The sequence below is a fragment of the Procambarus clarkii genome, chromosome 58, assembly GCF_040958095.1.
Source record: "Procambarus clarkii isolate CNS0578487 chromosome 58, FALCON_Pclarkii_2.0, whole genome shotgun sequence".
In the NCBI taxonomy this organism is placed as follows: Eukaryota; Metazoa; Arthropoda; class Malacostraca; order Decapoda; family Cambaridae; genus Procambarus; species Procambarus clarkii.
Window position 1 is genome coordinate 3,952,692 of NC_091207.1, and position 144,179 is coordinate 4,096,870.

Below are 144,179 nucleotides of genomic sequence, written 5' to 3' on the forward strand. Positions count from 1 at the left end.
TGTTCATGATAATGACACGAGGTGTAAACTATGTGGTATGTTAAGGTCTCACACCCTGGCCCATTATGTTCTTGATTGTCCGTTGATTAATGTATATAGAAACACTGAGATAAGGACTGTTCCTGAACAAATAGCCTGGATGTGTCACAACGGAAAGGTTGATGATATTCTTGAAAGATATAAGAATTTTGCACCAAGATTGTAATATTTTGTTGAATTATCTGCATGTCTCTTGCAAATTGTCTATACAGTATACCTAGGTCATAAAAGTATTTGTGTGTACGTCTGATAACATACTACTTGTGAAGGAGGAAATGTATATGTTTACCTCTCAGAATGTTTGGCAATATGTTTATTTGTGATGTGTGTCTATGTATATATTAACACGTTGTACTGAATGGGGTGAGAATAGCTTGAGCTACCTCATCCCTTTGTGTGTATTTTACCTCAATACGATACGGCCTCCCCGGCCGTATCCTGGCCGGGGAGGATTTACTGGGCGCAATTCCTTAACTGTAGCCTCTGTTTAACGCAACAGTAAAATGTGTACTTGGATGAAAAAACGATTCTTCGCGGCAGGGGATCGTATTCCAGGGACCATAGGATTAAGGACTTGCCCGAAACGCTACGCGTACTAGTGGCTGTACAAGAATGTAACAACTCTTGTATGTATCTCAAAAAAAAAAAAAAAAAAAAAAACTTATTTCAATTTCCATAACCCCGGACAACATTGTTTCAGAACAGGGCGCTCTTGCCTGTCGCAGTTGCTAGACCACTATGATATGGCATTAGATGCTATGGAAGACAAACAAAACGCTGATGTAATTTACACAGATTTCGCAAAAGCTTTTGATAAATGTGACCATGGTGTTATTGCACATAAAATGCGTTCAAAAGGAATTACCGGAAAAATAGGCAGATGGATCTACAATTTCCTGACCAACAGAACCCAATGTGTAATAGTCAAATATCTATTTGTAATAGGCTAAATATCTCCAATCGACCAACAAATTGGGTCACATCTGACCCGCGCCACATTTATACCTGGCGCCACCAACAGCTAAACACAGAAAACAACTCCAGAATCAGCCTCTGATTCTGCTACTGAGTTCAATAGGTTCTTCTCTTCCATTGGTTCATCCCTTGCAAATGATATTCCATCTTCCAGTACAGACATTAATGACTATCTTTCAGGTAACTATCCACAGTCTCTGTACCTAAAGCCTATTAATTCCACTGACGTCAATGAGATAATCCTTTCCCTTAAAACCAAGTCTGGTGCCCTTGAGGAGATACCAACTTTAATTTACAAAAAAGCCTCCAGATCTTTAGCCCCTGCTATTGCTTTGCTCTTCAACAAGTCACTTGAACTCCAAACCTTCCCAGATATTCTAAAAAAAGCGAGAGTAACGCCTGTCCACAAATGTGGTAATCTCACAGATGTTAACAACTACAGACCTATATCTATCCTGCCAAACTTGTCAAAAATTTTTGAAAAACTAATCTATAAGCAGCTTTACTCATATCTAGCCAAACTCAATATAATTAGCCCTTGCCAATATGGCTTCAGACCCAAAAAAAGCACTAACGATGCACTTATTAGTATGCTTAACTCGATTCATACAGCTCTTGATAAAAATGAGTTCTCTGTTGGGTTGTTTGTACAATACAATACAATACAATACAATTTTATTTAGGTAAGGTACATACATACAATAAATATTTACAAGGATTGTTTAACTTATAGGTATAGCTAGTACATACAGTGCCTAAAGCCACTAGTACGCAAAGCGTTTCGGGCATGATAAACTTAAATGACAAGCTTAATACTAATTGAGCATAATGAGTAGAATGAAAACAAGAAATGAAAACATAGATGAAAAAGCAGCACAAATACAATTATGTCGACAAACAGCGCTCTTTAAAGAAAAAAAAGACATTGGTTGACAATAGAAGGGTAAGGTAGGTTACAGGGAATTTATTAGGTATAGCTTCGCTTTTAACTTAAACTGGTTGAGAGAGGTACAGTCTTTAACATGGTTGGGAAGGTCATTCCACATTCTGGGCCCCTTGATTTGTAGAGCATTTCTAGTTTGATTAAGTCGTACTCTAGGAATATCAAAACTGTATTTATTTCTGGTGTGATGCTCATGGGTTCTGATACAACCTTCTATGAAGCTTTTGAGATCAGGATTGGCATTATAGTTTAGCGTTTTATATATGTATAATACACATGAGAGAATGTGCAGTGACTTAATGTCTAACATATTCAGAGATTTAAGTAGGGGTACCGAGTGATGTCTGGGGCCAGAATTGGATATTGTCCTAATAGCAGCTTTGTGTTGAGTAAATTGTGGACCTGCGTAAAGCTTTTGACATTGTCAACCACCAAAACCTTCTTCTTAAATTACATCATTATGGAGTCAGAGGACACTCCCTACAATACCTCAAATCCTACCTTACTGACAGGCTCCAATATGTTTCTGTGAATAATACAATTTCTCCCACCCTACCCATCAACATTGGTGTTCCCCAGGGCAGCATACTTGGCCCTCTCCTCTTTCTCATCTACATTAATGACCTTCCAAATGCCTCCCAACACCTCAAACCAATTCTATTTGCTGACGACACAACCTTCATTTACTCCAGTCCTGATCCCCTTGCTCTAAATGCCACAGTAAATACTGAGCTAAATAAAGTCCATCTGTGGCTAACTGCCAACAAACTCACCCTTAACATTGACAAAACCTTCTATATTCTGTTTGGCAATAAATCCTCTAATCAAATAAATCTCAAAATAAACAATACCCAAATTTGTAACAAATTAGATGGCAAATTCCTTGGCATTCTCATTGACCACAAGCTTAATTTCCAGGGACACATTCTAAACATATCAAAAAAAGTTTCAAAAACTGTGGGCATTCTTTCTAAGATCAGATATTATGTAACACGCCCTGCCCTGGTGACTCTCTATTACTCCCTTATCTATCCATATCTCAACTATGGTATTTGTGCTTGGGGCTCTACTACCCAAAATCACTTACGTCCTCTAATTACTCAACACAAAGCTGCTATTAGGACAATATCCAATTCTGGCCCCAGACATCACTCGGTACTCCTACTTAAATCTCTTAATATGTTAGACATTAAGTCACTGCACATTCTCTCATGTGTATTATACATATATAAAACGCTAAACTATAATGCCAATCCTGATCTCAAAAGCTTCATAGAAGGTTGTATCAGAACCCATGAGCATCACACCAGAAATAAATACAGTTTTGATATTCCTAGAGTACGACTTAATCAAACTAGAAATGCTCTACAAATCAAGGGGCCCAGAATGTGGAATGACCTTCCCAACCATGTTAAAGACTGTACCTCTCTCAACCAGTTTAAGTTAAAAGCGAAGCTATACCTAATAAATTCCCTGTAACCTACCTTACCCTTCTATTGTCAACCAATGTCTGTTTTTTTCTTTAAAGAGCGCTGTTTGTCGACATAATTGTATTTGTGCTGCTTTTTCATCTATGTTTTCATTTCTTGTTTTCATTCTACTCATTATGCTCAATTAGTATTAAGCTTGTCATTTAAGTTTATCATGCCCGAAACGCTTTGCGTAATAGTGGCTTTAGGCATTGTATGTACTAGCTATACCTATAAGTCAAACAATCCTTGTAAATATTTATTGTATGTATGTACCTTACCTAAATAAAATTGTATTGTATTGTATGGTATTGTAACTGCCTCGTCGCAACACCAAGGATCAGCTGACGCCATAAACACAACACACCGCCCTACGGTGCGGCAAGTCTCCCTCTAACACACACCTCTGCTTTAATCACCGTTCCTCTATCTACAGCACAAAGCAACAAGCACCTTGGTAGCTCCGATCATCTTCAACATAAACGCGTCCAACAACATCAGTACTGGTGCAGTCATCGGGAGGACAAACCCTTCATGCAAACTGCACCTACTATCAACAAGAAGAAGAAGTAATAGTCAACAAAATAAAATCCAGCCCATCAACCGTGAAGAGCTCAGTCCCCCAGGGTATTGTGCTTGCTCCAGTACTTTTTCTCATCCTCATATTGGACATAGACAAGAACACAACCTATTGCACTGCATCATCCTTTGCAGATGACACTAGGATCTTCATGAGAGTAGGCAACATAGAGGACACGGCGAACCTCCAGTCAGATGTAGATCAGGTCTTTCTATGGGCTACAGAAAATAATATGGTGTTTAACGAAGATAAGTTCCAGCTCATGCGCTATGGAAAAAATGAAAATATAAAAACGGAAACCACGTACAAAACTCAGGCAAATCATAACATAGAACGAAAAGGCAATGTAAAGGATCTGGGTGTACTCATGTCGGAAGACCTTACCTTTAAAGAACACAATAAAGTAGCCGTCACAACTGCAAGAAAAATGACAGGTTGGATAACAAGAACTTTTCACACTAGAGATGCTATACCGACGATGATACTTTTCAAAACGCTTGTGCTCTCTAGAGTGGAGTACTGCTGCACAATGACAGCACCTTTCAAAGCTGGAGAAATTACAGACCTGGAGAGCGTGCAGAGATCCTTTACTGCTAGAATCCACTCAGTAAAACATCTAAACTATTGGGACCGACTAAAGAGCCTAAAACTGTACTCCCTTGAGCGCAGGCGGGAGAGGTACATAATAATTTACACGTGGAAAATATTAGAGGGGCTGGTCCCGAACCTGCACACAGAAATAACATCACATGAGACCAGAAGACATGGCAGGATGTGCAGAATACCCCCGTTGAAAAACAGAGGTGCAACTGGTACTCTGAGAGAGAACTCTATCAACATCAGAGGTCCAAGACTGTTCAACACGCTTCCACTACACATAAGGGGCATAACTGGCCGACCCCTCACAGTGTTCAAAAGAGAACTGGATAAGCACCTCCAAAGGATTCCTGATCAACCAGGCTGTGACTCATACGTCAGGCTGTGAGCAGCCGCGTCCAACTGCCTGGTTGATCAGTCCGGCAACCAGGAGGCCTGGTCGACGACCGGGCCGCGGGGACGCTAAGCCCCGGAAGCACCTCAAGGTAAGGTGACCCTTTCCAAGTTCTATAGTCTTGTAGCGAGTAGATTATCCCAATAATATACTCGCTCCAAATATAGTGTTAATATTCCTGTCAACCTTTGGAGATGAATGAGGTGAGGCGTTGCCCGGGCAACACGGTGAGGTGTTGCCCAAGCAATATAAGCAGCGGTGTAGCGAACATTGGCTAGTCTACTTTCAAGTGTGGTCTAGAGCAGACACTTGCGAGATACTGTACCAACGCTCAGTGCGCTCAACTCACACCAACGTATCACCTGTGTACTTCTGTATATTCGACCAAATATATATATAGTATCTTAGTGTCTGTGTTTATTTGTCACCATACTTTACGTAACAATAGAACCGTTACAGTCTTAATGGCTTGGCGCTTCCCCCCCCCCCCCCATGATAGCTCTCTTCCCTTCTCTGATAAGAGTGCGCTTTGTTAACACAGTAATACAAACAGTGCGCATTATTAATGGAAGCGCACTACTGCCATTGATCTACTACTACTACTACTACTACTAGATCATGCATAAATGCATGATCAAGTGCCATGTATTTATTCAGACGAGAACAGCAGTGAACACAAACCAGCGCATATACGAATGAAATGGTTTGTATGGGGACTGGTCAAGTCGTATACTGCAATTTCGGATACCGGGCTAGAAACAACTTCGTTCACTGAGAAGTTTGTACATACAAACCATTCCGTTCGTATATGCGCTGGTTTGTGTTCGCTGTTGTTCTCGTCTGAATAAATACATGGCACTTGTTCATATAATTAGCGCTTCCATTATTAGAATTATTTATCCATTATTAGAATAACAAGGTGCAAACTATACCCCCTTACAGTTGAAATCTATTTATTTATATACAAGAAGGTACATTGGGTTGCGAGAGTACATAACATATATTAAGAGGTACATTGTAGCAAGATTTGAGATTAAAGGATTTAAGACTAACACGTTTAGAAACAAGGCGCCCCCGAAGGAGGCTATTATTTGTTATGCACCCCATACTCAACCAGTAAGTAGTGGAGCAAAACATAGATTACATGGTCATAAAGTCTTAATCAGGCCAATTCAACTCTATTTCTTTCTTTATTATGCACCCCCATACCCATCCCGTGGGATGGGTATGGGTGTAAAGGATTACAGAGGCACATAATCGGTTCAGGAACTGAACCCTCTAGTTCGTTTAGCTAAGCAAATAACAATTTGTGACACTAGTTACATAATTATTAATATTATATGTACACACTCTCATACATACATGTACATATATATATACATATATTATTAAATATGACCGAAAAAGTAAGATTAATAATTCTAACACGAATTTTCTCAATCTTTCGTACATTACGCTTCACTGTTGGAGGTAAATCAAAAATCACTTCTCCAAAATTCATTTTTATTTCTAGTCTGACGCGACACGGGCGCGTTTCGTAAAACTTATTACATTTTCAAAGACTTCACAAATACACAACTGATTAGAACGTATCTCTGATTTTATATCTACATTTGAGTGAGGTGGGAAGGGTGATGTGGCATTAACACAAGACAGAACAGGAGGGGATATTAATAGGGTATTAAAAGTATCAACACAAGACAGAACAGAAACAATGGGTATTGAATAGAAGTGTTTGTAGAAAGCCTATTGGTCCATATTTCTTGATGCTTCTATATTGGAGCGGAGTCTTGAGGTGGGTAGAATATAGTTGTGCAATAATTGGCTGTTGATTGCTGGTGTTGACTTCTTGATGTGTAGTGCCTCGCAAACGTCAAGCCGCCTGCTATCGCTGTATCTATCGATGATTTCTGTGTTGTTTACTAGGATTTCTCTGGCGATGGTTTGGTTATGGGAAGAGATTATATGTTCCTTAATGGAGCCCTGTTGCTTATGCATCGTTAAACGCCTAGAAAGAGATGTTGTTGTCTTGCCTATATACTGGGTTTTTTGGAGCTTACAGTCCCCAAGTGGGCATTTGAAGGCATAGACGACATTAGTCTCTTTTAAAGCGTTCTGTTTTGTGTCTGGAGAGTTTCTCATGAGTAGGCTGGCCGTTTTTCTGGTTTTATAGTAAATCGTCAGTTGTATCCTCTGATTTTTGTCTGTAGGGATAACGTTTCTATTAACAATATCTTTCAGGACCCTTTCCTCCGTTTTATGAGCTGTGGAAAAGAAGCCAAGAGATGGCTTCCTGAACCTTGCAGGAATTAACCTCACTGAGGACCAAGTCACTCTCCTAAATCTGGGCATAAACTGTCATGTTATGTCCAGACCGAGTGAAATGGCCCGGAAAGTAGAGTTGGAAATTCTGTTGGACGACATATTCGACCTCGAGACACAAAAGAAGGTCACTACCAAAGATACCTTACAAGCAGAACTTATTGCAGAAGGAGGAAAGAATCGAGGCAACTACAGAAGCACCATACTGTCCCCCGAGCTTAAAGCGGCAGCTAAAAGCCTTCGTGAGAACAAGGAGATAGTTGTCAGGAGAGGTGACAAGTCGCCAATATATGTCATTCTTAAAAAAGACGAATATCTGGCGAAAATGAACATCATACTCTCTGACCAAACTAAGTTCCAAAGGGTAACGAAGGACACTACAGCCGAATTAAAAGCAAAGGTCAACAAACTGATCGAAACTGTAAACGCCAAGAAATCCGGACTCCACCTGCCAAAGATCATTGGGGAATATAAACCTGGATATGCGTATGGAAATGTCAAGACGCACAAGCCTGGAAACCCACTTCGGCCAATCATTAGCCAGATACCCACACCCACGTACAGACTGGCAAAGCGACTCAACGGCCTGCTGACTCCTTATGTTCCTTGCGCCTTCAGCCTGAAGTCTCCAAAGGAATTTGTGGACTTACTGCGGGGCACACGGGCCACAGGGATAAGAGCCTCGTTGGACGTAGAATCGCTGTTTACCAACGTACCTGTGGACGAGACAATCGGAATGATAGCCAACAGAGTGTATCGTGATCCAGCCTGTACTCCTCTTGACATGCCAGAAAGTATTCTGAGGAAACTACTCCAAGCTTGTACTAAAGAGGCACCCTTCTTGAGCCCGGATGGGCACATGTATAAGCAAGTAGATGGGGTCGCCATGGGTTCTCCCCTAGGTGTCCTGTTTGCAAACTTCTACATGGGTACCATCGAGCAAAAAGTCTTAGTCGACATGAACTTGAAACCGGCCATATACTGCAGGTATGTTGACGACATTTTTACACAGGTACCTGATGTCAGACATCTGCAGAAGCTGAAGGAGGCATTTGAGCAGAGTTCCGTGCTGCGTTTCACTTACGAGACGGAAAAGGATGGGAAGCTGCCTTTTCTAGATGTAACAGTCATGGAAAAGGGCGGAGGTTTCCACACTGCAGTCTACACTAAGGAAACAAACATAGGAATGTGCCTAAACGCCAACAGCGACTGCCTGACAGGTACAAGAGGAGTGTTGTTAGCGCATACGTCGACCGTGCTCTCAGCCACAGCTCAGAATGGAAGCAAGTCGACGAAGAACTCTGTAGGGTAAGGCAGGTCCTAGTCAATAACGGCTTCTCCAATGGTTTCATCGAAGACATCATAAGAAGGAAAGTGAAAAGCCATGCAACCTCTGAAGAGACAACTAACACAACACCTATACCCCCTATTAGACTATTTTACAGGAACTTCTTTTCCACAGCTCATAAAACGGAGGAAAGGGTCCTGAAAGATATTGTTAATAGAAACGTTATCCCTACAGACAAAAATCAACTACTATTGATACAACTGACGATTTACTATAAAACCAGAAAAACGGCCAGCCTACTCATGAGAAACTCTCCAGACACAAAACAGAACGCTTTAAAAGAGACTAATGTCGTCTATGCCTTCAAATGCCCACTTGGGGACTGTAAGCTCCAAAAAAAACAGTATATAGGCAAGACAACAACATCTCTTTCTAGGCGTTTAACGATGCATAAGCAACAGGGCTCCATTAAGGAACATATAATCTCTTCCCATAACCAAACCATCGCCAGAGAAATCCTAGTAAACAACACAGAAATCATCGATAGATACAGCGATAGCAGGCGGCTTGACGTTTGCGAGGCACTACACATCAAGAAGTCAACACCAGCAATCAACAGCCAATTATTGCACAACTATATTCTACCCACCTCAAGACTCCGCTCCAATATAGAAGCATCAAGAAATATGGACCAATAGGCTTTCTACAAACACTTCTATTCAATACCCATTGTTTCTGTTCTGTCTTGTGTTGATACTTTTAATACCCTATTAATATCCCCTCCTGTTCTGTCTTGTGTTAATGCCACATCACCCTTCCCACCTCACTCAAATGTAGATATAAAATCAGAGATACGTTCTAATCAGTTGTGTATTTGTGAAGTCTTTGAAAATGTAATAAGTTTTACGAAACGCGCCCGTGTCGCGTCAGACTAGAAATAAAAATGAATTTTAGAGAAGTGATTTTTGATTTACCTTCAACAGTGAAGCGTAATGTACGAAAGATTGAGAAAATTCGTGTTAGAATTATTAATCTTACTTTTTCGGTCATATTTAATAATATATGTCTACAGGAAAGACTGCTACCAAAATATACTAATATATATATACGTATACATATATACATACACATACATATCTAATCTCCTACACAAATACACACATCAATAATCTTTGTGTCACAAGTGATCAACAAGAGGCTCACAACAGTCACTATACAAGGCACTTTACATCTATGGTGAGTCACACAGTTACTAGTCTTGCTGCACACTGCACACCCACCCAACTGGGCGGCAGCTTTACAGTCATGTGCTCCACACCCACCCAACTGGGCAGCAGCTTTACAGTCATGTGCATGCATTACCTACAGTAAGCAAATTTTGGATACTTCGCTAAGATTTCGAGCAGCACATCATTATGAATGAAGTACTTACACATTTCTTGGACACTATTGATGGTGTTATCTCTAAATTCCGCGATTTTTTCACATTCCATTATATAATGACGCAAAGTAAGCGAATAGTTCTGCTGATAGAGTTTACATTTAGTCAAATCTACATCAGCAGATGTTGCAAACTCCCAGAGGTACTTGTAGCCGAGCCTAAGCCTAGCAGTGGTAACATCTAGAAGTCTGCTAACATTATTGGATGACCCATAGACGTGCGGTTCTTCCTGCATGATAGAATGATGATAGATGGAGTAACTGGTGTGAATTTCACTTTGCTTCAAGTCTCCGAAATTTAGTTGATGTTCCTGGGATATTGCTGCCCTCAGGCTGCTCAAAGGCAGTCCAAGTTTGTAATCAATTCCCTCTTTACGAGCAAAAGTCTTGGGCAACTCATCAGTTCTCAGTGGCTATTATTACAATATCATTTACAACTAACTTAAGTTAAATAACAACCAGTAAACAGACTGCTGTTTTCTAATTCTAGTTCAGGCACTTCCTGGGATAAAACGCGAACATTCCTTGAGGAACTGTGAGGTGCTTATCTGTTTTTCCTCGTAACGGTCCCAAAGCTTCCACAAATGTTCCTGTTTCTCTTTATTGCCCTTGCGGCGACTGGACTTTAGCTTTTGATCAGAAACCAGTTGGTATTGCAAGGTTACCAGGGACGCCTCACGGTACAGTAAGGGGATTAAAATATATAAAGCCAAGTTGTCCCTCACTGCCCTTTGATTCAGACGCTGGTGCCATCCTTCTACGTCATTGTTGGTCCTCACCAGTCGTCTAAATGCACACCAGTTCCCCAATTCCCACACACTATTGCACAGCCACGTATTTTTTTATGTAATGAGTTAATTGTGTCGTTAAGGGTGGACTGCTAGCCGACTTTTCTAATTCAGTAAACGCCTTACAATTATGTAGTACATACGTACCACATAAGTACGTGTGTGTTATACACGTACACACACACACACACCTTGTCAAGCACAGGACGAAGCTTGAAAAAGTTTAATGGTATGCCAATAGGCTAGTCCCAGGACTAAGAGGCATGAGTTACGAGGACAGGCTGCGAGAAATGCACCTCATGACACTGGAAGACAGAAGAGTAAGGGGAGACATGATCACTACCTACAAAATTTTCAGAGCAATTGATAGGGTACATAAAGATAAACTGTTTAACACGGGTGGTAGGCGAAGAAGGGGACACAGGTGAAAACTTAGTACCCAAATGAGCCACTGGTATGTTAGAAAGAACTTTTTCAGTGTCAGAGTAGTTAATAGATGGAATGCATTAGGCAGTGATGTGGTGGTTACCTTGACCTTGAGGTTACCTTCCGGGGCTTAGCGTCCCCGCGGCCCGGTCGTCGACCAGGCCTCCTGGTTGCCGGACTGATCAACCAGGCTGTTGGACGCGGCTGCTCGCAGCCTGACGTACGAGTCACAGCCTGGTTGATCAGGTATCCTTTGGAGGTGCTTATCCAGTTCTCTCTTGAACACTGTGAGGGGTCGGCCAGTTATGCCCCTTATGTGTAGTGGAAGCGTGTTGAACAGTCTCGGACCTCTGATGTTGATAGAGTTCTCTCTCAGAGTACCAGTTGCACCTCTGTTTTTCAACGGGGGTATTCTGCACATCCTGCCATGTCTTCTTGTCTCATGTGATGTTATTTCTGTGTGCAGGTTTGGGACCAGCCCCTCTAATATTTTCCACGTGTAAATTATTATGTACCTCTCCCGCCTGCGCTCAAGGGAGTACAGTTTTAGGCTCTTTAGTCGGTCCCAATAGTTTAGATGTTTTACTGAGTGGATTCTAGCAGTAAAGGATCTCTGCACGCTCTCCAGGTCTGTAATTTCTCCAGCTTTGAAAGGTGCTGTCATTGTGCAGCAGTACTCCACTCTAGAGAGCACAAGCGTTTTGAAAAGTATCATCGTCGGTATAGCATCTCTAGTGTGAAAAGTTCTTGTTATCCAACCTGTCATTTTTCTTGCAGTTGTGACGGCTACTTTATTGTGTTCTTTAAAGGTAAGGTCTTCCGACATGAGTACACCCAGATCCTTTACATTGCCTTTTCGTTCTATGTTATGATTTGCCTGAGTTTTGTACGTGGTTTCCGTTTTTATATTTTCATTTTTTCCATAGCGCATGAGCTGGAACTTATCTTCGTTAAACACCATATTATTTTCTGTAGCCCATAGAAAGACCTGATCTACATCTGACTGGAGGTTCGCCGTGTCCTCTATGTTGCCTACTCTCATGAAGATCCTAGTGTCATCTGCAAAGGATGATACAGTGCTATATGTTGTGTTCTTGTCTATGTCCGAAATGAGGATGAGAAAAAGTACTGGAGCAAGCACAGTACCCTGGGGGACTGAGCTCTTCACGGTTGATGGGCTGGATTTTATTTTGTTGACTATTACACATTGGAGGCTGACTCCATACACAGTTTCAAATGCAGATATGATAGAGCCCAGTAGGTTCAGGAATCTGTACATCAGTTGATTGCCAGTTGAGAGGTGGGACCAAAGAGCCAGAGCTCAACCCCCGCAACCACAACTAGGTGAGTATACACACAAACACACACACGCACACACACACACGTACACACGTACACACACACACACAAACATACACACACTAATGCCTCTATTCACCTTGCAGTAAATAGGAACCTGAAAGTCAGGAAGCTGCTAAAGGCTGCATCTTGGGGATGTGTGTGTGTGTTAGATAAAAATATATGTTGTTTAGATATGATGGAGGAAAAGAGGCTGAGAGTCGGTACATTAGACAACCGACGCTTAGAAAGGCGGGGTCCAAGAGCTAACAGCTAAATCTTGGGAATAATAAATTAAAATATTTAATACACACACATACATGTTTCACATGAATTTGGCTGAGGGCACACTGAGGGCTGATGGCCCCGTCGACGGGCAGGAAGTCGGCGGTTGATCAAAGGCCTCCCACATCCTCCACATACCTGAGGATTATTCCGGCTGAATTTTAAACGGAAGTAATGTCTTGGTATTTCCGGCTTCAGCGGGTGGGTGGGTCCGTGGATTTATTACACTATGAGTGAAAACAATCGCCTATTCTCTATTTTATATTGCCGCTGGTAGAGCTAGAAGCTGTTGCCTCTTGTGTGCGTTGCACAAGGGGATTAATATCTGGATTAATATCTTTCAATAATTCCAGTATTTTTTAAGGTATCGCTTAAATACCGAAGATACTGCTATTGGACACCGCTTAATTGACAATGTCTCAACAACGCAGGCTGAAGATGTGCGTGGCTCCTGCTACTGCAATGATGCTCATTTGCTTTGCTTTTCAATGATGCGCCTTAGTTGTCCCCTCTCTAACTTACCGTTCTAAATACCCCTTCTCCATCTCTCGCAAACATTCCCCCTCATACATCTCCCCCCCTTTCCTCCTGTCCCCCTGTCCATCTTTGTCCCCCTGTCCCTCACTTTGTCCCCTTGCCCACATTTTCTGTCCTCTGTCCCCGATCCCTTTCCCTCTGTCCCCTTGTCCCCCCTTTCCATCTCTCTGTCCCCCTGTCCCTCTCTATCCCATTGTCCCTCTCTCTGTCCCCCCTGTCACTCTCTGTCCCCCTGTTCCTCTATGTCCCCCCTGTCCATCTCTGTCCCCCTGTCCTTCTCTCTGTCCCCTGAACCTCTCTGTCCCCCTGCCCACTCTTTCTGTCCGCTGTCCTTCATCTGCCCCCTCCCTTTCCTCCAGTCCCCCTATCCATCTCTGTCCCCTTGTCCCTGTCTCTGCCCCCTGTCCCTCTATCTGTCCGCCCTTTCTGCCCCCCTGTTCCTGTCTTTCTCTGTCTGTCCCTGTCCCCCTGCCCACTCTTTCTATCCCCTGTCTCTCCTCTGTCCCCTCTCTCTTGGTCTCCTGCCCCCCTCTCCTCCTCCTGTCCCCCGGTTCCCCTCTCTGACCCTGTCCCGGTCAAAAGCCGGTCGGCCGAGCGGACAGCACGCGGGACTTGTGATCCTGTGGTCCTGGGTTCGATCCCAGGCGCCGGCGAGAAACATTGGGCAAAGTTTCTTTCACCCTATGCCCCTGTTACCTAGCAGTAAATAGGTACCTGGGTGTTAGTCAGCTGTCACGGGCTGCTTCCTGGGGGTGGAGGCCTGGTCGAAGACCAGGCCGCGGGGACACTAAAGCCCCGAAATCATCTCAAGATAATCTCAAGATAGTCCCTCTGTCTCTGTCCCTGTCCCCTTCTCTGTCCCTGTCTCCCTCTCTGTCCCACTGCCCCCCTCTGTTCCCCCGTCCCTCCTCTGGCCCTGTCCGTCTGTCCCTGTCCCTCTGTCTCTGCCTCTCCTCGTTTCTGTCATTCTCTGTGTCAGCCTATCTCTCTGTCTCTTTCCTCGCTCTATCTCTGTCATTCTCTCACTGATTTTGCATATCCTTATCTATCCGTCTCTGTGTCTAACATTCTCTCCCTGACTCTGTCTATATCTATTTCTCTGTCTCGGTCTTCATCTCTTTCTCTCCTTACATACATACATACATACATACATACATACATACATACATACATACATACATACATACATACATACATACATACATAAGATATAAAACAGTGGAGGATTCCCAGGTAGAACAATCAACCACAATGCCCATTACCCCTTTACCCTGTTGTCCTTAACTACACAACTATACAAGTCATTAACACGTGTAATGGCTGATCCCCCATCACGATAGCATGAAGACCAATTGCCTGACCCGCAGTCCGTCTTGCTCCTCAAATAATTTTCGGGTTAACATGAAAACGTCTCTCGAGTTTATCTCTCTAATGTTGTTTTCCCATCTTTCATTTTATCAGCTTAGTGCCTTTATTATGCCCCAATTACTCATCCATTGAGCGGTAGTTAAACTGAACCCAAATTTAAAAAAAGTTCCTTTTGCTAAGCAAGCTACAGTCTTGATAATGTCAGATATATTGTTTTTTAACACATTTCTCAACAATGAACAGTCAGTTTTATCAAGCTAACATATCCTAACACAACGAGTGAGAGTATTAACTGGTCTAATTATTTTATTAGACCAGTATATATTGTTAGATTATACTGGTATAATTATATATATATATATATATATATATATATATATATATATATATATATATATATATATATATATATATATATATATATATATATATATATATATATATATAATTTTGTAACTAGCGTCAAACATTGTTATTTGCTTAGCTAAACGAACTAGAGGGTTCAGTTCCTGAACCGATTATGTGCCTCTGTAATCCTTTACACCACCGCCCACGGGATGGGTATGGGGTGCATAATAAAGAAAGAAATAGAAGAAATTGAAATTGCATAATACGGTTATTGACATTCAATAATAGTAAGATAAAGCAATGAGGACCAAATGGGAGACCAGTGATCAGATGAATATTACAGACTCAAGGGTAGCCTTCTCTTCTTGTATATAAATGAAAAAATAAATTCGTTTGTTTAATTCTAATGCTTGTAGGCGAGAACAGTTGTGAACGCCAGCTAGCGCACAAGTACATGAGCGCCCAAAATACTTTTACACAAAAGACATGTACAGACAGGCGTGTGGCTTCTGACTTCTTTTTTATTGATTAATATTAAATATTAGGCGCTTACCTATAATAGTTATCATTTTATACATGTATAACTCTCACATAATAAATATAAAAGGAATTTATCCAAAAACTGACAGAAGTGTTGTGTTTTGTGCGTTGTATCGTGTTTGTAGGCATTCGGGTGTGTTGTGTTTACGCTGGCGGGCGGCGTCCTTACCAACTCCGGATTATGTCTATTACATCACTAAACTTCATTTAATAACTATATGCCTGTTAAATAGAAGATTTTAATTGTTAATAGCATTATATTGTCGTTTTAATATGGAACACGTACACATATGCGAAACGTCGAAAGCTGGTGTCCGAAGTGGTGAAAATATTAGTGTGCGATGGTGTCAATGTACGGAGTGTCTTGTATCCGTTTGTATGTACTAACTTTTCAGTGAACGAAGTTGTTTCTAGCCCGGTATCCGAAATTGCAGTAGACGACTTGACCAGTCCCCTATATGATCCCCGGGATTATATATACATACGAAACATATACATCTTGTGACCGAAATGGTAGAAAGATATGTGTACGCTCCGTCCTCCGTATCGACAAATTCGAATTACCCAATGTGACGTAATCGGCGCCACCATAGTGTTTACCAACAACAGCTGAGCTGGTCGGTGTCCCGGGCGTTTGGCCAGTTATCTTCACCATATGGAGATATATAGTGGGTTGGTTGACATTTGAGGTACGTTGGAATATCAGTTTAGTCATTTCTCACAGGTAGCAGCTGCTAATGACACCAGCACACTGGAAAATATTGTGGCCTCCCTGGGCATGAAGCCGTGTTTACTCAGACTGGCCGTAGTCACTGGCCAATATTTACTGCCCTTCATGATGCTTTCCTGTAGTGTTGCTCACTAGCTGTGTAACCACCAAGTTATATCTTATCATTTTTTTTTCAACGTCACGCTACGTCGCGTCTTCCTTTTAGAGAGCTGTGTATCACACTGGCGGCAGCTGGAGACGGTGTGGGGTTCTAGCCACACTGTGGCAGTGAGGGTAGGCGGTGTGGGGTACCAGCCACACTGTGACGGCCGCGGGAGACGGTGTGGGGTACCAGCTGCACTGTGGCAGCAGGTGGAAACAGTGTGGAGGGAGACAGCGTTTGTGGTGGCCGGGGGGGGGGGGGGGCTGCGGGGGAAATGTTGCTGTGGAGGTACTAGCCCAACAGTAATGGCAGGGAATGTTGCTGTGGGGTACTAGCCCTACTGGTTGCTAGGGAGATGTTGCTGTGGGGTACCAACCCCACTCAGTGGGGTAGTAGAGACAATGGTGTAAGGAAACCAGCCCCACTGTGGTGGTGGGGAAGACATGGGTATGGGTTCCAGACCCTCTGTAATGGTGGGAGAAGTGTTGCAGTGAGGTACCAGTCTCGCAGTGGTGGAGAGTAGGTATAGCTGTGGTGTACAAGTCCCACTGGCAGCAGAAGAGACATTGCTATGGTGGCAAGTAAGGGTTTAGTGTGGGGGTACTGCTTCTGCTGTGGCAGTAGTGCATATGTCTGAGGTACCTCAGTGTGTTGGTGGTGGAGGAGACCTTGTTGTGGGGGGTTACCAGTCACACTGTGGCAGCAGGGAAGACATTGTTGTTGGATATCAATGGCACAGCATGAGGAAAATAGCCAGAAGGCTACACAAGAAATTTGCCACAAGGCAAAGAAGCTAGAGCCGCAAGGCCACTGCAATGAGTGGGCCAGAAGGTCCCAGAGTCTCCCCTCCCCCCCCCCCCCCCCCAAAAAAAAAGAGTTCACGCCCAAAGTCAAAGAGTGAGTTCACGCCCAAACAAATTAACTACAGATACATGCCAGTCATAACATATTGAAGTGAATGATTAGAAAAAAAATGCAGAATAGAACCAGTGAAAAACTGGGGTGCTATAGGCACAATCAGAGAACACTATAAACATTAGAAGTATGTTGAACACGTTTGTTCAACATACTCCAAGCAGGTATAAGAAATATTGCCGGAAGAAACGAGGACACCTTCAAGAGAAAACTAGATAGTTTTCTTCAAGTGCAAGATCATTCGGCTGTGGTGGATATGTGGGCCTGCGGGCCACTCTAAGCAACAGCCTGTTGGAGCAAGCTGTCACAAGTCAAGCCTAGCCCAGGGCTGTACTTGGGAGTAGAAGAACTCCCAGAATCCCATCCATGTACATGCATTATCATACTTTTCAAAGCAGTATGAGCTTGTCTCCTCTGTAGCTCCCTAGTAAGTGCATTTCTGTATGCAGGTTGGTACATCAGATTAACCACTACACTGCATTAAAATCTGACACCCCTGTGGTGCGCAGAAAATAAATTATTTCCAAAAAATTATTGTATCTTCTTATACTGTATTATTAAAATGCGATCTCTGATCACGGGAAACAAGAAAAAAATGTTGTATGTGACATACTTTGCCGTGATGGAGCTGAGAAGTTGAGCAAATTATGGGCACTGAGTAATGATACTCTCGGGGACACTAGACCCTGCCACCCCGTGGGGCGGCAGTTGCGAATATAATTTTTCAAAATTACTGTATTTCAGTGTCTCTCATACGTCTAGTGCCCAACAGCTAAGTGTGGCAGGAGCTGCCCCAAATACATTTTTACATAATTATTTCACTGTCTGTGAATGGTTTTATATCCAGTTTTTTGCAGTAATATTATTAAATTAGATGTAATATGTGGAATTTATATAGTTAAGTGTATGGAATGTCACTATTCTAAAAAAATATGAGGCTCATATATGGTGACACGTATATTATATTCTTAGATCAACCAAACATTACTCCTTTTGTTATTATGCTATATACACACATTATATATCACTATTAATTAACATTTATTTGAACCATAACTACAAATAAGCAGTTCTGGTGAGTATGGTGATGAAATCAAAACACAGCAAAGAGCCACAAGCAGACGACGCCAGTAGTAATAAGATGCAAGACAATGCCCCAATATTCTACACATCTTGCTATGACTGGCTACAAAACTGCTGTTATTATCACATTTTTGTCACAAAATTCCAAATATGAATCCATTTCCATATGGAACTGAACATCAGTGAAGGAACATAAGATCGTTTCATGATGTGTAGATGCAGGAAACAATGGCTGGGTGCTGTGTCTGTACCTCATGCTGTGAATATCATAACTAGCATTGTATTCACTGATATCTGAACATTGTACTTAGTCTTTATCACAGTCAGGATCATCTATGACACTATCAGCACAAAATAATTTTAATTACCTATTTTATTCATCATTGCTAAGTGGTGCTGTGGCCCCTAGCTGTACAATGATGCTGTGAGCTCCTGCATGCACCAGCCTCGGTTGCTCTCTCAGTATTAACCCTTAAAGTGCGCATCACGTCATATGACGTGTTGGACGTTGTTCCAGTCAACTGCGCATCACATCATATGACGTGTTGGAGTACTACGCAAGATTTAAACGGCCCGTGGATACACGGGGTTCACCACACCTTCATCAGGGCTCTTGTAAACAGACGCCATTTTAAAGAAAAATCGTGGGCCAAACTCCCGGGTGTTATTGGCCTCAGTATTGAGTGAGCAACCAAGCCTGACACACGCAGCATGAGCTAACAGCACTGCTGTTCAGCTTGTGACCACAGCATCGCCTAAAAATGCCAAAATATACTTGTTCATGCTATTATGTAGCGATGATATTATTACAGAAGACCCCCGACTGTGATAAAACTGACCAGGGTTCTGATAATAGCAGGATTGTGGTGATATTTAGCGCTGTGCGCCATGGAGGGAGGAGTAATGCTGTGGGAGAGAGGGTGGTGGCGATGTCTTCTGACTGTGTGTGGCCACCTTTTATTGACTGCACTCAGCATACCAGCTTAATGGTTCGCTATGGTGAACACAAATGTAGATACTTATATATAACGTGTGTATAGAGGGTATAAACAGCAAGAGAAGGTTTTGAGCCGCCATTTTGGTGAGGGCGGTGGCGTCGTCTGCACGACGCTACCGTGCAGACGACGGTGTTGTTTACTGGTTACCACGATGGTCTTTGGGCACCATACCAGTTTATTTGTACAAGTATGGTGAATAAAACGGGTAGATATTGATATATAATGTGTGTATATAGTGTAATAACACCACACAGTATTGTTGGAGGAGAAATATTAGTGCGTCTGGCCTTGAGGGCGGCAGCCATCAGCTGACTGTGTGAGGTTCTACGTCTTTGTGCCTTTACTCACCATACAAGCTTAGATGTACAGTTATGGTGAACAAAACATGTAAATACTTATATATAACGTCTGTATATAGTGAATTATAGCAAAAACAGTATTGTGGGAGGAGAATGTGGGCGAGTCAGATGACATGAGGGAGGGCGGGAGTGGCTGGCTGGTACACGGCGGTCACTCCTCGTTACTTTTTGACTCATAATAGCTACTTAGTGGTTCGTTATAGTGAACAAAAAATGCAGATACTTATATATAACCTGTGCTTATAGTGTAATAATCGACAAAGTATTTGTTCACTGATTGATGAACATAATTGAATCAACAATATGCACACCATATTTTTGAGTACAGCAATGATTCACTCATTTTATTATATAAATATATCAAACTACACACTATTGAATAATTTTACAGCAAAAAAACTATGAAAAATCAATCAGAGACATTGAAATAATTAGGTAATTATCTCTTTGTGGCAACTCCGGCCTGACAGCTGGCGAGCAACAGACTGCCTGGGACGCACGCTGAGTCAGAGCCTATAATTTGCCAGACTTCCCCGCCCTATAGCGAGCAATATATGCCACTTACGATTTTTTTATTATTTTTACCATGATCAGTGAACACAAATTAACAGGTTAGGAACAAAAATTTTTGTTTTTTTTCAAAATTACATGCGCCTGTGGGGAAGAAAGGATATTATACCCCTAGCATGTTAACACTTTGGCGTACCCCGTGCGCCACCCCTCAACTGTGCGATTTGGGTCCAAGGGTATCACGGGAGCGCGCGTAAATTCTGAAAAGCGTATACTCTCTTCAACTTTGTCACCTTAATTCTCGTCCTACGAGATTAAATTTGGTATCATTGTGTTCGCAATAGAATTCTCTACAGCACTAAATGCATATAGCACTAAATGCATATAAACTCCAAAAGCCCGGCTAATTACCCGCAGCAAACAGAGAAAGTGCGAATGAGTTACCCAGGAGCGCGCAAACGCGATAAAATGTTTTCACTATTTTCACTCTGGTCACCTCAATTTTCGGCCTAGGTCTTTCATTTTGGTCTCAATGGGTTCGCAATAGAATTCTCTAGAGGAACGTTAGCATATAAAATAAAAAACCAGGTCACGCTCCAACCGCCGACGAGTTGAAGACGGACCACGTGTTAGCCGCGAGTGAGCGCTCAGACGCCTTCCAGCTACACTCCCAATTCCCGCCCTTTTCAAGCCTTTCTTTCGCAATTTTCTTCCTGGAAGGGCCTTGTTCATGATCACTATCCATCGTGGAGTAAACGTAGATAGTTTCTAAAGCCGCAGTAAGAAATATAGCAACGGAAAATAGCCGAAATGTTCACACGTTTGAGATGCGAGGGGAGGCGACACAGGTCACAACAGTGGAGCGAAAACAATGGGCCGACGGCGTGTGCCGAGCCGCCTGCGGGCCACGAGGTGCAACAAAGAAAATGGGAAGACATCGGAACGCATTTTAAAACCAGTCCCAAAAAAAATCGGATAAAAACCTGATTTTTGGCGATTATTTAAAGTGGATGACGCAATGCTGCGTCATGCCCGTCATTACCATATGTAAACGGATGGCGCAATGCTGCGTCATGCCCGGGCGAAAGTGTTAAGGGCTAATCATCAAACCGTGAGGGGTCCAAATAGCTTAAACACCCACAGGCGCAACAAAAACAAAATTAAAATTTTTTTATTTTTATTTTTAATCTTTTTGTGTTCCCTGAGCATGGGAAAAATAATACAAAAATTTAATTGTAATTACCAACAATGTAAATGAAGCAAGAAGTTTGTTGATGACCTCACGCCTCATCTTTGCTGGAGTGCTGTGTGCCTGGGATGAGTCAGGCGCGACGGAGAAGGAGCCAGAGTTGCCACGAATTTATTTTCCCTGTATTATTTACAGTAACTATGGCCTATTTTACACCCATTTTTTTCCCTGGTGTGGTTCAATATGTTCTCACTTGACGATTTGTTAGCATAGAACTGTTATTAATGTATATTATATCCACATATTAATGTCACAAGTATTTGCACAAAAATGTCTTATTTTCAATAAAATATACTATTTTTTATGAGTTATTTTCAATATTGACACCCACTTATTCTGTATTTACATGTGTTTGCATCAGTCTTGAACATTTAGAACTCATCAAGACTGTGATACTCGTCAAAACATTTGACATAGCACAGAGGGACCTGACACGCTGTGCACCAAGTCATCACCATTTTTTGTTGCCTCTTTGTTGTTGTCTTGCATACATTGCACTCATGCTGGCCAACAGCACACTTTGCAGTTGGTGGTAAATACCTTAGATTGTGTGTGACAAAGGCATCCTTGAAAGTGAGCCTGGGTGTTGGAGCATGGTGCAATAGCGGGTTCAGAATGGGTCTCTGTGTGCCAGAAATTACTTTGCCAAACTTCTCTAGTAATTGTGTCACTACAGTAAAACTGAATGCATGGAAATTTTGTTTACCACCTGTTTTGACAAGATACATATTGTAACTGTTCAGCATTGTTACATCAACAAGGTCGAAAAACATTTTCTTGGTCCACTTCACTGTTTTCTGTACACACTCTACTGCCCCCATCATCATATCACATTTATCCACCAAATGCATGTTGATGTTATAGTCCAAGACACAATCTGGCTTATAGATTATTTGTGTTGTTGTTCTGTTCACCTTGCCACTGTCCAACATTGTACCATTGTGAATGGTGGTCAACATGTTCACTTCACACCTGTCTTTTCACCGCACTGAAAACATTTCACCTGTTTTCCTTAGCTCGCAATCACCAACCTGCATAGCAGTGTGAAACACTGGCATTTCCCTTCGTTTTGCCTTCACTGTGCCACACACTCCAGTTCTATTATCAAGCAAGAACCTAGTTAGCAAGGGACTGGTATAATAGTTATGTGTACAATATGTGGCCCTTGTTCAGATATGGTGCAAGCAGTGACTTCACAACACTACCTGAGAAGCTATGTTGGTCATTAGCAGGAATGTCTACATTTGTACCCGTATACATGATCATGTGTAACACAATTCCTGTTTCACAGTCACAGTACAAAGAATTTCAATCCAAATCTGTGACATTTGGAGGGAATATACTGCTTGAAGGCAAGACATCCTTTGAAAAGCACAAGGAATTCGTCAATCACCAGCTTCTGAGCTGGTACGTAGAAATCCCTGTACTTTTCAATAAGTTCATTCAGGACGTGCCTTACCTTTCAAAGTCTATCATCATTCTGGTGTTAATTATTTGCAAAATGAAGACACCTGAGTGTTATCCGAAATCGGTCTCGAGGCATATATTTGCCAAACATTGGTGTTGGAACAGTATGGTCTTTGCTCCAATAATGGTCATGTACATGTTTGACACAATGTTTCATCAACATACACAGTGCCAAAAACACATACATTTCACCCACAATCGTATCTTTCCATCGCTGTAAACGTGAAAAATCAGACAGCTCCTCCTCATCAATGAGATCAGCGGCATATTTGTTCGTTTCCTGAACAATATATTCCATGAGCGGCTGATCGAAATAGGGGGTAAAATAGTCCATTTCACACATATCTGCACCTTTATCAGGGAAAAGGTCTGTAATCCCAACATCTGAATTATCAAAAACAGGAATTTGTGGAACAAAATCTGTCCTATCACTCCACACAAAAACACCTGGTGTCTTTCGAGAGCCAATAGTGGCACCACAGCGAGAAAACCGTGGACCAGGAGCTGAAGCAGGTCTAGGAACAGTAGGGGTGGGCAGGGACGGTGACGGAAAATTACTTGATGTTGAAGGTATTTGTTCATCAGCGTCCCCATGTGGTGCCATGCAGTGCCGCATGGCCAGGCCAGATTCTGCTGAAGCGACAAAATGTTGCTTGGCAACACCACACATTCCACTGGCACTAGCACCGAAACTATTTTCCGATTCTAAGTCAGTAAAACAGGAAAACGATTCATCTTCCTTAGACTCGTTAACCAAAACATCAATATCCTGCAAAGTAGCACATGAACTGAGGGGTCTGGCACGAAGTGGAGTCGAGTGAGGGCGAGTAGACATGGGGTGAGATGCTAGGCCTAACCCTGGTGGAGCCAGCATGTTCGCACTTGTCGTCGGTCGTATCCACCCTTGAGGGCTGTGTGTAGTCATGATCAAAGTCTGAGTCATCAGTATCAGATTCATCACCATCCAGGAACAAATTCTTATTAATTTCTTCCTCGGTCAGAGGTTGGGAGGAACGCCTCGTTGAGCGGGGTCGGTTGTTGGAACTTGATGCGCTCGACATGGTGTCCGCCGGGTAACTGAGGCCTTTACACAATGGCGACCTTCGCGGGATTTCTTTCCCAGGTGGCGTTTGTTTATGGTCGGGTGCGGCTCGCCGATGACTACCCCTAACCCACGTGGAGCGTTTAAATTATAGCGCTAGACGTGAAAACAGCCATTAATGTATTGCGCAGTTTCGGTTTTGTTACTGAAATCGTCTATATATGTATTGTGTGGTTTAACCCTTAAACTGCGCATGGCGTATATATACGCCATAAGTAACATGTCCCACCGTGCGCATGGCGTATATAAACACCAAAGGGTGCCAGGCACGATTCAAATGTCCAGCGGTGTAAAGGGGTCACCCATACCGTAGCCAGGGGTAATTGTAAACAGACGCCATCTTGGAAAAAAAATTAGAGCAGGCCTCCTTTGTTTCACAGGCCTTAGTTAGTGGCCAGACACCATGGCGAGCACATCACGACCCAGTGTGCGACCTCGCTCAGCCCACCGCGCCGAGCAGTCTTTGACTGAAGACGAAATTGCAAATGAATTGTTCAAGGACATTGACGACTCGGATATAGATGAAGATTATACACAGCCTGAAGAAATAGAAACAACGGATAGTGAGGGTGAACATGTTGGTGCCACAAGAGTGAGGATGCCACACGAGTTACCCACTACTACTCGACACCACTCGGCACCACCTCGCGCCCAAGCACGTCGTTCATCTGTTCCATTGTACGTTTGTGATATGATCGACGAGTCTGAAACAGGTGAATCTTTCTCAGGTTTTAGTGATGAAGAATCGGAGAATAGTTTTACCCCGGCTGCTAGTGCCAGTACAAGTTTCGCCGCATCAGCTGCTCGCCCAGCCAAGCGCCGCCGCATGGAACAATATGGCGACAATGAGGAACAAATTCCCTCATGTTCCAAATCTTTTTCCTCATCTACCCTTCCTGCCCCTACTGTTGCAATGCCTGCTTCAGATCCTGGTCCCCGGATTCCTCGCCGTGGTGCAGCTCATGGCTCTCGGAAGGCAGCAGGTTTGTTTGTGTGGAGTGATGAGGAAGATTTTGTTCCACAAAGTCCCGACTTTGACAACAGAGATGTGGGAATTACAGATCTTTTCCCTGATACTGGTGACAAAATGTTTGAAATGGACTTCTTTACTGCATATTTCGATGAGCCGCTCATGGAACACATTGTTCATGAAACGAACAGACTTGCGGCCAATCTCATTGAAGGTGAGGAAGTATCAGAATTTTCACGACTACAGCGTTGGAAAGAGAGAACTGTTGGTGAACTGTATGTGTTTTTCGCAGTTTGCATGTTGATGAAACATTGTGTGAAACATGTAATTTCAGATTATTGGAGCAAAGACAACGCTGTTCCAACACCATTGTTCGGGAAATATATGTCCCGAGACAGATTTCTGTTGATCCTACGGTGCCTTCATTTTGCAAATAATGCAGACGAGAGACAGGATGATAGGCTTTGGAGGATGAGGCACGTGCTAAATGACCTGATTGGAAAGTTCCGAGATTACTACGTACCAGCTCAGAAGCTGGTTATTGATGAATCCCTTGTGCTTTTCAAAGGATGTGCTGCCTTCAAGCAGTATATTCCTTCAAAACGTCACCGATTTGGACTGAAATTCGTTGTGCTCTGTGACTGAATCAGGAATGGTGTTACACATGATACTTATTACGCCACAAATGTATATATTCCTACTAATGACAAACATGGCTTCTCAGGTAGTGTGGTGAAGGCACTATTTGCACCATATCTGAACAAGGGCCACATATTGTACACAGATAACTATTGTACCAGTCCCTTGCTAACGAAATTCTTGCTTGATAATAAGACTGGAGTGTATGGCACAGTAAAGCCAAAACGAAAGGAAATGCCTGTGTTTGACACTTCTATGCAAATAGGTGATTGCGAGGTAAGAAAAAGTGGTGCAATGCTTTCAGTGCGGTGGAAAGACAGACGTGAAGTGAACATGTTGACCACCATTCACCCTGGTACAATGGTGGACAGTGGCAAGGTGAACAGAACAACAAAGCAAATAATATATAAGCCAGATTGTGTGATGGACTACAACATCAACATGCGTTTAGTTGATAAATGTGACATGATGGTGGGTGCACTTGTGTAAGGAAAACAATGAAATGGACGAAGAAAATGATTTTCCACGTTATTGACGTAACAATGCTGAACAGTTACAACATGTATCTTGTGAAAACAGGTAGAAAACCATATTTCCGTTCGTTTAGTTTTCAAGTTGTGAAACAGTTACTAGGTAAATTTGGCATACAAAGACCAATTCGAGACCCAATATTGAACCGTGCTCCTGCACCCAGGCTCGCTTACAGGGAGGCCTTTCTGATACACCAAATCAAGAAATTACCACCAACTGGAGCTCGTGCAGCAGGCCAGTGTCGGTGTGTTGTGTGTTCCAGTACCAAATTGAGGCCACAGAAACGTAAATTGGTGTAGACATGGAGCGAAGTGTGTGCCGTCCCTCTGTGCCATATCGACTGTTTCGCACAGTATCACAGTCTCCAGGACTACTAAATGTGTAATTCTTTTGTAAATAAATGTACGTATCAAGTTAATTTTTGTGTTTTTATTGAAAAAAAAAACAAATACATTGAATATTTCCTGTAAATAATACCATTTTGGTGGGCATACTTGTGACACTAATATGTGAGCGCCTAGTGAGTCTATACCATTTTTATTATAATACATCGTCTAGTGGTAATAATTGGAACAATACTAGCGAAAAAAATTGTGTAAAATGACCCAAGAATACTGTAAATAATTCCGCGAAAATAAATTCGTGGCAACTCGGGCCGCCTGAGCGGCTGTGAGTGACGACTGCCTGACACAGCACCCTTGAGCGCTCACGTTCTGTGACGTCATCGGCCAACTTGTCGGCTCAATTGTGTCGTTGGTATGTACAATAGAATTTTTTTATTAGTTTTCCCATGCTCAGTGGACACAAATTAACATGTTTAGAAGACGAAAAAAAAATTTTGAATTTTTTTTTTCTTGCGCACCGGGGTGTAAATATCATCAGGACCCCTGAGCAGTGGAAGGGTTAAGGCTCTTACAGCCAGCAAAGATGCTGACGATTTTTTTTCAAGATGATGTCTGTTTACAGGAGTCCTGAGTCAAGAGGATGTGAGCCCCATGTACCTGCAGGAATTTTGACTCTCTCCCTATACCTAAAAGTGCCATATGGTGCTCTGCAAACCCTGAATCAGGCACCTTTACCCTTAGGCTGTTAAAGACCTTTAACCCTTAAATGGCGCATGGCTATATACTGATTGACACCCACAGGCGCAAACAAAAAAACAAAAAAAATTATTTTTTCTTCCTAACCTGTTAAGTCGTGTTTCCTGATCACGGGGAAAAAAAATTCAATTGTACTTAACGGCGATGTAATTGAGCTGAGAAGATGAATGATGACGTCACAGTTTGCATGTTCGCTCATGCACGGTGCGTCCCGGAGGCGTCGCGTGCGGTCTTCAAGCAGCCACAGTTGCAACGAATATATTTTCACGTCATTATTTACAGTGTTTATGCGTGTATTCTTTGCAATATTAGTCACTAATTATGTTGCACATAATGTCACTTGACAGTTATTGTCAATATATGTTGCACACATCGAGTATACACATGCGCACACAAACTTTTCCATTATGGCATTATATTATGTATAGTAATCACAATGTTCATTATTTTATATGTACACACTAGCATGCACTATGTACAGGTTTTTGCACTATTATTGTACATTTAGAAGTCTTGGAGTGAGGGTAGTCATTGAAGCAGTCGACAGCACACAATGCAACTCCACACCCTTCACACCATGTTTGCACCATTTTACGTTTTTGCTCTCTTCGTTTTGTTGTTTTACATACTACGCATGCACGTTGGCCTATTGCACGCTTTCCACCTGCTGGCAAATTCTTTAGTCTGTGTTGCTGAAAGGCATCCATGTGAGCGAGCCTGGGTGTTGTAGCATGCTGCAACACTGGGTTCATGATTGGTCTTCGTATGCCAGGGACTTCTTGACCAAACTTTGCTAATAACTGTGTTGCAAGTGTTAAAGCAAATGAACGGAAAATAGGTTTACGTCCAGTTTTCACCTGGTACAAGTTATAGCAGTTCAACATGCTCATGTCAACAAGATGGAAAAACACTTTTTTCGTCCACCTCAATGTTTTCTGCACACACTCGATAGTGCCAATCATGATGTCAGCTTTATCAATCAAATGCATGTTGATATTGTAGTCAAGAACACAATCTGGCTTATATACTGGTTCTCTTGTTACACGGTGCACCTTGCCACTGTTCAACATTGTACCCTCATGAACGGTTGTCAGCAGGTTCACTTCTCTCTTGTCTTTCCACCGTACTGAGAGAATTTCATCACATTTCCGTACCTGGCACTCACCAACTGCAAGTCCACCGACAAACACTGGCATTTCCCTTCTTCTTGGCTTTACTGTGCCAACCAACCCAGTTCTATTTTCAATCAAGAACTTAGCTAGCAATGGACTTGTATAGTAATTATCTGTGTATAATGTGGATGTGGCCCTTGTTCATCCATGGTGCCATCAGTGACTTCACCACACTACCAGAGAAACCATGTTCGTCGTTACCGGGAATGTCTATATTGCTAGCTGAATACAGAATCATGTGTAACATGTATCCTGTTTCATAGTCACACAGTACAAAGAATTTCAAGCCAAATCTGTTTCATTTTGAAGGAATATACTGTTTGAATGAAACACGTCCTTTGAATAGTATAAGGGATTCGTCAATCACCAGCTTCTGTGCTGGTACGTAAAAATCTCTGAATTTTCCAATCACCTCATTCATATAGTGCCTCACTCGCCAAAGTCTATCCTCAGTCCGGTCCTCATTAGTTGCAAAATGCACACACCTGAGGAGTATTTGAAATCTGTCTCTGAACATATATTTCCCGAAGAAAGGTGTTGGAATAGTCAGATCTTTGCTCCAGTAATCTGTGAGAGCGTGTTTGACAGTGTTTCATCAACATACATATTGCAAGAAACACATACATTTCACCTATGTTAGTGTTTTTCCAACGTTGCAAGCGTGAAAATTCTGTTATCTCTTTTCTAATGAGATGAGTTGCATGAAGTTTCGTTTGGTGTACAATATATTCCTTGAGCGGCTCATCATAGAATGCGGTAAAATAATCACATTCACTCATATCATCACCATTATCAGGGAAAAGATCTGTAATCCCAACGTCTTTATTGTCAAAGGCAGGAATTCGGGGAATAAAACCAGCACCATCACTCCACACTAGCACACCAGGTGTCCTGCGAGATGCAGGGGACGCAACAGGGGACGCAGCAGAGGTACTACGGCGAGGAAGCGATGCACCCCATGGACCAGAAACTGAAGCCCATCTACGCACAGTATGGCCGCTACATGCACGTGAGGTAGAGGCACGTGCATGTGAGGTAGAGGCACGTGAACATGAGGCTCTTGGTGCCACATGTTGTTCCATGCGGTGGCGCTTGGCTGGCCGAGACGCTGCCGACGCGAGAAAATCTCGCCCAGTAACACCACTGGTACTGGCACCAGGCTCGGTAACACTATGTTCTGATTCCACTTCACTAAAACCAGAAAAAGAGTCACCTTCCTCTGACTCGTCACCAAAAATATCCTCAGACTCTAAATAATCACAGGAACTGTGTGGCCGAGGGAGAATTGGGGTAGACACTGGGCGAGGTGGCATGGGTGAGCGTATAGGCTTCGCCATGGGAGGCGGCTGTATCTCATATTCACCGTCCGTGCTATCAACATCGGTCAATTGTGTGTAGTCTTTATCAATATCAGAGTCATCAAAGTCACTTTCCTCACCATCGGAAAATAATTCACTGGTTATTTGCTCTTGGGTGAGTGATTGCGTGGGGCGTGCCCGGGAAGCGTTCGGCCGTGCGCTCGACATGGTGGCTGCTGGGTAACTGAGGCCTCCCAAGTGATGGTAGCATGAGCTGGATTTTTTTTTCAAAATGGTGGCTGTTTACTATAGCCCCTGGGCAGCGTATGGGGACCCCCTCTACCCCGCGAGCCTTTCAAATCGTGCTCGGTATGCCCGCGCATCATATGATGCGATGCGCAATTTACTGCAAGTCGGGCAAAGCATCATATGATGCGATGCGCAATTGGAGGGTTAACCCCTAAGCTGCTCTGGGCTATTTGGCCTTCAACACCCAGGCGCAGAAAAAAAAAATTATTTCGTCATATAAAAGTGTTCATTTGTGTTCCCTGATCACGGTAAAAAAAATATAAAAAATTCTAGATGGCATATTTTGGCTGCAATAGGGTTGGGAACTCTGGCAAAAAAGAGGCGTTGACAGAGCAAGCGCTGGAGGCGTCAGTGCTGCCTGAGCTGTCAGGCAGGAGTTGCCACAAAGATATAATTACCTAATTATTTCAGTGTCTCTTCATTGATTTTTTCTAATTTTCTGGGGGGAGCCCCTTCGGCTCCCCAAAGCTTATCCTGGCTGATATGCTAATGTCAGACTTAGGCATCAGTCATGTGTATGGAGTTCTATGGTCCTACCGGGGACCACGAGCCAGGACCTGGCCCCCTCAGAGAGGCAAGGGGAGCAATGACCTATAGAAACCCCAGTGTGGTTGGAAGCATTCTATGTCTGCCATCGACCGGGTCAGGCACCCAGAAAGATAAGTGTCCCAAAACAAACCCCTATTCTGGTGAAAATTGCTACCACAAGCCGAACAGGTGGATAGAACTCCCCCTAAAAGAAATGAGCAAATGATCATGACGTCACACGTTGCCGCGTCGCAATCTGCGCAGCTCCGCCCTCCCCGGGAGGGGGAAGGGGGAACCCTAGACCTACCGTGCCGACTATCCACCATCAGTTCTTCGGCTGATGCTAGAGGCTGAGGTCGTGTGCTCCGGCTCCGGTTGTTGTTTCAGCACTGTACCTAGAGTGTGGTGACTGTCTTCTAGGTGGTGTGAGCCGGGAGTGATTGTCCAGTTCTCAGGCTGCATGTGCTTAGGGTTTCCTTCCTTAGGTGCCATGTAAGTACTGCCCTTGGGGCTTGGAGCCACTGTCCACAAGTTCCTTGGGTTCTGCCCCTGCTAGGCCATTTACTGCTTGGTTTTCGGCTGCCCTTTGTGTGTTTGGGTGTTCTGTCTTCCTTGTTCACCTTAGGGGTTGTTACGGCCCTCTCGGGTCGCAACTGGGTTCGTACTCTGATGTTATTAGAGGAAGGGTATCCGGCCCCAAGCCAGTAGTGGCTTTCAAGGGATGAGATCCGTGACGCAAGTAAAATAAAAGGGGAAGGGAAAGAAAGGCAAAAACTTTAGATTATAATTACTACCTTCACCAATAAATAATATATAAAAGTTACACAGGGGGAGGGGTATTAACACTTATTTACACTGTAGTCTTCTTCTGAAGACTCTGGATCCTTTCGGTGCTGAGTCCTCGGTGCTCTCGTGGTCTCTTGACGAATCCTTCGATCAAGCTGAGTCTACCCCTGACACAGGCCAGCCAAAACACAGTTCCACTGGGGGCACCGCCGTGGAGGCCGTCAACCACAAGTCCAGCAGAACAGCTGGCAGGTTCCGGATCAGCAACGCTGGTCAGGCCACTCCACGAGCGATACTAGGGTAGCGCCCTAGTCAGGAGCCTCGTGTGATACCACAAATCACTCTCCTGTCCTCAATACCCCAGTGGTCAGTCGTCTCCAGCAGTCGGTCCCGGGTACGACAATCCTTCTACTGCCACTTCACTGGCAGGGTAACACCACAGTGTTCCTCCGGGAGGCGACTCACAGCTGCTGCAGCAAAGCACAAGGTATGGGGACGGCTGCCTTGGGTAGACTGACTCAACTTCCATCACAGCAGTCCCAGGTCGTCTCTGTAAGCAGACACGTCATCAATAACAGGGACACACTAAAGCACCCCACTTACAGGCTCAGACACAAACGCCTGACGTATCCGCTCTATAGATGGCGCTGTCGTCGGAGCACCACCTCACCAGAGGTCAGGAGCGGCTGTGTTCTGAGCTGCACAGGACTGGAAACTGGCCCTTGTGGCCAGTACACGTCGTCCTCACCAGGTGTCGTCGTCCGTTTGGAGGGGGTTTCGGGAGCTGACCCACAGATGGCGCGGTCTCACTGCTCCGTGCTCGGACGCTGGATCCGGGTTCGTAACAGGGGTAAGGGGCAGTTTTGCACTGGTGGGATGCAGGGTACTGCGCAACTTGTTTTCACCAATCATGACGGCCGGCTCTGTTCCGCCTGGGTACGCTTTCCTCTTGCGTTCTTTTTCCTTTTGTTTATTTGCCTGGTGGGGGGGTGTGTCTGACTTCGTTCCTCTGCGTACTAAGTATTCTTCCTTCTTCCGGTGGTTTTTCCCTGCTAGGTTCCTGTGAGTGGACACATCCCGGGGGTTCAGTTCTTAGAAGGTTGTTTGGTAGCCTTGGGCGCCGGTTAGCAGTACCCTGCTTTGGTTTACCTGAGCGTGAGTCCTATTATAGTAAATGCTCAGGACCCTGGGAAACCCCTGGGGGCGCACGGGGTCTGATGGATGTGACCTGGGAGTCCCCCCCCCCCCCCTCGCTTCCAGCGAGTTTGAGGGTTGCTCTCACCCCTTGTCTCAGGGTGACTCACTCTGTCTTTTCCTCCGTCTGCTGCCTGTGGGGTCAGTGACACCTTCGGCCCGGAGTCCTGCGAGTTTTGTTGCTTGTTGCCCTGACTCGGTTACCCAGTCTTGTGCTGACTATGCGGGAGCAGGCAGCACGGGCTTTGCACGTTGAGCTTCGATGGTGGCAATGCTCTTAGTCGTTTGCTTCCCGGAAGCCCAAGGCTGCCCCGTTTTGGTTGGTGTTGGGGCTTGGGGGTGTTGGTTGGTTCGGTTCCTTCCACGCCCTCTTGTCTTTTCCCTGTTGTGATCTAATCTGGTCCCCCCTTCCTACCTGCATCCGGATCCTTACCTTCTGTGAGTTCGGGGTTGGGGCGGGGTCGTTAGTTTTGAGACTCGGGTGATCTCGGGGATTTCCCCTTCCAGGGTAGTGACGGGGGCATTCGAGCCTGTTCCTCCAGCTGTGTTATAAGAGTGTGCCAGTGGGCTCCCTTCCTTAGTATTTTTGCAGCTGCCCCGGTTTTTTCTTGTAAAGCTTTGGCTTTGGTAAGGTTTTGGGGGGACAGCTTGGCCTGGGGCCTGCCGTGTGGGTTCCCGGGGCTAGGGAGGGGCTTACTTGGGGGGCCTAGGGCCCCGTTGGACCCCGCTTTTTTTTTCTACCCTCTAGGCGGGGCTTGCAGTTACGCGGTGTGGGGTTTTTTCCTCCCCCCCTCGCTGTACGAGTTGTTGGGCGTTGGCCCCTTCCCGGTCTCGGTTCCTTGTCCTTTGAGTCGATTGGTTCAGTCCTGTACCTTGAGGTTACCTTGAGGTGATTCCGGGGCTCAGTGTCCCCGCGGCCCGGTCGTCGACCAGGCCTCCTGGTTGCTGGACTGATCAACCAGGCTGTTAGACGCGGCTGCTTGCAGCCTGACGTATGAGTCATAGCCTTGGTGATCAGGTATCCTTTGGAGGTGCTTATCCAGTTCTCTCTTGAACACTATGAGGGGTCGGCCAGTTATGCCCCTTATGTGTAGTGGAAGCGTGTTGAACAGTCTCGGGCCTCTGATGTTGATAGAGTTCTCTCTCAGAGTACCTGTTGCACCTCTGCTCTTCAACGGGGGTATTCTGCACATCCTGCCATGCCTTCTGGTCTCATGTGATGTTATTTCTGTGTGCAGGTTTGGGACCAGCCCCTCAATTATTTTCCCTCTCTCTGTAGGTGGGTGCTCTTCTCCGTTATTCCCCTCTTTTTTTTCTTTGGGACGAGATATCTCCATCATGTTCCCCCTCTTCTTGGGTTCTACATGACTTTTGGTCTCGGGTGTGACTGTGCTTTTATGTGCTTTCGTGACTTGTGCTTGCTTCTGTGTTCTCGAGGGGTTGGGAAGGTTTTCACTACTTCCCGTATTATTGGAACGTCTGTCGTCTTTCGGTGTGGCTTCCCTCTGGTCCTTTCTAGGGCTTGTTGGTTCTTTTCTGTGCTTATTCTTGATTTTCAGTCCTGTCTCGTTCTTTTGTGCTGTTTTTTCTCTCTGTGCTCTGTCTCGGCACTGCTCATTTTCTTTGCATATTCCTGGTCCGGGATGCCGGATTGGGCTACTTGTAGCCCAATTGGGTTCATTGTCTTCATTTCGTAAGCTGGCTATGTTGTCGCTGCTTACTCCTCTTTTGGCTCCTGTCCCATGTGATGGGCTGTTTCTTCTATTTCGCGGTTCACTCGGGTCACGTTCTGTTTGGCAATTTTTTTTGTGAAGTAGTCCTAGTTGGTGCCTTCCCGCAGAGCGGGTTGTGTGGTTCGGATAGCATGTCCTGCGCATATGCCGTGGGAGTTTGTTTTTGTCTGGGCGGTGTGCATCAGTGCTGGTGTTTTGCGTCCTTTTTTTCTCGGGTGCTTTGCCTCTTGCTCTTCTCCATTCTCCGGTCTGTGCCCCGTAGCGCCTGGGGTGTTCTGGATTGCAGCTATGGGGAGACGCCAGGGTTTTCCCTGTTATTGGTGTGGGGCGCCTCCTTTGCCTCTACCCTGCTCTCCTGTGTGTGCGGCTCTCGCCTTCTTCTCCTGGTCTCCTGGCACTGCTCCCGGGATCTTCTCAGCAATGTTGTGTCGTGACACGTTCGTGCCTACGTTCGGTAGGTGAGTTTCTGCGGTCTGGCGTCTCTATCGGTCAGGCGTTGGATACGTATATATATATATATATATATATATATATATATATATATATATATATATATATATATATATATATATATATATATATATATATAAGTATATTTTTATAAATAAATATATCTTTACAAAAATATATATAATCAGTATCCACTCAATTTAACGGCCTCTTTTATACCGATCTGCCGGTATTAACGACCGGTTTGGGAGACCGGTATCTGGAGCCTGCTATACCGGTCTGCGGTCGATATTACCGACGGTCGGTATTGGGTTTATTGTGGCATCAGCGTCCCCTCACATGGCGACCAGGCCACCGACCTGGATCGTCCAGAGTCATATATTACATCTTAATTTTCTTTTAAAATGATTCACTTTAATGAAGAAAATTGTAAATTATTATTAATAAAATATTTTGAAACAGTTTTTATTAAGCAAAAGTCTTTGTTTTCTTATTAAATACCTTTTATAGTATAGGCACTAGGTATTTTTTTTCCCACGGACCTAGAATGTACTCCGCCGGGCCATGTGTTCCCATTGTTTACTGTGAACTCGCGCGGCTAGCTTCAATTGTGAAGGATATTACTGTACTGTAATTGTGATCTTCTTTTTAATTTACAATATGCCAAAAGTTACCCAAAGGATGCGCCTGACGGTTGCACAGAAGCTGGAGTTAATTAAGAAACTTGATAAAGGATATTCTCATGCACGAGCAGCAGCAGAGTTTAACATCGGGAAAAGTACAGTAAGTGACATCAAGAAACAGAAGGATACTCTATTAAAATATGCCTGAAAATAAGTGTACATACAGTATGTACCCTGTATACAATATAAAACAAGCGCTGCAGAGGATGACGTAATCTTCACAGCTTCGTAATCTTCAGCTTCATTAAAAGTAAGTCAATTTACCAATTTTATTATAGTATTACAAGATATTAATTGTTTTTTTTTCAACAAAAGCTACATATTAGTCTCTGCAAATGTATATTCTATCGTCAGCAGAGAATAGGTGAGCTCAAAATATTTCGTCTTGGCTAGCTCTCAGTGACAAGGCTCGATCGCCATTGTTATGGCATGGCCGCCACAGCCTGTGTTGTAACATTAAAAATACATTACCTGCACTGTTCAGGGTAAATCAAAACACATCTCTAAAATATTATTAAGAAAATATTAACTTGCTGATTGATACATGAAATATTTTGCAATACAAAGGAATGAATCAATTTTTTCCCACCCATCTGGGCTTGATCAGACCGTGTTCACACATCATCCATGCAGCAGCCAACAACTGGCTTAATCGTCAGTGTGGCACTAAATTGGAATGCAATTACACAATGAACTTTATTTAATTTTAGTTATACAGTATAAAATATATCCTACCTGAATGTTACTTGAAAAATTACCCGACCCGACTTGACTTCGGAAATAACAGAGCTCCGGAAATAAGGACCAGGGTACAGCCCCATATAGGCCGTTAAATTGAGTGGATACTGTCTGTATATTTTTGGATATGGATATAAGACCGTCAGCACACAGGTGACTGTCCCTATTTCAGCCCATCCAGTCCCACTCATATGCATGTCCAACCCATGCTCGAGTCGATCGGGGGACCCACCTCATCCATGTTATGAGGCATGATGGATGAGGTGCAGGTTATGTACTCGCCTAATTGTGCTCACCTGGTTGTGCTTATATGGATTGAGCTCTGGCTCTTTGGTCCTGCCTCTCTGCCATCGGTCGCCTGGTGTGCAGGTTCCTGGTTCTGCTGGGCTCTATTGTATCTACATTTGACTCTGTCTGGAGTCAGCCTCCTCCAATTCTCTGCCTTCGCCAAGGGTAGTTACTACATGTTGCATGAGGTGCATGTTGCTGGTACACATGTGCATTGGTAACATGTAGCACAGTTACATATGGTACTTGTTACTGTGTCAGGATATTGTGGGGTGACATTTTGCTGCAGTTTTGTGCCTGGGGTTGTGTGTTGGGGATTGCTTGTGGCGTTTTTCGTGGTCTTCTCTGGGGTCCCTCTTTCCTTTCCCGTGTGACAGGTTGTGGTATCGCAGCTATACTGAACCAAGATAGTATGGCTTTCCCTCACACAAATAAGAAATGCTGCTATTGGCCTTGCAGTGTGTAAGTAGTAGGTGGAAACAAATGAAAATCATCAAATAAATAAACAATTTACTGAAATATTATTGAACATAAGTGCCCCTGAAAATACTTGGCTATAATACTTGGAGCCGGTTGGCCGAGCGGACAGCACGCGGGACTTGTGATCCTGTGGTCCTGGGTTCGATCTCAGGAGCCGGCGAGAAACAATGGACAGAGTTTCTTTCACCCTATGCCCCTGTTACCTAGCAGTAAATCAGGTACCTGGGTGTTAGTCAGCTGTCACGGGCTGCTTCCTGGGGGTGGAGGCCTGGTCGAGGACCGGACAGCAGGGACACTAAAAGCCCTGAAATCATCTCAAGATAACCTCAAGAAGATCATGTAATGCAAAGGTGAACAAGTTAATATGACATTAATACAAAAATAAACTATAAGCAATGAATTCAAATCATAATTACAGTGGCACCTCTATTAACGAGTTTAATCCGTTCTGGCACCGAGATAATTATCTGGAAAACTCATATTGACACTTTCGCGCGCCCGGCTAAGGTTAAAAAAAAAACAGCGGTATGTGCACGCAGCGTTTTTGTCGCTTAAGCGTCAAAACAAAAATGTGTATACTCTTTTTACTCTCCTGACCTTAGTTCTCGAGCTACGTATTTCATTTTGGTACCAACGTGTTCGCAATAAAATTCTCTAGAAGAACATCAGTAAAAAAAGGTCACGAAACGTACAGCACCAAATAAATAACTACGTAGATGACTCGCCGTGAGCGCCCAACAGCAACAAAATGTTTTTACTCTTGGGATTGTTATCACCTCCACACTTGTCCTACAGCGTTAATTTTGGTATCAATGGACTCGCAATGAAATTCCCAACATGGTAATATGAATATAAACGTAGAATAATGGTCGCGGCCCACCCGCAAGAGTGTGTGAAGAGGCGGAACTGTTACCCGGTATCGGTGACGCGACGACACATGTGCGATACGGCGTTTTGAAAGTTTATACTTATTTCACTGTCCTGACATTATTATTCTATGCACGTCATTCATTTTTGTGCCAATGTGTTCGCAATAGATTGTTCTATGAGCCTGTAGGTAAAAAAGATCAACAAAGCGTAAGATAGACTAGCGCTAAATATAAAACAACGCTGGAACATATCAGTGAGCGTCAAACACACAGGAAATGTTTTTACTGTTGTTATGGTTGTCAAGTTTATACTTGTTGCACACAGTTATTTTTGGTTGTACATTGATCGGAATAAAATTCCCTAAACAGACATATGCATATAATACATGATATGGGGGAAGCATTACTAGTATAAACGGCTAAAGTCACCCACCTGCAACCCGTTTGGGACACTCATGCAGACTCACGCTACACCCAAAAAAAAATCTATGAAGGTTCGAGTCTACTTACGGCAGTTTATGTGATACAGTGTTCATTCTGGTATCAAAATACTTGTTTCAGTTTGTAGTTCATGCGATTTTCAGACTCAACTGAATCCCTGGAGGTTCAACATTTGAGTCAGAGTCAGAGTCATCTGACAAAACCATCTTGTCAAATGGCAGTGTGGCAGACATCTCTGGTTCTGATTCGGTTGCTGCTTCAGCTTGAGGTGTTGAAGTGAACAAGGGCCGCCTCACACCAGATGGTCCGGGAGTTTGCATGGCGTCAGCATAGGCAGGACCTGTGTCATCATTTATGTCTGGAGCGTGCCGCAAGTGTTGAGATACTGTTGCTGTTTGAGGCCAATCTTCCGGGTCCCAGCGCAATAGGGCCCAAATTGCCACCTCGTGGAACTGTAGCAATGTTAGCTTTTTTTGATCAGTTGTGTTGTATTTGTACAAAACAAAGGCATTATGCAATGTCATTTGCAGGAAATAAAACGTTATCTTTTTGGTCCACTTGTGAGTTTTCCTGGTAAATTGGTAATACCATTTGATTGAATTGGTCCACACCTTTCACGAACTTATTGTACCATGCAGCCTAGTGGTGAGAAAGAGAGCCTCATGGTGCGCAGTTTGAAACAAACCCAAAGTAAATCGGATTAAAATTGAATTTTATACAAATATTTTTTTCAGGACATCATTTTATGTCCACATTGCGGAAGCGGGTAGGCGAAACAGGACTCCAGGTTATGTCCTGATCCGCATAAAGTGTTAAGAAACAAATTTCCCCATTTAAAATAAAGGAAATAAATTTAATCCGTTCCACTCCCAGAAACATCCATACTTGTATGACATTTTTTTATGTAAATATAATACTGCACATGTAATTATAAATGTTTTGTTGTACTGTTTTCATGTTTACTTTACCTTATGAAGAGTCGTTGCTGGCTTGAGGGAGATGATGGGGAGGTGGGAAGGAGGAGAGGGGTTATGGTGTGGAAGGAGAATCCACCTCTGAGTCAGGCGGGCTCTCTCTTGGGAATTTCATCCCACTGGGACCGGGTTGTAGTTCACTATCACTGGCTCTTCTTTTCTCTACTTTTGCAAAGAACGTATCTATTGACAATTGCTTTTGTCTTTGTTTTAGGATGTTCCTAAAACAAGACAGCAAATTGTCATTAAACATGTTCACACACCGGGTTGTTACTGCTTTATCAGGGCAGCTTTTCCAAGAATGCGGTCACCTTTTCAAACATTCTGAACACTTCCCTGACCTCGCTGGAAGAGGCAGCATCCTCCCTTACCACCTCATCCCCATACTAATGGTGCAAATTGTTGATGAGGCCCTGCTATACTCCCTTGTGAGATCAGTCACACAGACACCACGCTCATGCTTTGCTATAATTTCCTTCTACAAATCCACAGTAATTGTGTCTTTCTTCATCTTGACAACACTATAGCAAGCAGCTTCTTTGGCGACATCGTGCGTTACAAATTGTAGTCACAAAACCACAAAAAACCCAGAGAAAAGCGCAAATAAATCCAGAGGGATGCTTGTCGTATGTGATAAAACAACATTGACGTCGGAGGCGTCCGAGAATTTGCGAGAACCCACGAGACGCTAGGAAGCACCATGTGGTTTTGCTCGTTAAGAGGTCTATTTGGGACAAATAGGTTACGTTACCTATTGCATCTAAGATGTCGTCGATGCGAGGGTAAAGGATAAGAGTCTTTGATGGTAACTGCATTTAACTTCCTATAATCGGTGCACAGCCTTACCTTGCCATATGGTTTGGGAACCAGTATGTATGACCCTTATGTTCTTCAAACAATAAGGTTTGAATTTCACCGACAGAGCGTTACCTTTCAACACCGTGTCGGACAGGTGTTTGGGAGCCAGAGGCGCGTGCGCCATCCATGGTTGCTTATTCAGTACTAACCCAGCCAGCATCCCTAGGGTATTCTGGGAATTTTTTCCATAATGGCTGCCTCTCACTGGAGGTCCTAAGAGTCCATTTCGTACACAACCAACCTCGCTCACATTTAGAATGGGTACGGAAAAATAAAAAAGAGATTTCTTTGTTGGCGCAGTTTCCCGCCGACCGAGAATACTCGGCTGGCACAGTTAAGTGGTTAAGATATGGGTACCACACAACCGCTGCATATTCTAGCTTTAGCCTAACAAAAGTCGTGAACAATTTCTTTAGTATTTCGCCATCCATGTATTTAAAAGCAATTCTAAAGTTAGAAAGCGTGGCATAGGCTCCTCGCACAACGTTCTTTATGTGGTTCTCGGGTGATAGTTTTCTATCTAGAACCATCTCTAGATCTCTTTCTTTATCAGAATTTATTAAAGATTTCTCACATAATTTATAGGATGTGTGTGGGGTCTATGTTCTCCTATTCCACATTCCATAACATGGCAAATGGAATTTAATGTGAATAAATGCCAAGTGGTGCTCCATATACTTACTTTGTCCAGGTCTTCTAGAAAGGCATGACAATCATCGAAGTTTCTTATCCTTCCTATTATCTTAGCATCATCAGCAAACATGTTCATATAATTTTGTATTCCATCTGGTAGCTCATTTATGTAGACAATGAACATCACCGGTGCAAGAACTGAACCCTGTGGTACTCCACTTGAGACATTTCTCCAGTCCAACACATAGCCTTTGATTACTGCCCTCATTTTTCTGTCAGAAAATTTTTCAGTGTGCACCTTTTCCAGTTTGTTAATGTGCTTCTTAAGATATGGGCAGCATACAACCACTGCATATTCCAGCTTTGGTCTAACAAAAGTCGTGAACAATTTCTTTAGTATTTCTCCATCCATGTATTTAAAAGCAATTCTAAAGTTAGAAAGTGTAGCATAGGCTCCTCGCACAATGTTCTTAACGTGGTCCTCAGGTGACAGTTTTCTATCTAGAACCACCCTAGTCAGGGGCGCCTGACAGCTGGGTGGACAGCGCTTCGGATTCGTAGTTCTGAAGTTCCGGGTTCAATCCCCGGTGGAGGCGGATACAAATGGGCAAAATGTTTCTTTCACCCTGATGCCCCCGTTACCTAGCAGGAAATAGGTACCTGGAAGTTAGTAAGCTGCTATGGGCAGCTTCCTGGGGTGCGTGTAACAAAATGGAGGCATGGTCGAGGACCGAGCCGCAGGGACGGTAAGCCCCGAAATCATCTCAAGATAACCTCAAGATAACCCTTAGATCCCTTTCTTTGTCAGAATTCTTGAAAGATTTCTCACATAATTTATAGGTTGTGTGGGTCTATATTCTCCAATTCCACATTCCATAACATGGCATTTATTCACATTAAATTCCATTTGCCAAGTGGTGCTCCATATACTTATTTTGTGCAGGTCTTCTTGAAGGGCATGACAATCATTTAGGTTTCTTATCTTTCCTATTATCTTAGCATAATAAGCAACATGTTCATATAATTCTGTATTCCATACGTTGCCTCTAATTATGGCCCCTCATTTTTCTATCAGTTAGGAAATTTTTCATCCATGTTAAAAGCTTACCTGTCACCCCTCCAAAATGTTCCAGTTTCCACAACAACCTCTTATGTGGAACTCTGTCAAACTGTCAAAAGCCTTTTTTAGGTCCAGATAGATGCAGTCAATCCATCCATCTCTTTCCTGTAAAATCTCTATGGCTCTATCATAGAAACTGAGTAAATTCTTTACACAGGATCTTCCAGATTGAAAACCATACTGTCTGTCTGATATTATATAATTTTTCTCCAGGTGTTCTACCCATTTAATTTTAATTATTTTTTCCAATATTTTGACTATTACACTTATCATTGATACAGGTCTATAATTGAGGGGGGTCTTCCATGCTGCCACTTTTGTAGATTGGAACTATGTTAGCCTTTTTCCACACATCAGCTACAACTCATGTACACAGGGATGCCTGAAAAAATCAGTTGAAGTGGAATGCTGAGCTCAGGTCGGTCGAGCGGACAGCACATTGGACTTGTGATCCTGTGGTCCCGGGTTTGATCCCGAGCGCCTGTGAGAAACAATGGGCAGAGTTTCTTTCACCCTATGCCCCTGTTACCTAGCAGTAAAATAGGTACCTGGGTGTTAGTCAGCTGTTACGGGCTGCTTCCTGGGGGTGGAGGCCTGGTCGAGGACCGGGCCACGGGGACACTAAAGCCCCGAAATCATCTCAAGATAACCTCAAGATATGCCTTACAAGCTTGGCTACATACAACCTACAAGTACTAAAGCCAAGGGTGTACAGTGAGTGCGTTATTTGCAAGCACACAGAATGAAGAAACAGGAAGAGAATATTTATCTGAACCTGGTGAACTGAGAGCGAAGTCGCGCTGTGTACCATGGACTACTTCGTTGATTATTACTCACTTCCGAAGTACTGAGTGTGTAATACAGTGTGTTACTGTGTAAATAGTGTGTGAAACTGTACATATTGTAATTTTAGTGAATTTTTAACAAGTAATATTGTGACAATAAGCATTTATTGTGGACACATTACTGACACATTTATCACAAGTTCCATGGAACATTATGAACGTTCTACTGTATACATATTGTAAAGGACACAAATATGCATCATAAGCGATAAAAAAAATTAAAATAAAACCGCAATGAAAATACATAAAACAAATAATTGAAAATGTATTTGTGGCAACACCTGGTGCTTGAATGGCCCGCGTGACCGTGTCTGGGTGATTCACGCACAGGCGACCAGGCCCTGATGACGTCACAGCACACCTTGTCCACGTCCCCCACAGCCAAAGTAAGTGGAATTTGGTATTTATTTTTACATAGACTTGTTCAGGGAAGGGAATTTATCATTTTACGAAGAAAAAATAATTTTTTGAGAACACTTTATTGCATGGGCACCGGGGGAATTTCACAATAAACTCGGAGCAGCACGGTGGTTAACCCTCAAACCGCCAGGGGCCCAAATGGAATTAACACCCACAGGCACAAAAAAAAAAAAAAAAAAAAATCTTTGTCGTATAGAAGTGTTCATTTTCGTTCCCTGATCACGGAAAAAATAACAAAAATCGCAGGTGGCATATTTTAGCCCCAATAGGGTAGGGAAGTCTGGTAAAATAGGGGTGTTGACAGAGCCTTCACCAGACGAGGTCTACTCCGCCCGAGCTATCAGACGGCAGTTGCCACAAATGTATTATTACCTAATTATTTCAAGGTCTCTGATTGATTTTTTCTTAGTTTTTTTGCAGTAATATTATTCCATACAGTGAATTGTGGTATATTTATATAATAAAATGTGTAAAGCATCGCTGTACTAAAATTTCTGGTTTGCATATTAGTGATCCAATTATTAAGTTCATAAAACAATAAACAAATAGTTTTGCTGTTGTTACACTATATACACAGGTTATATATAAGTATCTGCATGTTTTGTTCACCATAACGAACTACTAAGTTGGTCTTGTGAGTCAAAAAGCAACGAGGAGTGACCGCCACACTCCAGCCAGCCACTCGTTGCCACTCCCTCCCTCAACAACACCTCACTCACCATTCTCCTCCCACAATACTGTTTTTGCATTTATTCACTATACACAGGCATTATATATACGTATTTACATGTTTTGTTCACCATAACTGTACATCTAAGCTTGTATGGTGAGTAAAGGCACAAAGACGTAGCTATTCACACAGTCAGCTAGTGACGGCCGCCCTCAAGGCCAGACGCACTAATATTTCTCCTCCAACAATATTGTTTGTGGTGTTATTATGCTATATACACACATTATATATAAGTATCTACCTGTTTTATTCACCATACCTGTACAAATAAGCTGGTATGGTGCCCAAAGACCATCGTGGTCACCAGTAAACAACATGACAAGTCGTGCAGACGACGCATCTCCCTCACCAAAATGGTGGCTCCCAACCTACTTCCCTTGCTGTTATCTCACACTATACACACGTTATATATAAATATCTACATTTGTGTTCACCATAGCGAACCACTAAGGTGGTATGGTGAGTGCAGTCAATAAAAGGTGGCCACACACAGTCAGAAGACAACGCCACAACCCTCATTCCCACAGCCTTGCTCCTCCCTCCATGGAGCACAGCGCTAAATATCACCACAATCCTGCTATTATCAGAATCCTGGTCAGTTTTATCACAATCAGGGGTCTTCTATAATACTATCATCGCTAAATAATAGCAGTGTCATGTACAGTATATTATAGCATTTGTAGGCGATGCTGTGGTAAAAAACTGAACAGCGGTGCTGTGAGCTCGTGCTGCGTGCGCCGGCCTTGGTGGCTTGCTCATTACTGACGCACTAACACCCAAGAATGTTGGCCTGGATTTTTTTTCTAGGTGGCATCTGGCAACTATTGGTCGTGGCTGTACTATAGCTGCCCCTATCCCAGGCGGGGCATTTAAATTATAGCGCTAGACATGAAAGCATATATATATGATATACGCGGTTCAAGGTTTAAGGGTTATGCGCGTTAAACATCTAACTGTTAATTAGCTGACATCCCCAGTGCGCTCCAGAAAAAATTGTTATGACAAAAATATTTTTTCTTGTGACATTGTTAATTAGCCTTCAGGAAGCACAAAAATCCAAATAAAAAGTCTCTAGCTCCTGTGGTTTAGCTGTAGTGACCTTGAGTAGTTGCATAATTTCAGGTAAAATGAGTTGAGGTGCTACATAGGAATAACTTTGTTGATTTATTTTCATTGTTTCTCACTTTATTTAATTTTTCATGCTAGCAGGTTGTATTTGTGTGTCAAAGGTACTGTCTATTATATATAACTTTGAAAGTATATGTATGTATGGGCCACGGGGACGCTAAGCCCCGGAAGCACCTCAAGGTATGGATATACGAGTGTAGATGTACAGATACCCACATACTTATTCATAATATATATATATATATATATATATATATATATATATATATATATATATATATATATATATATATATATATGTATATATATTTTATTAAATATGACCGAAAAAGTAAGATTAATAATTCTAACACGAATTTTCTCAATCTTTCGTACATTATGCTTCACTGTTGGAGGTAAATCAAAAATCACTTCTCCAAAATTCATTTTTATTTCTAGTCTGACGCGACACGGGCGCGTTTCGTAAAACTTATTACATTTTCAAAGACTTCACAAATACACAACTGATTAGAACTTGCGTTTCCCTGATTTTATATCTACATTTGAGTGAGGTGGGAAGGGTGATGTGGCGTTACATTTGAGTGAGGTGGGAAGGATGATGTGGCATTAGAGGATATTAATAGGGTATTAAAAGTATCAACACAAGACAGAACACGAAACAATGGATATTGAATAGAAGTGTTTGTAGAAAGCCTATTGGTCCATATTTCTTGATGCTTCTATATTGGAGCGGAGTCTTGAGGTGGGTAGAATATAGTTGTGCAATAATTGGCTGATTATTGCACAATTATTGCACAACTATATTCTACCCACCTCAAGACTCCGCTCCAATATAGAAGCATCAAGAAATATGGACCAATAGGCTTTCTACAAACACTTCTATTCAATATCCATTGTTTCGTGTTCTGTCTTGTGTTGATACTTTTAATACCCTATTAATATCCTCTAATGCCACATCATCCTTCCCACCTCACTCAAATGTAATGCCACATCACCCTTCCCACCTCACTCAAATGTAGATATAAAATCAGGGAAACGCAAGTTCTAATCAGTTGTGTATTTGTGAAGTCTTTGAAAATGTAATAAGTTTTACGAAACGCGCCCGTGTCGCGTCAGACTAGAAATAAAAATGAATTTTGGAGAAGTGATTTTTGATTTACCTCCAACAGTGAAGCATAATGTACGAAAGATTGAGAAAATTCGTGTTAGAATTATTAATCTTACTTTTTCGGTCATATTTAATAAAATATGTCTACAGGAAAGACTGCTACCAAAATATACTAATATGTATATATGTATATATATATATATATATATATATATATATATATATATATATAGATATATACATATATATATATATATATATATATATATATTATTAAATATGACCGAAAAAGTAAGATTAATAATTCTAACACGAATTTTCTCAATCTTTCGTACATTATGCTTCACTGTTGGAGGTAAATCAAAAATCACTTCTCCAAAATTCATTTTTATTTCTAGTCTGACGCGACACGGGCGCGTTTCGTAAAACTTATTACATTTTCAAAGACTTCACAAATACACAACTGATTAGAACTTGCGTATCTCTGATTTTATATCTACATTTGAGTGAGGTGGGAGGGGTGATGTGGCATTAACACAAGACAGAACAAGAGGGGATATTAATAGGGTATTAAAAGTATCAACACAAGACAGAACAGAAACAATGGGTATTGAATAGAAGTGTTTGTAGAAAGCCTATTGGTCCATATTTCTTGATGCTTCTATATTGGAGCGGAGTCTTGAGGTGGGTAGAATATAGTTGTGCAATAATTGGCTGTTGATTGCTGGTGTTGACTTCTTGATGTGTAGTGCCTCGCAAACGTCAAGCCGCCTGCTATCGCTGTATCTATCGATGATTTCTGTGTTGTTTACTAGGATTTCTCTGGCGATGGTTTGGTTATGGGAAGAGATTATATGTTCCTTAATGGAGCCCTGTTGCTTATGCATCGTTAAACGCCTAGAAAGAGATGTTGTTGTCTTGCCTATATACTGGGTTTTTTGGAGCTTACAGTCCCCAAGTGGGCATTTGAAGGCATAGACGACGTTAGTCTCTTTTAAAGCGTTCTGTTTTGTGTCTGGAGAGTTTCTCATGAGTAGGCTGGCCGTTTTTCTGGCTTTATAGTAAATCGTCAGTTGTATCCTCTGATTTTTGTCTGTAGGGATAACGTTTCTATTAACAATATCTTTCAGGACCCTTTCCTCCGTTTTATGAGCTGTGGAAAAGAAGTTCCTGTAAAATAGTCTAATAGGGGGTATAGGTGTTGTGTTAGTTGTCTCTTCAGAGGTTGCATGGCTTTTCACTTTCCTTCTTATGATGTCTTCGATGAAACTATTGGAGAAGCCGTTATTGACTAGGACCTGCCTTACCCTACAGAGTTCTTCGTCGACTTGCTTCCATTCTGAGCTGTGGCTGAGAGCACGGTCGACGTATGCGTTAACAACACTCCTCTTGTACCTGTCAGGGCAGTCGCTGTTGGCATTTAGGCACATTCCTATGTTTGTTTCCTTAGTGTAGACTGCAGTGTGGAAACCTCTGCCCTTTTCCATGACTGTTACATCTAGAAAAGGCAGCTTCCCATCCTTTTCCGTCTCGTAAGTGAAACGCAGCACGGAACTCTGCTCAAATGCCTCCTTCAGCTCCTGCAGATGTCTGACATCAGGTACCTGTGTAAAAATGTCGTCAACATACCTGCAGTATATGGCCGGTTTCAAGTACATGTCGACTAAGACTTTTTGCTCGATGGTACCCATGTAGAAGTTTGCAAACAGGACACCTAGGGGAGAACCCATGGCGACCCCATCTACTTGCTTATACATGTTCCCATCCGGGTTCAAGAAGGGTGCCTCTTTAGTACAAGCTTGGAGTAGTTTCCTCAGAATACTTTCTGGCATGTCAAGAGGAGTACAGGCTGGATCACGATACACTGTCGGCTATCATTCCGATTGTCTCGTCCACAGGTACGTTGGTAAACAGCGATTCTACGTCCAACGAGGCTCTTATCCCTGTGGCCCGTGTGCCCCGCAGTAAGTCCACAAATTCCTTTGGAGACTTCAGGCTGAAGGCGCAAGGAACATAAGGAGTCAGCAGGCCGTTGAGTCGCTTCGCCAGTCTGTACGTGGGTGTGGGTATCTGGCTAATGATTGGCCGAAGTGGGTTTCCAGGCTTGTGCGTCTTGACATTTCCATACGCATATCCAGGTTTATATTCCCCAATGATCTTTGGCAGGTGGAGTCCGGATTTCTTGGCGTTCACAGTTTCGATCAGTTTGTTGACCTTTGCTTTTAATTCGGCTGTAGTGTCCTTCGTTACCCTTTGGAACTTAGTTTGGTCAGAGAGTATGATGTTCATTTTCGCCAGATATTCGTCTTTTTTAAGAATGACATTATTGGCGACTTGTCACCTCTCCTGACAACTATCTCCTTGTTCTCACGAAGGCTTTTAGCTGCCGCTTTAAGCTCGGGGGACAGTATGGTGCTTCTGTAGTTGCCTCGATTCTTTCCTCCTTCTGCAATAAGTTCTGCTTGTAAGGTATCTTTGGTAGTGACCTTCTTTTGTGTCTCGAGGTCGAATATGTCGTCCAACAGAATTTCCAACTCTACTTTCCGGGCCATTTCACTCGGTCTGGACATAACATGACAGTTTATGCCCAGATTTAGGAGAGTGACTTGGTCCTCAGTGAGGTTAATTCCTGCAAGGTTCAGGAAGCCATCTCTTGGTCGTGGAATTGCCATAGGTCCTCCATATAATGTTGTTAGTTTCTTGAAAATCCTTGTTTCAGTGCTGAGGTGATGTTGGTCTGTGAGGATGTCGAGGTCTTGTTCAATGCGGGTACGAATACTATGGTCGATGTTGCTATTTCTCCACTCGTTTGTAGCATGAAGTAGTTGCGTTTTGTTGTCTTTGATTTCATTCTCTGCCTTGTATATCTGATCACGAATCAGATCCTGGCGATATTTTATCGTGAAGGCTTGATTCCTTGCTGCTGGGTCGTGCGCTTTAATATTAGTATATTTTGGTAGCAGTCTTTCCTGTAGACATATATTATTAAATATGACCGAAAAAGTAAGATTAATAATTCTAACACGAATTTTCTCAATCTTTCGTACATTACGCTTCACTGTTGGAGGTAAATCAAAAATCACTTCTCCAAAATTCATTTTTATTTCTAGTCTGACGCGACACGGGCGCGTTTCGTAAAACTTATTACATTTTCAAAGACTTCACAAATACACAACTGATTAGAACTTACGTATCTCTGATTTTATATCTACATTTGAGTGAGGTGGGAGGGGTGATGTGGCATTAACACAAGACAGAACAAGAGGGGATATTAATAGGGTATTAAAAGTATCAACACAAGACAGAACAGAAACAATGGGTATTGAATAGAAGTGTTTGTAGAAAGCCTATTGGTCCATATTTCTTGATGCTTCTATATTGGAGCGGAGTCTTGAGGTGGGTAGAATATAGTTGTGCAATAATTGGCTGTTGATTGCTGGTGTTGACTTCTTGATGTGTAGTGCCTCGCAAACGTCAAGCCGCCTGCTATCGCTGTATCTATCGATGATTTCTGTGTTGTTTACTAGGATTTACTAGGTTTACTAGGATTGTTATGTCCAGACCAAGTGAAATGGCCCGGAAAGTAGAGTTGGAAATTCTGTTGGACGACATATTCGACCTCGAGACACAAAAGAAGGTCACTACCAAAGATACCTTACAAGCAGAACTTATTGCAGAAGGAGGAAAGAATCGAGGCAACTACAGAAGCACCATACTGTCCCCCGAGCTTAAAGCGGCAGCTAAAAGCCTTCGTGAGAACAAGGAGATAGTTGTCAGGAGAGGTGACAAGTCGCCAATATATGTCATTCTTAAAAAAGACGAATATCTGGCGAAAATGAACATCATACTCTCTGACCAAACTAAGTTCCAAAGGGTAACGAAGGACACTACAGCCGAATTAAAAGCAAAGGTCAACAAACTGATCGAAACTGTGAACGCCAAGAAATCCGGACTCCACCTGCCAAAGATCATTGGGGAATATAAACCTGGATATGCGTATGGAAATGTCAAGACGCACAAGCCTGGAAACCCACTTCGGCCAATCATTAGCCAGATACCCACACCCACGTACAGACTGGCGAAGAGACTCAACGGCCTGCTGACTCCTTATGTTCCTTGCGCCTTCAGCCTGAAGTCTCCAAAGGAATTTGTGGACTTACTGCGGGGCACACGGGCCACAGGGATAAGAGCCTCGTTGGACGTAGAATCGCTGTTTACCAACGTACCTGTGGACGAGACAATCGGAATGATAGCCGACAGAGTGTATCGTGATCCAGCCTGTACTCCTCTTGACATGCCAGAAAGTATTCTGAGGAAACTACTCCAAGCTTGTACTAAAGAGGCACCCTTCTTGAGCCCGGATGGGCACATGTATAAGCAAGTAGATGGGGTCGCCATGGGTTCTCCCCTAGGTGTCCTGTTTGCAAACTTCTACATGGGTACCATCGAGCAAAAAGTCTTAGTCGACATGAACTTGAAACCGGCCATATACTGCAGGTATGTTGACGACATTTTTACACAGGTACCTGATGTCAGACATCTGCAGGAGCTGAAGGAGGCATTTGAGCAGAGTTCCGTGCTGCGTTTCACTTACGAGACGGAAAAGGATGGGAAGCTGCCTTTTCTAGATGTAACAGTCATGGAAAAGGGCAGAGGTTTCCACACTGCAGTCTACACTAAGGAAACAAACATAGGAATGTGCCTAAATGCCAACAGCGACTGCCCTGACAGGTACAAGAGGAGTGTTGTTAGCGCATACGTCGACCGTGCTCTCAGCCACAGCTCAGAATGGAAGCAAGTCGACGAAGAACTCTGTAGGGTAAGGCAGGTCCTAGTCAATAACGGCTTCTCCAATGGTTTCATCGAAGACATCATAAGAAGGAAAGTGAAAAGCCATGCAACCTCTGAAGAGACAACTAACACAACACCTATACCCCCTATTAGACTATTTTACAGGAACTTCTTTTCCACAGCTCATAAAACGGAGGAAAGGGTCCTGAAAGATATTGTTAATAGAAACGTTATCCCTACAGACAAAAATCAGAGGATACAACTGACGATTTACTATAAAACCAGAAAAACGGCCAGCCTACTCATGAGAAACTCTCCAGACACAAAACAGAACGCTTTAAAAGAGACTAACGTCGTCTATGCCTTCAAATGCCCACTTGGGGACTGTAAGCTCCAAAAAACCCAGTATATAGGCAAGACAACAACATCTCTTTCTAGGCGTTTAACGATGCATAAGCAACAGGGCTCCATTAAGGAACATATAATCTCTTCCCATAACCAAACCATCGCCAGAGAAATCCTAGTAAACAACACAGAAATCATCGATAGATACAGCGATAGCAGGCGGCTTGACGTTTGCGAGGCACTATACATCAAGAAGTCAACACCAGCAATCAACAGCCAATTATTGCACAACTATATTCTACCCACCTCAAGACTCCGCTCCAATATAGAAGCATCAAGAAATATGGACCAATAGGATTTCTACAAACACTTCTATTCAATACCCATTGTTTCTGTTCTGTCTTGTGTTGATACTTTTAATACCCTATTAATATCCCCTCTTGTTCTGTCTTGTGTTAATGCCACATCACCCCTCCCACCTCACTCAAATGTAGATATAAAATCAGAGATACGTAAGTTCTAATCAGTTGTGTATTTGTGAAGTCTTTGAAAATGTAATAAGTTTTACGAAACGCGCCCGTGTCGCGTCAGACTAGAAATAAAAATGAATTTTGGAGAAGTGATTTTTGATTTACCTCCAACAGTGAAGCGTAATGTACGAAAGATTGAGAAAATTCGTGTTAGAATTATTAATCTTACTTTTTCGGTCATATTTAATAATATATGTCTACAGGAAAGACTGCTACCAAAATATACTAATATATATATATATATATATATATATATATATATATATATATATATATATATATATATATAGATATATATATATACATTATATATATATATATTATAAGCCTAAATCTTAAAATTGCATATATCACACATTTTGCCTTTAATATATATATACAGTACGTGGTAATCACTCATTTACTGTTGCTAAAAGTTTAGTGTCTCCTCTATGGCTGCCCTAAACGTTCAGACACCGGATGGTGATTTTGCCAAGCAATGGTCATCATTTTCTTACTAAGGCTCTTGAAGGAAAGTGACGGACTCAGGTTTTTTTTTCAAGATGGGGGATGGTTATTGGTGGTCTGAGGAAGCAAATGTTAGCTCTATGTATGTGCAGGACTATTTTAAATATTTTAAATATGCAGTTACTCTCTTCATACTTGTATGTTTTGCGCTGTTTAAGGGTTAACAATCTACATGGGGCTGTACCTAGGTCGTTAAATTCTGGGCTCTGCTAAATCTGGAAGTTTTAAAATGTCAGTAATTGTTTTGTCATACTATATTTGAGAGAGCAACAAGATGGATGATGTGTGGGATGGCAGGATGGCAGGCTGATTAACTGGCTGGTAGGTGGGTTGGGCAAAATGGGTGGGCTGGGTGAATGGATGGATGAATGGGGTTACTGGCAGGCTGGAGTGGGGGTGGGTAGATGAACTGGCTGGCTAGTGGGCAAGCAGGCAGGGTGGATGGATTGGTGGTTAACTAGTGGTAGATGGACAGGTGGGAAAAGTGGGCATGCAGGCAGGCAGGGATGGCTGGCAGGGTGGGTGGGTGGGCAGACGGAGTGGATGGTTGAGCACTTGACTGACTGGCAGGCAGGGTTAGCAGGTGGATGAGTGAGCAGGATGGAGTAGGTGGATGGATGGATTGGTGGCCGACTGACTAGTAGGTGGGCTGGCTGGGTGGGTAGGTAGGTAGGTAGGTGGCTGGAAGGCAGGCAGGCTGGGTAGAGGGCAGGCAGGGTGGATGGATGGAGTGGTGGCTGATTGGCAGGGTGGGCTGGGTTCAGGGATTGGGCTAGATGGATTGGTGGGTGACTGGTATGGTGGCAGGCAGACTATCACAGACTGGCTGTGGTCACACCTGATCCATTGACTCGGCTCCCTCATCCCCACTACTTCCTGTCCCTCCCATCCCCGCTACTTCCTGTCTGCCCCTCCCAACACCAGACCCTTCCAGAAATATTCCCACCCCTCGAGCTGCGTTTAGACAATCGGAACAGGATTAATACGGTATGGGGCAGATTCTCGGCTACCTTCCTACCAGCTGGTGGCCTTTGAGGCAGACTGCCCTGCCTGACATCTTTAATTAATTAATTATTTATTTACAAGAAGGTACAGTGGGTTTGTGAGAGTACATAACATTGGTGCTCTGTAAACAACATCAGACTTATGTTGTTTACAAACTGTGACTGCTTGTTACCACACCTGTGAATGCCTTACTGCCTTTGACTGGTTATGATTGATTGTCACTATGAATGTCTGCCTGACAGTGATTTGTAACTGAATGACTGTGACTTGACCATGGCTGCCTCTGTTTGTAACTGTGACTAGCACTGGTTGGATGCTGCATAACAAGAGCCATTGAAATCTGTGAAGGGAAAATGTAACTGCTGGCCCATAGAGGGCAAGCTTGTCACAACAAACATAATAGTGGCCTCCAGTTTAACACGTACCGGACTCTGTAAACTCAATACCGTATTCCGGATTTAACAGCCAATGACTCGGTAAATAAAGCGCCTGTTAACAATCTAAAATACTGTAGTTAGAACCGGCGGAATGTTAAATAAGAGGTCCTTAAATCGAGTGGATATTGTATAACATGTGAGAATATACAGTGGAACCCCGATTCGGCGAACTATTTGAGACCAACACAAATATGTTGAAGTGAGAGATTCCTTGCAACCAGAGATGTCTTCAGGAGGCATTTTTTTAAACCCTTAACCCTCAAACCGCTAGGGGCCCAAATGGAATTCACACCCACAGGCGCAACAAAAAAAAAAAAAATTCCAAAAAATTCTTTCGTCTTATAGAAGTGTTCATTTTTGTTCCCTGATCACGGAAAAAATAACAAAAAAATCGTAGGTGGCATATTTTAGCCACAATAGGGTAGGGAAGTGTGGCAAAAAAGGGGCGTTGGCAGAGCCTTCGCCAGACGAGGTCTACTCCGCCCGAGCTGTCAGACGGCAGTTGCCACAAATATATTATTACCTAATTATTTCAATGTCTGATTTTTTCTTAGTTTTTTTTGCAGTAATATTATTCCATACAGTGAATTGTGGTATATTTATATTATAAAATGTGTGAACCATCGCTGTACTCAAAATTATGGTGTGCATATTAGTGATTCAATTATTATGTTCATAAAACAATAAACAAATAGTTTTGCTGTTGTTACACTATATACACAGGTTATATATAAGTATTTGCATGTTTTGTACACCATAACGAACTACTAAGTTGGTCTTGTGAGTCAAAAAGCAACGAGGAGTGACCGCCAAACACCAGCGAGCCACTCACTGCCACTCCCTCCCTCAACGCCACCTCACTCACCCTCATTCACCTTCCACAATACTCTTTTGTATTTATTCACTATACACAGACGTTATATATACGTATTTACATGTTTTGTTCACCATAACTGTACATCTATGCTTGTATGGTGAGTGAAGGCCATAAGACGTAGCTACTCACACAGTCAGCTGATCGGCGGCCGCCCTCAAGGCCAGACGCACTAATATTTGTCATCCAACAATATTGTTTGTGGTGTTATTACGCTATATACACACATTATATATAAGTATCTACCTGTTTTATTCACTATACCTGAACAAATAAGCTGGTATGGTGCCCAAAGACCATAGTGGCCATCAGTAAACACCATGCCAAGTCGTGCAGACGATGCTCCTCCCTCACCAAAATGGCGGCTCCCAACCTACTCCTCTCGCTGTTATCTCACACTATACACACGTTATATATAAGTATCTACATTTGTGTTCACCATGGTGAACCACTAAGCTGGTATGGTGAGTGCAGTCAATAAATGGTGGCCACACACAGTCAGAAGACGACGCCACAACCCTCCCTCCCACAGCCTTACTCCTCCCTCCATGGAGCACAGTGCTAAATATCACCACAATCCTGCTATTATCAGAATCCTGGTTAGTTTTATCACAGTCAGGGGGCTTCAGTAATACTATCACTGCTAAATAATAGCAGTATCATTTATATTATGGTATTTGTAGGCGATGCTGTAGTCACAAGCTGAACAGCGGTGCTGTGAGCTCAAGCTGCGTGCGCCAGCCTTGGTGGCTTGCTCAATACTGACGCTGTAACACCCAAGAATGTTGGCCTGGATTTTTTTTCTAGGTGGCATCTGGCAACTATCGGTCGTGGCTGTACTATAGTTGCCTCTATCCCAGGCGGGGTGTTTAAATTATAGCGCTAGACACGAAATCATATATAAATGATGTGCGCGGTTTCGGTTTTGTCACTGATATCATTTATATATGATATGCGCGGTTTGAGGGTTAAACCACACAATACATATATAGATGATTTCCATAACAAAACCGAAAACGCACAATACATTAACCCTTGAATAGCGCCTGGTTATTTAGCATGTCACTCACAGGCCCATACAGAAAAAAAAAAAAATTCTTCTAAACTTGTTAATTTGTGTTCACTGATCATGGAAAAAAAAAATCGTAAGTGGCATATATTGCCTGCTATAGGGCGGGGAAGTCTGACAAAAAACAGGCGCTGACTCGCCATGCATCCCAGGCGGTCTGTTGCTCGCCAGCTGTCAGACCGGAGTTGCCACAAAGAGATAATTACCTAATTATTTCAATGTCTCTGATTTTTTGTAGTTTTTTTTTCTGTAATATTATTCAATAGTGTGTAGTGTGATATATTTATATAATAAAATGAGTGAATCATCGCTGTACTCAAAAATATGGTGTGCATATTGTTGATTCAATTATGTTCATCAAACAGTGAACAAATATTTTGTCGGTTATTACACAATATACACAGGTTATATATAAGTATCTGCATGTTTTGTTCACCATAACGAACCACTAAGTTGCTATTACAAGTGAAAAAGTAACGAGGAGTGACCGCCACTCACTCCCTCAACACCTCACTCGCCCACATTCTCCTCCCACCATACTGTTTTTGCTTTTATTCACTATATACAGTCGTTATATGCCAGTATCTACATTCGTGTTCACCATAACGAGCCACTAAGTTGGCATGCTGAGTGGCAGTGGCAGCCCGCCACTGGCTGCTACTTCCTCCCTCCCTCAAGTCACCTGACTCACCCACATTCTCCTCCCACAATGCTGTTTTTGCTTTTATATACAGACGTTATATATAAGTATTTACATGTTTTGTTCACCATAACTGTACATCTAAGCTTGTATGGTGAGTAAAGGCACAAAGACGTAGCTATTCACACAGCTGGTGGCTGCCGCCCTCAAGGCCAGGGGCACTAATATTTCTCCTCCAACAATACTGCTTGTGGTGTTATTACGCTATATACACACATTATATATAAGTATCTACCTCTTTTATTCACCATACTTGTTCAAGTAAACTGGTATGGTGCCCAAAGACCATCGTGGTCACCAGTAAACAACATAAGTTGTGCAAACGATGCCACCGGTCTCACCAAAATGGCGGCTCCCAACCTACTCCTCTTGCTGTTTATACCCTCTATACACATGTTATATATAAGTATCTACATTTGTGTTCACCATAGTGAACCACAAAGCTGATATGGTGAGTGCAGTCAATAAAAGGTGGCCACACACAGTCAGAAGACAACACCACTACCCTCTCTCCCTCCCACAGCATTACTCCTCCCTCTATAGAGCACAGAGCTAAATATCACCACAATCCTGCTATTATCAGAACCCTGGTCAGTTTTATCACAGTCATGGGTCATCTGTAATAATATCATAGCTACATAATAGCATGAACAAGTATATTATGGCATTTTTAGGCGATGCTGTGGTCACAAGCTGAACAGCAATGCTGTGAGCTCATGCTGCGTGCATCAGGCTTGGTAACTCGCTCAATACTGATGCCCCTGACACCCGGGAATTTGGCCTACGATTTTTTTTTAAAATGGCGTCCGTTTACAAGAGCCCTGATGAAGGTGTGGTGAACCCCATTTATCCGCGGGCCGTTTAAATCTTGCGCGGTACTCCAAAGCATCATATGATGCAGTGGGCAATTTAAGGGTTAATAACTGTTTTAGTGTCTAGCGCCTTAAATTAATTTAAACGTCGCACGTGGGATAGGGGCAGCTATAGTGCAGCCACGATCGATAGTTGACAGACACTACCTAGAAAAAAAATCGTGGCCAACATTCCTGGGTGTGAGAGCGTCAGTATTGAGCGAGCCACCAAGGCTGACGCACGCAGCATAAACGCAGAGCACTGCTGTTCAGCTTGTGACCACAGCATCGCCTATAAAGTCAAAATATATATGTTCATGTTATTATTTAGTGATGATAGTATTACAGAAATCCCCTGACTGTGATAAAACTGACCAGGATTCTGATAATAGCAGGATTGTGGTAATATTTAGCGCTGTGAACCATGGAGGGTAGGAGAAATGCTGTGGGAGGGAGGGTGGTGGCATCATCTTCTGACTGTGTGTGTAGCCACCTTTTGTTGACTGCACTCACCATACCAGCTTAGTGGTTTGCTATGGTGAACACAAATGTAGATACTTATATATAAAGTGTGTATAGAGTGGAATAACAGCAATAGGAGTAGGTTGGGAGCCGCCATTTTGGTGAGGGAGGTGCGTCGTCTGCATGCATGACTTATCATGTTGTTTACTGGTGGCCACTATGGACTTTGGGCACCATACCAGCTTATTTGTACAGGTATGGTGAATAAAACAGGTAGATACTTATTTGTAATGTTTGTATATACCATAATAACACCATAAACAGTATTGTTAGAGGCAAAATATTAGTGTGTCTGGCTTTGAGGGCGGCCGCTACCAGCTGACTGTGTGAGTTGCTACGTCTTTGTGCCTTTACTCACCATACAAGCTTAGATGTACAGTTATAGTGAACAAAACATATAAATACTTATATATAACGTCTGCGTATAGCGGCAATAGACATTCGAGAGAGAGGAATGTGTGATAGGAGAATACAGAGTAAAATACAATTGGAAGGAAAGGGAGTGCAATATTTTTCTGGCAAGATTTATAACTGCATACCAAGATGATTCAGAGGGGAAAGTTGGGGTTAATATATACATACATGAGAGGGGTAGACCATCTTCCAATTCATACAATAGGTTTTTGTAAATGAAATTTCTATAATCTTTTATTCAACTTTTGAAAAGTGGCTACCAAATGCAAAAACTGTATTGTGGGAGGAGAATGAGGGTGAGTGAGGTGTTGTTGAGGGCGTGAGTGGCAGAGAGTGGCTGGCTGGTGTGTGGCGGTCACTCCTCGTTGCATTTTGACTCACAAGACCAACTTAGTGGTTTGTTATGATGAACAAAACATGCAGATACTTATATATAACCTGTGTATATAGTATAATAACAGCAAAACTATTGGTTTATTGTTTTATGAATATAATAATTGAATCACTAATATGCACACCATAATTTTGAGTACAGCGATGGTTCATACATTTTATTATACTGTATAAATATATCACAATTCACTGTATTGAATAATATTAATGCAAAAAAACTAAGAAAAAATCAATCGGAGACATTGAAATAATTAGGTAATAATATATTTGTGGCAACTGCCGCCTGACAGCTCAGGCAGAGTAGACCTCGTCTGGTGAAGGCTCTGTCAACGCCCCTTTTTTGCCAGACTTCCCTTCCCTATTGCGGCTAAAATATGCCACCTACTATATTTTTGTTATTTTTTCCATGATCAGGGAACAAAAATGAATACTTATAAGACGAAAGAATTTTTTGGATTTTTTTGTTGTTGTTGCGCCTGTGGGTGTTGAAGCCATTTGGACCCATAGCGGTTTGAGGGTTAAACAATAGAGATTTTATACAAAATTTGAAAATATCCTGAGTTACTTTACAATTTATTGAAATATTTTAGTTGTGTTTTATTTGTTTTATAAAACTGTAATATAAATACAGTGGCACCTTGACTTACGATTGCCCCTACTTACGATAATTTCGAGTTACGATGTAAATTTCATCGAAAAATGCGACCCAACATCCGATGGTGTCGTCGACTTACGATATTTGTTGGTATACGTTCGGGTCGGCCAAGCGCGTGGTTCCCGGTCACGCGGCCGACCTGCCTCAGTTTACTACAGCTGCCTGCTTAGTGATGATCGCGCCTTTAAGAAATTTTGTTTTTGTGGTGTTTTTTTGCATTTTGAACATTAAAGTAATTATTATATATCACGCCATGAGTCCCAGGAAAGTCAGTGGTTAGGCTCAACATATGAGATCCAATGTAAGGATGACCATAGAGCAGAAACAAGAGATCATTCGTAAATATGAAGATGGTGTGCGGGTTGTTGAACTGGCTAGGCAGTACAACAAATCTCAGTCAACGATATCCACCATATTGGCTAAGAAAAAGGACATTATGGGTGCTAAAGTGTTGCATCATTACAAACAAATGTTAAAACGAAGGGAAAAACAAATGTCTCTTGACAAATTTGTAGTGAGACAAACAAGCACTGAACCACAACCAGGTCCTAGTGGTATTCAGGCAAAACGTAGGAGAGAGAGAGAGAGAGAGTACCCCAGAGAAAACAGCCTGTTGTGATAATGGAAGGGGACTCCCCTTCCAAACAGTAACAACTCTCCTCCTCCCCCCTCATCACCATCTTCCATATGCCATCAAGAGCCCTCCATAAAGATAAGATAAACTTAGATACTGTATTGTAGATAGAAAAAAACATTGTATTCAGTATAAAATGTATTTGTATGTTAATATTTTGGAGGGTGGGGAACGGATTAATTCAAATTCCTTTATTTCTTATGGGAAAAATCGCTTCGACTTACGATCCGTCTCTGGGAACGGATTAGCATCGTAAGTCGAGGCCCCACTGTATAGCTATAGGTTAAGTAGTAATTGAATTAAGAAGCAATAAAATGCTTATCTTCAAAAACTAAGACGGTTAGGTGAGGTCGTGGTTTTCTATTCAGCTTTTCAGGTAAACTCAAATATTCACAATATACTTGACAGTACGATTTAATACTAAGTGTAAATAAGTACAATTCCTGACATCCATACATAGTATATAATTGCACTTATGGGGCTGTTGCATTTACCTCCCCATTTTTGGAGGACGGACTGCATTTTATGAAGAATTTTCTTTGTTTGAAGCTTAGTCTGGCTGCCTTATTAATTTGAATTGTTTAAATTCAAACAGAAAGAATCATTAATTGAGCAATTAGCAGTTAATGTGTGTATACACTTTTTTTGGAAAGTTTATACAGTGAAACCATGGTCTGAATGCCTCAGAGTATCGATAGTTTGGAGTATGAAGTAAATTTCAACATAAAATTTTACTCAATGTACGAAGTTTGCCTTGGCGCACAAGTCGTTTGTTGATTCTTGTATGGGTGAGGTGCATGGGTTCTGCTGGGCATGGGACACGGCATGCTCAGTTTACCAGTACAGTATATCCCACCTAGTGACGACAGCGCTTGAATTCTCTGTGAAGAATTGCACAGTTTTCAGCTTTTTTGGTTTCTGAACATAAATTTTTTTATTATATATCATGCCATGTGTCCCAAGAAAGTCAGTGGTAAAGGTTAACCCTAGAAAATAGTTGGTAGGATGATACAGGAAAAACAAGAAATAATTCGTAAACATGAAGATGGTACAGTATGTGGGTTGTAGGTACAGTATGATGGTAGGGAAAAAACGTGTCTATAGAAAGATTCTTAGTAAGACAGGCAAACTGTGAGCCACAACCATGTTCTAGTGGTATGCCTACAAAACGTAGGAGAGAGAGCACCCCAGAAATGAAATCACTGCCTGATATTATAATGGAAGGAGACTCTCCTTCCAAACACTAACGCCTCTCCTTCCCCCTCCTCACTATCTTCCATGCGCCAACAAGAGTCCTCAATAAAGGTAATGTATAGTGAAACATATGAATTGTGTTTTGTTTAAAATGTATTTTTAAGTTAACACTTTCACGCGCCCGACGCATCCCACCCGCAAGACCGTGGGAAGTTGCCCAAGTGTTACCCGTTACCGCACGCCCAACTGCACATCGGCTACACAACTACTGAAAAGTTTATACTCTTTTTTCATGTTTCTGACCTTCATTTTTGATGTACGAGTTTTATTTTGGTATCGATGTGTTGCCAATGAAATGTTCTAGAGGAACATATGTATAACATGTCACCAAGGGTAACGTGATGCCGGCACCAAATAAAAAACTAAGTCATTTTAGCCGTTCACGCCAACCAGCGCGAACATTTTGCTACTCTTTTTCAGGTTTATCAAGTCCAAACTTGTTCGACATCGTTCTTTTTTGTATCACTGTGATCGCAATAAAATTTCCTACACAGACATATGCATATAAATTAGACAAGTTGCGGGCGTGCCTCGCCCGCAACGACCCCTAAAGTCATCGAAGCCTTACCCACTACAGCACACTCATTGCCACACACGCTACACCCAATACACCAGACAAACACAAACAGTTTGCTGACAGACGTTTTTGTGCAACATTGTTCATTGTTGTATCAAATTATTCCCAATAAAATGCTCTAAATAGAAAGACAAATATAAGCAATAACAACCACAATATATATAAGCAATACTAATAACAAAGTATAAAGACTAAAATCGACAAAGTTACCCATGAGCGCGCAAAATCTGTAAAATGTATACAGTATCCACTCAATTTAACGACCTCTTTTATACCGATCTGCCGGTAATAACGACCGGTTTGGGAGATCGGATTCTGGAGCCTCGTATACCGGTCTGGTGGTCGATATTACCGATGGTCGGTATTGGGTTTGTTTAGGCATCGCCAGCCCCTCACATGGCGACCAAGCCACCGACCTCGATCATCCAGAGTGGTATATTAAATCTTAACTTTCTTTTAAAATGAATCAGTTTTATTAAGAAAATTCTAAATTATTGTTAATAAAATATTTTAAAACAATTGTTATTAAGCAAAATTCTTTGTTTTCTTATTAAATACCTTTTATAGTATAGGCAATAGGTATTTATTTTCCCACGGACCTAGAATGTACTGCGCCTGGCCATGTGACCGCATTGTTTGCTGTGAACTCGCGTGGCTGAGAGCAATGTCTCAGAATATTAGCCAGAGAAAATTAGATTCAGACAAAAATAGATAAATTCATGATTTCAATGATTCGTGAAAGTACCCTCTGGGAATTCAACAAGTCGTGCAGCCTCCGCCAGCAACAAATGCTCTGCAAGCTATGCTGCACCCGCTGATGCTGAATTCCCATCGATAAGTTGTGCAGCCTCCACCTGGAACGAATTCTCTGCAAGCCATGTTGCACCCGCTGATGCTGAATTCCCATCAAAAGTCGTGTAGCCTCCACTAACGATATAACATATGATGAAAGGCATATAAATTAGTGTAAGAAGTGTTGATAGAGTACAGTATTGTAAGTGTTAATGATTATTTAAGCCTTGACAAAAAGATACTGTACAGTCTATATATACAGTAGAAATAATTTTCAATTGTGAATTAGAATTAGAACTCATGTGAATTAGTAGTAAGGCTAGCTGTTGTGTGAAGTGAATGCCTGAAAATAAGTGTACATACTGTATGTACCCTGTAATCAGTACTGAACAATATAAAACAAGCGCTGTAAAGGTAAGCGTAATCTTAACAGCTTCGTAATCTTCAGCTTCATTAAAAGTAAGTCAATTTACCAATTTTATTATAGTATTTCAACATATTAATATTTTTTTTCAACAAAAGCTACATATTAATCTCTGCAAATGTATATTCTATCATTAGCAGAGAAAAGGTGAGCTCAAAATATTTTGTCTTGGCTAGCTCTCGTTGGCAAGGCTCGATCACCATTGTTATGGCTTGGCCGCCACAGCCTGTGTCATAACATTAAAAATACATTACCTGCACTGTTCAGGGTAAAACAAAACACATCTCTAAAATTTTATTGAGAAAATATTAACAATCACTGATTGATACATGAAATATTTTGCAATACAAAGGAATGAATCCATTTTTTTCCACCCATCTGGACTTGATCAGACCGTGTTCACACATCATCCATGCAGCAGCCACCAGTTGGCTTAATCGTTGGCGTGGCACTAAATTGGAACGCAATTACACAATGAACTTTGCTTAATTTTAGTTATACAGTATAAAATATATCCTACCTGAATGTTACTTGGAAAATTACCCGACTCGACTTATCTTCTAAAATAACGGAGCTCCGGAAATAACGACCAGGGTACAGCCCCATAAAGGCCGTTAAATTGAGTGGATACTGTATACTCGTTCCAGTTTTCTCGCCTTATTTCTCGTGCTACATCGTTCATTTTGGTATCATTGTGTTCGCAATAGAATTCTCTATAGTGATATATGCATATAAGGTCTAAAAGCCCGGAGTGATTCCCACAGCAGAGCCTAAAGTCGACCAAGTTACTCGTGAACGAGCACCAATTGGCACACCTGCAAACTAATGTATATACTTGTTCAGTTTGATAACATAAATTTTCGTGCTACGTTCTTCAGTTTGGTATCAAATTGTTCGCAATAAAAAGGCACGTGTTTTAAAACTAGTCCCATAATAATAGAACAATAAATAGAATTTTAATAAATATTTTAACTTTTTGGACACTTTTTGATGCTCATCACCACAAAATTATTTATATCTTTCCAGTGTTCTGATATGAATTTTCATGTTACGTCTTTCATTTTGGTATCAAAATGTGCGCAGTCTGAAGGTGCTCATTTTAAAACCACTCCCAGATTGATCGGATAAAATTTAAATTTTTAACAAATATTTCAATGAGTGATGCCAGACCTCGTCACCCGAGATGAATCAGGAGAAAAATGAGTGAAGTTACAGTATTTGATGTCATCCGCGTGCAAGAGTGTTAATATTTTTGGGTGTATGTGGAATAGATTAATTAAATTTACATTACAGTGGCACCTTCGTTTACGAATTTATTCCGTTCCAAGAGACGGTTCGTACACCGAAAATTTGAAAACTTAAACAAATTTTCCCATAACCACTGCACTGCACAACTCGCCTTGAGGTTCTCGACAGGTGGTGCGTAACTTGCCTCAGGGATCTCATAGGTATAGCATACGATTCAAAACTGGCTCGTGGTGACTCGGGTACGAAATGGATGCCTGAGGCCTCCGGTGATCGTCCGCCATTTGGGAAAAAAATTTCAGCATGCCCCAGGGCCGTGGAGACCCACAGTTTCAAGAAAGCAACCATGTCTGATGCATCGTCTATGAGCCCCTGGTGTACGGTCAGCCGCGGTCCAGCAAAACAACTCTCAGAGGACCAAATACGGGACATATTGTATGATGGACCCATAGATGACAATTTAGACTACAGTCCTGAAAAACACCTAACACAGAGGTGTGTCGGACTGAAATTAATACTAAAATTAACTTTATGTACATTTATTTACAAAAGAATTACACATTTAGTAGTCCTGGAGACTGTGATACTGTACGAAACAGTCGATATGGCACAGAGGGACGGCACACGCTTCGCACCATGTTAACGCCAATTTTCGTTTCTGTGGCCTCAATTTGGTACTGGAACACACAACACACCGACGCTGGCCTGCTGCACGAGATCCAGTTGGTGGTAATTTCTTGATTTGGTGTATCAGAAAGGCCTCCCTGTAAGCGAGCCTGGGTGCACGAGCATGGTTCAATATTGGGACTCGAATGGGTCTTTGTATGCCAGGTGTGTCTTGCCAAATTTACCTAGTAACTGTTTCACAACTTGAAAACTAAACAAACGGAAATATGGTTTTCTACCTGTTTTCACAAGATACATGTTGTAACTGTTCAGCATTGTTACGTCAATAACGTGGAAAATCATTTTCTTTGTCCACTTCACTGTTTTCCTTATACTACAGCACCCACCATCATGTCACATTTATCAACTAAACGCATGTTGATGTTGTAGTCCATCACATAATCTGGCTTATATATTATTTGCTTTGTTCTTCTGTTCACCTTGCCACTGTCCACCATTGTACCAGGGTGAATGGTGGTCGACATGTTCACTTCACGTCTGTCTTTCCACCGCACTGAAAGCTTTGCTTAGCAGTGTCAAACACAGGCATTTCCTTTCGTTTTGGCTTTACTGTGCCACACACTCCAGTCTTATTATCAAGCAAGAATTTCGTTACCAAGGGACTGGTATAATAGTTGTGTGTACAATATGTAGCCCCTGTTCAGATATGGTGCAAGCAGTGCCTTCACCACACTACCTGAGAAGCCATGTTCGTCATTAGTAGGAATATCTACATTTGTGGCGGAATACAGTATCATGTGTAACACCATTCCTGATTCACAGTCACAGAGCACAAAGAATTTCAGTCCAAATCGGTGACATTTTGAGGGAATATACTGCTTGAAGGCAGCACGTCCTTTGAAAAGCACAAGGGATTCATCAATAACCAGCTTCTGAGCTGGTACGTAGTAATCTCGAAACTTTCCAATCAGGTCATTTAGCACGTGCCTCAGTCTCCAAAGCCTATCATCCTGTCTCTCGTCTGCATTATTTGCAAAATGAAGGCACCGTAGGATCAATAGAAATCTGTCTCGGGACATATTTCCCAAACAATGTTGGAACAGCATTGTCTTTGCTCCAATATTCTGATATTACGTGTTTCACACGATGTTTCATCAACATGCAAATTGTGAAAAACACACTCAGTTCACCAACAGTTGTCTCTTTCCAACGCTGTAGTCATGAAAATTCTGATACTTCCTCACCTTCAATGAGATCGGCCGCAAGTCTGTTCGTTTCATGAGCGGCTCATCGATATATGCAGTAAAGAAGTCCATTTCACTCATTTCGTCACCAGTATCAGGGAAAAGATCTGTAATTCCCACATCTCTCTTGTCAAAGTCGGGAATTTGTGGAACAAAATCTTCCCCATCACTCCACACAAACTAACCTGCTGCCTTCCGAGAGCCATTAGCTGCACCACGGCGAGGAATCCGGGGACCAGGAGCTGATGCAGGCATTGCAACAGTAGGGGGCAGGAAGGGTAGATGAGGGAAAAAATTTGGAACATGAGGGAATTTGCTCCTCATTGTCGCCATATTGTTTCATGCGGCGGCGCTTGGCTGGGCGGGTAGCTGATGCGGCGAAACTTGTACTGGCACTAGCAGCCGGGGTAAAACTATTCTCCGATTCTTCATCACTAAAACCTGAGAAAGATTCACCTGTTTCAGACTCGTCGATCATATCATAAACGTGCAATGGAACATATGAATGACGTGCTTGGGCGCGAGGTGGTGTTGAGTGGTGTTGAGTATTAGCGGGTAACTCTTGTGGCATCCTCACCCTCGTGGCACCAACATGTTCACCCTCATTATCCGTTGTTTCTATTTCTTCAGGCTGTGTATAGTCCTCATCTATATCAGAGTCGTCACTATCAGATTCGTCAACGTCCTTGAACAATTCATTGGCAATTTTGTCTTTGGTCAAAGACTGCGCAGCGCGGTGCGCTGAGCGAGGTCGCACGCTGGGTCGTGATGCGCTCGCCATGGTGTCTGGCCACTAATTAAGGCCTGGGAAACAAAGGAGGCCTGCTTTAGATTTTTTTCCAAGATGGCATCTGTTTACAATCGCCCCTGGCTACGGTATGGGTGACCCCTTTACACTGCGGGACATTTGAATCGTGCCTGGCACCCTTTGGCGTATATATACACCATGCGCACGGTGGGACATGTTACTCATGGCATATATATACGCCATGCGCAGTTTAAGGGTTAAGGCAGAGCAGTGCAGTGGTTAAGAATAATGTAAATTGAATTAAACCATTCCACACACCCAAAATATTAACTTAAAAATACATTTTATACAGAATACTACTCATAGGTACCTTACCTTTATTGAAGACTCTTTGGCATATGGAAGATGGTGTGGAGGGGAGGGGAGGGGGAGAGGAGAGGTGTGTTTAGAAGGGCAGTCCCGTTCCATTATAACATCAGGCAGTGATGACATTTCTAGGGTACTCTCTCTACTACTGTATGTTTTGCCGGTATACCACTAGAACCCGGTTGTGACTCCCTGCCACAACCAGGGAGTTGGTTAATCCCTGCTTGTCTTAATAAGAATCTGTCTAAATACACTTGTTTATCCCTAATTTTTAACACTTGTCTAGAAAGATAAGATATTGAAAGATAATATTGGTAAGAAAGAAATATTGCCAGAACAACCATGGACATCTTCAAGAGAAAACTAGATAGTCTTCCTCACGGAGTGCCGGACCAACTGGGCTGTGGTGGATATGTGGGGCTGCAGACCGCTCCAAACAACAGCCTGGTGGACCAAGCTCCCACAAGTCAAGCCTGGCCTTGGACCGGGCTTGGGGAGTAGAAGCTTGAACCCCAGAACCCCATCAAGCAAGTATCAAGTAGGTTGTCTGTAGTGAGAGATCACATTCATTCACTATGAATGATCATGTGTTTTTACTCTGTTGTCATCCTCACAACAATTTTCTTGGGTTGAACTTTACCACTTTCTTAGAACCAATGGTGTGATATATAATAAGAACTTTTATGTTCAGAAACAAAAAATAGGGGAAATTCTTGACAAAGAATTCAAACGTGGTTGTCACTAGGCGGAAAATACACTGGTAAACTGAGCGCACTTTGCCCTGCGCCCAGCAGAATCACGTGCTCATTGACCCATACATGTATCAACAAACTCGACAATCAAGCCAAACCTCGAATACAAAGTCAAATTTTAAGAGGAAATTGACCTCGTATACTGAAAAATTTGTAAAGAGGAGCATTCGTCAACCTAGGTTCCACTGTATTATTTAGTAGAAAATCTGTTTTGGTGTACGAATTTTCGGAGTACGAACAGTCTCCAGGAATGGATTAAATTCGTAGACTAAGATTCCACGATTCAAAAATTTATCCTGTTTTGAGAATTTTTACCAAATGTCAGATATTTGTATCAGTTTTCTTCATGCCCTGATGATCTCTCATTCATTTTTTTTTAATTACAGTTTCTTCCGTCACCAGAAGAATTACATCTGAAGTGACGAAACCCAGTGTCATTATAGCTCATGTAGAGTCAGAAATACAGCTTACATGATAATATCAGCAGTGTCATGAAGCACCTTAGTGCCAGAAATACTGAATACAGGAAAGTGTCTGCAGTGTCATGAAGCAATTCACTGTGTCAGAAATAATACATATACAGTGGCAACACTTTGTATCTTGAGCACTACACATGTATTACGAACATCTCTCGGTAACACACGTCTGAAGAACTGTGCATGTATTATTGTATATAAGGGCTAAAATTGTTATTAATAATTTAATTTTACGAGACAACATTTCATTGTTATGTAAATTAATTAATTTTACAGTGCAGTATAAGTATATTCTCAGTACTTAGTTTCACAAAATAATATAAAAATGTTCCACTCCAAAATATCACAAAAATATTTCACATTGGAAATAAAATGGTAGTGGTGAAAGGGTTTTCTAAAAATTATATTGGAAAACTTAATGACTACATCATTTTGAAAATATAATATTCTAATGAAAATCAGAGGGGGTAATATAAAATATCATTTTTTAAAGCTTCAGAACTTGCTTATTAATTTACAAGAAGGTTAATACAATGAGTTGTATTAAAAAAAAGTATTCATGATGTTACTTATCAAATGCACTTTTGTATGAAAACAATTAGAGTGCATGTGCTGTGACTGTATTGTATTTGATACTAGACATCCCCCCAGTGTAGCAAATGTAAAATAAAAATATATATTTATATATACATAAATTCTTTGAAAGTCTTCAATGTTATTTGATAGTATACAATAACTCAATATTTTCTTTGTGGTTTATGATTCACTAACACCACTGGCATATATATTATCAAAGTTTACATATTGTCAAATTTTACAGTGTTAAAGTTTAATTCACTTTTATATCCTTACAGCTATTCCATTTGCTTGATATTTGTATCAAAGAGAATGTTTGTTTTCCAGTAGCTTATTGACCTTCAAAGCCAAGCATTAGCAGTATAGGTAATACCTTTTCATAACTAATCTGCTCTATGTTGGCAGCTACATAGAAACAATATTGCATGTTCAGTGGTCCAAATGTTAATTTTTGTTTTTTAATTTGCTTTAGTAACATAAAAAAATTGTGCAGGTGAAAAGCCACATTGCATATAATTTAAAACTTTTGTCTGACAGGAATTTATTCAGAATAGAAAAAGCAGTTGTCAGTGACTACAAGACATAAAATATAGGATGTTTAAGTGTAGGAAATACTTCAGGTAACTGGATTAACATGACTTTTCCTATCAATACATTCAAGTAAATTGAAAGGGAATTTATTCAAAAGAAAACTCTTCAGCATTGAATGTACAAAACACTATAAGTATCTAGAAATCTCATATAATAGCACATGACAATTCAAAGCTGTGAATCCATTTTAACGTTGATCTGAAACCCCTTTCAGGTATAATAAGTTAACTATGAGCACTCACTCAAAGGAGAAACCATATCAGTGTTCAGAATGCCTAAAAGACTTTACACAAAAATGGGACATAATAGAGCACATGAGGATTCATACAGAAGAGAAACTATATCAATGCTTAGAATGCCTAAAAGACTTTACTAAAAAGTTGGATATAATAGAACACATGAGGATTCATACAAGAGAGAGACCGTTTCAGTGTTCAGAATGTCTAAAAGACTTTTCAGATAAATCAGATCTAATAAACCATATGAGGATTCATACAGGAGAGAAACCATATCAATGTTCAGAATGCCTTAAAGACTTTACACAAAAATGGGATATAATAGACCACATGAGTGTTCATACAGGAGAGAAATCATGTCAGCAGTGTTCAGAATGTTTAAGATGGTTTAAAAGTAAATCAAATCTAATGTTTCACATGAAGATTCATACAGGAGAGAAACCATTTCAATGTTCAGTGTGTCAGAAAGATTTGGCGCGGAAATCAAGTCTAATAATGTACATGAGGATTCATACTGGAGAGAAGCCATATCAATGTTCAGTGTGTGTAAAAGAATTTTCATGTAACTCATACTTAGTAAAGCACATGAGGGTTCATACAGGAGAGAAACCATATAATTGTTCAGCGTGTCTAAAAGACTTTTCATGTAGATCAGATCTGACAAAGCATGTGAGGATTCATACAGGAGAGAAACCATATCATTGTTCAGTATGTCTAAAAGGCTTTTCATGTAAATCAGATGTAAAAAAGCATGTGAGGATTCATACAGGAGAGAAGCCATATAAATGTTCAGTTTGTTTAAAAGGTTTTTCCCAGAAAGCACACAAAATAAGGCACATGATGGTTCATGAAGGACAGAAACCATACCCTTATTGCGTGGAAATTGTAATGGACATTTAAGTCAATTTAGTAAGACACTTAAAAATTCATGTAAGAGACAACCACATTGTTAGACTACGTAATTTAAGTTTAGTAATACCTAGAGTTAAGGCAGTTTTAACCCACAACTTTTGTGTCTAGTTTTCAGCAGCTTCTTGATACATTGGCTCTGGTTTCAGAGACATCCACAGAATTCCCACGATTGCCAGAGTTCAGCACTAGAATCTAGTGTTCTCAGAGAGGCAAAGGGAATTTGGGAGATCTATGATCAAAACAAAAGTAAAACTGCTAAAAGTACAGGTGAAACAAAACTTTTATCATGATGTTTATCATGCTAATGTCCAGAGACCAAGTATGTCTTTGGGAAATTGGGCCCAGGATGCTTATGCATTCCTTGTATCTCAGACTGTTCATTGAGCTTGGTTTTTCCTTCCAGGCAAGGTGTTCCATGGTTATATTCCAGCCATTACAATTTAAAACAAAATTGTATACTTTCCTGACTAGGCTCTGTATTAATCACACATGAATAACTGTGTGACTAATACTATCTTACTATCAAAACTACAGTGCTACACTGAAAGTCAAACCTCTCCTCATAGAATAATCTGATTTTTTTTATTGAAAATTTGGTTTTCCCACTGTTTCTTCAAGTTGTATGTCCTTTAATAAAATACTCGGTGAATCTTTGACGTCTTTAGTCTTATTGCTCTTGTATTGGCATCCTGGATGATATCTAGAAAATTCTTAATATTCTGTGACAGACTGTGCTATATAGCTTCATGAGATTGATGCTGTTATAAGAGTTTCACAGTCTGCCCTCGTGTTATAAAAAATGGTGGGCTGGCTATGGGAAAAACTAGTGCTATTCAGGGGTAAGGTCGGTCAGAATAAAGATGTATCTATTTGGGGAGATCAGTAAGGCCCGGCCCTCATGGAAACTAGAAGTAGTGCTGACTACTTGGTTACACAACAAGGTCAGTCTAGGGAATGATCAAGATCTCCTACACAGGAAGAACGATACTCTTATAATTCATGTACTTATTTATTAACCCCTTAACAGCCCCCCCTTTACATTCACACCAATAACAATAATAATAATAACTTTACCACACTACCTTACGTTAAAAGCCTTGGTCCACATAAGCAGGATACAAGGTTTTACACTGAACACAAGCTAGGGTAAAGCTCTACTATTGAATAACTTGAAGTTAGAGTCAGCTTAGGGTAGGGGGACCACGTGGTTCCAATGGAACCCCCTTTAGAATAACTAGTAATATAAACTCTAAAAACACCTACTACACACAAAATATACTACTCTACACATAGAACATGAGTATGCCAGAGATTGAATAATGTACTCAGTATATACATATCTTTAACAAGACACAGAAATAAGGAAACGAAGAGGAAGGGGAGGAGGTTCCTTTCCCCACAGCTAGCAACCACAGAAGAACGCTCCCAGCGAGCAGCTCAGGCCTCCCGCATGTGGTGGTGCCGGAAGGAGCCTAATTGATCGTGCAGCTAAGCACATTAAAAATCTTCCCCTATGCAACATATTGTTACTTTACAAATGATTAAAGTATTAATAAACATATTTGGTGCCTATGTTATTATTTAATAATCAACCCCCAGCTAAGTCTTTAAATGCTCTTTGAGAAACAAGAATAGTCTTACTTCTGGCAGGGAAGATACAAACAAAGACACATCGAGTTGCGTTTTGCTACTCTAACGTAGCTTATTTAGTTCAATTTTGACTTCTGGTTTCCACTGAAGAACCCAGGGTCGTAACACCTCGCATTTGCTGCATACCCAACTGTAAATGTTCCAGGCTTTGAACAGTGACTCCAAGATGTTTATACTCCTCTTCTCTGCCCCAGGTGGAGAGCCCTATCCGGTCTTTTAAGCTATCCCATTGATGAAGTGCTATTCTATTTGGGGTCATATTGCTATCCTATTTGGGGTCATCAGTCATAGAGTTCTTGTTGCCTACTGGCCAGAACCTGGTCCCGCTCAGAGAGGTGCAGGGAACAGTGACCTGTGAACACTTTTCATATAAAGAATGTCATACTTGCCATTAACCAGGGAAGGCACCCAGAAAGGTAGGGGAAACAGAACAGACTTCTGGTTGAAAATTGTAACCTTTGTTATAAAAGTTGGCTGCTATGGGGGATCTAGTATTATTATGGAGTAGGGTCAGCAGTTAGAATTAAGATGTATCACCATTAAGGGAGATCATAAAGGTCCGGCCCCCAATAAAATATAAAACAGTGTTAACTAATTGGCTACAAGACAATGTCAGCCTAGAGGTAGATCATTAATCTCCTAGCTACACAGGAAGAATGGATACTTCTTTAAAACTAACTTATTTATTTATTAACCCCTTAACAACCCCCCCATATCCATACACAATAACAATAACTACTTTACTACACTATCTTACGCTAAAAGCCTTGGTCCACATAGGCAGGATACAAGGTTTTACAATTAGCACAAGCTAGGGTAAAGTCTGCTAGGCAAGGGACACTAGCAAGGACTCTAGGTAGCTTACTGGTACTACTGGAGCCCACGTGGTTCCACTGGGACCCCCTTAGAGTAACTTAGCAATATAAACACTAGTGATACCCTAATTAATTAATACACTTTAATACTATACACATTAATACATCTATACTATACACCTATACCTACTTATCTCTCTCATCTCATTTTTCTCTTGCAATGTATCTTTATCATTTATCAATTCTGATTGAAATTACCTACTTAAAATTATCTGCTAGATTAAGGACCTGCCCGAAACGCTGTGCGTACTAGTGGCTTTACAAGAATGTAAATACTGTACTATCCAATGTATTCACAAACCCAATGTACCTTCTTGTATATAAATAAATAAATAAATAAATAAATAAATAAATAAATAAATAAATAAATAAATACACACTTCTGCCAGAAAACGAGAATACAACACATAACTTAGTTTGGTAAACTAGACACAGGATAAGGTAAGGGAGAGAAGTAGGAGGATGGGGAGAGAGATGAAAAGCAACACAGTAGAGATGTTTACACCACAACGCCAGCCAGAGAAGGAAGCCAGCTTTGAGTCTCAGCTTTCTCCAGCTGTCTCGCTGCCGGCCGACTACTCGGCTAATCGTACAGCAGCCCTATATCCACGTTTACTCAGGTCTACTTTACTAATACTTTCTAATCATTTGTAAATATAGTTGATGCCTATTTTATTAATTAATAATCAACCACAAGCTCAGTCTTTAAATGCTCTGTGAGAAACAAGATTCGTCTTACGTCTGGCAAGGAAGATACAACAGAGACACGTTGACAAGCGTCTCAATTAATATAAAGTCATTTATTTAGCTCAATTTGACCTCTGGTTTCCACTGATGAACCCAGGGTCGTAACAACCTTCATCCTCAAATGAGCAAAAGAACTCTGCCAGAAAGAAAAACACAAGCAACACTTCATCCGCCTAGCTCCCTGTTCGTTAGGGTCCTCTCCCTCTGGCCGCCCCGGGTGAGCCCCCTACCTATCCTCCAGCTCTTGACCGATGTGCTTGGTGGTTGTCCTGCCCATCCTTTCGGATGACTATGTGGTTTCGGGTCCGGCTTGTTCTCGATCCGAGTGCTTAGTTGATTTCCCTGGATCAAGATACATATTGGCACTTCCTATCCATCCGGGGTTCACAGACTGGTTAAGTTTTGTAGGCTGGCACTTCACGTTTTTGCGCACTTAACTCTGGTTGTGGTGGCTCATCATTGTCTGCTAGGTTTTCAGGTCTTGGCCATCCTCGACGACTGGTTGGTGTAAGCTCCCATCCAGTCTGGGAGCTTCGGTTTGTGTTTCTTTGGAGCTGGTTGCTTTGTGAAGCTCTTCTGCCAAGTTCTCAGGGCTTGGCTATCCGGCCTGCTCACATTCAGGGAGTGTCCATCTTCCTGGCAGATGTCCTGTCTCATTTCATTCATTTTTCCATGGAGTGGATGTTGATGCCATGTCCTACCTTTGGCTTTACCGGATGTACAGGCCCAGAGGTGGACCTCTCCGCGTCAGTGTGGTCTCGGCATCTTCCATTGTATGTGGCGCCATTCCCCGACTTTAAGGCGCGTGGTGGAGGCTTTTCGGCAGGACTGTTCGTAGTAGGGGTTCCTGTACTCCTTCGCCCTGGTCCAGCTGTTACTCAGTCTTTTTAACATCCATATGGAAAACCTTGTTACCATGACATTTGCAGAAGGGGTTCAATTGCTAAGCTTTGCTGATGATATAGCATTAGTCATTACAGGTCCTTCACTTCTAAATAAAGCACAAGGGGCATTAGATAAAGTAACATCTGAGTGCAGCATTTTAGGGCTAAAAATGTCTGCACAGCAGTCTAAGGCAATGAGACTAAGTGGCAATACTCTTGACAGGCACCTACACATTCAAGACATAAACCTGAAGTGGGTTACACAATATCAATATCTTGGAGTGTGGATAGATTCTAAAATGTGACATTCAACAAGCAAAATCAATATCTGAAGGAGAAAGCAAAATCACGACTGAATATAATGAGAGCAATCACAGGGCCCAGTCTAGGAGCGGGACACAAAGTGTTAAGAATGTTTTACATACACACCGTTCGTTTCCTAGTTGATTATGCAGCGCCTGCCTTACTCACTCTTTCTCCTGGTCGGTGGGCAAACGTTGAGGTTATTCAAAATGATGCGTTGCGAATCATAACAGGGGGCTCCCAGATGGACTAAAATACTGAACCTAAGAATAGAAACCAAGCAAACGTCGATTGAAATAAGGGTAAAAGGGATTGCTGCATGCATGCTGACCAAGATATTGACTACGCCTAGAATCAGTTCACTTGGAACAGAAGAGCCTTCAATAGCAACAGGTGGACCCATTGTGTGATAAACGCCATCAATACATTCGATATAACATAATCACTTCGAGGGGCATCGACGAAATATATGCAGACTTTGTTATGCAAGCCCCTTGGGAATTGCTGCCAGCAGACTTTTAAGATAATGGATCTTGAAAGATAAAAGAACCAGACAAATCCTCATCTGCTACGTAATATTGCACAGATGCCTATAGAAGCAAACTTGGCATCTGACAGCTTCACATACTTCACAGATGGATCAGTAGACCTGCAAGGACAAGAAACCGGAGCTACAGTTAAAGCAGGAAACTGTAAAAAGTTGGAGACTCTCAAATGGGTGTTCGCCTTTACAGATATGCTAGCCATTCGAAAGGTTTTGGAACATGCTCTTGCTGAATACCAACATGTTATCGTGTATGCAGATTCAAGAAATTCCATTGAAACTTGTAACAAGAACACATACGTGATAACATCCATCTGATCACAGATGTCATATCATTAATGCAAACACTCAAACGACAAGGCTGTTGGGTACTTATCAACTGGGTGCCAAATCATGTGGGAATAATAGGAAATGACATTGCCGACAACGCTGCAAAACTTACAACTAAGAGAAGAAATATAGACATTTACATACCACAGAATCTATCAAAGATAGACTCTAGGTACAGAGTCTATCTTAGTCTTACTAGAGTCTATTCAAAGATAGACTCTAGTAAAATAGGTATCTGGGTGTTAGCTGTCACGGGCTGCTTCCTGGGGTGGAGGCCTGGTCGAGGACCGGGCCGCGGGGACAGTAAAGCCCCGAAATCATCTCAAAATAACCTCAAGATAAGATAAGATTAAGAAAGAAACAGAGCAATGCAAAAGATGTACAGTGACCACAACACAGCAGTTGCAACATCAGGATTTGTGGGTTGGTTCAAGAATTCAACCAACTACGAACCACTAAGTTTGATGAAAGGGAGCAGTAGAAAAACAGAAGTACACTTACATTGCATCAGGCTTGGATGCCCATGTGCATGGGAAATAGGCTTACAGGTAGCGGAAGATGAGAGGAAATGTCAGCACTGTGGAGAAATGCCCGACAGACCACTTGAACAATATCTAACGCAGTGCACAGTTACAAACCCATTAAGATTTCAACATAGATTCAACAGAGCAGTTGTTGTTAAACACATGGGACAAAATCTTATTGAAGCGACCATACGAGTCATAAATACTCATACAGTACTGCACCCCAAGTAAAACAGAAACAAGCAACACTTAGTGGGGAAACCAGAGGCTTAGGGCCCACACAGGAATATCCCTGGAAAAATAACCTGTTGCTCCAGGTTCTGGTTTTACTGGAATATTACTGGGGTAGAATTCTTCTGGCCCCATCATAGCCAGCCCCGTCATGGTTTCAGAGGCTGCTTGCACGGTGTCCGAACCCGGGCATTTTTCTGTGGCTGCTTCTTTCAGCAGGTCGGGCTGGTAAGAGACCTTGCTGGTTCGACTTACTCTTCCACAATACACGTCTGGCATTTTTTTTATGCGTGTGCATTACCTTTTGTATTGTGATCATTTGGCTTCTTTGATGGTGTTCCACCAGCTGTCTTCTTCTCAACAACAGAACGAGGTTTCTTGGAAGACTTTCCGCCATTTTCTTTCTCTTCAGCAAGTTTCATTAGTGTCGACAAGATTGTCTTGAACTTTCTCTCTCTTGGCTTTTTGTGGATTGGCATCTCGTGCCGAATACTGTCGCTTTTTGTGCTGCATTGGCAAAGAAGCTACAAATTGCATTGGAGTGGATGTTACTGCTCCGTTCTGCAAGCTTTCTCATGCATATTTTCGTGCTTTCTCGTGCAAAGAAACTGTAAATTGCATTGGGGGTGGATGTTACTGCTCCGTTCTGCAAGCTTTCTTGTGCATTTTTTCATCTCCGGTCTGCTCATGCACCGCCCAAGCCATCTTGGTCTTTGGACTGGGTCCTTTCCTTTCTTCACCTCGGTTTGTTAACCTCGGATACCTTCACCTCTGTATCTTGTTGCCCCTTCGGTTTGTGATTAATTCTGGAAAGCTTTGTTTTTGTTGGCTTTGGCCTTTGGGGGTAAAGGTTGGGGAGCTTCATGCTCTTCTCTGGTGCCAGGGGGTTTTGTTTGTTTGGTTCTGGTGGTCATTTTGTTCGTTTGCAGCCTGTTCCTTCTTTTCTAGTGAAGAATGAGACAGCGGGCTTCCAGAGGAGTTCATTGATTGTGGATACTTGGTTTGGCAGGGGTTGCATCAGGTGCTGTTCGGTAGCTGCTTTGCATCACTATCTGCAAGCCATCGTCTCTGTGTTGGTGGACGGGCTCTTGGTTTATTTGGTTTCCCTGGTTCCCTGTTCACTGGGGCTCGTGTATCTCAGGTTGTCCGCGGTGTCATTAAGTCTCGTTAGCCTGCATTCTCTCTTTGTGCCCATAATGTTAGGAAATATGCCACTCTTTTGGCTGTCTTTGCAAATATATATTGGGACGATATTTGGGCACGGGGGTTTTTGGAGGTCGAACAGGTGCCCCAAAGGTGCTTCCACTTCCCTAGCAGAAGGGGGAGGGGAGGGACGGCACTAACGCGTGGGGGGCTACTTGGACGAAGTGTTCCTTGTTTGCTTTCTTTCTGCGGGAGTTTTTTGCTCTTTTAAGGACAAAGGTTGCAATTTTCAACCAGACGGCGGTCTGTTTTGTTCCCCTACCTTTCTGGGTGCCTTCCCTGGTCGATGGCATGTATGACATACTTTAAATGTAAAGTGTTCTTAGGCCATTGCTCCCTGCGCCTCTCTGAGGGGTCCAGGTTCTGGTTCTGGTCCCCGGTAGGCAACAAGAGCTCTGTGACTAATGACCCCAAATAGGATAGCACTATATCAGTGGGATAGCTTCAGGGAGCCTTCAGAGCTCGCCCAGAAACTGGCATTTCATTTATTCAATGTAGTTTTTTTCTCTTACATTTTCTAACTCAGTGTGGTTATCGTTATAAATTTCATGTCAAAATGTTTACAATTAAATGTTCTAATATATAGATACAAAAAAATATTGTTATGAATTATGCATGACAACTGAATATACAAATGGTAATAAACATTTCAGAATTTGTTTACATTACTTATGATCAGTCCATATAACTGTAAAAAAGAAAATTAACATAATCCTTTTCCATCTGGTAATTTGCAAAGCAAAGATAAAAATATTCACAAGCTATATTCACAGTTATAGTCTTGAGTGATTGGGTGGCTGGCCAAGGTGATCTCTGGTTGGTTTCCCCTGATAAGTTCTGACCACATGATGAGGTGTTTTAACATCAAAATGTATAAAGATTTAATCCGCCTGCACTAGACCTGCACCAGATCACTCCATTAACCAATAGACTATTCCAATCTATTAGAAGTAAATTCAGTGAGAAGGTGCATGTGTTTAGTCATCTCTAGCTTAGTTGTGTAACCTTGCAATTCAGTATTTAACCCTTTAAGTGTGTTTATCATCTTGCATTAATTCATGGGGTAATGCAGTTATATGTTGATTTAAAATGAATGATGCTGATATTGATACAATAGCTGTATATGGATGCATTTAGGTTTGCCTTGGCACATGATAAAAATCTTGATATTGTTTCATGATGATTCCTTACTATTCAAATGCTGTTATCGTCACAAATGATACTATGCCAATGTGGTAATCATCACTGTTTGAGATTACATTGTAATAATATGTATACTGATTATATTTGTATGGTTTTCACAATTCTATATACTGTAGTTGTAATGAAGTATACCAGGTATGGGAAGGGTTATGAGGAAAGGAGGCATTAAAAGTATGAGATAGTTGGGATAAAAAATTGGCAAAAGGAGCAGGGAAGGAAAAGATCCTCAAACTAACAATACTCTTAACCACCATGCTGCGCTGAGTTTATTGTGAAATTCCCCATGTGCATGAAATAAAGTGTTCCCAAAAAACATTTTTTCTTTGTAAAATGATAAATTCCCTTCCCTGAACATGTCTATGTAAAAATAAATACCAAATTCCACTTACTTTGGCTGTGGGGACGTGGACAAGGTGTGCTGCATCAGGGCCTGATCGCCTGTGCATGACTCGCCCAAACACGGTCGCGTCGGCCATACAAGCACCGGGTGTTGCCACAAAGATATGTTCAATTATTTGTTCCATGTATTTACAATGCGGTTTTATTTGTTTTGTTATCGTATATGATGCATATTTGTGTCCTTTACAATATGTATACAGTAGAACGTTCATAATATTCCATGGAGACACTCTTCGAGAATGCCTGAATCTCTTCCAGTCAGGGACCTTACAAAGCGATCTTTTCAAGACTACCTTACAAATTGATCTTTTCCTATAATCTTTTCAAGACTACCTTATGCTTTACAAACTTGGCTACATACCACCTACTAGTACTAAAGCCAAGAGTGTATGTGAGTGCGTTATTTGCAAGCACACAGAACGGAGAAACAGGAGCAAAACTCTATCTGTGCCTGGTGCAACGAGAGCGAAGTCGCGCTGTGTACCAAGGACTACTTCGTTGATTATTACTCGTTACCGAAGTACTGAGTGTGTAATACAGTGTGTTACTGTGTAGTGTGTGAAACTGTACATATTGTAAATTTAGTGAATTTTTAATAAATAATATTGCAACAATAAACATTTATTAGGGACACATTACTGACATATGTATCACAGTTCCATGGAACATTATGAACATTCTACTGTATACATATTGTAAAGGGCATAAATATGTATTATATACGATAAAAAAGCAATAAAACCCCATTGGAAATACATAGAACATATAATTGAAAATATATATGTGGCAACTCGCAGTGCTTGAATGGCCCGTGTGACTGAGAGCTTCAAGCACGGGCGATCAACCCATGATGACGTCACAGCGCACCTTGTCCATGTCCTTACAGCCAAAGTAAGTGGAATTTGGCATTTATTTTTACAAAGACATGTTCAGGGAAGGGAATTAATCATTTTACAAGCAAAAAATATTTTTGGGGAACACTTGATTTCATGCACACAGGGGGAATGTCACAATAAACTCGGCGCATCACAGTGGTTAAGGTATATTACACGAATAGTAGTTTCCTTGGTTACCTTGGTTGCCTTGAGGTGCTTCTGGGGCTTAGCGTCCCCGCAGCCCGGTCGTCGACCAGGCCTCCTGGTTGCTGGACTGATCAACCAGGCTGTTAAACGCGGCTGCTCGCAGCCTGACGTATGAGTCACAGCCTGGTTGATAAGGTATCCTTTGGAGGTGCTTATTGTTGGAAATAACCAACAGTTTTATACATCTTTGTATTTTACACAACCTTTGTATTAACCACAAGTAGTTACTAAAATTACTAACTTGTATATTTAATCATTATCACGATTTATTTACTCATATTGCCAGATTCTTCCTAGTCAGAGTGACGACGTGAGGAACGACAGGCAGTAACATGAATTCTCTCTACATTTAGTTGGATTTATAACAAAAATCGAGTTTATCATTTCCTTTACTAAAAATAGTTACTTACTAAAAAGTTTAATTTCGTAGTATACTAATTACTGGAACTCCCTTATTTAGTTGATATCAAACATTCTAGAGGAAATTACTTTGATGTAAATGATTTTACTTCAAATTTCCTCGATAGGCTGCACAACTTTAATAAGTCAATTTATGTTACGAGAAATTCTATTTTATCACAGAAGAATTTAATGTGATATTAATACTCGTCATTACCTCTTCCTTCCTTAGTCAGTTGCGATATATACATATCCATTTACGCTCGAGATGTCTATCGAGAGCCGCACATGCACAATAAGGAAGAGGAGGAAGACGAGAGAGCGTCAGACGACACGAGAGAACGAGAGAGCACGACGCGGACGCCATTGACAGCGTGTAGCAGAGCTACGTTTTGATCCCATTTATTTCGCTCCAACGACCAGTAGAGCGGTGCCACGTTATCTGGCACAATAGCCGTGTCCCAGACTAGCATATGAGCAATTCCAAAGTCAACACCTTTCAAGCAGCAGCTGGAGGACGAAGAATTGCTCAAGTCTCCACATCAACGGACACGCGGCTCGGCAGCTAGGTTATTTATTAATTTATTTATTTATTTATGCATATACAAGAATGTACATAAGGAATGTGAGGATACAAATATGGTAATTACAGTCTTGTAAAGCCACTAGCACGCGCAGCGTTTCGGGCAGGTCCTTAATCTAAGAAAATTTTAAGGAGGTAAATACTTGCAAAATTTATAGACAAAAAAATGATAACAGATTACATGAAATGAAAAAAAAAGATGAGAGAAAATTGTAGGTACAGTATATTAAAGCACATAGGTAGCTAAGATTGATTGCAATGATAGCTTGAATGGTAGTTGACAAAAAATTGGTAGGCACAATACAGCAGAAACAATATAAGATTGATTGCAATGACAGCTTGAATGGTAGTTGACAAAAATTGGTAGTCACAATACAGCATATGGCTAGCACATAAAAGAAGACAGCAATGAACACAATGATAAGGTTGTTTGATATTACATAAAAATTAGGAGATTGGGTAACACTAGGTACAGAGCAAATTTAAAGCTCAGTGTAGGAAACTAAGAAGATGAAGTTAGGTACTTTTTGGTTTTGCTTTTAAATAAGGCAAAAGTTTTACAGTTTTTCAATTCACTAGGGAGTGAGTTCCATAGACTAGGTCCCTTAATTTGCATAGAGTGTTTACACAGATTAAGTTTGACATTGGGGATATCAAAGAGATATTTATTTCTGGTGTGGTGATAATGGGTCTTATTACATCTGTCCAGGGAGAGTTTCAGAGCATGGTTTGCATTTAAGAACAGGGTTTTGTAAATGTAGTTGACACAAGAGAATGTGTGGAGGGAGTTAATATTTAGCAAGTTTAGGGATTTAAACAAGGGAGCTGAGTGTTGTCTGAAAGCAGAGTTAGTTATTATTCTGATAGCAGATTTTTGCTGTGTGATGATGGGCTTAAGGTGGTTTGCAGTGGTAGACCCCCATGCACAGATACCATAATTAAGATAGGGGTAGATTAGTGCATAATATAGTGAGAGGAGAGCAGAGTTAGGAACATAATATCTGATTTTGGAGAGTATACCAACTGTCTTAGAGACTTTCTTAGTTATGTGTTGAATGTGGGTGCTGAAGTTGAGTCTCTTGTCTAGGAATAGGCCAAGAAACTTGCCATCATTTTTATTACTGATGTTAATGTTGTCTATCTGTAGCTGAATTGCATTTGATGATTTGCTTCCAAATAAGATGTAGTAAGTCTTTTCGATGTTTAATGTTAGTTTGTTCGTTGACATCCATAAGTGGACTTTTTTAAATTCATTATTCACAACATTATTTAGTGTATGTGGGTTGAGGTTTGAATAGATAGGGTAGTATCGTCAGCAAACAATATAGGTTTGAGAATATTAGAGACATTAGGCAGATCGTTTATATATATAAGAAATAGAAGAGGTCCTAAGATGCTGCCCTGTGGCACTCCAACGGTAATTGGTAGAGTGGAAGAAGTTGTATCATTGATGGTTACATATTGGTGTCTGTCACTAAGATAGGATCGGATGTAGTCAAGGGCAAGGCCTCGGATTCCATAATGCTGGAGTTTAAGTAAGAGGTAGTTGTGATTAACAGTATCAAAGGCTTTTCTTAGGTCAATGAAGAGTCCAATCGGAAACTCAATTTTGTCAAGGGCTGAGTAGATAACGTCAAGGAGACTAACGATTGCATCGTTGGTGCTCTTTTGGGACCGGAAGCCAAACTGTCAGGGGCTGAGTATGTCGAATTTTATGAGGTATGAATAGAGCTGTTTGTAAATAATTTTTTCAAATATTTTTGATAGAATGGGTAGATTTGATATTGGTCTATAATTGTTTATGTCCGCCGGATTGCCTCCTTTATGGACTGGCGTTACTCTTGCTTTTTTGAGGATATGAGGGAAGGTGTGACACTCTATAGATTTGTTGAACAGTAGTGCTATGGGTGGGGCAAGGGCATGGGAGGCTCTCTTCTACACAATGGACGGAATTTCACTGGTGTTCCCTGCCTTGGTTTTTAGAGAGTGTATGATGGACACAACATCTGCCGGGCTGATTGGTGAAAGGAGAAGAGAGTTTGGATAGCTGCCTGAGAGATATGTGTTAATATGTGTCTGAGTCTGTGGGATTTTACTGGCAAGATTAGCACCAACCGATGAAAAGAAACTATTAAATTCATTTGCCATTTCTAAATCAGTTGACGGTATATCCCCATCCTTGTAGAGTTTTATTTGGTTATGTGAGTGTTGTTTAGTTCCTAGGATACTAGAGATAGTTTTCCAAGTGCTTTTCATTTTGCCTTTTGCTTCATTGAATCTATTCACATAATATGCAAGTTTTGCCTTTCTTATGATACTGGTAAGCATTGATGAGTACCTTTTAGCTACTTCCTTTGAAACTAGGCCAATCCTAACTTTCTTTTCATATTCATGTTTCTTGTTGATTGAGTTGAGAATGCCACTTGTGAGCCATGGATTGTTTAATCTTTTGTCAGTTACTTGCTTGGTAAGAAGAGGAGGTAAACCTTTAAGAAGGTTTACCTTTTTGTTATTATGTGGCCACAATTAACATTTAGGCTAGTTGTCGTTAGGCCGTAGAACAAACAAACAAATCTCGTACGTGTCTTGAGTGATTTTACAATCTAAATAGATGATTATTTTAAATAAAATAAATAAATAAATATGTTTATTCAGGTAAGGTACATACATACAAGTGATGTTACATTAATGGATTGATATATAGATAGAGCTAGTATATACAATGCCTAAAGCCACTATTACGCACTGCGTTTCGGGCAAGAAAAACATTAATATCTAGAACTTAATACTAATTGAGCATAAAGAATAAAAAGTCTTGAGAACAAATACAAATAAAGATAAAAAAAAGGGGGAACATGACTGAAAAAGCAGCACAAATACAATAGGTTGACAAACAGTGTTGATTAAAAAAAAAAAAAATAAATAACAGACATGGGTTGACAATAGAGGAGTGAGGTAGGTTACAGGGAATTTATTAGGTAGTGTTTAGTTTTTATCTTAAACTGGTTGAGAGAGGTACAGTCTTTAACATGGTTGGGAAGGTCATTCCACATTCTGGGTCCCTTGATTTGTAGAGCATTTCTAGTTTGATTAAGTCGTACTCTAGGAATATCAAAACTGTATTTATTTCTGGTGTGGTGCTCATGGGTTCTGTTACAACCTTCAATGAAGCTTTTGAGGTCAGGATTAGCATTACAGTTCAGCGTTTTATATATGTATAATACACAAGAGAGAATGTGCAGTGACTTAATATCTAACATATTCAGAGATTTGAGTAAGGGTACCGAGTGATGTCTGGGCCAGAGTTGGATATTGTCCTAATAGCAGCTTTGTGTTGGGTAATAAGAGGACGTAAATGATTTTGGGTAATAGAACCCCAAGCACAAATACCATAGTATGAGGTATGAGTATTATTTCTCTCTAGAAGAAATTTATAGTGCTTGAATATAAATTGCACAGATATTGGCTGAAATTTCCTACAGTTATCCTCATGATTTAGGATTTATTTGTAGTTATTTATTATGTAGAAGATTTCTACAATGTAATTGCTTTTCAGTACCAAGGCGACATCAACCGAGGTGTTAGGCTTCCCCACCATTCCGTGCAACAATTTACCCTATGCAACACGTCGTCGGTGGAGCGTAGCAACTGATTACACCTCACTAGATTTACAGCTAAGCTGTCCCTTTTTTATCTGTAGCAATAACTCTGTAGTTCCAGTAGTGATCTCTCAAGGAGATCAATTATACTAACCCATTGATTTACTGATACTGTTCAACATTTCAGTAGTATATTGAGGAGCATTTACCTCCAATTAATATTATATAATCAACCTTATTTACTTTCATATTTTATTTACTCTGGTGAAGAACCAGCACCAGAATAATGCTAGAGATGTATTAATCTTTTAGCATGTAAACCCCCAATTTTGTGTAAGTTAATTTGACTCCATTTATATCAGAAATACAGTTTCACTAAGATTCATAGGACACTAGTTCTTGGGATCAGTTTTTCCATTGCTTTATTTTGTTTTCCACTTTTTCTCAAAAAGTGGTGGTCCTTCATAGCTATTGAAGTATATATTTAATTATTAGTTATTGGAGTCAGGTTTTCCCCCACACTTATCCAGTTCTCTCTTGAACACTGTGAAGGGTCGGCCAGTTATGCCCCTTATGTGTAGTGGAAGCGTGTTGAACAGTCTCAGGCCTCTGATGTTGATAGAGTTCTCTCTCAGAGTACCTGTTGCACCTCTGCTTTTCAACGGGGGTATTCTGCACATCCTGCCATGTCTTCTGGTCTCATGTGACGTTATTTCTGTGTGCAGGTTTGGGACCAGCCCCTCAATTATTTTCCACGTGTAAATTATTATGTATCTCTCCCGCCTGCGCTCAAGGGAGTACAGATTTAGGCTCTTTAGTCGGTCCCAGTAATTTAGATGTTTTACTGAGTGGATTATAGCAGTAAAGGATCTCTGCACGCTCTCCAGGTCAGCAATTTATCCAGCTTTGAAAGCGGCTGTCATTGTGCAGCAGTACTCCACTCTAGAGAGCACAAGCGTTTTGAAAAGTATCATCATCGGTATAGCATCTCTAGTGTGAAAAGTTCTTGTTATCCAACCTATCATTTTTCTTGCAGTTGTGACAGCTACTTTATTGTGTTCTTTAAAGGTAAGGTCTTCCGACATGAGTACACCCAGATCCTTTACATTGCTTTTTCGTTCTATGTTATGATTTGCCTGAGTTTTGTATGTGGTTTCCGTTTTTATATTTTCAATTTTTCCGTAGCGCATGAGCTGGAACTTATCCTCGTTAAACACCATATTATTTTCTGTAGTCCATAGAAAGACCTGATCTACATCTGATTGGAGATTTGCCGTATCCTCTATGTTGCCAACTCTCTTGAAAATCCTAGTGTCATCTGCAAAGGATGGTACAGTGCTATAGGTTGTGTTCTTGTCTATGTCCGATATGAGGATGAGAAAAAGTACTGGAGCAAGCACAGTACCCTGGGGGACTGAGCTCTTCACGGTTGATGGGCTGGATTTTATTTTGTTGACTATTATACATTGGGTTCTGTTAGTCAGGAAATTGTAGATCCATCTGCCTATTTTTCCGGTAATTCCTTTTGAACGCATTTTATGTGCAATAACACCATGGTCACATTTAGCAAAAGCTTTTGTAAAATCTGTGTAAATTACATCAGCATTTTGTTTGTCTTCCATAGCATCTAATGCCATATCATAGTGGTCCAGCAACTGCGACAGGCAAGAGCGCCCTGTTCTGAAACCATGTTGTCCGGGGTTATGGAGATGCTGTGATTCCATGTATTTTGTGATCTTACTTCTTAGCACTCTCTCAAAATTTTTTATGATGTGCAAAGTTAGTGGTATTGGTCTGTAATTTTTTGCCTCTGACTTATTTCCTCCTTTATGGAGTGGTGCTATCTGTGCTGTTTTTAGTATGTCAGGGATAACGCCAGTATCTAGGCTTTGTCTCCACAGAATGTGAAGGGCCTGCGATAGTGGTTTTTTACAGTTCTTGATGAATATGGAGTTCCAAGAATCCGGGCCTGCTGCAGAGTGCATAGGCATACTGTTTATGGCTTCTTCAAAATCTAGTGGGGATAGGGCGACGTCTGATACGTATATGATTTGATGTTGGTATCATATCCATGAAAAATTCATGGATATGATATGATACCATGGTAGGAGTCGAAGAAACAAATAAAAGATTTAAATGCTCTTGTCTGCACAGAAAAAATAGATATTATTGCACTTACAGAAACATGGATAAATATAGAAAACGGAGAACTATTAGCCGAGTATCAAACAAACAGATTTAAACTATTTCATACAGATAGATCTATTAGACAAGGAGGGAAAGTAGCCATATATGTCAGGGAAAATTTGAAATGTGTTCTCAAAGAAGGAATCAAAACTGAGCTACACACAGAAACTATTTGGTTAGAAGTAAACAAAAAAGCTGAAAACTTATAATAGGAGTTATATACAGGCCATGAAACTTGGAATGGAAGCAAAGCATCTCTGGAATGAAATATCTAGAACATCTAAGTCAAGCAGTATGTTTCATGGGTGACTTTAATTTTAGTGGAATAAACTGGTTTAACAGAACAGGGAAAAACGAAGCAGAAGATTTTATAGAATTAATAGATGATTGCTTCCTTAACCCCTCAACTGCTTGGCTTCCAAATATGACACTCCCCACAGTGAACAGGAATTAAATTCTCTGGAAAATATTCTTTTTTGTTTTGAAAGTGTCAAAAACCCTTCCTTGAGTATAGGTATAGTAACAGAAGGTCGAAATTGTACGTACTCTGGCTGTTATGGGGTCCGTAAGTTCACACGTGACGTCATCATTCCCTAGTCACCTGTGGCGTATGCCCCCGGGGCCGATATGGCGCCGGGGCAGGATCCGCGTGTTGCCGTGAATATATTTTTGTTCATTTTTTGCGCACAGTTTCAAATACATTTTATTTGTTTTTTTCGTGGCAATCCTATGTATAATGAACATGTACACTGAATTATGGCAGTAGAACATCCGTACTGTCCGAAAACACTTTGTTACGTGCATGACACATTTGAACACACATGTGTTACGGCCCTATTGGGTCGCAACCAGGTTCTTCTCTGATGTTATTAGAGTTTGGATATCCGGCCCCAAGTTAGTAGTGGCTTTCAAGGGGTGTGTTCCGTAACGCAAGTTAAATTAAAGGGGAAGGGATACTAATGCATGGCTTTATATATATATTTCTACCACCACCATAAATAAATATCTCATAGTCACACGGGGTTGCTATAACTACACTTATGTACAATAACTTCTCTTCCTCCGAAGACACGGGATGCTCCACGGTGCTCACGATGAGTAGCCCTGGTTTTCTTCTTTGTGGCCCACGATGAATCCTCTGATTCTCTCGGTGAATCTACCCTGGCCACAGGCCAGCCAAATCACAGTCCCACTGGGTGCACCGTCGTGGAGGCCTTCAACTATGAATCCAGCCTGTAGCTGGCAGGTTCCAATCAGCTCTGCTGTGTAGGCCACTCCACGACCGATACTAGGGTTGCGAGCCCTAGGCAGGAGCCTCGTGTGATTCCACAGATCACTCTCCTCTCTCCGCACCACAGTGGCTAGTCTCTTCCACCAGCCAGCCCCCAGATAAGACGATTCCTGGTACTGCCACGTCACAGGCAGGCTAACACACTCAACAGCGTTCGTCCGGGGGTGACTCACAGCTTCTGCAGCAAACACGTGGAGAGACTTTGGCTGCCTTGGGTAGACTGCCCCATCGTCCAATACAGCAGTCCCAGGTCGACTCTGTAATCAGACACGTCATTAATACTGGGACTAGGGAACCTCACTTACAGGCTTAGACACAAATGTCCACCTATCCACTCCATAGATGGCATTGCTGTCTAAGCGCCACCTCACCAGAGGTCAGCAGCGGCTATGTTATGAGCTGATCAAGACGGGAAACCAGCCCCTGTGGCCGGTATATCCCGCCCTCGCTAGATGGCGTCGTCCATTTGGAGGGGGTTCCGGGAGCGGACTCACAGATGGCGTTGTCGTCACTGCTCCGTGCTACGACGCTGGACTTGGGTCCGTAACAACATGTTGCACATATTTCCCTTGCATCATGCTAATTTATGTATATATACAATCTATTTACACACTATACTATCACACACTATATACTTTCACCATCAACACACTCAGAACTCCGCGAGTATCAGCTGCCACTCCTTCACTCCTCCAACATCCAGTGTCTCCCTCCAACATCTTACTCGCCAACATTGCTCCTCCCACTATACTGTTATTGTTTTTATTACACTATTTACAATGTTTTATTCACTATCTACATGTTTTATTCACCAGAACTAGGCAAGTAAGCTGGTATTGTGTCCAAACTTTACAGTAGCCACCATACACTGCATGAGAAATCACACAGCAGCCAGCAGACGACGCTACAATTACATTACCTCCCTCGCCAAAATAGCTCCTCCTAGCATACTCCTGTTGCTGTTATTACACTATATACACACATTGTATATACCCTTGTACAAATGTGTTCACCATAGCGAACCACTAAGCTAGTATGGTGAGCAAAACAAGAGTGGCTCACACACACACACACACACACCTGTGTACAGGAATCGTAGCAGACGTGTGGAAACAGGCTAACATAGTTCCAATCTACAAAAGTGGCAGCAGGGAAGAACCCCTCAATTATAGACCTGTATCATTGACAAGTGTAATAGTGAAAGTATTGGAAAAACTAATCAAAACTAAATGGGTAGAACACCTGGAGAGAAATGATATAATATCAGACAGACAGTATGGCTTTCGATCTGGAAGATCCTGTGTATCGAATTTACTCAGTTTCTATGATCGAGCCACAGAGATATTACAGGAAAGAGATGGTTAGGTTGACTGCACCTATCTGGACCTAAAAAAGGCTTTCGACAGAGTTCCACATAAGAGGTTGTTCTGGAAACTGGAAAATATTGGAGGGGTGACAGGTAAGCTTCTAACATGATGAAAAATTTTCTGACTGATAGAAAAATGAGGGCAGTAATCAGAGGCAATGTATCGGAATGGAGAAATGTCACAAGTAGAGTACCACAGGGTTCAGTTCTTGCACCAGTGATGTTTATTGTCTACATAAATGATCTACCAGTTGGTATACAGAATTATATGAACATGTTTGCTGATGATGCTAAGATAATAGGAAGGATAAGAAATTTAGATGATTGTCATGCCCTTCAAGAAGACCTGGACAAAATAAGTATATGGAGCACCACTTGGCAAATGGAATTTAATGTTAATAAATGTCATGTTATGAAATGTGGAATAGGAGAACATAGACCCCACACAACCTATATATTATGTGAGAAATCTTTAAAGAATTCTGATAAAGAAAGAGATCTAGGGGTGGTTGTAGATAGAAAACTATCACCTGAGGACCACATAAAGAATATTGTGCAAGGAGCCTATGCTATGCTTTCTAACTTCAGAATTGCTTTTAAATACATAGATGGCGATATACTAAAGAAATTGTTCATGACTTTTGTTAGGCCAAAGCTAGAATATGCAATTGTTGTGTGGTGCCCATATCTTAAGAAGCACATCAACAAACTGGAAAAGGTGCAAAGACATGCTACTAAGTGGCTCCCAGAACTTAAGGGCAAGAGCTACGACGAGAGGTTAGAAGCATTAAACATGCCAAAACTAGAAGACAGAAGAAAAAGAGGTGATATGATCACTACGTACAAAATAGTAACAGGAATTGATAAAATCGACAGGGAAGATTTCCTGAGACCTGGAACTTCAAGAACAAGAGGTCATAGATTTAAACTAGCTAAACACAGATGCCGAAGAAATATAAGAAAATTCACCTTCGCAAATAGAGTGGTAGACGGTTGGAACAAGTTAAGTGAGAAGGTGGTGGAGGCCAAGACCGTCAGTAGTTTCAAAGCGTTATATGACAAAGAGTGCTGGGAAGACGGGACACCACGAGCGTAGCTCTCATCCTGTAACTACACTTAGGTAATTACACTTAGGTAATTACACACACACACACAGTCATATGGAACGCACACCAAGTCAAATGGAAATGCAAGGAGGCTGAAGAGAGATTTATTCCAACAGTAAAGGAAAAGAGTAGGAGGGAATATAATAACCCATGGTTTAATAGACAGTGTCAGGAAGCAAAAGTGAGAAGCAGGAGGGAGCGGAGGAAGTACAGAAGACAAAGGACAGAGGACAACAGGATTAGATGTAACGAGCTAGGAACGATTACATTAACATAAGACGAGTATTGGAAAGAAATGATGAGAATGATATTGCAATCAAAGTGAAAAAGCAACCTAAATTACTACATTGCCATATAAGAAGGAAGATGTTGGTAAATGACCAAGTGACAAGACTGAGGAAAACAGAAGGGGCATATACAGAAAGTGACAAATCTGTGAGGTACTGAATGCAAGTTTCCATGGAGTGTTCACAACTGAGCTTGAGCAGCTCCCATTGTTAGAAGAGATTACCCTAGATGAAAGATGAAAGACTATCAGATATAGAGATGACAGCAGAGGAGGTAATGAAACAGTTGACAACACTGGATGCAACTAAAGCAGTTGGACCAGACAAAGTATCACCGTGGATACTAAAAGAGGCAGCGCAGGCTCTCAGCGTGCCTCTGGCAATGATCTTTAATGAGTCACTTATGTCGGGAGAATTGCCCAGTTGCTGGAAGGAGGCAAATGTCGTACCGATTTTTATGAAAGGAGATAGGGAGGAGGCACTTAATTACAGACCTGTATCACTGACAAGCATTCCCTGCAAAATACTTGAAAGAATAATTACGTTAAGACTTGTTGAGCAACTGGAGAGCATTGGGTTTGTAAACAAACACCAACATGGGTTCTGGACAGGGAAATCATGCCTAATAAACCTTTTGGAATTCTATAATAAAGTAACAAGGATAAGGCAGGACAGAGAAGGCTGGCCAGACTGCATATTTCTTGACTGCCAAAAGGCCTTTGATACAGTACTGCACATAAGACTGCTATACAAACTTGAGAGGCAGGCAGGAGTAAGCAGAAAGGCCCTAGCATGGGTAAGGAACTACCTAAACAGGAAGGAGCTAGAGGGTAATGGTAAGGGGCAAGAAGTTGGACTGGCGAACAGTAACAAGTGGAGTACCTCAAGGATCGGTGCTGGGACCCATCCTCTTTCTAATTTATGTAAATGATATGTTTACAGGAGTGGAATCCTACTTGTCAATGTTTGCAGATGATGCAAAATTAATGAGAAGAGTTGTGACAGATGAGGATTGTAGGATCCTCCAAGAGGACTTAAACAGGTTGCAGAGATGGTCAGAGAAATGGCTACTGGAGTTCAACACGAGTAAATGTAAAGTTATGGAAATGGGATCAGGTGATAGGCAACCAAAGGGACAGTACACAGTGAAGGGGAACTGCCTACCTTGTAACGATTCGAGAAAGAGACCTGGGAGTGGACGTAACACCTAATCTAACTCCTGAGGCACATATAAATAGGATAACGATAGCAGCGTACTCTACACTGGCGAAAATTAGAACTTCATTCAGAAACCTAAGTGAGGAGGCTTTTAGGGCGCTTTGCACTGCCTACGAGAGACCAGTTTTAGAGTATGCCGTGCCATCATGGAGCCCCCACCTGAAGAAACACATAAGAAAACTGGAGAAGGTTCAGAGGTTTGCGACGAGGCTTGTCCCAGAGTTACGAGGGATGGGATATGAAGAACGTCTGAAGGAACTGATCCTTATGACACTAGAGAAAAGAAGGGAGAGAGGAGCTATGATAGGGATAGGGAGAATGCATGTAAAATACTCAGGGGAATTGACAAAGTGGAAATAGATGAAATGTTCACACGTAATAATAACAGAACGAGGGGACATGGGTGGAAACTGGAAACTCAGATGAGTCACAGAGATGTTAGGAAGTTTTCATTTAGCGTGAGAGTAGTGGAAAAATGGAATGCACTTGGAGAACAGGTTGTGGAAGCAAACTATTCATAATTTTAAAATTAGGTAAGATAGGGAAATGGGACAGGAGTCATTGCTGTAAACAACCGATGGCTGGAATGGCAGGATCCAAGAGTCAATGCTCGATCCTGCAAGCACAAATAGGCGAGTACACAGTGCGGCTACCTCGATTCTCTCCCTCCCTCCCTCACCACAATTCCAACTCCCATAATACTAGTAGTAGGCATCCTTCAGTCTCGGGAGACTATGGAGTTGCGCCCAAAGGCTGGGTAGGTAGATATGGAGGAGAAGCTGTTACCCATGCAGCAGGTCCCCCCTCTCCACGTTGAAATTATCCAATAGAAAAGCAAATGCCAATACACATGGTTCCAGCAACGTCGCAGGAGCTGCCAGAACGAGGTTGACGTCAACAACGAACTGTCTTAGGGGCTCCAACTCCGGATTTTTCCTCGAGGTTTGACTCCTGAAGCCTTTCCCAAAAAAGGGGTATGGCCGCAAGGCAGCGGAGGTTTAAAATCAGCGTTTTCCTTCCCTTAGATGGGCGGCTTTCCCAGGCTATCGAGTCCCATCTACCCGGAGCAGCTGATTTTAAGGCGCCAGAGGCACGCCCTCGCCCCTTCTCCTGTCGGTAAAAGCAGTTCTGCCAGACTTAAAGACTAAGCCACCCGTGTAGGCCAGGAGTTGGTCTTGGTTGTCAGAGGCTATTTGAGACGCATGCCGTATAGGAGCATTTTATAGGTCATGGGAGCTCGTCCCCCATTACCACCCCCTGGCTATGACAACCCCTTGGAACCACAATACTACGCACATATGTACATGGCTATATATACATATTGTATATCCCCATGTACATGTGTGTTCACCATAGTAAACCACAAATCTGGTATGATGAGCCAAACAAGAGTGGCTGCCACACACACTCACACAGTGGGGAGCCGGTCGGCCGAGCGGACAGCACGCTGGACTTGTGATCCTGGGTTCGATCCCTGGCGCCATCGAGAAACAATGGGCAGAGTTTCTTTCACCCTATGCCCCTGTTACCTAGCAGTAAAATAGGTACCTGGGTGTTAGCCAGCTGTCACGGGCTGCTTCCTGGGGGTAGAGGACTGGTCGAGGACTGGGCTACGTGGACACTAAAAAGCCCCGAAATCATCTCAAGATAACCTCAAGAGTGAGGCTACCTCGATTCTCTCCCTCCCTCACCACAATTCCTCCTCCCACAATACTACGCAGAGTGCTTATTATCACCACAATCCTGCTGTTATCACAATACTGGTCACTAAATCCTGTAAATGAATAATTAACCACAAGTTTATTTTGTAAAGGAACCTAGGAAGTCGTTTGAAGATTTTTAGATGGACGAAATAATGCTGTGGTGCTGTGGCTAGTGCTGTGAACATCGTGAACAGCATTGAATCACTGATACTTGAACATTTTACACAATCATTATCACACTCAGGCTCTTCTGTAATACTGTCATGGCTAAATAATACAAGTTATATATAATATGTGACTAGAAAAATAGATGGTATTGCAGTCTCTCTAGGCAGATGGAATGTCAGTCACATAAAAACAACAAAAAGGAAAAAAAAGTTAGACTGCAAGATGAATCTTCACAGTGAGGTAAACTAGGATAAAGCACAAAAGAGAAAAAAACATTTAAAATAGTTTACTTAACATGAAAATATAAATAATATAGAAAACTTGGCTATATTTTAAGTATACAAAATGAACAAGACAGACAGACAATCAAATTTACGTTACATTAGTGTGTAAAATAAAATATGGTGCAGGAATACTGTGAGCCAAACTGAATAACTGTTACTACACATGGGTATGTCAACAGGTCTATCCAGCAGAGCACTCAGGAGTAATCTGAATCTGTAGTGGGCTAGGTAGCCTTATATATACATGACGACGGCCGTCCAGATGGCGCTGAGACTTTGGTAACTATTAATCGGCTCTTAAACTGCTTGTTTCGGATGACGTGAGCTTGAGGCGTCCAGTTGCAAGGTGGGGTGATGGGCAGTGGTGTATGGGGGGGGGCTGGAGGTACTGTCTAGACATCTGGAAGTAGTTGTCTCTTCTTGTGGCTGCAGTACTTGACTATATAGACGTGATATGAGTAGAATAGGTGATGATGGAGCAGGCCGAATCTCTAGGAAGAGCACCGCAAGTTCGAGCCCCTGCTGAAGGAAGGTGTAAACAGACCTTACTTAACGGTAGGTTCTATGGAGGCAGTGAAGTTTCTTAGCCAGCAAGGATATGATGGAATTGTTATGGCAATACCGGAGGGGAACGAGAAGCTGACGAAGGTAATTATCTATAAATACTCTCAGATTCTGGACCCCGAGTTCATCCTCGACGACCAACGATTTGCGTGGGCCAAGCGTCACCTTATTAAAGGTGAAGCTAGGAGTCAGGTGGTGGCTCTAGTGAGAGGTGAAGTACCCGAGAAAGTGTTCATCACCGGGGCTGGCTACAGGCATGTAGCAAAGTATGTGGAAGAGCCCATAATATGCCTGAAATGCTGCAGATGGGGGCATAAATCCTGGAGCTGTCAAAATGATCCACGATGTCGTTTCTGCGGAAAGTCTCACCTCTCTAATGTGTGTAGAAACAGACTTAATCTGGGTGAGAAAATAGTTCCCAGATGCTGCAACTGTGGAGGTGTTCACAATGCCAGCTCGGCTGGGTGTAGCAAGAGGCCGAGTATGGGTGTTCTCCGGCCGGTGAATGTTACAGAGCAAGCAAGAGCTCTTACCCAGACACCGGGAGCACAGCAAAACAGTCTGCCCCAAACAGTGCCAGTGAACCGGACGAATGCGTGGGTAAAGGAGTCACCTTTACTTAGGCAGGCTCCAGCAACAAGCAGCCACGCCACCACTCAGGACTCCGGCAGTGACAGTGTAACGGTGAGTGAAGTGGCTACTGTGGCTCAGAAAGAGGGTCATAATAATATGGTCAAGGAAGTGTGGGCTGAACTTAGAAAAGTTGGTGAGTTCCTCCAAAATCTTGGGCAGAGAATCGAGTCCATCGAGGCGAAATTAAACGCTCAGGAGGTCAAGGAAAATCACAAAACGGTGAAGGAAAGTCAGGATATATTGGTTGAGGACAATAATGAAATATTGAGTGATGAAATAAAGGAAAGTGAAGTGTGTGTGAATGATGATAGTCGTAGTGAAAGGAAGAACCCTATAATTACACATAAAATGAAGGAATCATTTGGGCCAATAATGAACGTCACAAGACTGAAAAAATCTCTTGAGAAACGCAATGTCGCTTTTATTGGTGAATTTGGGAGGAGGTGGGAGATGTTATACAAAGTATGGCTATCATTTAGTGAACTTATTGGGGATGACTTAGACAGTGAATTGATTAATAATGGATCACCCTAGACTGAAAGTGTTGTCAAGGAATGTTAATGGTTTAAGAAACAGGGTTACAGATGTTCATTGTTATGTGATGGGAAATGATATTGATGTTGTAGCTTTCCAGGAGACAGGGGATATGAATGAAGGCTTATTGAAATTAAATGGCTATAAAGGGTTTAACCTCTTCGCCGCAAATAACATCAGAGGCACGTCGATTTATGTTAAGAACTCCATACCAGCAGAGTTAGTAGAACCGCCATCAAAAACGCAAGGTATAGAGAGTGTCTGTGTTAAATTATCATTAAGGGAAGGGGAATTTATTGTAGTTAATTTGTATGTATCCAGGAACTGCTTCGACGCTAACTATTTACCTGACTGCATTTATACTAATCCTTCACTGGTCATTGGGGACCTTAATGCTCGGCACACAAGCCTTGGGACAGTGGGTAGTATTAATGCTAATGGGGTCAAGTGGTTACAGTTTCTACACGATCATCCAGATACCTGTCTCTTGGGAAACAATGAACCAACTCACATCAGGGGAGGACGGCTTGACTATGCCTGCATTTTAAACTCTCAGGGGATTATGGGGGAGGCTCGGGTTGTTCGGGAACTACTTAGTGACCACTTTGCCTTGAACGTTGAATTACCACTGGGGAAAAAACAAGTCCACTTTCAAAGGAAAAGGCTAAATATTATTAAAGATATGAAAAATTATTTTATTCAAAATATGGGAGATTGGTATCAACATTACACGCCGCTCTGCGTTGATAGTTTTTACGAGGACATGGTCGAGAACATAGAGAAATTAGTACAGAGGGAAAATAACGGGGGCAGGGGAAGTAAGACGCACGGACCTAAGAAATTTAAATATTCCAATGATCAGCAAGTCAAGGGGTGGGAGAGAATGCTACGGAGTGCGCATAAAGAATGGTTAAAAAATGGAATGAGGGATGAAGAGAAAAATACAATGTTGGAAGTGGCTAGGGAATGCAGTCAGGTGAGGAAGGAGGCGCGGGACAGATACTGGCAAGAATTTGCTCAGTCCATTGGTAATACTAAGAACCTTAAAGACATATGGAGAGCAGTAAACAAAATAAGGGGTTGTAAGACCAAATTCATTGCTCACTCAGATCCAGGGAAAGTTGCTAATGAGTTAGTAGATAAATGGGCAAGTGCTGCTGGTATGGAGTCCTTACCTGCAGACACGAGAGTCACCATTGAGCCATGGGAAAATATTAGAAATGAAGTAACTTTATGTGCCTTAAATACAAGATCTATAACATGCACTGAGATAACTCACGATGAGCTACTGGATGCTATAAAAAGTGGCAGCTCTACTGCTCCGGGAAAAGATGGAGTAACGTATGACATACTTAATTATTTAGCCAGTATGAAACCTAGTCCCTTACTTGATTTGTTTAATATGAGTTATAGAGAGGGAAAGTTACCAAGAAAATGGAAAGAGGCTGTCATCATTCCTATCCCTAAGTCAAACGGAGGCTACAGACCTGTCTCCTTAATATCCTGCTTTTGTAAAATGATGGAAAGGATTTTGTTAAATAGGCTCCTCTACCTTGTAGGTGATAACATGTCCAGTAATCTCTTTGGTTTTATCAAAGGCAAAAGTACTGCGGATTGTCTCTTAAAGTGTTTGTCTAATGTGGATGACAATTGTAGAGTTTTTGTTGATCTACAAGGAGCATTTGATAAAGCCAATGGGGAAGTAATCTTATACGAATTAGCCAATCTGGGAATAACAGGGAGATTGCTACACTGGATAAGGGATTATCTACAAGGCAGAAAAGGTCAGGTGTATTACCAGGGATACATGTCTGAGGAACGGAGGTTTCAGTTAGGTACCTCACAAGGGGGAGTATTAAGTCCCACCTTATTCAATGTATTAATGAACAGATTAGCATCAGAGATGTATCCTCCAGGGGTCACGACGATCATATATGCTGATGACATTCTTATACAAGGCACTTCTGGGAACAAAATTCAAACTGCTCTTAACATACTTGGTACAACCTGTCACAAGTTAGGCTTAGTTATAAATGCAGATAAAACCAAATACGAGTATAGGAAACGAAGAAATATAACACTTACTCTAAATGGTGTGGAACTGAGCCGTGTTCAGAAGTACAAGTATCTGGGCATGTATGTTGGATACACATGTGAGAGTAAAAATGCTGAAATAAATCATATCAGCACCTTATGTAAAGCCCGTCTGCATCCTCTGAAAGCACTGGCTTTTTAATAATAATAATAATAATAATAATAATTTTTATTTAGGTAAAGGTGCATACATAAAGAGATTTTACAAAGTTTGTTGGCTTTATAGATAGAGCTAGTACATACAATGCCTAAAGCCACTAATTATGCAAAGCGTTTTCTGGTAAAGGTGTTGGGGTACCTATCTTGCGGATGTTATACATAAGTACTGTTCGGTCCCTGATAGACTACGCAGCACCCGTATTGTCTTACACAGGCCAAGGCAGAATTAAAAAAAAAGAGCTGATACAGAACGAGGCTATGAGGATTATTCTTGGATGTCAAAGAAATGCAATGTTTGAAATAATGAGAATAGAATTAAATTTACAGAGTGTGTGTGATAGAGTCCGTGACATTAACACTAGAGTATCTATTCGTTTCATGCGGAGAAAAGGAGGGGATAAGCTGTTTGAGAGCGTTCAGACCTGCTTGAGTGACGTACACACTTCCAGGAAACTGAGGGAGACACGCTACACGAGGGGATTAGCTCATGACCTCAGGGAATACGACGTACTTGACTGCTGTAAACCCTCTCGACAGTGTAATATGTCTGCTCCCTGGAAAGTACAGAAAATAGACGTCGAAATTGTACCCCTCAAGGTGAAAAAGATTCATCATGAACCGGGACAATTACGGTGTTTGTATGGAAGCATGATATCTCGGTTACCAAGAGGCAACAGTTTACATGTATATTGCGACGGGTCGGTGGCGGAGGATGGCAGGGCCGGGTGTGGTGTCCTAATAAGGGAATATACGGAGTTTGGGACTGTGGACAGGATAATTGAACTCCGGCTTAGTAATTATATATCATCCACACAAGCTGAACTGCAGGCCATTCTGGCGTGTTTGGAGGAAGTACGTTATGACGACAAAAATGTTTTTGTATTTGTCGATAGCCGAGGAGCACTGGAGTCCTTAAACAGTCGAAACCCAGTCTTCATGTCTATAGTTGAGGACTGTAAGAGAAGAATAACTGAGATACAGCTGAAAGGTTATAGTGTGAAATTCATGTGGATTCCATCTCATGTTGGAATAGTGCTCAACGAGGTGGCGGATTACTTGGCCAAACGTGCCACATCAAAACCACAAGTTGACATTGAATGTGAATTCACAATGAGACAAATAAGAAGCAAAATCAGAAATATTCAGGCACAGGTGGGAGTGGAGAGGAGAGAGATAATGTATGAGAGTAGTCAAACCATGCAACACTACATGTATGTGAGTCAAAACACCCATTTCACTTATGGTAAAAGGAGAAATGCTTGGAGTGACTCTGTGTACATGCGGCTCAGGCTTGGGTACAAATATTACTGGGAATATGGGATAGATGTTCATGATAATGACACGAAGTGTAAACTATGTGGTATGTTAAGGTCTCACACCCTGGCCCATTATGTTCTTGATTGTCCGTTGATTAATGTATATAGAAACACTGAGATAAGGACTGTTCCTGAACAAATAGCCTGGATGTGTCACAACGGAAAGGTTGATGATATTCTTTAGAGATATAAGATTTTTGCACCAAGATTGTAATATTTTGTTGAATTATCTGCAGGTGTCTTGCAAATTGTCTATACAGTATACCTAGGTCATAAAAGTATTTGTGTGTACGTCTGATACCTACTACTTGTGAAGGAGGAAATGTATATGTTTCCTCTCAGAATGTTTGGTAATATGTTTATTTGTGATGTGTGTCTATGTATATATTAACACGTTGTACTGAATGGGGTGAGAATAGCTTGAGCTACCTCATCCCTTTGTGTGTATTTTACCTCAATAAGCTTATTTCAATTTCAATTTCAATTTCTAGGAAGAGATTTTACCATGACAATATTTTGACATTATTAGGCGATGCTGTGGTCACAAGCTGAATAGCAGTGCTGTGAGCTCAAGCTGTGTGCGCCAGCCTTGGTTGCTCACTTAGTACTGAGGCTCTCGCATCCAGAAATGTGGCCCACAATTTTTTTTAAAGATGGCGTCTGTTTACAAGAGCCCCGAGGAAGCTGATGTGAACCCCATGTAGCCACGGGAGATTTGAATGGAACATTAAAAATACAAATACCTGGAGGCGCATTACGCAAACCAGACGAGGGCCTGCAGGTGCATTGCGCAGTTTAAGGGTTAACCACTGTGATGCGTTTCGTTTATTATGACATTCCCTCTGTGCGCCGAAAATCAAGTGTTCACAAAAATTTTCAGAGGGGGAGCCCCGTTGGCTCCCCAGCTCCCCTACATAACCAGGCTGATATGTAACTATTAGCTTTCTGGCATCAAAGTGTATGGAGTTCTTGCCTACCGGGGATGATGAGCCAGAACCTGGCTTCCACAGAGAGGCATGAGGAGCAAGGCCAATAGAAACCCCCATGTGGTTGGGAGCATTCTATGTCTGCCATTGACCGGGTCAAGCACCCCAAAAGATAGGCGCCCCAGAACAAACCCCTATTCTGTTGAAAATATTGCTACCGCAAACCAAACAAGTGGACAGAACTCCCCAAACTAAAATTAGCAAACGAGCATGACGTCATCATGGTGCCGCACTGCTGTCTGCGCCACCCCATCACCCCTCCTCGAGAGGGGGAAGTGGGAGCCCCCAGACCCTCATGCTGGCGATCCAACCGGCAGTTCTTGGCTGATTTGATACTAGCAGGTTATGTGTCTCTGGCTCCTGTTGTGATTCCAGTTACTGTGCCTTGTGGCCTGGTCTGTCTCTATAGGTGGTGTGAAAGCCAGGAGTAATATTCTATGGTATTCAGGCTCCTTGCACCTAGGGTTTCCTTCCCTAAGTGCCCTGTAAGTACTGCCCTTGAGACTTGGGGCCACCTTCCACAAGTCACTTTGGGGCCTACCGCCGCTGTTTCTTTTACTGCTTGGTACTTGGCCGCCCTTGGAGTCGACTGGGGTTTTTGTAGCCCTTGTTTGCCTCTGGGTAGGGGGATAGTTTTCGTCACTGGTAGGAGTGCCGGGTACGGCACAGTTAGTTATCACTTATTATAGCGGTCAGCTCTGTTCCGCCTGGGTACAGTGTCCTCTTGCAGGTGGTTTTCTTTCGTTTTTGTTTTCCTGCCTGGTGGGAGAGGGGGATCTGCTTTTGGTTGGTTGCCCCTATCTATATTTAGGGTTCTTTATATAGATATATCTGTGTTCTTGATGGTACCCCTTGCTAGGGCCCCCGTGAGTGGACACGCCCCAGGGGTTCAGCTTTTAGAAGTTTGCTTCGGTAGTTTTGGGCACCGGTTTGCAGTAACCTGCCTGGGCTTCCCATAGCGTGATACCAAGGCTAAGGGCCCTGAGAAACCCTGTGGGGCTTCATGGTCTGATGGATGCGACCCTTGATCGAGTCCCCTCTCGCTTTGTGCAAGGTTAATGGTTGCTCTGTCCCCTTGTCTCCAGGTGACAATCATCGGTTGTGCCTCCGCCATGCTGCATGCTGGTGATTCTTTTGACCCGGAGTCGTGCTACGTTTGCTCTTTGTAAGTGCTCCAGTTTACCCAAGCTACTGAACATATGAGGGTGCAGGTAGCTGAGGCATTGCATGCTCGGTTTAGGTTGCTGCAATGTGATAGGTTCGTTGCTTCCCTGGATTCCCCGAGACTGCCCCATTTTGGTTATAGGGACCCCAGACTTTGGGAGTGAGAGTCGCTTCGTCTTTGGTTCCGTTCGCCTCTCCTTATCCTTTTCCTTCATTGGTTCACCCTTTCCACCCCCCCCCCCTCCCCATTCCTTGCTTCCAGCTCTGAAATGTCTGAGGGTTTCAGAGTTGGGGCCGGGTTTAGTTGGTGTTGAGATTTGGGTGGTCTCGGGGGAGTCCCCTTCCGGAGTGGAGGTGGATGCATTCGAGCCTAGTCCTCCAGCTGGAGCTTCTGGGTCTGACCAGTGGGCTGCCCTTCATTCCTGCTTTTTCGGCTGCTCCTGTCTTTTCTTTTGAGGTGAGGGGTTTGGAAGTTGGCTTGGCCCCGGGACCTCGAGGTGAGGTTCCCGGGGCATGGGAGAGGTTGACTTGGGGGCCTTGGGCCCCATTGAACCCCGCCTGGGTTTTTGTATACTCGTAGCAGGGCTTGGTGTTACAGGGAGAGGGGTTCTCTTTCGCTTCCTTGTATGAATTGGATTTAGCTTCTGCCCCTCCCCGGGTTCGGTTCCATGAGCCTGTGGGTTCTTCGGTCCTGTCCTTTCATAGGTTTTCGACTTCCTGCATCCCGTCACATGTAGTGCGGGAAGCCCTTGCAGGTTTACATCCTGCGTGACCCAGATTATGCTTTCATGATGGATCCGCATTCCTCCATGTATGGATCTTCGTGCCCATACTGGGTTCGTTATGAAGTTCCGGAGACATTCTGGCTAGCAGTCTGCCCACTCTTCTCGTTGGAGGCTTGGCACACGTTCTGTCGGTCCCATGAGCTTGAGTAGAGGGAGGCTCAGACAGTGTTACAAATTTTCCTGGGAGGGGGCGAATTTGAGCATCTCGATGCATGTTTGTTCGCCCCAGCCCTTCTGTGGGATGTTGGTGTGATGCAGCTTCATGTTCAGGTTCCTTCCCTTATAGCTGTTTTGGTCGCAGAGGATTTGTGTACACGTGGCCTGCTGGCTTCGGCCCTGCATTTCTTCTCCCTCCTCTAGCTGTTCTCGGATTGGCTTGAGTTGGATGTGGAGGAGCTTTGGGCCGCCTCTGAGTCTGGTGCGTTGCCCTCGACAGTGTGTGTGTCATCTGCATTGTTGAAGCTGTTCACGCCACTCCTGCGGGATGCGGTTTCGCATTTTTTTGCTTCTCAACTTGCGTTTCGGCAGGTGGTGCTTGCTTCTACCTTGGAATTTGCTTGGGCCCTAGCTCTTAGGTTGTCTTCACCCTTTTGCAGAGTCGGCTGTTGTGCAGTGTCTGCAGGCAGCTTTGGCTAGTTGCCGTTCTATGTCAGACTTGTTAGTCCTCTGGAGGCTTGTTGGGGGCCTTCCCAGAATGGTCGCGCCAGGGCTCGGGGTTCTGCCTGTTGTGGTAGGCCAGTGGTGCCAGATTCGGGGCAGGCGCAGTCTATGGTTCCGTCTTTTTCTGGTCAGAGTGGGGATTGCCCTATGCACCGCTTAGGTTCTCATAAGGTGCGTTGGCCCTTTCGCGGTTCATCCCATTGATGGGGCAATGGTCGGAGCCAGGGAGCCGGTCGGCCGAGCGGACAGCACGCTGGACTTGTGATCCTGTGGTCCTGGGTTCGATCCCAGGCGCCGGCGAGAAACATTGGGCAGAGTTTCTTTCACCCTATGCCCCTGTTACCTAGCAGTAAAATAGGTACCTGGGTGTTAGTCAGCTGTCACGGGCTGCTTCCTGGGGGTGGAGGCCTGGTCGAGGACCGGGCCGCGGGGACACTAAAAAACCCCGAAATCATCTCAAGATAACCTCAAGATGACTATGGGGAAGGGAAGATGGTCGCTCTGTTTGCTCGTGTCTGGTCCCATGATTTGAGGGCCTTTTGGGTCATTTCGTGCGGCCTGTTGTGGTGTTGGTTGGCTCCTCTTCCTTCAGGGGATTCGAGGCTGGTGGGGCAAGCCTTTTCTCCTGCACACTGTTGAATCATCTCGGAGTGGGCTCGCTTAAGCCTGGTTGAAATGACCTCATCTCTCAGGTGGGTTTCCTACCTGTTTCCGGTCCCGAAACGGGACTGCGCGGACCTCTGGTTCATTCTGGAATTGGCCTGTCTGAACCCGTGGGTTATTGCCCCTCCTTTTGGATGACTACTCTGTCCCAGGTTCGTCTTCTGTTGGAGCCAGGCACTTGGATTGTGTCCCTGGACCTCAAGGACGCGTGTTGGCATGTCCAGATTCATGGGACTGGCTCGGTTTTGTTGTGGGGCGTCAAGATTACTGCTTTCGTTGCCTTCCATTCGGGTTGAATCTGGCACCTCATGTTTTCACACGCCTTACTCGGGTCATGTGTTACCTATCGTTCGTTACGGCTCGAAACCCTAACAACAGCATGGACCTTAATTATCTAGGGCTACTACAAACTGCTGTTCTCAAGAGCGGGTCACCAGTGTAACCCCATAATAAGTACAAAGCACAGAATTAAAAGTATATCTCCCTTAGGACTGAAGAAATATACGTATGCATTTTAATATATATATTTTCCATATACATCTCAATAATATATATATGAACAGAGGGGTCACTATTAAAGCAAACATCAAAATACTGTCTCTCCCAGAATAAAGATCTACTACATGACACAACAACAAGTAAACAGACTTATCTCCCACATGTTATTCCTTCTGGTCCCTTGAAGCTACTGACTACTCTCGCACCGTCATTACCCATAATTCTCTCCCGTCTGCCTCATCCAGGATAAGGGATGGAAAATACAGACTTTTTAATATTTAAAACTAATTTAACAACCACTTGTTCTCAAAACACATAAGAATGCAAATTAAATATAATAGTTACTTGCAAAATATATAAGTACAATGCCACCTACTTAATTACAGTAAATAAACAATTATATAAACTTAGTAAAAGTGACATCTGGAACTCCCATAACTGAACAGGTCCAGCAATTCTAATTTTCCGAATCTAACAGGTATTACACGTGTGAAGAGCAACCGCGCTCCTGTCCCCACTGACATTGCCACACCACACGATAATTTACAAAAATATAATATGTGTACATATATGATGAAATGGAACAAAACAAGTTATTTTAAATTTATATACGTATCCAGCTAGGAGTACGTAACATCATGGTGGTCCGCCTGCATCTGTTAGGTGTTCGAATTCTGGCCTACCTCGACGACTGGCTGGTTTGGGCTCCCAGCCAGTCCGCGTGTCTGCTCACCAGGGATTTGGTTCTTTCCCAGCTCGCTGGGTACGGGTTTCTGGTAAAGTAGCGAAAGTTCCATCTGGTTCCCTTTCAAGTTCGCTCTTAGCTGGGTCTTGTGTGGGATGCTCGGACCGCTTCCTTGTCTCTTCCTCTGGCTGCTCTGCTTCACCTGCGTTCCCGCCTTCATTTGCTCCTGAGGGGATCCCGGGTCACACGGTGGTTGCTCGAAGGTCTGTACGGGCCATCATGGCGGTTTGCCATGATGGTCTACCCGCCGGGTCAGGTGTGGCTTCATCGGTTGTTCTGGTTTCTTCGGGGCTGTCCCTTCCGCCTCTTGTGGCCACTGAGTTCGACCTCCGGGGGCTTTGTGTCGGTTGCTGCGTTGCCGGCTTCTTTGGGTTTTTCCGGGGTTCAGTGTTTTGGCACCTACCCGATCCCTCACTCGATGTGTTCACAGATGCGTCATCTCTTGGCTGGGGCTTTGTGACTAGTGTTCACCAGGCTAGCCAGGGACGGTGGGGTCCGTCTTTCTGTAGGGCTCACAGCACGGTGCAAGAGTTCGCAGCTGTGTGGATGTCGCACGATTCGGACTGTTCCCCAATAGTTCATTGCCTGAACCGAGGGGGTTCCATGCGGGGGCTGGTCGCTTCGGGTAACTCGTCTGCTGAGTTTTCGGGGTTTGGCTCTCCTGGGGGTTCAGTTTCGAGGGGTGTCCAATGTCCTGGCAGACGGCCTATCCCAGTTCATTCCCCTGTCCACGGAATGGACGGTTGATGCCAACCTGTTTACTGATACATCGATTTTTTTGTTTTAAATTCTTACTAATAATAACTCCGAGATCCCTTTTGCAATCCGACTTCGCAATCTCAACACCATCCAGCTCATATCCTGCAACTCCATCATCATTACCTAGCCTCAAAACCTTACATTTGTCAGCATTAAACTGCATCTGCCTATCTTTTGACCATTTCAAAACCCTATTTAGATCGTCTATTTAGATTTAGTGACAGTGAGTCATTTTTCCTGTTTATTTACCTCCCGATTTTGTATCATCGGCAAATTTTCAAATATTGCTGCTCAAACCTGAATCTAAATCGTTTATATATATACTGTACTCTATTATGTGTAACAGAGTCTTGAGGCACTCCACTTACAACATTTTCCCACTCTGACTTAACTCCATTTATACTATACTCACATACTATACTCATTTGCTTTGGTATGGCTATGCCTTAATCCAACTTAATATAGCACCCCCCCAATACCATGAGCCTCTGTCTTTTTAATCAATCTTTTCATGTGGCACTGTATCAACAGTTTTGCTAAAGTCAAGATGCACAACGTCACAAACCTTACCACTATCATAAATGTAAGCCCTTACCACTTCTTATAAATGAAAGCTTTGACTTCCTTTTATGAGAATAGATTTAAAGAAAAAAAAGGAAATATGAATAGAATATGGAAAGCCATCTCTAACCGTGTCACCGTGTACTCACCTAGTTGTGCTTGCGGGGGTTGAGCTCTGGCTCTTTGGTCCCGCCTCTCAACCGTCAATCAACAGGTGTACAGGTTGCTGAGCCTATTGGGCTCTATCATATCTACACTTGAAACTGTGTATGGAGTCAGCCTCCACCACATTGCTTCCTAATGCATTCCATTTGTCAACCACTCTGACACTAAAAAAGTTCTTTCTAATATCTCTGTGGCTCATTTGGGCACTCAGTTTCCACCTGTGTCCCCTAGTGCGTGTGCCCCTTGTGTTAAATAGCCTATCTTTATCAACCCTGTCGATTCCCTTGAGAATCTTGAATGTGGTGATCATGTCCCCCCTAACTCTTCTGTCTTCCAACGAAGTGAGGTTCAATTCCCGTAGTCTCTCCTCGTAGCTCATACCTCTCAGCTCGGGTACTAGTCTGGTGGCAAACCTTTGAACCTTTTCCAGTTTGCTCTTATGCTTGACTAGATATGAACTCCATGCTGGAGCCGCATACTCCAGGATTGGTCTGACATATGTGGTATATAATGTTCTGAAAGATTCCTTACACAAGTTTCTAAATGCCGTTCTTATGTTAGCCAACCTGGCATATGCTGCTGATGTTATCCTCTTGATATGAGCTTCAGGGGACAGGTCTGGCGTGATATCAACCCCCAGGTCTTTCTCTCTCTCTGACTCTTGAAGTATTTCATCTCCCAAGTGATACCTTGTATCTGGTCTCCTGCTTCCTACTCCTATCTTCATTACATTACATTTGCTTTGGTTAAACTCTAACATCCATTTGTTCGACCATTCCTGCAGCTTGTCCAGGTCTTCTTGAAGCCTCAAGCTGTCCTCCTCTGTCTTAATCCTTCTCATAATTTTGGCGTCGTCAGCAAACATTGAGAGGAATGAGTCTATACCCTCTGGGAGATCATTTACGTATATCAGAAACAGGATAGGTCCAAGCACAGAGCCCTGTGGGACTCCACTGGTGACTTCCCGCCATTCTGAGGTCTCACCCCTCACTATAACTCTCTGCTTCCTATTGCTTAGATACTCCCTTATCCACTGGAGCACCCTACCAGTTACTCCTGCATGTTTCTCCAGCTTATGCATCAACCTTTTATGGGGTACTGTGTCAAAGGCTTTTCGACAGTCCAAAAAAATGCAGTCCGCCCATCCTTCTCTTTCTTGCTTAATCTTTGTCACCTGATCATAGAATTCTATCAAGCCTGTAAGGCAAGATTTACCCTCCCTGAACCCATGTTGATGGGTTGTCACGAAGTCTCTTCTCTCCAGATGTGTTACTAGGTTTTTTCTCACAATCTTCTCCATCACCTTGCATGGTATACAAGTTAAGGACACTGGCCTGTAGTTCAGTGCCTCTTGTCTGTCACCCTTTTTAAATATTGGTACTACATTAGCAGTCTTCCATACTTCTGGTAGGTCTCCCGTTTCCAGTGACCTACTATACACTATGGAGAGTGGCAAGCTAAGTGCTCCTGCACACTCTTTCAATACCCATGGTGAGATTCCATCCGGCCCAACAGCTTTTCTCACATCCAGCTCCAATAGGTGCTTCTTGACCTCATCTCTTGTAATTTCGAACCTTTCCAAGGTCACCTGGTTTGCTGCCACCTCTCCTAGCACCGTGACTTCTCCCTGTTCTATTGTAAAGACCTCCTGGAACCTTTTGTTGAGTTCTTCACACATCTCTTTGTCATTCTCTGTGTACCTGTCCTCGCCCACCCTAAGTTTCATCACCTGTTCCTTCACTGTTGTCTTTCTCCTGATGTGACTGTGTAGTAGCTTTGGTTCGGTCTTGGCTTTATTAGCTATATCATTTTCATACCTTTTCTCAGCTGCTCTTCTCACACTAACATACTCGTTCCTGGTTCTCTGGTATCTCTCTCTACTTTCTGGTGTTCTGTTATTACGGAAGTTCCTCCATGCCCTTTTGTTCAGCTCCTTTGCTTTCATACATTCCCTATTAAACCACGGATTCTTCCTTTGCTTCTCTGTTTTTTCCTGTTGGGCTGGGATAAACCTGCTTACGGCCTCCTGACATTTTTGGGTGACATAGTCCATCATGTCTTGTACAGACTTAGTTCCGAGTTCTGTGTCCCAATGTATATCCCATAGGAATTTATTCATCTCCTCGTAGTTTCCCTTTCGGTACGCCAGCCCTTTGTTTCCCAGTTTTTTTTGGGGGGGTGATAATTCCTAGCTCAACCAGGTACTCATAGCTCAATACACTATGATCACTCATTCCCAAGGGGGCTTCCAACTTAACTTCCCTTATATCCGACTCATTTAGGGTAAATATCAGATCAAGCAAGGCTGGTTCATCCCCTCCTCTCGTTCTTGTCGGTCCCTTGACGTGTTGACTTAAAAAGTTTTTTGTTGCCACATCCAGCAGCTTAGCTCTCCATGTATCTGAGCCTCCATGTGGGTCTCTGTTCCCCCAATCTATCTTTCCATGGTTGAAGTCTCGCATGATTAGTAGCCTGGATCCGTTCCTGCTAGCCACAGAAGCTGCTCTCTCTATTATATTGATGGTGGCCAAGTTGTTTCTATCATATTCCTGTCTGGGTCTTCTGACATTCGGTGGGGGGGGGGTTATATATGACTACTACTATAATTTTCTGTCCTCCAGTTGCTATGGTGCCTGATATGTAGTCACTGAAACCTTCACAGTTCTGAATTACCATCTCTTCGAAACTCCAACCTTCTCTTAGTAGCAAAGCTACACCACCTCCACCTCTCCCTTCTCTCTCTTTCCTCACTACATAGTAGCCCTGTGGAAACACTGCGTTTGTTATGGTGTTTGTTAGCTTTGTTTCTGTGAGTGCTATTATGTCTGGGTTTTCTTCTAGTGCCCATTCTCCGAGTTCACTTGTTTTATTAGTAATTCCATCTATGTTAGTGTACATTGCCTTGAAGCTCACTTTCTTCAGTTCATTTTCTTGTCCCTTTATTGGCGAGCATTCTGCTGGTGTGGGAAGCTTTTCAGTGGGTGAGATGATCTGTGAGGTGGTTTGCAGGGTTTCAGGGGAGTTTGGGGTGAGGGGTGGGGGTTTCATGGAAGGGGGGACAGGTAGGGTGTGGCACACACACATACACACGTGTGTATGTGTGTGTGCGTGCTCCAATATTTTCTGACAGTTTGGGAGGGTTAAACAAACAATACCGCAGTTAAAAAGTGTTCAGTATTGAATGAATATCTGACAATCAGTGAAAGCGAGAAGCTAAAGGAATAACCCATAAAAAATGTTTTTGAAGTAATGGTGCAGAAGCACATCTTTTGACTGATTGTATCTTGATACTAATGATAGAAGATTTAGTGAGTGAACTGGTGCTAGTAAGGGAGCTGTGTGGAGCTCTGAGAATAGAGTTGGAGTCCCTGCGGGAGTAGCTAAGACAGCTGAAACAATGTCAAGAGGAAACAAAGGAGGAGAGCAGTATTAGAAGGTTTTCGCCTTGTAATGTCGTAAAGGACAGGGGTCTTAAGAAGACTGACAAAGCCGCCTACAGATGTCATAGCGACTTCCAACCAATTCGCCATACTGGAAGACGAGTGCTGTAGGGAGACTGCAGTTCCCTCGAAAGGCAAGGCAACGAAGGTCACGCAGGTCCCTGAAGGTGCTCAAAAGTAAAGGAAGTACAGTAGCTGAGCAAATTTTGGTTGTGAGAGATTTCCAGGTGAGGTATTTTTTATAAAGCTTTTTGTGCCAGATGGGAACAAACTCATTATTTGCATCAGCGTTAGTGGAAATGACGTACATAGGACGAGTTAGGAGTTATTATAGGCACTGATACAGAGGTTTAAGACAGCAATAGAATTAGTTAGGAGCAAGAGAGGAATCCCAATCAGTATGTGGTATTCTTCCAAGAAAGGGAGTTGAAAATGAATGGTTGTTGAGAGCACTTGGTGTCAATTGCCAATTAAACAAATATTGTAAATCAAATGCAATAGCATTCATTGATAACTAGGAACAGTTCTATGGAAGGAATGACATGTATGCTTGGGATGGGGTGCATTTATCTAGGGCTGGGGTTGTTGCTGTTGCTAACTTGCTGGAACCTGTGGTTGGAGGGGTTTGTTTGGGTTTAAATTGTTAGAAGATAATAGTATGGGAATTGATATGGAGAAAGGAGGCAATAAAAGTATGTGTTAGTGAGTGAAAAAATTGGCAAAATGAACAGAGAAAGGAAAAGGGCCTCAGAATAACAAAACACTTAAGGTATATTACAGGAACAGTAGGAGTCTAAGAAACAAAATAAACTATTTAAATGCTCTTGCCTGCACAGAAACAACAGATATTATTGCGCTTACCGAAACATGGATGAATGTAGACGCAGAGAACTATTAGCTGAATATCAAACGGATTTAAACTATTTCACACATACAGTATATTTTCTGCGGTTGGAAGAAAACGTGCTCAGATTGGGGACTTGTTTATTTTATAATAGTAAATAATAAATTAATAATAATTAATAATAATTAATAAATTAATAATAATTAATAAATTAATAATAATAAATAATAAAATACTAAATAATAAATTAATAATAAATAATAAATTATTATTATATAATAATAAATAATATAACAATAATAACAAATAGTATAATGATAAACAATTATTTTTAATGAATCAAATAGCTAATTAGGGTGAATGATAAATAATTAGTGACTAATGCATAACAATAAAGTTTTAAAGAATAATTATAATGAATAATCAATATAATGATAAAGTATTAAATCAATTGCAATTAATAGTTACATCTATAGTTAGTAATTGAAAGTTGCATTATTTGAATTTACACTAATTACAATTCATGGTAATATTTCTTAGCTATCTGCAGGCTTATCACTTTGGGGAAGCACCCCCCCCCATCCCGCGAGGGCCAGCAGCGTGGAACCCCCAACCCCGAAGGGCGAGCGGCGGCTGGCCGCTGTAACTAGGAATGTGACTACTCGCACTGTGGCTGTAACCTTGCCCGTGACAGGTTTCCCTGACTGAAAAAAGTTACCAAACCGGGATCTACTAGACAGATGCTACAAGTGGAACAGCTTCCTTGATGAGGCCTACGGAGCGCCATCGCGACGTGCCATGGGCATAGAGAGGTAAGAGCCCACCAACTAGACCTTGCAAGGCAAGTGTTCCTCGCCAACCTTTAACTAAGAATATGGCCACTCGTTTCTGCAACAGCAACCGTGCTCGCATCCCAGGAGAGAGCATTAAAAACAGCCGGGTTCCTCCTGACTGAAAAAGGTACCAAACCGGTTCTACTGGGCAGATGCTGCAAGTTAAACAGTGTCTTTGGTGAGGCCAACGGAGCATCATCGCGACGATCCAGAGCGTAGAGGGCAAGGTGTACCCCCCCTCCCATGCAATGTCCTTGTGAGGTGATTCGTACAGCAGGGATTGTACACCCGAGTAGGGTGGCCAAAGCCGCAAGATAATTGCACTCATAATAAAGAAACCGGACGTTAACCGTAATAATATGAGCAGTATTAATAATACCATATAAAAATTTTCATCACCAAGGACTGTAATTAATTGATAAGACGTGAAAATTGTTTCACGTCTTAATTGTTTCACTGTCATTAATTGTTTCCAAGACGTGAAACTTTAATTTGTTAAATAATAAATTTAAAACATCACCGAACAGGTGCGAACGGGAAATGACAAGAGTAAGGTTAAGCACAACATAGAAATCACTGTATAAATAGAAATAAGTAAATGTCCCACACTGGGAGGAGGAAGAGGGAAACCCTAACATTAACATTAAACCGATATTAACGTAGCATGTATAACACAAACACCAGTGCTCAAAAAGGGCAAAATAAGAAACTTAACATGAACAACCATTGCCAAATGTAAACTGCAAAATCCTACCCCGGAACATCGGCAGCTGGAACACCGCAGCTGGAAACACCTGCAGCTGGACATCACAACTGGAGCATCAATATCTGCTGAAGATAAATAAATAGTGGAAACTGGCCACTTGTAACAAACTAGGCTGTTGTAAGAATTATTCCAGAAGGTTCCAGAAGTTCGAGTAGGGACCTGACCTCTCAACAACGCACAGTCCCCTGGGAATTAGCAGGTCTGAGTCACAAATGGCGGGCATCTTTGTTCATAGTTTTGTATAATGAACCATCCTATAGTATTCAGTAATTTAGAGAAATTAGCCTTTATTCATTTTGCATTAAAATTGTATTGTATAATAGTACTGGATACAATATCAAGAGTATTCTAATTATTGAGTTTAAGTCACCATCAGTGACGTCACGAATCAGATCTAACTTGTAAGACGGTGTGGCCGGCTCTAGAGGACACATGGACTTGGCTAGTGAAGAGCCAAGAGAGTTTAATAGCTAGTCTTTGATGGTAGAGTAGGGACATGTTATTTAGCTATGTCAGTAAGGATAGGATGTATGTTTCCTGATATTGGAGGATTGCTGTCAGTTGACAGCTGAGAAATTTATGAATTTAAACATGTTGATGTTGGACACTCAAATATTTGTCAAATTTTATTAGTTAGGTTAGCTTTTGTTTGTGGCATGAGTTGAATTGTGGGTTTGGATACTAAACCTCGTGATTTTTAACAAATTAACAAGGTTTACTAAGTGCTTGTGCGGGGGGGGGGGGTTGTAACAAACTAGGCTGTTGTAAGAATTATTCCAGAAGGTTCCAGAAGTTCGAGTAGGGACCTGACCTCTCAACAACGCACAGTCCCCTGGGAATTAGCAGGTCTGAGTCACAAATGGCGGGCATCTTTGTTCATAGTTTTGTATAATGAACCATCCTATAGTATTCAGTAATTTAGAGAAATTAGCCTTTATTCATTTTGCATTAAAATTGTATTGTATAATAGTACTGGATACAATATCAAGAGTATTCTAATTATTGAGTTTAAGTCACCATCAGTGACGTCACGAATCAGATCTAACTTGTAAGGCGGAGTGACCGGCGGTCATAGGTCATCAGGGTTGACAGGTCTACTATTTCTCAAAGTTCAATTAACCATTTTTGGGGGATCGGGAACAGCTCTGCCGTTAGATGTTTGTGTAATTTAATTTCAGTAAAATAATTCAACCAGTCTGGATCAATTCAGTACAAACAGAGGTTAATTGTTATAACTTAAACCTTGCTAGTAACTTGGTGAAACTTTGACTAGGCGGAAGGTTACAATGCTCTAGCCTGGGCTAGGCCAGACGAGGAAGAGATCAGTGTGGACACAAGAGCGACTGGGAGAGGCCAACCATCTTACCTCTCCCCAAGACCAGCCCAACATCTTTAGCTGGTTGCCCAAGGTATAGTTGCTATGGTTATGTATAGGAATAGTCTTCATTGCCACTCAGGTCAAGTAGGGAGTGTTAAAGTGACAGGGAGTGAACATATTTAGATTTTGTTTTAGTTTTTCTTTTAATAAATTAATTAGGGAATAAATTGCATTTTTATTATTTCCATGTGTTTTATGTGTATACTTGTCCTGGTCACGTGGTCCACACGAGGCAGAGTTGGATTGGGCGCCGATTCTAACACCGATTCTAACATCGAATCATTCCCGTGTAATTAATTTCACACCTTTAAGTTTCCACGGTCATCGGTTATAGTGGGGATCAAGCCCCAAGGTTGATTAATTAGTGTGATCGATCCAGACCTCGATCATTGCTCGGTGTTGCTGGTCTGGTGGTGGCAGCGTAGAGGCGACTCTAGGGTTTTGCTCAAAGCCTAGGTCACGTCATACTGGGTGTAGAATCCTAAGTCGGTCAATCGTCTTAGGACCACGTGGCGTGGAGTTGGCTTTGGTAAAAGTTTTGGAGTCCCTTGGTAGAGAATAAAAAGTAAGAATACGGGTAGAGGGCAGAGAAGGAAAGATAAGTAGAGAGGTACTCTAACCCGTGTTACACACTGGCCACAGTTGGGACCGCATACCTGGTTGATACATGGTTGATGGGGTTCTGGGAGTTCTTCTACTCCCCAAGCCCGGCCCGAGGCCAGGCTTGACTTGTGAGAGTTTGGTACACTAGGCTGTTGCTTGGAGTGGCCCGCAGGCCCACATACCTACCACAGCCCGGCTGGTCCGGAACTCCTTGGAGGAATAAATCTAGTTTCCTCTTGAAGATGTCCACGGTTGTTCCGGCATCAACTGGAACATCAGGAACAACTTCAGCCGGAGCATGGGAGCTGGTCCAACAGCCGCTGGAACGTCAGCAGCTAGACCGTGTTCCACCTGAACCGCAGTGTAACAGTTCTATTGTTACGTAAAGTATGGTGACAAATAAACACAGACACTAAGATACTATATATATATTTGGTCGAATATACAGAAGTACACAGGTGATACGTTGGTGTGAGTTGAGCGCACTGAGCGTTGGTACAGTATCTCGCAAGTGTCTGCTCTAGACCACACTTGAAAGTAGACTAAGTTAATGTTCGCTACACCGCTGCTTATATTGCTCGGGCATCTCACCGTGTTGCCCGGGCAACGCCTCACCTCATTCATCTCCAAAGGTTGACAGGAACATTAACACTATATTTGGAGCGAGTATATTATTGGGATAATCTACTCGCTACAGAACTCCCCCTCCCAGGGGATGAAAGGAAAAATACTTGATCAAGGAACTTAGCTGGTCGGCGAATTGTACGCCCTGCTCGCGTTACATAACCATCAAAGTTAACTTCCTCCTCTTCGCTGATGTCATCTAACTGGGGTCGTAGGGTGGGAGGTCGCACAGGATCGTCCGTCGTCGCAGGATCAGGTTGTGGTGCGGCTGGTAACTGGGGTTGTAGGGTGAGAGGTCGTACAGGATCGTCCGTTGTCGTAGGATCAGGTTGTGGTGCGGCTGGTAACTGGGGTCGAAAAGTGAACTGCGTAGTCGGCGGATGTGTCTCTGGATTTAGCAGTGTCGCAGACGTTGAGACGAAGCCTGGAGCAGAGCAGAGAGCTGAGTGAGGCCGGAGTCGTGGAGCTCTATGTGGGAGAGCGTGGTGGCTCGATTGAGATTTGTGAGTGTCTAAACTCGGGGAGCGAGAGCGTGGCGGCTCGATGCGGTCGTAGTCTGCTGTCTGCTCTGTGTCGAAGCTGTAGCGTCTTGGGTTGATTAGGACTGTACACGCCGAGTACTACATTGTTGACTGTGGAAATTGTAGTCTGGTACCAAAAGATGTAGGCAGTGTGTGGACAAGCTCGGTGTAGCAGGAGAGAAGAATGTGCATAATTGTTGCGTCTTTGGGTCGCTGGTGGAGCATTTAGATCTGGGGCGGATGGGCTCGGGCACCAGGACATTAAGAGGTAATGTAGGCACGTAGTTAGGACAACGAGGGTAATCACATCTAGAGCTGAATTGTCCTGAAGGCGACGAAGTGTCGGAAACGCAAGCTGTAAGTCCTGTACTGCGCAAAGGGCTTGAGTCGGCCGAGTATCAAAATGCAGTGAACGTGTAGACGAATCTGATGTCAGAGCAGCTGTCGTGGGCGTAGGACGAGCAGTGCCCTGGCAGCGACGGAGAGTCGGCAGGACAAGCTGTAGATACAACATGATGTAATCATTGATGAAGCTGTCAGATGAGTGAGTAACGATCGTGGAGCAGCAAGCCGTAGTAGATGAAAATGCAGAGATGGACGCGATGAAAATCATAGCTGTGGCGAGGGTGTTGGCAATGTTCCATCACAGCAAACAGTAGCAGTAGAGGTCCAGTGAGAGTCCATGTTGTAGTCCATCGTGGCTGGGTATCGTCGAAACTTCGTGAAGGTCGAAAATAGCCTCTATCTGCATGAACCAAAATTCTGAATCATCTGCGTTGTATGCTGGAAACCTGGTAGATAAATCCATGACGAAGATCTAGTTTGTGACTAGGTGTTCTTTTTCACTCACTGGGTCACCAATGTAACGGTTCTATTGTTACGTAAAGTATGGTGACAAATAAACACAGACACTAAGATACTATATATATATTTGGTCGAATATACAGAAGTACACAGGTGATACGTTGGTGTGAGTTGAGCGCACTGAGCGTTGGTACAGTATCTCGCAAGTGTCTGCTCTAGACCACACTTGAAAGTAGACTAGTTAATGTTCGCTACACCGCTGCTTATATTGCTCGGGCATCTCACCGTGTTGCCCGGGCAACGCCTCACCTCATTCATCTCCAAAGGTTGACAGGAACATTAACACTATATTTGGAGCGAGTATATTATTGGGATAATCTACTCGCTACAGAAGCAAGCTGGAACAGCAACAGCTGCACCCACAGCAGCTGTAACACCGACTTGCCGGGAACGTCAGCAGCCGGAACACCAACAGCTGCAGCAGCTGGACACCAAAACTGAGTGGCGGCTCGGACACTAGGGCAGACAGCTGGACCCGCTGCAACAGTCCCAACCGAGCATCAGCCGCTAGAACACAGCGGCAGGGACATCTGAATAACATCGTCGGCTTAACTGATCACAGGAAGAACGTTGGCTGGTCAGGGAACACAGCGAGCACATAGCGGGAAGAACGTCGGCTGGATATCAACCCCTAAACGAAGGCAGCTAAGATGGCAGCGGCTGTGACAACCTTCCAGGCTACACCAGGCAGACAAAACGTCTGGATAAACCAGCAGCCTGGGAAGCCGCAGTATCGTCCGGACTACACCGGGCAGACAACACGTCTGGATAAACTAGCGGCCTTTGAGGGCGCTGTGACTTCGGGCTACACCGGGCAGACAACATGTCTGGATAAACCAGCGGCCGGGAGGCTGCAGATTCTTCCGGGCTACACCGGGCAGACAAAACGTCTGGATAAGCCAGCAGCCTGGGAGGCCGCAGTTTCTTCCAGACACACCGGGAACTGGTGGCCCGGCCAAGGGTGTAGAAACCGAAATGGGCCTAGGCAAGGGCATAGAACTGAAGGGGCCCCAGCCCGGGGCATAATAAACTGAAATGGCCCCAGCCTGCTGGGGCATAACGGCAGTGGCCCCGTCCTGGGGCATAACAACTGAAGTGGCCCTAACCTGGGGCATAAAAAACAAGTGGCCCTGTCCTGGGCATAGAACTGAAGTGGCCCCGACCTGGGTCACTGTAAACTGAAGTGGCCCCACTCTGGGCCACAGTATACGGAAGTGGCCCCTGCCTGGGGCATATAAACTGAAGTGGCCCCGGCCAGTGGCAGAACTGAAGCGTGGGGACATAAAATGGGAGTGGCCCTGCCCTGGGTCATAATAAACTGAAGTGGCCCTGTCCTGGGGCATAAGAAACTAAAGTGGCCCTGCCCTGGGGCATAAGAAACTGAAGTGGCCCCATCCTGGGGCATAAGAAACTGAAGTGGCCCCATCCTGGGGCATAAGAAACTGAAGTGGCCCCGTCCCAGGGCATAAGAAACTGAAGTGGCCCCATCCTGGGGCATAAGAAACTGAAGTGGCCCCCATCCTGGGGCATAAGAAACTGAAGTGGCCCCGTCCTGGGGCATAAGAAACTGAAGTGGCCCCATCCTGGGGCATAAGAAACTAAAGTGGCCCCGTCCTGGGGCATAAGAAACTGAAGTGGCCCCATCCCAGGGCATAAGAAACTAAAGTGGCCCCACCCTGGGGCATAAGAAACTGAAGTGGCCCCAGCCTGAGGCATAATAATTTGAAATGGCCCCATCCTGGGGCATAAGAAACTGAAGTGGCCCCATCCTGGGGCATAAGAAACTAAAGTGGCCCCACCCTGGGGCATAAGAAACTGAAATGGCCCTGCCCTGGGGCATAACAAACTGAAGTGGCCCCAGCCTGAGGCATAATAATTTGGAATGGCCCCGTCCTGGGGCAATGGACAGAAGTGGCCCCGGCCAGTGCCAAAGAAACGTAAGTGGCCCCATCCTGGGCATAGGACCCAAAGTGTCCCCAGCCTGGGGCATAGGAGCTGAAGTGTCCCCAGCCTGGGGCATAGAAACTGAACTGGCCCCAGCCTGGGGCATAAGAAACTGAAGTGGCCCCAGCCGGAGGCATAAGAACTGAAGTGGCTGGAGCCTGGGCAATAGAAACTGAAATGGCCCCAGCCTGGGGCATAAAAAGTGAAGTGGCCTCGCCCAAAGTAGTGACAAGGGGCCCCGAGGGCACCTTGAGAGGAGTGCCCGCACCCTGGGCCGCCAAGGGAGAGGCAGGCCATGGCGAAAGGGGCTACCCCATAAAGCTTGAAAGTCACGAGGGCCCGGGCCACGTGTGCGGCACCTGCAGAGCGTCGCCAGCCCGCAGGCGGGAGAAAGCCCCACACAGGCGTGCCACAGGGGCGCGCGTCAGCGCACCACGGAGGGCAAAGAGGGACCTCACAGCTTAGAGCCCAAGAAAAACGCAGCTAGGCCCTCCAGCCCGGCCAGGGAGGAAGCTAGCTAAGGGGCACGACACGTACCACAAGGGACACGGCGCTAGGCACACGCCAGACACTGGGGCAGCCCTACCTAGGAGGGGGCTCCACGCTCATACGTGGAGGGAGGGGAAACACAGATACAACTGTATTAGATGTTGAGGAGGGCAGGACGCCCCTGACGGGTCGCTCTGAGACGTTGTCGATAGGTACTGGTGTAGGGTCCATGTTGGGGGCACAGTTGAGCAGGCTAGACTTCTGTGTTTTGTAAGTGAGCAGCTGCTTGCTTGTCGAGAACAGGGGCCCCCCAGTCTGCGGGCAGAGCTTATATAACATTGGCTCATTGCGCGCGCAGCTTGGGTGGTTAGACTCAACTCCCAGATATACGTTTTCTTCCACTCAGAAAACCCACCGCTCTTTGGGTAAAAAGCAGTGTTCTTATATTAGATAAGAACATAAGAACAAAAGTAATTGCAGAAGGCCTATTGGCCTATACAAGGCCGCTCTTATTTATAACCACCCAATCCCAATCATATTACATGTCCAACCCACGTTTGAAATAATCGAGGGACCCCACCTCCATCACGTTAAGTGGTAATTGATTCCACAAATCAATGCTGTTACCAAACCAGTATTACCCCAAGTCTTTCCTAAATCTAAATTTATACAATTTATATGCATTGTTTTGTTTTCTGACTTGTGTTGATACTTTTAATACCCTATTAATATCCCGCTTGTTATGTATATTCATCCAATTGTAACCACCCAATCCCAATCATATTACATGTCCAACCCACATTTGAAACAGTCAAGGGACCACACCTCCATCACGTTACGTGGTAATTGATTCCACAAATCAACCCTGTTACCAAACCAGTATTACCCGAAGTCTTTCCTAAATCTAAATTTAAACAATTTATATGCATTGTTTTGTTTTCTGACTTGTGTTGATACTTTTAATACCCTATTAATTTCCCGCTTGTTATGTACATTCATCCAATTGTAAACCCCTATCATGTCACCCCCTAATTCTTCGCCTTTCCAGTGAATGCAACTTAAGCTTTGTTAATCTTTCTTCATATGACAGGTTTCTAATTTGGGAAATTAACTTTGTCATCCTACACTGGACACGTTCAAGTGAATTTGTATCCATTCTATAATACGGCGACCAAACCTGAATTACATAATCTAAATGGGGGTCTAAGCAGAGCAAGATATAGCTGAAGAACAACACCAGGTGTCTTGTTACTAACGCTGCGATTAATAAATCCAAGTATCCGATTTGCCTTATTACGAACATTTATGCATTGATCCTTTTGTTTTAAATTCTTACTAATCATAACTCCCAGATCCCTTTCGCAATCCGACTTCGCAATCTCAACACCATCTAGCTCGTATCTTGTAACACTATCATCATTACCTAGCCTCAGAACTTTACATTTATCAGCATTAAACTGCATTTGCCAATCATTTGACCATTTCAAAACCCTATCTAGATCAACTTGAAGTGATAGTGAGTCCTCCTCCGAATTAATTTACGAGCTGGATGGTGTTGAGATTGCAAAGTCGGATTGCGAAAGGGATCTGGGAGTTATGATTAGTAAGAATTTAAAACCAAAGGATCAATGCATGAATGTTCGTAATATGGCAAATAGGACACTGGAATTTATTAATCGAAGTGTTAGTAGCAAGATACCTGGTGTTGTTCTTCAGCTATATCTTGCTCTGCTTAGACCCCCATTTAGATTATGTAATTCAGGTTTGGTCGCCGTATTATAGAATGGATACAAATTCACTTGAACGTGTCCAGTGTAGGATGACAAAGTTAATTTCCCAAATTAGAAACCTGTCATATGAAGAAAGATTAACAAAGCTTAAGTTGCATTCACTGGAAAGTTGCATTCACTGGCATTCACTGGTTGTTCTTTCTTTGTGGAGATCCTGTGAACACGAGGACGAATGACGAAACGATGTTATAGAAATCGACTTAAAGCTAAGACCCTTTTCGTACAAATTTATTTTATATGATTTGATTCTTATATAATTCCTGTAGAATCTTTGCATTGAATAGATTATTACCAGAAATGATGATTGGTAGTTATTGTGTTTGCTCTGACTGTTGCTCAGTAATTATAATCTTTAATATTCACAATTCGAGTTCTCATATTTGAATCTATTGTAGTTTAGATTTATAATATCATTTACTCAACAATGAACTGGTGGCGAACCACACTGGTTCCTAGATGTATATGAATTTCTAGAAATACCCCCCAATGTAGGTCTCTGAGGCTCTGACTTTAATTAATTAATAATACAGTCCATTCATTATTTCAAGTGATTATCCTTTTAATGATTATCCATAGACACTGGTTCTCTAGTGTTATTCTAATGATCACTTTTATTAGTTTTCCCTCTTTTTCTCAAAAGTGGGTGGTCCTTCGATTTATTAAATCAAATAAGTAAATAATTGAATATATGAGTCAAGCCCCAGATATCCCACATTATGGTCCTTATCGAACCGGATACAATCCAATTAATATTAATTAATCACTAACACCAATTATGTGTTAACCATTATTGGGCTATACAAATATTTCAATATATGGCTGTCAGCAGACTGTCCATTATAGCCTAAATTCAATCCATAATTACTGATTCACTCAAGTCAGTGGATTCATTAACATTTTAGGATCCAGTATACTAATACAAATTGCTGATCCCATACTAATTAATCATTACTAACCCTGATAACATTATGTTCCACAATTAGGAAGCACATTCAGGTGTTAAATATTATTTACGGCAGTAGAATACTTGCCAAACACAATTAATTCTCTTGTGTTCATTTAATTTCTTATACACATAATTTCTACCAGTGTATATATTATATAAAATTACAAAATCCAAAAACATAGCACTATATGCACATTACTGCACCACATTTATTGTAGTTATTATGCCAACCCAACAGAGGTAGGATATTTCAGACTGACACAGTATTAAGATTTGTACAAATTCAGTCTACACCATTAGCTTCATTAATAGGTAGGATTATTACCTAACTAGTACTGTTAGACAGTGCTGGTGCATTATTAATTTATGTAGTGCTGACCCGAATGGGTGGGATTAACCATTTATTGTGTAATTATATTTTATTACATATTTCTATGTACATCTTTGAGTGTTACCGTAAGTTCACTACCCATCCAAGGCTGATTTTGAAGAGCTAAGCTAAGGAACACCTGTAGTGATACCAAGGCACCACTCAAATCTTAGTTGCTTATTATTAGGTAGGTAGCTACCCTCTAAATGAAGTAAATTACAATCAACCTTAAGAAAATATCAGGCTGTCAATAATTATACCTGCTCTACATAAAGGAGCAAGTACCATAGCTGTCCAAGTAGCTATATAAGCCCTATAAAGCTCAGACTTAAAGCCAACATGGCTACTCCTGAACAATTAGGGAGAACCTATATTGGCCTGAGAGGTCTTCAAAATCACCTATCAAGACTACTTGACAAATGTGACAACTGATTAGGAACTAACTCAGTTGACGTCTTCGAGCTAAAAATTTCCACAAAGGTGGCTAGCCAAAAATATGACCATGTAAAGGATATAATCGAGTCTTATAGGAACATACTCCTTGGCAGTAATACTGACCCAGACGAATTGTGTCTGATAGAATCTGATCTTGCCGACTATGAAGATATCATTCAAGACAAGTTAGACCAATATAACAAAGTGCTTGCTGCTTGCGACACAAAATGTTCCTGAGTGGATAGAACATTTTTGTAGTAGACCTACACCCGAGCAAGCACCCAGCTCAGATGAAATACATGAGCTACCTCAAAATGAGGAGAATCCTCTAATCAATACTGATCACTACACAGGATCAACAACTGAAATACAACCTTCATTTTCTACCATCTCATCTAATACAACTTCACGTAATAATTTATATACAGAGTCTGAACAATTTTCAGACAGCTCTTCTCAATGTTCCCTGGATTCTATAAATTCAATGCATGAGGCTACTTAATTAACTAGCTCCTCACAGGAACCCAGAGAAACTCTTAGTGAAGCTGCAATAATCAGTGAATCTGAACCAGAAAATGATAAAGCTAAAGCTGCAGCAGCAGCCGAAGCTGTAATTAAAGCTGAGGCTAGGCAAGAAGCCTCGAGCAATACAAGTAATGATCATAATTACTCACACCAGCCTTCTAGAGTAAGTGTTAACAATGAGAAGACTGTTATAAACCTTGTACACCAATTACTAGATTTATCTCCACCAGAACAATCAGTTGACTCTTTACAAGCCTTTAGTTTTCAGCTTGAGTCACTGTTAAATTCCTTCAGTAAAGAGGTGGATCACCCAACTGCTGAGTGGATGACCAAAATTATCATCCAGAGAAAATTGTCTGGTGACACACTCAATAAATTATATGTATACCAGAATGGTAATGTCCTGTCAATGCAGGATATATTTGCAGGTTTGCGCAATATAAGGAATCATTCAGCAAACCAGGCACTTAATGCCTCTTCTGAATGCACCGAAACTGTACCCACATCAGTTTCCTTACCTGGAACTCCTAAAGTGACACTGTCACTAGGTAATAAGGGTACTAATAATCGATGTAATAACAATAAGTCAAACACTGATTCATCAGTAAGGCCCAAGAGCCCCACAGCTGCTCCTAAGAGACCTAATAGTCCAAAGCAGGGGTCTCCAAACTTTTCAATGTAAGGGCCACATTATATATTTCCCATATTTATGCGGGCCGGAGGAATAAAAAATGAAAAAAAAACAAAAAACAAATCAGTGCCAGTAATTTAATTTCCTCAAATATTAAAGTATAAACATGGAAAAATTAAAACATATCTTTTTGGAAAAAATCAGGGTAAACTAAATAGATTCCTGCCTTTAGTTTTATGCAACCAAATTAATGTGACGAATGATACTGTCGTTTTGACTTCAAAATTTCATTAAAATCAGGTTCCAGATTAGATGAGCCAATTGTAAGAATTGATTTCAAGTGATCATCAGACAAATTTGCTCGATAGTTAGATTTCACATACTTCATTTTGGAAAAAGTTTGTTCACACAAGTATGTTGAACCAAAAATGGACACAAAACTACAAGCAAACTTTATCAAATTTGGAAACTGATCAGGCTGCAGGCATTTATAAAACTCAATCAGATTTCCTTCTCTATACTTATCTTTCAGTCTGTCATTTGCCTGGAGATCAATAATTTCCATTTGAAATTGAGTTGGAAGATTTTCAGCATTACAGTCAAATTGATTATGAAAGAGCCTGATTTCATTTGCTTTGGCATCTAGGTCAGCAAATCGCTTCTGAAACTGTTTTTTTCAAATCTGAAATTATTTCATTTGCAAATGAAAAAGGAAATTCAACTTTACTTTCTGCATGAAATTTTTCACAACATGGAAAATGAGCAAAATTCTTAACCTTCACCTGGCCTTCAAGTAGCGCAAGTTTTGCTCTGAATGCCTTGACATGAACAAAGTAGTCACTGATCAAATTTGTTTTGCCTTGCAATTTCAGATTCAAGTTATTCATATGACCTGTCATATCTGCAAAAAATGCCAATTTCCAAATCCATTCACATTCTGATAATAATGGCTGAGGGTTATTTTTCTCTGTGAGAAATAAATCAATTTCTAATCTGAGCTCAAAGAAATGCAGCAAAACCTTTCCACAACTAAGCCATCTAACTGCTGTATAATAAGGCAAGTTAACAAACTCCGCATCAATTTCTTTCAAGAAATCACGAAACTGGCGATGGTTGAGTGCATGAGATCTAATGAAATTAACCACAGAAACAACAGGTTTCATGACACAAGACATATCAACATATTTTAGGCACAATGCTTGTTGATGGATAAGGCAATGCAGAAAAATGGGTTTTGAGAATCCTCCAACCTCACAAGCTGTTGTAATTTGCCCAACCAAACCCTTCTTTGTCCCAGACATATTCTTTCCTCCATCAATTGTCACACACTGCACTTGTTTCCATTCCAGGTTATATTCTGTCATAGTTTTACTTACTTCATTGAAAATGTCCTCTCCAGTTGTTGTGGTGTGCATGTTGTGAACTGATGCTAATTCTTGGCTCACATTAAATTCACTATCAACACCACGAATGAATACTAAGAGCTGAGAAGTATCACACACATCAGTTGATTCATCCAACGCAAGAGAATACCAACAAAATCTTTTTGTTTTTTCCTTTATTTGCCGAATTATGTCGCCTCCTAAATCTTCAATTCTACGAGCAACAGTATTTGACCCAAGACTTATCATTTTGAAGAGGTTTACTTTTTCTGGACATACCTCTCCTGCTGCTTCCACTATACACTCTTTTATGATACTACCATCAGTGAAAGGTTTTCCTTTTTTAGCCAACACATAGGCAACTTTGTAACTGGCTCTAGTTGAAGTTTCATTTTCAGATTTTTTCTTACTGAAAACAGCTTGTTGAGAATGCAGACTGTGCTGAAATGATTCAAACTTTTTAGTGCGTTCTGCTCCTGTGATGTGAGAATAACTTGAGCCATGTTTAGATTCATAGTGCCGACGAATATTGTATTCCTTCAGAACAGCAACACTGTCTCTACATATTATGCATAAAGCTTTATCATTTGCTATCACAAAAAAGTACTTTATCTTCCATTCGTCATTGAACCGACGGCACTCAATGTCCACTTTTCTTTTCTTTATCTTTTCCATATCTGAAAACATAAGGGTAAAATAAATGAAATAAATTCTACAGGAAAAAAACAGCTTGTATGTGGTGTTAAAAAGCATAGCATATTATTATAAAGTGGTAAATATTATGGCAACAGCTTTCGTTGATAAACTTAATGGTTACCATTTTAACTATTTTAAACATGCAATATTTTTGGCTACAATAGTATTATTGCTATTTTGTATAACTAAGATAAAGGCATTGTCAAAGTACAGAGAAAAGAATATTGTACAGTGTTTGTGCTCCCTGAAACGGAAGCAGCGAAGCCCCACTCGCCCTCCATCCCCACAATATACAGTTATACACAACTGATTGGTTGTAATGCACAACACATACCTACCAGTATTAGTATATGTGCGTCACACTATCGAGAGAGAGGAAAACTGACTCGGGTTGAGCGCCACCAGTCAGCAGCCCCAGCTTTGAATAATTCTGCGATGCCATTCGTACGATAATTATTTTTTCAAGGCCACCACACAGGGATTTGTTTGGAGGGCCAGATGAAATTATGTGGCAGGCCGGATGTGGCCTGCGGGCCATAGTTTGGAGACCCCTGGTCCAAAGAGCACTCCCAAGAGCCCAGTAATTGCTCCCCAGAGTCCACCAAGTACTCACAAGAGAATAAATAACAAGCAAATGCAAGCAGCAAAACCATCCCAACCTGCAGGTACTGTTTTACCTAAACCGGTAACGCCTAAACGAGCTGTAGGATGGGGAATATGCTTGTTTTGCAATCAAAAACATTCTCTGTACAAATGTACTAATTACCCTAATAGAAACACAAGAGTCAGACGACTCAAACAGTTACACAAATGTACTAGGTGCCTCAAATCACATAAAGTTAATAGCTGTGACACCCCACTGAACACCTGCAATAGGTGTAGAAGGGGCAAGCATCATGCTGCACTGTGCAAATTAGTTAGGACAAATTGTGTCAATCCTAGAATAGGACGTAGAGAATCTACACCAGTACAGTGCTGCAAGGTGCGAGAGGTGTTGAAAGAGGATACTACTCAACTCTTTAACATGCCTAACTACTCAGCAATTCACAACTGTCGTCAACTTCAGAGAGGTGGTGGCACTGCTCTTTACTACCACCAAGAACTAACATGCTTAAAAGAAATTAGAACTAGAGACTGCTATGGGGAGTATATCTTCGCCAGCTTCAGAGTCAAGGATGCCGAGTCTGTCCTGTCTGTGGGTGCAGTTTATAGAATTCCTAACACTGATGTGTCCGAATTCAACTCAAACCTTAGAAATCTAATACTTGATAACAGACTGAACAAAAACCACCTAATTATCGCAGGGGACTTTAATATTGACCTCTGCGAGCCAGAACACCCTACTGCTGTTAGCTTCCTCAACTGTATGAATTCCTGCTTCCTCATATCCCTAATCACTAGACCTACTAGAATCACTGATAGCACTGCCACGACTTTAGATCACATCTGGACAAACATAACCTCTCCGCTTACTTCAGGTATAATCACCGATAGCACTACAGACCATTACCCCACATTTCTCTTAACTAACATTAGCAAACCACCTCTTGAGTCAAGAGAGATACGTTTTAGACTACACAATGAAACTGCTATAGACAATTTTATAACTGCTGCTGATAATGTCAACTGGGAGTCCGAGTTAGGTACCATAGAGGACATCAACCTAGCAGTGCAATCTTTTCTTCAAAAAACTCTTAGCCTTTATAATACCCACTGTCCTATGCTTACAAAACAAGTCACAACCAAAAGGCTTAACAATCCCTGGCTTACAAAGGGAATACCTAAATCTATTAATAAAAAACATGACCTTGAGAAGAAGTATAGGTTAGGAATTGTCTCCAAAGAATTCTCAAAGAATTACTCATTATTGCTATCTAAGATAATTAGACGAGCCAAAACTAAATACTACGAAGATAAATTTACCCAAATAAAGAGCAACATTAAACAAACTTGGAGAACAATTTCACAAATATTGGGGTCAAAGAAGTCTGTAAATAACAAACCGACTCTCCTGTCTAATAACGATGGTCAGCTTTCAGCCTCTGATTCTGCTATTGAGTTCAATAGGTTCTTCTCTTCCATTGGTTCATCCCTTGCAAATGGTATTCCATCTTCCAGTACTGACATTAAGGACTATCTTACAGGTAACTATCCACAGTCTCTGTACCTAAAGCCTGTTAATTCCACTGACGTCAATGAGATAATCCTTTCCCTTAAAACCAAGTCTGGTGCCCTTGAGGAGATACCAACTTTAATTTACAAAAAAGCCTCCAGATCTTTAGCCCCTGCCATATCTTTGCTCTTCAACAAGTCACTTAAACTCCAAACCTTTCCAGATATTCTAAAAAAAGCGAGAGTAACGCCTGTCCACAAATGTGGTGATCTCACAGATGTTAACAACTACAGACCTATATCTATCCTGCCAAACTTGTCAAAAAATTTTGAAAAACTAATCTATAAGCAGCTTTACTCATATCTAGCCAAACTCAATATACTTAGCCCTTGCCAATATGGCTTCAGACCCAAAAAAAACACTAACGATGCACTTATTAGTATGCTTAACTCGATTCATACAGCTCTTGATAAAAATGAGTTCCCTGTTGGGTTATTTGTGGACCTGCGTAAAGCTTTTGATACTGTCAACCACTAAAACATTCTTCTTAAATTTCATCATTATGGAGTCAGAGGACACTCCCTACAATACCTCAAATCCTACCTTACTGACAGGCTCCAATATGTTTCTGTGAATAATACAATTTCTCCCATCAACATTGGTGTTCCCCAGGGCAGCATACTTGGCCCTCTCCTCTTTCTCATCTACATTAATGACCTTCCAAATGCCTCCCAACACCTCAAACCAATTCTATTTGCTGACGACACAACCTTCATTTACCTGTCCTGATCCCCTTGCTCTAAATGCCACAGTAAATACTGAGCTAAATAAAGTCCATCTGTGGCTAACTGCCAACAAACTCACCCTTAACATTGACAAAACTTTCTATATTCTGTTTGGCAATAAATCCTCTAATCAAATAAATCTCAAAATAAACAATACCCAAATTTGTAACAAATTAGATGGCAAATTCCTTGGCATTCTCATTGACCACAAGCTGAATTTCCAGGGACACATTCTAAACATATCAAAAAAAGTTTCAAAAACTGTGGGCATTCTTTCTAAGATCAGATATTATGTACCACGCCGTGCCCTGGTGACTCTCTATTACTCCTTTATCTATCCATATCTCAACTATGGTATGTGTGCTTGGGGCTCTGCTACCCAAAATCACTTACGTCCTCTAATTACTCAACACAAAGCTGCTATTAGGACAATATCCAATTCTGGCCCCAGACATCACTCGGTACCCCTACTCAAATCTCTGAATATGTTAGACATTAAGTCACTGCACATTCTCTCATGTGTATTATAATAATAATAATAATAATAATAATAATTTTTATTTAGGTAAGGTACATACATAAAGAGATTTTACAAAGTTTGTTGGCTTTTATTTATTTATTTATTTATTTATTTATGCATATACAAGAATGTACATAAGGAATGTGAGGATAAAAATATGGTAATTACAGTCTTTGAAAGCCACTAGCACGCGCAGCGTTTCGGGCAGGTCCTTAATCTAAGAAAATTTTAAGGAGGTAAATACTTGCAAAATTTATAGACAAAAAAATGATAACAGATTACATGGAATGAAAAAAAAAGATGAGAGAAAATTATAGGTACAGTATATTAAAGCACATAGGTAGCTATGATTGATTGCAATGACAGCTTAAAATGGTAGTTGACAACAAATTGGTAAGCACAATACAGCAGAAACAATATAAGATTGATTGCAATGACAGCTTGAATGGTAGTTGACAAAAATTGGTAGTCACAATACAGCATATGGCTAGCACATAAAAGAAGACAGCAATGAACACAATGATAAGGTTGTTTGATATTACATAAAAATTAGGAGATTGGGTAACACTAGGTACAGAGCAAATTTAAAGCTCAGTGTAGGAAACTAAATAGATGAAGTTAGGTACTTTTTGGTTTTGCTTTTAAATAAGGCAAAAGTTTTACAGATTTTCAATTCACTAGGGAGTGAGTTCCATAGACTAGGTCCCTTAATTTGCATAGAGTGTTTACACAGATTAAGTTTGACCCTGGGTATATCAAAGAGATATTTATTTCTGGTGTGGTGATAATGGGTCCTATTACATCTGTCCAGGGAGAGTTTCAGAGCATGGTTTGCATTTAAGAACAGGGTTTTGTAAATGTAGTTGACACAAGAGAATGTGTGGAGGGAGTTAATATTTAGCAAGTTTAGGGATTTAAACAAGGGAGCTGAGTGTTGTCTGAAAGCAGAGTTAGCTATTATTCTGATAGCAGATTTTTGCTGTGTGATGATGGGCCTTAGGTGGTTTGCAGTGGTAGACCCCCATGCACAGATACCATAATTAAGATAGGGGTAGATTAGTGCATAATATAGTGAGAGGAGAGCAGAGTTAGGAACATAATATCTGATTTTGGAGAGTATACCAACTGTCTTAGAGACTTTCTTAGTTATGTATTGAATGTGGGTGCTGAAGTTGAGTCTCTTGTCTAGGAATAGGCCAAGAAACTTGCCATCATTTTTATTACTGATGTTAATGTTGTCTATCTGTAGCTGAATTACATTTGATGATTTGCTTCCAAATAAGATGTAGTAAGTCTTTTCGATGTTTAATGTTAGTTTGTTCGTTGACATCCATAAGTGGACTTTTTTTAATTCATTATTCACAACATTATTTAGTGTATGTGGGTTGAGGTTTGAGTAGATAAGGGTAGTATCGTCAGCAAACAATATAGGTTTGAGAATATTAGAGACATTAGGCAGATCGTTTATATATATAAGAAATAGAAGAGGTCCTAAGATGCTGCCCTGTGGCACTCCAACGGTAATTGGTAGAGTGGAAGAAGTTGTATCATTGATGGTTACATATTGTGTCTGTCACTAAGATAGGATCGGATGTAGTCAAGGGCAAGGCCTCGGATTCCATAATGCTGGAGTTTAAGTAAGAGGTAGTTGTGATTAACAGTATCAAAGGCTTTTCTTAGGTCAATGAAGAGTCCAATCGGAAACTCATTTTTGTCAAGGGCTGAGTAGATAATGCCAAGGAGACTAATGATTGCATCATTGGTGCTCTTTTGGGACTGGAAGCCAAACTGGCAGGGGCTGAGTATGTCGAATTTTACGAGGTAGGAATAGAGCTGTTTGTAAATAATTTTTTCAAATATTTTTGATAGAAAGGGTAGATTTGATATTGGTCTATAATTGTTTATGTCCGCCGGATTGCCTCCTTTATGGACTGGCGTTACTCTTGCTTTTTTGAGGATATCAGGGAAGGTGTGATACTCTATAGATTTGTTGAACAGTAGTGCTATGGGTGGGGCAAGGGCATGGGAGGCTCTTTTGTACACAATGGACGGAATTTCACTGGTGTTCCCTGCCTTGGTTTTTAGAGAATGTATGATGGACACAACATCTGCCGGGCTGATTGGTGAAAGGAGAAGAGAGTTTGGATAGCTGCCTGAGAGATATGTGTTAATATGTGTCTGAGTCTGTGGGATTTTACTGGCAAGATTAGCACCAACCGATGAAAAGAAACTATTAAATTCATTTGCCATTTCTAAGTCAGTTGACGGTATACCCCCATCCTTGTAGAGTTTTATTTGGTTATACAATACAATACAATACAATTTTATTTAGGTAAGGTACATACATACAATAAATATTTACAAGGATTGTTTAACTTATAGGTATAGCTAGTACATACAATGCCTAAAGCCACTATTACGCAAAGCGTTTCGGGCATGATAAACTTAAATGACAAGCTTAATACTAATTGAGCATAATGAGTAGAATGAAAACAAGAAATGAAAACATAGATGAAAAAGCAGCACAAATACAATTATGTCGACAAACAGCGCTCTTTAAAGAAAAAAACAGACATTGGTTGACAATAGAAGGGTAAGGTAGGTTACAGGGAATTTATTAGGTATAGCTTCGCTTTTAACTTAAACTGGTTGAGAGAGGTACAGTCTTTAACATGGTTGGGAAGGTCATTCCACATTCTGGGCCCCTTGATTTGTAGAGCATTTCTAGTTTGATTAAGTCGTACTCTAGGAATATCAAAACTGTATTTATTTCTGGTGTGATGCTCATGGGTTCTGATACAACCTTCTATGAAGCTTTTGAGATCAGGATTGGCATTATAGTTTAGCGTTTTATATATGTATAATACAGTTTTATATATATTTTATATGTATAATACGTTTTATATATATATAATGCATGAGAGAATGTGCAGTGACTTAATGTCTAACATATTCAAAGATTTAAGTAGGGGTACCGAGTGATGTCTGGGGCCAGAATTGGATATTGTCCTAATAGCAGCTTTGTGTTGAGTAATTAGAGGACGTAAGTGATTTTGGGTAGTAGAGCCCCAAGCACAAATACCATAGTTGAGATATGGATAGATAAGGGAGTAATAGAGAGTCACCAGGGCAGGGCGTGGTACATAATATCTGATCTTAGAAAGAATGCCCACAGTTTTTGAAACTTTTTTTGATATGTTTAGAATGTGTCCCTGGAAATTAAGCTTGTGGTCAATGAGAATGCCAAGGAATTTGCCATCTAATTTGTTACAAATTTGGGTATTGTTTATTTTGAGATTTATTTGATTAGAGGATTTATTGCCAAACAGAATATAAAAGGTTTTGTCAATGTTAAGGGTGAGTTTGTTGGCAGTTAGCCACAGATGGACTTTATTTAGCTCAGTATTTACTGTGGCATTTAGAGCAAGGGGATCAGGACTGGAGTAAATGAAGGTTGTGTCGTCAGCAAATAGAATTGGTTTGAGGTGTTGGGAGGCATTTGGAAGGTCATTAATGTAGATGAGAAAGAGGAGAGGGCCAAGTATGCTGCCCTGGGGAACACCAATGTTGATGGGTAGGGTGGGAGAAATTGTATTATTCACAGAAACATATTGGAGCCTGTCAGTAAGGTAGGATTTGAGGTATTGTAGGGAGTGTCCTCTGACTCCATAATGATGTAATTTAAGAAGAAGGTTTTGGTGGTTGACAGTGTCAAAAGCTTTACGCAGGTCCACAAACAACCCAACAGAGAACTCATTTTTATCAAGAGCTGTATGAATCGAGTTAAGCATACTAATAAGTGCATCGTTAGTGCTTTTTTTGGGTCTGAAGCCATATTGGCAAGGGCTAAGTATATTGAGTTTGGCTAGATATGAGTAAAGCTGCTTATAGATTAGTTTTTCAAAATTTTTTGACAAGTTTGGCAGGATAGATATAGGTCTGTAGTTGTTAACATCTATGAGATTACCACATTTGTGGACAGGCGTTACTCTCGCTTTTTTTAGAATATCTGGGAAGGTTTGGTTTATGTGAGTGTTGTTTAGTTCCTAGGATACTAGAGATAGTTTTCCAAGTGCTTTTCATGTTGCCTTTTGCTTCATTGAATCTATTCACATAATATGCAAGTTTTGCCTTTCTTATGATACTGGTAAGCATTGATGAGTACCTTTTAGCTACTTCCTTTGAAACTAGGCCAATCCTAACTTTCTTTTCATATTCATGTTTCTTGTTGATTGAGTTGAGAATGCCACTTGTGAGCCATGGATTGTTTAATCTTTTGTCAGTTACTTGCTTGGTAAGAAGGGGACAATGAATGTTGTAGAGGCTTAGAGTTTTGGAGATGAAGAGGTTAGCTAATGAATTTATATCATGGGTATTATTGAAATCAGAATCCCAGTTAATATTGTAAAGTGCCTCTGTAAGATTGTCTAAAGCTGATTCACTGTGTAGCCTAAATGAAAGTTTCTTGCTTTTTGGTGGTGTTATGTCCATGTTCGCTATGAGAAAGGTAGGATAGTGGTCAGTTGTTCTGTCGTAGATTATACCAGATACAAGGGGAGCTGTTATTTTTGTCCATATGTGGTCCAAGGTAGTGGCTGATGTTTGAGTGACTCGGGTAGGTTTGGTGATTGTGGGGATTAGCATACAGGAGTTCATGCTGTTAAGGAAATAGTCAACTTGAGAGCAATTTTGTTGACCCAGGTCAATATTAAAATCTCCTCCCAGAATGAAGTGGTTTTTGTTGAGATTGTTGTTTATAATAAGATTCCTTAGGTTGTCTGAGAAAGAAGCTATGTTAGTATTGGGAAATCTATAGATGGCTCCAATAGTCAAAGAAGATTTAAGGGATTTAATTGTAAACTGAGCAAAAGTATATTCACAGTAGTCATCTCTGTCACTAATAACACTGTTGCAGATAAATGTATCTCGGTAATATATAGCTGTGCCACCACCTTTTTTATTAGGCCTACAGTTATGAATGGCTTTATAACCAGCTAAGTTGTAGAGTTGGGTATAGTCTTTATTTAGCCAAGTTTCTGTTAAAATAATGAACGATAGGTTAGTACCTATTGCTGTGAGTAATGCATTTAAATCGTCAAAATGTTTACCAAGTGATCTAACATTTTGGTTATAAACTGATAGACAGATGCTATTTTGAAGTTTGTTTTTAGCCTGGTGTGCTGTGAAATACTTGCAATAATGATGATCAATGTGCTGGTTGGTGTAGATATGAGACAGAAGATTTTGATCAGGATCAATATCAGTGTGCATAGGATGCAGAGGGATCACGATACAAGATACACGATAAAGCAAAACACAAGAATAAAATATAGATAGAGCTAGTACATACAATGCCTAAAGCCACTATTACGCAAAGCGTTTCGGGCAGGAAAAACATTAATGACTAAAGCTTAAAACTAATGGGTAAAAAGAAAAGATGTGATGAGTACATATAAAAAATAGAGGTAAAAGAGGGGGGAACATTTTTGAAAAAGCAGCACAAATACAATTACAAATTATTACAGAAAATTACATTCATAATACATATATAAACATATATTTATACATATATAAAACGCTAAACTATAATGCCAATCCTGATCTCAAAAGCTTCATAGAAGGTTGTAACAGAACCCATGAGCACCACACCAGAAATAAATACAGTTTTGATATTCCTAGAGTACGACTTAATCAAACTAGAAATGCTCTACAAATCAAGGGGCCCAGAATGTGGAATGACCTTCCCAACCATGTTAAAGACTGTACCTCTCTCAACCAGTTTAAGTTAAAAACGAAGCTATACCTAATAAATTCCCTGTAACCTACCTTACCCTTCTATTGTCAACCAATGTCTGTTTTTCTTTAAAGAGCGCTGTTTGTCGACATAATTGTATTTGTGCTGCTTTTTCATCTATGTTTTCATTTCTTGTTTTCATTCTACTCATTATGCTCAATTAGTATTAAGCTTGTCATTTAAGTTTATCATGCCCGAAACGCTTTGCGTAATAGTGGCTTTAGGCATTGTATGTACTAGCTCTACCTATAAGTCAACCAATCTTTGTAAAAATTTATTGTATGTATGTACCTTACCTAAATAAACATTTTATTTTATTTTTATTTAATCAACCCCAAGCTCAGTCTTTAAATGCTCTTTGAGAAACAAGAATAGTCTTACGTCTGGCAGGGAAGATACAAACAAATGCAACTCACCATGCGTTCCCAATGCTATAAGGTAGTTTATTTAGCTCAATTTTGACCCTTGGTTTCCACTGAGGAACCCAGGGTCGTAACACATAAGAAAGCAATCGTCAATTAATTCTATAAAATATTCTGCTTCGTTATTCCCTGTTCTGTTAATCAAATGTTTATTTGTTTATGTTTATTTAGGTAAGGTACATACATACAAGAGATTTTACAAAGAGTGATGGATTTATAGATAGGGCTAGTACATACAATGCCTAAAGCCACTATTACGCAAAGCGTTTCGGGCATGAAAAACTTAAATGACTTGAGCTTAATACTAATTGAGCATAAAGAATAAAATGAGTTGAGAACAAAATAAAAAAAAGAGATAAAAAGGGAGGAACATGGCTGAAAAAGCAGCACAAATACAATTCTGTCGACAAACAGCGCCATTTAAAAAAAATAACAGACATTGGTTGACATCCAGTTTATTCCAGTTTTCTATTCCTAAATCCAGTTTATTCCACTAAAATTAAAGTCACCCATGACACAAATACTTTTAGACCTAGATGCTCTAGATATTTCATCCCCTAGATGCTTTGCTTCCATTCTGTCTAAACTTGGTGGCCTATATATAACTCCTATTATAAAATTATTTGCTTTTTCGTTTAATTCTATCAAAATAGTTTCCGTGTGTGTCTCAGTTTTGATTTCCTCTTTGAGAATACATTTCAAATTGTCCCTAACATATATGGCTCCTCCCTCTCCTCGTCTAATTTATATTTGTGAAATAGTTCAAATCCATTTATTTGATATTCAAATCAAATCAAATGTCTATGCAGGTAAAGTACATACAAACAAGGTGAGGTACAAACATTGATGGATTTATAAATAGAGCTAATACATACAATGCCTAAAGCCACTATTATGCAAAGTGTTTCGGGCAGGAAAACACTAAGACTAAAACTTAATACTAATTGAGATTAGTATTAGAAAAATAGCAAATATACAATTTGGTCAACAAACAGCTTTGTTTAAAATAGTAGACATGGGTTGACATTTAGGGGTAAGGTAGGTTACATGGAGTTAATTAGGTAGTACTTAGTTTTTATCTTAAACTGGTTGGGAAAGGTATAGTCTTTAACATGATTTGTAGAGCATTTCTAGTTTGATTAAGTCGTACTTCTGGAATATCAAATAGGTAATTGTTTCTGGTGTGGTGCACCACGCCAGATTTGTGGACGTGCAAAAGCCTTATGCACGTCCACAAATACCCAACAGGGAACTCATTTTTATCAAGAGCTACTTGTATCAAGTTAATCATACTAATAAGTTCATCATTAGTGCTTTTTGGGGGTCTGAAGCTATATTGACAAGAGCTAAGTATATTGTGTTTGTCTAGATATGAGTAAAGCTGCATGTAGATTAGTTTTAATACCCTATTAATATCCCTCTTGTTATGTCCATTCACCCACTTGTAAACCTCTATCATGTCACCCCCTAACTCTTCGCCTTTCCAGTGAATGCAATTTAAGCTTTGTAAATCTTTCTTCATATGGAAGATTTCTAATTTAGGGAATTAACTTTGTCATCCTATGCTGGACACGTTCAAGTGAATTTATATCCATTCTATAGTACGGCGACCAAAACTGAACTGCATAATTTAAATGGGGCCTAACCAGAGCAAGATATAGCTGAAGAACAACACCAGGTGTCTTGTTACTAATGCTTTGATTAAATGGGCCCTGCTTGCCTCGGAAAGCGGGGGAATTTCTGGAAGGAAGAAAAACATATGATCCGCGCTTACCGCAGGCGTGCGCATGCAGTATGTGGGGCATACTTAAGGGAGTGTAAGCAGGGTCGCGTCCTCCATTTTGCTGCAGTTTCGGTCCGCTTCGCAAATGAAACGACCCAACACCGACACCACGTGGACCTAATCGATGGTACTGAGGACTGTTTGAGGACTGTAGAAGTGTTTCCCAAAATACATGGCTCTTACGCCAGCACCCTCGGTCCCGGATCTCAGCCTGACCGACACCGTGGCCGTGGGCCCCTTGACGTTTCAGTGCAACCCGCCAGGGGCGTCCTACCCCCCTCCTCATGCCCTAAGGTACAGTTGCGTGTCCGTGTTCTCCCCTCCACGCTCGGTACATGGAGGCCCCCCCAACTTATTTAGGGATGTCCCCCAGTGTCCAGCGTGTGCCCAGCACCGTGTCCCTTGGGGTCGTGCCGGTCGTACACGCGACCCCAAGTTAGCTTCCCCTCTTGGCCCTATGCTCCTTCCCAGGGCGCAGGCATGAGCAGGCCCCCTCCCTTGGGCGCCTCCGCGCCTGTGGAGGGGAGAGGCAGTGCGGAGGATCATTCCCTGTGTAGCTTGGCCTCTGCGTTGGGCGGGTTGCCTGGGTGGAGGCGCTCAGCCCTCGGGCCACGTGGCGGGTACCTGTCGAGTTCATCACTCCCGTGGGCCGTGGGTTGCGCCACGTGTGTGGTGCGGAGACCTCTGGTGGGGCCCCTGAACTCGGTTATGCTCCTCTGCGGGCCCCTCCGGGCCCGGTTGGCAGTGGGGGTCCACCTTGGAGGCCAGGTCTGGCCCCAGGGGGCCCCTGCCCTTTGCCAGGTTGGCCTCCTCCTCAGTTTCTTTGTTCCCGTCTGCGCCCCCTGCCCGAGGGGCGCCTTTTCGGCTCCTGCCGAGAGGAGTGGTGGCGTAGGGGCCCTGCCCGATTCGGCTTACCGTCGTGGGCCCCTCGGCCCCGCAGGCCGCAGGGTGGGTGCTGTCGGGTCTCCCACGCCCGTGGACCGAGGGTCGCACCACGTGCGTGGTGCGAGGGCCCCAACAGCCCCCCCCCCATGCGCTCTGTTGCATTTTCTGCGAACCCCGCTGCGCCCCTGTTCCTAAACACCTAGTGGGGGCCCTTCAGTCTTCGCCTTAGCGGGGGCCCTTACTGGGTTCCAGTAAGGGGCTCTATTTATTTATTTATTTATTTATTTATTTATTTATTTATTTATTTATTTATTTATATACAAGAAGGTACATTGGGTTTGTGAGAATACATAGCACAGTATTTACAATCTTGTAAAGCCACTAGTACGCACAGCGTTTCGGGCAGGTCCTTAATCTAACAGATAATTTTAAGTAGGTAAATTCTAGCAGAATTAATAAAATGATAACAGATACATTGTAAGAAAAAATGAGATGAGAGAGATTAGTATGTATATTAAAGTACATTGGTATATTAAAGCTCTGATTGATTACATTGACAGCTTGATTGGTAATTTAAACAAGATTAATAGACACCATACAGCAGATTGATAGCACATATAAGAAGACAGCAATGATCACAATGGTAAAGATGTTCGGATTGGGTACATAAAGATTGGGAGATTGGGTAGCAATAGATACAGTGCAATTTTAAAGCAACAAGGTAAAAAACTATGAAGGTGAAATTAGGTACTTTTTAGTTTTGTTTTTGAATGACGCAAAAGTTGGACAGCTTTTCAATTCATTAGGGAGTGAGTTCCATAGACTAGGTCCCCTTATTTGCATAGTGTTTACACCTACCTACCTTGAGGTTACCTTGAGGTGCTTCCGGGGCTTAGCGTCCCCGCGGCCCGGTCATCGACCAGGCCTCCTGGTTGCTGGACTGATCAACCAGGCTGTTGGACGCGGCTGCTCGCAGCCTGACGTATGAGTCACAGCCTGGTTGATCAGGTATCCTTTGGAGGTGCTTATCCAGTTCTCTCTTGAACACTGTGAGGGGTCGGCCAGTTATGCCCCTTATGTGTAGTGGAAGCGTGTTGAACAGTCTCGGGCCTCTGATGTTGATAGAGTTCTCTCTCAGAGTACCTGTTGCACCTCCAATTTTCAACGGGGGTTATTCTGCAAATCCTGCCATGTCTTCTGGTCTCATGTGATGTTATTTCTGTGTGCAGGTTTAGGACCAGCCCCTCTAATATTTTCCACGTGTAAATTATTATGTATCTCTCCCGACTGCGCTCAAGGGAGTACACAGATTAAGTTTGACTCTGGGGATATCAAAGAGATAGATATCAAAGATCAGATATTATGTACCCCGCCCTGCCCTGGTGACTCTCTATTACTCCCTCATCTATCCATATCTCAACTATGGTATTTGTGCTTGGGGTTCTACTACCCAAAATCATTTACGTCCTCTAATTACTCAACACAAAGCTGCTATTAGGACAATATCCAACTCTGGCCCCAGACATCACTCGGTACCCCTACTCAAATCTCTGAATATGTTAGACATTAAGTCACTGCACATTCTCTCATATGTATTATACATATATAAAACGCTAAACTGTAATGCCAAGCCTGACCTCAAAAGCTTCATAGAAGGTTGTAACAGATCCCATGAGCACCACACCAGAAATAAATACAGTTTTGATATTCCTAGAGTACGACTTAATCAAACTAGAAATGCTCTACAAATCAAGGGACCCAGATTGTGGAATGACCTTCCCAACCATGTTAAAGACTGTACCTCTCTCAACCAGTTTAAGATAAAAACGAAGCTATACCTAATAAATTCCCTGTAATCTACCTTACCCCTCTATTGTCAACCAATGTCTGGTTTTTTTAAAGAGCGCTGTTTGTCGAAAGAATTGTATTTGTGCTGCTTTTTCAGCTATGTTTTCATTCCATGTTTTCATTTTATTCTTTATGCTCAATTAGTATTAAGCTTTAGTCATTTAAGTTTTTCATGCCCGAAACGCTTTGCGTAATAGTGGCTTTAGGCATTGTATGTACTAGCCCTATCTATAAATCCATCACTCTTTGTAAAATCTCTTGTATGTATGTACCTTACCTAAATAAATAATAAACATTTGAGATATTTATTTCTGGTGTGGTGATAATGGGTCTTATTACATCTGTCCAGGGAGAGTTTCAGAGCAGGATTTGCATTTAAGAACAGGGTTTTGTAAATGTAGTTGACACAAGAGAATTTGTGGAGTGAGATTATGTTTAGTATGTTTAGATAGTTAAACAAGGGGGCTGAGTGTTGTCTGAAAGCAGAATTTGTTATTATTCTGATAGCAAATTTTTGCTGGGTGATGATGGACTTGAGGTGGTTTGCAGTGGTTGTGTAACAGGGGGGGGGGGGAAGTAAGTAGTAAAAGTCAAGTAAAGCAAAGTAAGGAGGAGAGAAGGATGAAGGATGGGTGGATAAAACATGGTGGAGGTTGACGCAGGAACTGAGGTGGGGAAGGGGCGAGCAGGAATAGAAAACGGGGAGCGAACAGGGAGAGGGGAGGCAGGAGAGAGAAAATGAAGGAGGAGTAGAGTGATGTAGGAGGAATAAGAAGAAAGGGGAGAGTTGACTGACTTTATTCTATCTCTACTATGATGTTATACTATACTGATATTCTAAGATGTTCTGATGTTTGCTGCCACCACCTGTCATTGAATCTAAATTCACTTCCACTTAAACAATGTGACAGGGACACTGCTTAATTTAGTTATCTCTTAATTTAGTTATCTCTAGCCTTAACTCTTACTGGAGGGGACATTGATTCAAAAAAAGGACTAAACAAAAGCCAAGCTTGCTCTTCTACACATAGGTATTTATTACCAAATTATTTCATTTACCAGCAATTGATATTTAACACTTTGCCATTCTATTAATTAATACAATATTGACCAAATTGAAAGGGGGGGGGGGGGGAATCACCCACTCCATACACGTTCACACCATACATGGAGGCTACATGGTTCAGACTCCACTAGCTCGTCAACACTAAGACACCCAATTAAGACAATGCATTACTGACACTCTTATCTCACTAACAAGTTCACCCAGGGGTGGGTGATGGGTAATCACCCGCCTGGATGGAGGAGCTGGTTGTGTGGGATATCTGGGGCTTGACTCATATATTCAATTATTTACTTATTTGATTTAATAAATCGAAGGACCACCCACTTTTGAGAAAAAGAGGGAAAACTAATAAAAGTGATCATTAGAATAACACTAGAGAACCAGTGTCTATGGATAATCATTAAAAGGATAATCACTTGAAATAATGAATGGACTGTATTATTAATTAATTAAAGTCAGAGCCTCAGAGACCTACATTGGGGGGTATTTCTAGAAATTCATATACATCTAGGAACCAGTGTGGTTCGCCACCAGTTCATTGTTGAGTAAATTATATTATAAATCTAAACTACAATAGATTCAAATATGAGAACTCGAATTGTGAATATTAAAGATTATAATTACTGAGCAACAGTCAGAGCAAACACAATAACTACCAATCATCATTTCTGGTAATAATCTATTCAATGCAAAGATTCTACAGGAATTATATAAGAATCAAATCATATAAAATAAATTTGTACGAAAAGGGTCTTAGCTTTAAGACGATTTCTATAATATCGTTTCGTCATTCGTCCTCGTGTTCACAGGACCTCCACAAAGAAAGAACTAGAGGTGAATAACACGAATGAAGAGAAACAACTTGATGACTCCTCACATACACGCTGAAATCAGAGAAAATTAAGTAGCATTTGAATAGGCTACGTTTTATTTTCAATATTCATGAAAACGGAGGAAATTGCCGAACTTGTACTAACGTTGTATATTGGGTATTCTCGCTATATAACGACAAACTACTCACAAATATATAATCTAGGATGATGCATCAAACGAGAAACATATACTTATCGTGAGCATATTGAATACTGAGGTCTGCCGGAACCGCGTCAGCTAGTCCCTGACGTCCACTGCTGTGTACATGTAATTACGGGTCTTGGCTTCAATTGTTGACGCGTTATTAACTGGCTGGGCACTATAGAACACGTGGATGAGTAATTATTAACTGTTGACCGAATATCAGCGTAATTCTTGCCGATAAATTCCCCAGTCACTACCACGTGTCTCGCCACTCTACACGCCAGGGATGCCTTCTCGCACAATGGCGTCGCCGCCTCTCTCAACCCGTCTCTCGCATTCACCACAGAAATGATTAATCATGAATAATTCTTTTCCGCACAATTATGGATGTAATACGTTAATGAGAACTGGGTTGCAATTATAGGGACTTAAATATTATCATATTCTCGTTTTATGGTGTTAAACGAGAAATGGTGAAGAATTTGTTTTCTTCATGGCATTCGCACGTAACAGATAAAACTACTACTTGATAACAATTTTAGTTAATAACTCTTGGTTTGAGATTATTGGGAGTTATATTATCCATAAGTAATTATTACACGGAATACTGATAAATTTAGAGAACCACATTCAATTCTCTAACCCATTGGTAATAAATGTGTCTAACTGGACATTATCTGACGCAATGTTGCTACTTGATTTCATGAGAATTCTAGCATTAATACGCAGATGAAATGGTTAATTTATATTGACACTACCGTTAGTGAAATTAGTAACTACTGTAGTTAGTATATAATGATGATGATGTATTATAATACAATAGTAGTTTATTAGTGTTGGAAATTTCCAACATACCTCCGGGGGAAGAAAACTCGGGTCGCAGTGCAATGTTGAGTACTGACGTACCTATCCCGAAGTTAGTATTAATGTTAGTATGTTAGTATGTTAGTACACACATAACGAATGTCCCGTAATTGTCAAGGACATACAAGACTTTGAGTCTTGTAAAGGAATTTATGTTAAATGGAAACATGTATTAAACATTGAAATATTAGATGAAGAACTCTCTAAAGCTTACAATAAACTCAACAACTAGGGTCGCAGTGGCATGTAATGGTGTATTATGTAGTTGCTGAATTGTAGGCAAACTCAGAAAAAGTTCCCAAGAACTGATAACATTATTGTATAAGTTGTATTCTACATTATTATACAGTAAAGTATTATTGGGTCATTCAAGATCAAGGAGACTCTGACACTACAGTAAGGTCACTGTCTAGGGTCGCTGTGAATTGTAACTATTGAGTTACTAGACAATAACATCACGCAGCATCATGATCACCCCAAAATCAAATGAGGAAATTTGATTTAATATGCACTGCCGTGCAGTAGTCATTCTGACTGTTGGTATAACTAAGTTGCTAACTAGCTAAAATAGTGTAGTATTAGAGAACTGAAAAGGTTTATTCATTAAAATTAAGGGAGATTCTGAGTCGACAGTGAGATTAGTAGCCTAGTCATTCTGACTTATGAGCTAATTGAATTGCAGCTCATAGGCTTGACACTGTAAACTCATTAATACATCCTCAACTTTAGATGAGAATTGAGTTCA

General features: G+C 41.9%; 1 protein-coding gene across 1 annotated transcript; it reads left to right on the forward strand.

Moving 5' to 3' along the window:
* The first annotated feature begins 16,261 nt into the window (after positions 1 to 16,261).
* Positions 16,262 to 71,460, forward strand: LOC138353521 (zinc finger protein 271-like). Its single transcript, XM_069306510.1, has 2 exons — positions 16,262 to 16,366; positions 68,400 to 71,460. Exon 2 carries the CDS (start codon positions 69,887 to 69,889, stop codon positions 70,790 to 70,792), a length of 906 nt encoding a protein of 301 aa, XP_069162611.1. The 5' UTR covers positions 16,262 to 16,366; positions 68,400 to 69,886; the 3' UTR covers positions 70,793 to 71,460.
* Positions 71,461 to 144,179: the final 72,719 nt, after the last annotated feature.

Coding starts and splice junctions, on each gene's coding strand:
- LOC138353521 (XM_069306510.1), top strand. CDS start 69,887: ATGAGCACTCACTCAAAGGAGAAACCATATCAGTGTTCAGAATGCCTA.